General features: G+C 54.4%; 1 protein-coding gene across 2 annotated transcripts; it reads right to left on the bottom strand.

Annotated features, from left to right (window-relative positions):
- Nucleotides 1-33380: 33380 nt before the first annotated feature.
- On the bottom strand, nt 33381-94094 carry EPHB3 (EPH receptor B3). 2 transcript variants are annotated; one of them, XM_045029831.1, is made up of 16 exons: nt 94015-94094; nt 61056-61120; nt 59895-60567; nt 45462-45617; nt 44817-45152; nt 43947-44071; nt 43635-43803; nt 43439-43544; nt 42549-42601; nt 42184-42306; nt 41847-42094; nt 41163-41378; nt 40905-41069; nt 40603-40796; nt 40155-40310; nt 33381-39632 (listed from the first exon to the last, which is right to left on the bottom strand). In XM_045029831.1, the coding sequence occupies exons 2-16, from the start codon at nt 61110-61112 to the stop codon at nt 39524-39526; spliced, it is 2886 nt and encodes a 961-aa protein (XP_044885766.1). In that variant the 5' UTR covers nt 61113-61120; nt 94015-94094; the 3' UTR covers nt 33381-39523. The 2 variants fall into 2 exon arrangements, with proteins under 2 accessions (XP_044885766.1, XP_044885767.1); XM_045029832.1 differs by lacking the exon at nt 94015-94094 and adding an exon at nt 84077-84157 and having other exon boundaries at nt 40905-41054.
- Between the last annotated feature and the right edge of the window lie 48028 nt (nt 94095-142122).

Here is a 142122-nt window from a genome sequence, read left to right as displayed (position 1 = left end):
GAGACACCCTTTCACTGCCAGAGACCGTTCTTTCCATGGGACGTCCGGTGCCGTGTGCTGCCCTGCACCCCTCTCCCACGCGGGGGCGGGGGGGGGAACGATCCTGCCCCTTGCCTGCCAAAACCCCCAGTGCCACCCCAGGGAGGGCATCCCTTGTCCCATTCCAATAGTCCCCCCGAATTAGACAGCTCTCCACGTGCCCGGGCCCCTGCCTGCCCTGGCCTGGGGTACTTACAGTGGGGGACCTGGGGACGCACTTAGGGTCACAGCCTGTCCCCCAGCCAACCTCCTGCACGGGCTGGTTCAGAGCACGTGGCTGCTTTCCCTCGCCTCTGCCTGGCTGCCGGGCACTGGCGTCGCCAGCCCCTCAGCGAAGGGGGCGGTCACAGCCGCGGGGAGAGGGCCGAGGGGGAAGGGGACAAGGAGACGCGCCCCAGGTCCTAGCTGCCAGGAGAGGAGTGGTTAGATCTGAGCCGGCTGTGCTGGAGGGACATGGGGGCTGGACGGAGGGAACTGTGCCCCCCAGCCCTGCCTCCCGTCTCGGGCAGCGCCGCTGCGTCAAAGGCCACCTGCCATCCAGGGCACCGCAGCTGCTGCCAGCTCCTTGCCGGGCTGGGCTGGGTACAGGCTCCCGGGGGCTGGGCTGGCACAAGGGTAAAATACACACAGGAAGGAAAGGGTGTGGGGGTCACCTGCTGCCATCCCCCGCCCCCACCGCAGAGGGCGCTGCTTTCTGGGGCAATCCCCCTTTCTTCCCGCTCCCCCAGCTCAGCCCAGGCCCCAGGGAATCTGTGGACCCTTGGGAACAGGATTTGGGAGAGAGGGGCTGGCCGGAGGGTACAGTGAAGTCAGTGCCAAGCCTGGGCACAGCGGGAAGAGAAGGAATTATGCCCAGAACCAGCCAGCAGCCCTCCATCCCCTCCCCCACGCTCCCCCTTCCGCCCCGAACTCCCCGGGGCATTGACTGGCAGTAACAGACTGGCTGGGCCAGGGGAGCCTGGTCTCTCCCAGCAGTAAAAGCTGACAGCTTTAGCACGGCTCTCCCTGCACCTCCTTAAAACGTCTCCCTGCCCAGCTGGGAATGCGGCCGCACGTGAGACCACCTGAACAGCACGGAGCTCTCGCAGGGCATGTACACACACACACACACACACCCTTTCCCAATGCATACATGTGCATGCACACAGACTGTCCCAGGGTGCGTACACACCCACACCCACACCCCTTTCTCGATGCAACAGACTGTCTCAGGGCACGTCCACACATACAGACTGTACCCAGGCACGCACCTCAATGCATGCACGCACTTGTGCACAGAAGGGCTGTTGCAGTGCGCACACACACACACACACACACACACACACACACACACACACACACACACACAGAGCCGACCCCGCTGTGTGCTGCCCACACACAGCCCGGAGCTCATACAGCGCACAGCCCCTAGGGGAAGGATTTTTTTTTTCAGTTGACTTTGGGGGAATTTTGTATTTATGCTTTAAAATCAGGCTGGAGCCTCACACCGCACAGGCAGGAGCTCTGGGAACATCCGCCAAACAATTCTACCAGGGCGCCTCAGTCCTGATGTCCCACCTCTGTCTCCCCGCTGTCACACCCTGCTCTGCTGATGGGCCTCAAACCCATCCCCTAGCTCCCTGCTAGCCCTACCCACGCTGCCAACTTACCCCGGTCATCCAGCTGCTTGGGCTGTTCTCTGCTTGTGCCTCCAAGCTGCAGCGCTTTGTTACAAGGCAGTTAATAAGAATGACAGATTAGCTGCACACCCCACGTTTCTCTGAGTCTCTTCATTATTATTATTATTATTATTTATTCATTTTCTTTTTAATTACACTGCAAGGTCGCCAGCATAAAGACTGGCCTGGGTGGGTGGGTGAGAATGGTGCAAGGAACACAAATAAACCTTTCCTTCCCAGCACCCTCATCAAGGCAAAGCAGACTATAGACTCCCTGGGAGAGGAAGCTGCGCAGAGCACGAGGAGGCTGGTGTTTCTGAAGGAGGGAGCAGCTCAGAGAGCAGGGGGAGAGGGGGACAGAAAATCCCGGCGCTGGAAAAGCAGGGAGGAAACCTCACCAGGATACGCAGCACGGAGGAGGGAAGAGAAAGGCGCAACGGGCCAGATTCAAGGTTGCGCTGTCGTCCCTTAGCACTGGGCCTGGCCACAGGACGGGGAGCCCAGGGAAGACTGCGGTGCAGAGAACTCCTTTGCCACCACGGCAGCCCCGGACACAAGGGGGACTGAAGGCGGCAAGGGAGGCTGACACTGACCTGCATCCCTGCAGTGATCAATAGGGACCATTGCAACAAATAGGTCTGAGCTGGGACCTGCCTCCTCCTTTCCACCCCTGCACTGGGACCTCTGCCCACACAAGGGTGAATGTGCCCCAGGGAGTTAACGCCATCCCAGTAGCAATCCAGCGAGAGAAAGCTGCCCCTTTAAGAATAAAGAGGAGCAAGAAATTAACGCCGATTCGACAGGGGCCGAGATGCTGTGACACCTTTACGTGTCCTTAATGAAAACAAAGTTTGGACAATTAGGACGCAATGAAAATGCTGTAAAAAAAAATTGGCTGATAAAGAGCCAGAAAAGGAGTCACACAGCCGCCGCTCAGCTGATCTGGAGGGGACACACCCTAGGGCATGGAGGGAACTGGCAAACAAGCTTACTGCATGGCTGAAAATTATTTCTGAAAGGCCGTAGACACCAGGGAAGGGGCTGAGGGGAGCAAATGTGATACCGATCTTCAAATCAGGAGAGGAAGAGCGATCCTGGCAGTGACCAGCCTCCCCATTTAACTTCTTCAGCTCTAATAAAAACAATGGAACAAGTGTAAAGAGGCAGAGAAAAAGTGGAGGATAGAGGCGCTGCAAGCAGTAAGCTATGTCGGGAGTTTATCAAGGCGCAAGCAGGCCAAACAAACGCGCTGTGCTTTGTTTGATCCAATGGCTGAGGCAAATGCATTACCTGGAGGTGTATCTTAGTGACGGATTCAGCACGGTGTCACAAAATCAGAGTCTCAGGGTAACTCTAATTGGCTTAAAGAAGGAGGCGTCCTGGGACCAAGACAGGCTGGAGGGTCATGATAGCGAGCAGTGGGGGAGATGTTCCGGGAAGCAGACGCTGTGGCCAAAAGAACGAACGCGATCCTGGGATGCAGAAACAGGAATAGGTCACCTTGGCGGCTCCAGTGCAGCGACACCAGGGATAGGCTTGGCCCAGTGATGAGCAGCAGCTAAATCAAGCCAATCACGGATGGAAGCCGGGGGGTGGAGCGGGGGGGGGGGGAAGTGGGAACCCCCTGGTGCCAGGGTCATGGTGCTGAGCAGCCCTTCGGAGGCAGCTGCATGGAGCGGGGAGGGGGGCTGAGCCTTTCTCCAACTCCCCCAATTCCCTCGGAAGGGGAAGGGTCAGAGGCGGGTCAGCCGACGTGCCCCCACGAAGGGAACTCTCTGGCTGATTAAAGGAACCACTCGGTCTGGGATTTGTCTGGTTTCTGTCAGATGAGCCCTGGGGAAATGAGTCACACACACAGAGAGAGCTGGCAGAGCCCAGCCCGAGGGATGGAAGCAGAGCGGAGAGGGGAACCGGGGTGCCGGCAGGAGGGGGGAGGGACAGCCCCCCAGAACTGGGGAGGAGGGGAGAGGGCGAGACACAGAACCGCAGAACGAGTGGGCCACCAGCTCCTGGAGCAAGAGACCAACCGGCAGCATCCACCACAGGCGCTAGGCGAGTCTACATGGGTCAGGGGCCCAGCACAGAGATAACTGCGGCCAGGGCTTAAATCCCTGAGCCTCGGGGCTTCTGCCCCACGGGTTTGAAAATATTGACCGGCGCTTCGCTGAATTTAAGCCCCCGGCAGCAGCCTTTGGTCACACCTCTCCATCTCCTGTCTGCCGCTGCTTCAGTGAAGATTAATGGGAAGCTGCTCTCCTGTCATAGGCAGCCCCAGCAGCTCCTCAGGCAGGGAAAGGGAGCCAGCGCGCCTGGGAGGTGGGAAGAAGTTTTCATGCTCTGGAATTCCAGGTCATCTGCAATTAGATTAATTAGCTAATGTTAATGGCAGCTAATTAGTGACTGTTTGCACAGGGCTTTGGGAATGTGCCATGCCTGATAAGGGCTAAGGATCATCCCTCATCAGCCCTCGCCCCGCTGTGAATTTGGGGCAAGCTCAGATACCCTGGTGATGGACTCGGTATCAGTACCCTGAATAGAAGAAAGGGGGTTCTTAGGGGTGCCAAGGGCTTCAGGGGCAAAGGGAAGGAAGGAACTTGCCTGGGACTCTGCCACCGATGTTATGTGACCTCGGGCAAGTCATCTAGTGTCTCTGTGCTTCTGTTCCTTCTCTGTAAAGCAGGGACTATAGCCCTGCCCTCCCTGGCAGGGGGTTGTGAGGATCCATACACCAGCACTCGCGAGGCGCTCAGGTACTGCCGTCCTGGGGACGCCCCAACTGACGGGCTCTGCCCAGAGGGGGGAGCTGTAGTCACTAGCTTGACCGACTTCCTGTTTACGAGACACTCAGGGTGTCCCGTGGCTTTGGGCAGCGCTCTCAGCAAGATCCCAACTAGAAATGAATTTCCATGAGGCTGGCATCCCCCCAAGACCTGGTGCCGAGCTCTGGGAGAGGGAGGTCCGAGGAGAGCCCTGGGAACTGAGCAATGGAGAAATATTGAGGGGTATGAACAGGTGTAAGTGGTAGCTAATAGCAAAGGGCCAGGCCGTGGGCAGGCAGCAATGGCGAAAGAGGCCAATAGACGAAGGGCTGAATGGTGCAGATGACAAGGAGGCAGAGGCCTGGGGCGACGGGGTAACATGCAAAGGTATCAGCAGGTGTTTGCCTGACAGCAGGCTGGAGCTGGCTGTGGGGGAAGTCCCATGATCTGATACATTTGAAACTGACAGGCCCAATCCTTGGAGAACAGGTTATAGGTGATCCTGCCTTGCTTTGGGTGGGGTTGGGTTCTGAGAGTCCTACTCATCGTCTCCAGATCCAATGCAAAGGCCCATGTCGCAATCATGAGCAAAACTGAGTGGGAGGAAAAATGTAAACACAAGAATGTGCTGATCATTGGGAATGGTTGGAGGATATTTTTAATAGACGCCTAAGAAACACCAATTCTACAGTCGTGACAGGCAGGTTCTTTGGGTAAACAACATCTGGGCGGTGAAAGCGACAACTATATATATAACAAATGGAAAAATGGGGAAGCGGATAGCAATGAGTACGGATCAGCAGCTAAGCTATGCAGACAATTGATAAGGAAAGCTAAAGGTAACGCTGGACTATCTATGGCCAATAAAGTTAAGGACAATAAGAAGAGATTCTTTAAATATACCAGGAACAAATGAAATTCTAGCAGTCGTATATATCCAATATTAGGTAAGGATGGTAAACTTGTCAATTGTGATGTGGTCAAGGAGGAAGTATTCAATAAATATTTCTGTTCTATATTTGCATGATGTATTCATATCTTATCTTACAGTCATAATGAAACACTCTCATGCCATCAATAACTAAGGAGGGTGTGAAACAGCAATTATCAACGTTAAACATTTCAAACGTGTTTAGGACTAGATAATTTGCATCCCACAGTTTTCGAAGAATTGGCCGAGGAGTTCTCCGAACCAGGAATATTGATTTTTATCAAATCCCTCGCTCTCTGTTCACAGGGGTGCAGGTTTCCCCTAATCCCTGGCCGGGGAGGGGGGTGGGGGTGGGACGGACAGTATTGCCTGGGTCTCTGACAGAGGCCCTAAGCCTTGGCTATATAAATGCTAGAGACTTTGGCTTCAGATTAACAGGGGGCATGGTGAGCTGGCAGGAGGAGCCTGTGGGTTATGAGACCGATCTCAGTTTGAGAGCCACAGAGGAGAGGGAAAACCAAGATGAGGCCATGAAATATGCACCACAGACCTCCCTCCCCACCCTTAGCATTCATCCCCCCTCCCACCACGGCCGAGCTAGGTGCTCCCCCCCCCCCCATGGTTAACTGCACTCTACGGGTGTGTGAATTGGGTTCCACACCTGACTCGGGACTCTCCCAGTGTAAACGCGAGGAGCTGCCCAGTCACGGGCAGTTATAGTGGGGACAGAAGTCGAGGCGGGGTTGGGGACAGAAAGGAGTCCAAGGGAGTTTAGCTTTTTACAACCTCTCAGCAGGGCTGTTGCTGTTTGGCTTTTTCCTGTGAGTTTCGAGGGGGAAGGTTAAAGTATAGACCGTTCTGCTCAAGCCCCGCTCCCCAGCCAAGCTGCAGTGACCTCCATTTCCAGGCGTTCTTGCTGACTCCTTGGTCAGTTCCCACCAGGTGAGGGAGCTCCCTCCAGAGCCCACGCGTATCCCCCACCTCACACCCCTCAGGCCTTTGTTCTCCAGCCGGGGTCTCGGCCCAGCGTCCTGCTTCCAGGAGTCCTGGCTCTGCGGCGCCCATGCTGAGCTGCCTTGGTCTCAGCCAGTTTCTTAAGAGCGCTGTTCATTCCACCCAGACGGGGAGGAGAGAAACACACCCCCACGGATCTTCGCCTGCCCTGAGAGCAAACTTAATCCCATTCCCCATACCGGGTAGCAGTGCAAAGTGTGGGGGGAAACTGAGGCACACATCGGCTTCATTAAAAAATTCCCATTTCATCACAACAGGCCACTGTGGTAGACAGGATACTGGGCAAGCTGGACCCCGCATGGCAGCTTTTAGGTGCTTATGGACCAGAAGGGAGACGAACTCGGCGCTTCGCCTCAGAGTGGCTCGGACTCCCCACTTGGCTGCTGGGGACCCAACTTCTGGCTGGAGATTGTGAGGAGAGAGAGCGAGGGGAGCCCCTGGCTTTGCTTCTCAACCCATGCAGCAGCCTCACGTCCCTTCCAGCCCTCCGAACAGGATGCTCTGCCTCGCAGATGGAGAAGGCCGGAGGTCCCCGGGCTGGCGTGCTCCCCAGCGCACAGCTCATGATTGTGCCTGCGAACCCAGCCAAGATCAGGGCCCTGCTGTGCTGGCCCCGGGAACAGACAGAGACAGTCCCTGCCCCAGAGAGCACACAGTCTCCACAGACACGACAGGCACAGGAGGGAGAGGGAGGAGGGATGTCACATACAGGATATTTCTCACTGTTCCAGCCAGTCTAGCGAAGGACTTCCTGGGCTGGGTTCCAGCTGACTGATAAACCCGTCTGTTTTTACAGTGCTGCTTGTAAATGCTGGGCGAGGTGCATTAGTCCTCGAAGAGCAGACAAGTCTCCCACCAGGAGTCTATTGCAGTGGGACTCACTGAGCAGAGCTCACGATGTGAACCAGGGGTGCAGAAGCCCCAGAGGGTCAGTCTCAGGAGGTGGTGAGTCCCTGCGGGAAGAATGAAACCCCTTCGGGGGTCTGGTACACTGAAGGACTTCTGCAAGAGCCTGTTATAAAGGTGGGGGCATGGCACAGATCCCGTGTACCAGAGCTTCAGGGGGAGTGTCTGGAACAGGGCAATGATGACTGATCCGCCCCCATCTTCCCTTCCTGGCTTTCAGCAATCACAGGCTCAGGGTTGCCCTAAGCAAGGGATTGTGTCCCTGACCATCTCGGCTAATAGCCATTGATGGATCTTTCCACCATGAACTTCTCCAGTTCTTTTCTGAATCCAGTTATTCTTTTAGCCCTCACAACATCCCATGGCAACAAGTTCCACAGGTGAGTTCTGCATTGTGTGAAAAAGTACTTCCTTTTAAACTGTCCGTATTAAACTTGCGGCCTACGAAGGTCAGCGGGTGACCCCTGGTTTTTGTCCTGTGGGAAAGGGAAAATAACACTTCTCTAGTCACTTACTCGTAATTTAGAGACGTCTAGCACAGCCCCCTCTTAGTCGTCTCTTTTCTAAGCTGACCAGCCCTAATTGTTTTAGTCTCTCCTCGTACAGAAGCCATTTCATACCCTCAGTTGTCTTTGTTGCCCTTCTCTGAGCCTTTTCCAGTTTCCTATATCCTGAGCTGGGGCAACCAGAGCTGCACACAGTACTCAGGGTGTGGGCGCACCGGGGTTTATATAGCGGCACTATGGTATTGCCTCTTATTTTCTACTCCTTGCCTAGATGCTGCACATGGAGGGGAGGTTCCCCCAGAACCATCCAGGGGAACTCCAAGATCTCTTCGGTTCAGTGGATTCTCTCCCACGTTGAGGCAGGAGCACGTGCTGTCTGTCATCGCACGGCTGCTGCTTTGCTGCTTTGCACGTGGGAGCAGTGGGGAGGAGAACACAGGCCGTGTGTCTGTCTTGGGGGCCTCTGGCCACCATCCCCTCAGAGCAGCGAGCACTAGAGCCAGTGCGGTGAGATGCTGGGCGGGGCACCAGCTCCATAACTCTTCTGAACAGCATCAGCTCCTCATCTTCTCCCACCAAGCACGGTTCACTCTGCTCTGGCAAAGTTCTTCACCGTGGTCCTTCTACCTACAGGGCCCCTCCCTTCCTGCTGAGGGGTTTTCAGGGCAGAGCCAGGGTCACACACCCTACGCACATACACGGAGCCTGCAGCATGGCCCCCAGAAACACCTGGTTACCAGCAAACCGGACAATCTCCAGGTTTGAATGGAGCGGCTGTTCACTGCAAACCAGCTCTCAGCTCCCCTACCGCAGCCAGCCCAGCCCAGCCATCTGTCTTGTGTGCAACAGAGGCCAGGGCCAGCTGAGGGCACCACCCTACATCCTTCCCAGTGCTCCCCATTCTGTCCAAGCTCTCAGCTTCAGCAAACATGGGGGGACGGACACGACAGCCACCAGCTCCCCCAGGCCTGGACAATCCCGCTCTTTGCAGTTCTCCAGAGGATCAGCACGGCCCCTCGCCCAGCTTTGGGGAAGAACAAAAATAAGGCCGCGATCGCGATCACCGACTGCTCCCCCCCCTTTGGGAGGACGACGCACTCCACCCGTGAGGCACTGCAGAGCCACAGGTAGGTTTGTTTCCCGGTTTCCCTCCACGCTGAGTGGGGGAGGGACGGGCAATGGCGGAGAGAAGGTTACCTCATAAATTCCAAAAGCTGGCACAAGATGTCCTGCCTTCAGAGAAGGCAGCGAGTGTGAAGTTAAGAGATAAAGAGGGAATTATGAGATAAGGTCTCCTTAATCCCAGTCGCTTCATGCAATTAAAATGAGCTTCACCCGCCTGTAATTGGGTGGAGGCATTCTGCCAGCCACAGCGCGACCACAGGCAGCACACAATCAGCGGAGGAGGGTGCGCGGAACGGAGCAAGGAGACTTATCTCCGCACCGGAGAAAGCAAGGGGGCAGCAGGAGAGCAAACGGGAATTAATGAGATGAGTGCGGAAAGGCTGACACAAAGGATTAGCTCCCTCCCAACTCCGCTGGCGCAGTCCCCAGCTTTTCTGGGAAGGATCCCTTGCATTTCACGCACCGGGCCGGCTCCTGCCCCGCCCCACCGCCCCGTGCTGCCCCCGCTGGCCTCCAGCGGCAGCACAGACCTCGGGCCCTGCTGGCTGCTTTCAAATGCCACCCCGCTGCCCTGCCCTAGTCCCACAGCAATAACAACCTGCAGCCTAAATCTACTACCACCTCCTCGGGCCAGCGGTGCTAGGCACCAAGCTCCCTGAGCCAAGCCCCGCAAACTCCCACTCTGTGGCGGTTCCCTGATGCTGCGCTAGAGCCCGGGGGCTGGGATGTGTGCCGGTCAGAGCAGAGGGGCTGCAGCTGGGGCTCAGAGGGGGGGTCTGGGCGGGTACATAGGGCGGTGGGCTGTAGTCCTGGGCTCTGTAACAGAGGCTCCCATGGCAGAGTGGCTGCGTAGGGAGGGGAGTACAGGTGGTCGGTTCCCAGGGGCTGGAGGAAGTGGAGGGGACGTCCCGGCGTCCCCGGCCTTGTGGCACCGCTGAGTTGCGGCTCAGGGCCGGGATACAGCAGAGGGGCCGCGCTCGGGCCTCGTACCCTAGTGAGCAGCCGTTTTCAGGCTCATCTTCCCATTCGCCAGCGACTCCCCTGCCTGCCCCCGTGCCTGCCTGCCCCTCTGTCTGAGCAGGAAGCGGGGCCCAGGCAGGATTTATGACGGGGGCGTAGGACAGGATTCAGCGGAGATCTGCCACGACGGAGCCTTTACAGCTTTAATACACTTTTTGATAATGAAGTTTAAATAGCCTCATAAAAGGCCCCCCAAAGGCGGGAGAAGCCTGCGGTTTATTAGGGCCATAACTCTTCGGCTGGCATTTCATCAATGTCCTTTTAATCTGCACTTGGTTATTTTATTTCTGGTTAATATTAGCGGCTGTAAATGTTATTGGGGGTGGTCTCAACCCAGAGCCAGGGGTCCTGTGGGGAGACCTCTCCACAGCAGGGGGTCAAGGGGAGCAGGAGGCCTAGGATGATGGGGACCCCAGGGAGGCGAGAATGGCAGGAGGCTTGGGGGCCCAAGGGATGAAGGACTGGGGCAGGTGGGACAGGGAGCTTGTGGGCTGCGGGGAAAATCAAGTAGGTCTGAGCTGGGACCTGCCTCCTCCTTTCCATCCACTGTGGGGCTCATCACAGATGCAGGGATCCTCTAGGCCAGACATAACGGGGGGACTCAGGACAGCCAGCCAGAGTGGGCCAGGGAGCGGGGAGGTTCTCACTGCGGGGGGACGGCAGGGCCCTGGAAGGGGTGGAACTGCTTTAAAACCATTAATCGGCTACCTGTAAAAATAACATGCTAAGAGGATTTAGTGGCTCAGCGTCTCTCTCCACGGGGCAAATGCTGAGCTTATCCCCCACTAGTGAGAAAGAGAATCATATCCAGAGTCTGAAAACTCCTGAAAACTCTGCCGACTACTCTCACTGCTGCCTATCAGCCCCCTGCTTAACCCCACCCCGCCCCACGGCTCTGCCGACTGCCCTCTTCCTATCAGCCCCCTGCTTAACCCCACCCTGCCCCACGGCTCTGCCGACTGCCCTCTTCCTATCAGCCCCCTGCTTAACCCCACCCTGCCCCACGGCTCTGCCGACTGCCCTCTGCCTATCAGCCCCCCGCTAACCCCATCCTGCCCCACGGCTCTGCCGACTGCCATCTTCCTATCAGCCCCCCACTAACCCCATCCTGCCCCACGGCTCTGCCGACTGCCCTCTTCCTATCAGCCCCCCGCTAACCCCATCCTGCCCCACGGCTCTGCCGACTGCCCTCTGCCTATCAGCCCCCCGCTAACCCCATCCTGCCCCACGGCTCTGCCAACTGCCCTCTTCCTATCAGCCCCCTGCTAACCCCACCCTGCCCCACGGCTCTGCCGACTGCCCTCTGCCTATCAGCCCCCCTCTAACCCCATCCTGCCCCATGGCTCTGCTGACTGCCCTCTGCCTATCAGCCCCCCACTAACCCCACCCTGCCCCATGGCTCTGCCGACTGTCCTCTGCCTATCAGCCCCCCGCTAACCCCACTCTGCCCCACGGCTCTGCCCAGTGCCCTCTTCCTATCAGCCCCCCGCTAACCCCACCCTGCCCCACAGCTCTGCCGACTGCCCTCTGCCTATCAGCCCCCCGCTAACCCCATCCTGCCCCACGGCTCTGCCAACTGCCCTCTTCCTATCAGCCCCCTGCTAACCCCACCCTGCCCCATAGCTCTGCTGACTGTCCTCTTGTGACGTTATTGATATAAATGGGGACCATATAGAACATGGGTTGCAACCAAGGTCCTGTAGTGGCACCAAATCCTAAGTAAAGGGGGTCATATAAGGTGTCTAAGACCAGGTTCTGGGTTGCTGATTATAATTATGCTGTCTATATGTCTGTATCATTTTTAGTTGAAGTTATGAATGTTGGCTCTATGCTGTCTGTATTTCAAGTTTGTGCTGTGCTTCTGGGGGAAGCCTCCCAGACAAGCTGGTGTTAGCTCTGCCTAGCCTGTTTGATGGCCCATTAAGGACCGTCAGCTACACAATGGACCCATGGAGAGAAGGCAGACACGCCTTGTGACTCAGCAAAGTATGCAGGGACTGGCCCATGTGACTCCAGGCTCCATTTTGCTGTAAATTTCCACAGTGAAGACAAAGAGATTCTTACACCTGGAAAAGTCTATATAAGGCTGATGCTTCATCTCCATCTGGTCTTCAATCCTGCTTCTGACCTCTGGAGGGATTTTTGCTACAAACTGAAGCTCTACACCAGGGACTGAATGACCCATCCCAGCGGGGGATGTTCCAGAGACTCAATTTGAACCTGCAGTTTACTCCATCTCTGCTGCAAGCCTAAACTAAGAACTTTGCCATTACTGTATGTAATTGATTCCATTTAACCAATTCTACCTCTCATCTCTACCTTTTTCCCTTTGTAAATAAACCTTTAGATTTTAGATTCTAAAGGATTGGCAACAGCGTGATTTGTGGGTAAGATCTGATGTGTATATTGACCTGGGTCTGGGGCTTGGTCCTTTGGGATCGAGGGAACCTTTTTCTTTTATTGGGGTGTTGGTTTTCATAACCATTCATCCCCAGGACGAGTGCACTGGTGGTGATGCTGGGAGACTGGAGTGTCTAAGGAAATTGCTTGTGTGACTTGTGGTTAGCCAGTGGGGTGAGACCAAAGTCCTTTTTGTCTGGCTGGTTTGGTTGGCCTTAGAGGTGGAAAAACCCCAGCCTAGGGCTGTGACTGCCCTGTTTGAGCAATTGGTCCTGATTTGGCACTCTCAGTTGGGTCCCGCCAGAATCGCTCCGTCACAGTTGGGTAATGAATTGGTGGCTAGTGCAGCTTGTAGAAGTAAACCTGAAATGGGTAACTGTGATTTGCTAAAAGTAGCTCAGTGTAGTGAAAAGAGCAGCAGCTTATCTGTTGGGAGAGGCAATGTGCCTGGTAGGGAAAGTTCGGAGAAGCCTAGGCAGCCTTGTGAGCTGGTGGCTTTGTCTAATCAGCAGTTTGGGAAGGGAGGGATAGTGGAAGATGAGTGTCCATATCCCTTACCTGTTTCCTGTGTGGAGAAATGTGACAGTGGAGGGAATGTGCCTGTGTCTGTCAGGAGTATTGACTTGCCTATAAAGGAAGCTACCCCAGTCTCCAAGCAGTTGTCTGTGAACAGCCCTGTGTGCTGGGACAAGGGAAGTAAAATCCCAAGCTGTGTGTCTGGTAAAGGAGAATGTGTCTCCGGCTCTTCTGTGTCTGTGGAGCAGACAGAAGGTGCCTGTCAGCCTGTGATGGTTGAGGGTGATTCAGTTGTCTTGAAGTTGGTTGTAAATACAGCTAAAGCCCAGGAAGGGAATGGTCCTGAGTTTGGGTCTGCTGGGGAGAATGGCACTGTGACTAGGTTGCATCCAGTTAGTGTCTTAGCAAAATCCCAGAGAACAGACAATTCTGGTGCTTGTGGTTTGCCAGTTGCTAATGTGTGGTTGGAAAAGGGTGCAGCAACTCTGTCTAATCAGGGTGATACCCCAGCCAGGGCACAAGGAGAGCATAAAGGTGATTTAATTGTGTTACCGACTGACAGTTTGACAACTTGTAGCAAGAAGGAAAAGATTCCTGAACTTGTTCATGGCCAAGGGAAGGAGATTGTTTCTAACCTGTTATCTAGAAAGTCTGTAGCATCTGTGGTTGCTCAGGGAAGTGTTCCTGTAGAGCAAGCCCTAGGTGAAGAGGGGAAGGGCAGAATTTCTGTGAGGGGTGAATTGCTGCTTAGAGAAGCTCCTAGGGAAAGGAATCCTCATGGTAGCCTGTGCAAGCAGTTTACTGCAACTGAAGGGTGTAAAAGTGATTTAATCAAGAAAGTTTCAGTTCCTAACAGCCAGAAATTTTCTGTTGTGAATGGATCCACTGACTTTCCTTTTGAGAGATCCAGTGTGGGCAGCTTTGAAAAGGTCTCAGGTGGAGTAGAAGCTGTTAAGGAAGTTGAGCAGCCCTATAACCACCTGGCTGTGTGTGGCCAGCTTGTTGGTGGGGAGACAATGCTGTTGGGACAGGAATGTCTCCATGCTGAATCTGTAAGTAAGCAGTCTGTGCTTCAGGATCTGAGGACAGATTCGGTTACTGGTGTTTCAGAGCAGAACAGTTGTATGGCTAAATGCTTGAGGAGGCAGGGGAGAGCAAGCCAGCTCTCACCCTCAGACTCTTTGGATTTGTGTGGTACCTCTGTGAGACAAAGTCCAGCCTTGGAATCCATAGCAGCTGAAGAGTTAAAAGCTAGTGTCTGTGTTGATGCGAATTACTTGGCTGGCAGGGAGAAGACAGAATTGCTAATAGCTGTTAGCACAGAGGGCCCGCCCCATCAGCCAGTGAATTCTGTTAAGCAAGAGAAATCAGGGTTTAATCCAGAAGGAAAGAGAAGACTAAATTTTGCAAAGGGAAGCCACAGGTTAACCCTAAAATGCCCAAACTCCAATGGTATTGAGCCAAGGGTGTGGCATGACAAACATGTTTGTAGATGGACACTTGCAATCAATTTGTTGTTATTGCTAATGCTAACTGTAACAATGTATAATGTGCCTAATCTTTTGGAAAATCCCTTGAACATGTTGAAAGGAATACATGAAAACACACTTTATGTTAAAGGGCCTTGCTATACTGATGTTTCACAGTTAATGCCTGTAAACAGTGTTGAAACTTTTCACAGGGGAAAATACATTCCAGACCTGATGTGCTGTATGAAAGGGGAAACTGAGGCACACTACCATATTGCGTTCATGGCTAAATGCCAAAGGTCCTGTACTATGAACAACATCAATATCTACATTGGTTTAATGTTAATTGGGTTCAAAACATTGGCCAAAGCTGGTATGGATAAAGTAGCTGTTTTCTTTAGCTCTTGGCAAGATCACCTGAAACATACAGGAACCATGCTGCAAAAGCTAACCAAGTTATACCTAGAGTTTGTAAAGAGATCCATTCATGTTATTGAACAGGACTTTGATAAACCATTTCGGTTATACACTGGTACGGCCTCTAGCCCAACACTAGCTGTAGTGAGACAGACCCAAGGAAAGGGGGCTCTTGGGATGCAGTCAGCGATGTTTTGTCATCCCTTCCTGCATCAATTTTGCGTTGGGGGTGTGACGTTATTGATATAAATGGGGACCATATAGAACATGGGTTGCAACCAAGGTCCTGTAGTGGCACCAAATCCTAAGTAAAGGGGGTCATATAAGGTGTCTAAGACCAGGTTCTGGGTTGCTGATTATAATTATGCTGTCTATATGTCTGTATCATTTTTAGTTGAAGTTATGAATGTTGGCTCTATGCTGTCTGTATTTCAAGTTTGTGCTGTGCTTCTGGGGGAAGCCTCCCAGACAAGCTGGTGTTAGCTCTGCCTAGCCTGTTTGATGGCCCATTAAGGACCGTCAGCTACACAATGGACCCATGGAGAGAAGGCAGACACGCCTTGTGACTCAGCAAAGTATGCAGGGACTGGCCCATGTGACTCCAGGCTCCATTTTGCTGTAAATTTCCACAGTGAAGACAAAGACATTCTTACACCTGGAAAAGTCTATATAAGGCTGATGCTTCATCTCCATCTGGTCTTCAATCCTGCTTCTGACCTCTGGAGGGATTTTTGCTACAAACTGAAGCTCTACACCAGGGACTGAATGACCCATCCCAGCGGGGGATGTTCCAGAGACTCAATTTGAACCTGCAGTTTACTCCATCTCTGCTGCAAGCCTAAACTAAGAACTTTGCCATTACTGTATGTAATTGATTCCATTTAACCAATTCTACCTCTCATCTCTACCTTTTTCCCTTTGTAAATAAACCTTTAGATTTTAGATTCTAAAGGATTGGCAACAGCGTGATTTGTGGGTAAGATCTGATGTGTATATTGACCTGGGTCTGGGGCTTGGTCCTTTGGGATCGAGGGAACCTTTTTCTTTTATTGGGGTGTTGGTTTTCATAACCATTCATCCCCAGGACGAGTGCACTGGTGGTGATGCTGGGAGACTGGAGTGTCTAAGGAAATTGCTTGTGTGACTTGTGGTTAGCCAGTGGGGTGAGACCAAAGTCCTTTTTGTCTGGCTGGTTTGGTTGGCCTTAGAGGTGGAAAAACCCCAGCCTAGGGCTGTGACTGCCCTGTTTGAGCAATTGGTCCTGATTTGGCACTCTCAGTTGGGTCCCGCCAGAATCGCTCCGTCACACCTCTGCCTTCCAACCCCCCACTAACCCCACCCTGCCCCACAGCTCTGCTGACTGCCTTCTGCTTATCAGCCCCCCACTAACCCCATCCTGCCCCACAGCTCTGCTGACTGCCTTCTGCTTATCAGCCCCCCGCTAACCCCACCCTGCCCCATGGCTCTGCTGACTGCCCTCTGCCCATCAGCCCCCCGCTAACCCCACCCTGCCCCACAGCTCTGCCAACTGTCCTCTGCCCATCAGCCCCCCGCTAATCGCATCCTACTCCCACAGCTCTGCCTACGGGAGAAGCCCACCCATCAACTTAGCGCTGTCTACCCTGGGTGGTTGGGTCAGAAACACTGGATTTTCCACAATGTAATTATACCGACCAGTCTGTTGTGTAGACCAGGGCTTTGCATGATCCCTGCACACCAGTGACTCTCAACCTTTCCAGACGACTGCACCCCTTTCAGGAGGCTGATTTGTCTTGTGCACCTAGGGTGACCAGATGTTCCATTTTTATAGGGACAGTCCCGATTTTGGGGTCTTTTTCTTATATAGGCTCCTATTACCCCCCACCCCCATCCCGATTTTTCACATTTGCTGTCCGGTCACCCTATGTGCACCCCAAGCTTCACCTCACTAAAAACCGACTTGCTTACAAAATGAGACATAAAAATACAAAAGCGTGGCAGTGCACTGTTACTGAAACATTGCCGACTTTCTTCTTTTTACCATATAATCAATTGGAATATAAATATTGTACTTACATTTCTGTGTGGAGTCTATAGCGCAGTATAAACAAGTCAGCGTCTGTATGAAATTTTAATTTGTCCTGACTTCGCTAGTGCTTTTTATGGAGCCGGTTGTAAAACTAGGCAAATAGCTAGAGGAGTTGATGTGCCCCCGGAAGACCTCTGTGCACCCCCAGGGGCCTGTGTACCTCTGGTTGAGAACCACTGCTGTACACCACAGATCTCACCCCCACGCCCCAGCCTCTCAGCGTCTGTCACTGGCCGGGACTCCCCCAGCCTCTCTGGCCAAGGAGGGATGGATTAGGCCGGGGCTACATTAAAAAGTTTGGTCGGCTCAACCACACTGCTCAGGGGTGTGAAAAATCCACACCCCCGAGCAAGGTAATGAAGCCGACCTAACCCCCGGTGCAGACAGCGCTTGGTCGATGGCAGAAGTCTTCCCTCGACCTCGCTACCACCTCTCGGGAGCGGGATGAACCCTGCTGACGGGAGAGCCCCACCCGTCGGCGTAGCCAGGGTCTGCCGTGCCGCTGTAGCTTTTCAGGTGTAGACAAGCCTGTAGCCTACATCCCCTGCCTGCGGGCCAGCGAGCAGTGTGCAGTGGTGGAAAAGGGAGGAGAGAGAGAGGACCGGGACACCTGTTATTCCTTGCTGGGTTCCCAAGGGTGCCGATGGCCCAGGAGGGTGCTGGGAGCTGGCAGGGAGGTGGGACAGGCGCACGGTTCTCTCTCCACGGGGCTCAGGAGAAAAGGGAGGCTTTGGTCGTGCCTAATTCATCATTTTGCATCCAGTTTTCCTGGCTCGAGTTCACAGACTCGGAGAGATCCCCACCAGCCATCTGCTCTGACCCGCTGCAGCATGCCTGTGCTGGGCACTTCCCTAGGCCTTTCTTCCATTGCTCGGCCCGAGCTGCTCATCCTGCACTCGAATCTGGCCTGCCCTTGTGGCTACTTCCCCTTCGCCTGCAGCGGCCGCTGGAAGGGAGGGACCAGCCGGTGCCGTCCCCTGAACCGTCTCTCTGGACTTTGGGGCCCCACGCCGGGCGGGAGGGGGAGAACGGAAACACGCCAAAGCCAGGTGATTTAAACATGCGGGTTGCCATGGCAATGCTATCTCAGCCACACACTGATCGCGGCCCTCGCAGAACAGGATAAACGAGGCTGGCTCGGCCCCTGCAGCTTGTTTGGCTGTAAACCCTCCATAGTGCCAATGGCACCACCACGGAGAGCATCTCCTGGGCACTCCCCTGCCCTCTCCTGGCCTCGCCTCCAGCACCTACTAACCTGCCCAGCCAGCCCCATCTCCCAGCCCCCAGCGCCTACCAACCTGCCCAGCCCCTGGCCCCTGCCTCTCCGCCACCTAGTCCCAGTGCCCAGCCCCCAGCGGAGGCCCCACCAACCTGTCCAGCCCCTGGTGCCCATCCTGGCCTCCCCATCCAGCAGCTCATTGCCGGAAAGCGTAGGCTGAATATAAGAGCCCCCCCACCCGAGACAGTGCTCTCACCCAGCCCCTGTGAAACAGAACTGGGGGTGGGGAAGGGAAACCAGCACCTGCTCTAGGATGGCGTGTCCCTCTAGCTCCCGTGTGGGGTTTGGCCGAGGTAGCGAGTCCCTGCACCCAACCTGCTGGCGTCGCTCTGTCTGCTGGTAACGCCCTAACGTTTGCACCCCACAGCTGCTCAATTCCCAAAGGTCAGGGCAAGTTCTAGGCATCCGTGGGCAGAACCCTACTGATTTCGAGGGAAACCAGAAGGGGGCAAACGGGCGACACCCGGAGCCCCTGGCATGAGTGGGGGTTGAGATAGAAGGGGAGGGGAGGGTGGCAGGTGCTTGGGGTGGGGGGGGGAGACAGAGGGATGCAAGGAGCGGCTGGTGTGTGCGAGGCGTTTGGCCTACAGAAACCACCTTCTAGCGTTATCAGTATTTACCACCCATGTCTACAGTTGTCCATCACCCTGGCCTCTGCGGGCCTGTCTCTCTCGCCAAATCCTCAGCGCAGGTACCGTTTTCTCCTCTGGAGCACACCTCCGAGAGCACCTGTCAGGGCTCCACATGTAACCAAGTAACAGACACCTCCGACCAGTCAGATCCCTTTTCCCCTTTCAAGGACACAGCGGAGACTTGGGCACATTTTGCAGAGAGCGAGAGAAAGATGCCGGAGAGCCACTGGCTCAAAGACAGGGCTGCTTGGAGCGGCAGGCCTCCGGCTCGGCCGCTGGTTGAGCAGCACCGCCGGGGCGAGATTTGACAAAGTTCACGCCCAAGCTCTCCCTGTCAATACGCTCCCACACCCCCTCAGGGTTTGCTACAAATTGGCACGGCCCATCTCCCCGAAGCTGGGCAAATGGGCGGCTGAACAAGTACAAAGGGGAGACCCTAGAGACCCCTAGCATGGGACGGGCCATGCAAATAAATGGCTGTTGTGTCCGGGGGGAGAACGCTGCCATGCTAATGTCTGTGTTACGCTCCGAGCATGCCCACTGGATCCTGTCTGTGCCCAGGAGCTGGAGGTGACTCATGCCAAGCCAGGGGCTGGGCCCACAAACCGGCCTCCTGCCTAGTGCGGTTCCTCACGGGGATGTGTCTAACAGCCTGTCAGCTGCCCCAGGCAGGGGCCGGGCCTGGTTTCATTGCCCAGGAGGCTCTGGGCCACCGGTAACCCGCTCAGCATGCCCGTAATGTCGGGATTGTGTGCAAGGAGGGTGTTGAAGGTGCAACGCTCGGCATGGCATTGTTGGTGATATTGACTCCCAGGATCTGCTGCATTGTGGTGCCGTCACGGGCCCTGGCAGGCTTCGGCGTGACCTACTTTACCCAGCCTGCCTCGGCGGTTGGCTCTGCCACGCTTAGCAGCCGCCAGGATTTCACCCCGGTGCTGCCAGTGGGCTACTTGACTGGGTCTCTCGTCACATGAGCTGCCGAGGGGGAAGGCGTCACATGAGCCGTGCAACTGGGGGCCAGACAAGCAGGGGAGGTGGGAGCATGAGCCACAGGCTGTGTGTGTGTATATGTGTGTGTGGTGGGGGGGACAGCACAGGAGGGCGCTGTAGCGTGGCTGAGGGGCAGCGTCGCAGGGTGGGGACAGACCAGTGTGTTGGATCTACAGGAACAAGATCTGCCACCCTCTGGCAGAGACTCAGGCTGAACACTCAGCTCCCTTGCTCCCCCCGCCCCCACACACAGCATCTCCGGGGCAGCCCCCTCCCTGAGCTGGCAATCACAGACCAGGCGAACAGATGTTCCACCTACAGCCGGGCCAGGAGTGTATCCAAGGAGCAGAAAGATACCGTTCAGCAAACCAGACACTGTCTCTGTGCAGCCAACCGTGGTGTGATGCTGCCAGGGCTGGGCAAGGGGCACCGGGGAAGACGGCAGGCGAGCTGCACATCGCTGTATGTGAGCGGGGGTAGGAGCGCCGGCCCGGGGAGACGGTGCTGTGTGCAGGCCACACGCAGGAGGCAGGGCGGGTGCTGCAGATGGCCCCGGGGAGAGCACTGAGAGCGGAGGCAGAGCTGAACTCTGGGCACGGCAGGAGGATGGGGAGTGCCCAGGACTCATTGTCCCCGGAGTGGGGCTGAGAGCCCCGTCGCTCCCTAACGGGGGATGGATCCTGCCGGAAATCGTCCCTGGGGCAGGCCTAGGACCCCCGGGTGATCCAAGCACTGGAGAACATTGTAACAAATCCGTGTCCCCTTCTGGCTTCACCGGGGTCACTCTGCTGCCCAGTGAGAATGGAGATCTGCTCCCCTGTGCCAGGGACACAACCCCCCGAGCTAGGGGTGAGCAGTCTAGGGCCTAGGACACAGCTGGGCAGGTCTGATTCCACCCAGCAGAGGGCAGCGGTGACAGCTACAGAGACACCCCCCTGCCAGCCAATGCCGCGGGGCACAACGCTGCCCTAGATGCCACCAGACTCCCCCCACGCGGACATGCCCCTGCCCGCGCAGCACAGAGCCTGCCCCCTGCGTTACGCAGCAGCTAGGGAGTGAAGCCAGGCCGAGGGGCTCCCAGCCTGCCCCCCACTCCGTCACTCCAGCTGCAGCTGGCTTCGGGGAACACCCAGACTGCAGCGGCCCTGGAAACCATCCCGCCAGAATGTAGGTTTATTTGCACAGCGATGAAAACATCGGCTCGCATACCTCAGCATGTACACCGGGCCCCAGCCACGCCCGCCTGCCCCGCAGCCTTTCCTCATCGGCCTGGCCAGAGCCGGCTGTGTACACAAACACCCACTGCTCCCCCCACCCCGCCTGCTGCCATCTGGCCCCGCCGCCCCAGCGCCCCGTTTGCCTCCTCTCGGCTCTCCTGGCAGCTCAGCTGCTTTAATCTCCGAGCCGAAGGCAGGGAAGAGGCTGGGGCCACGGTTGCCAAAGGAGGCCGCCCCAGCCGGTCTCCGAGGGCCAGACTGACTCAGGGACGGGTCATGGTTTCAATAGATTCTCCTTCCCCAAGCCCGAGAACAGCCCCAGCCCTGCTCTCTCCTGTGTGTCACTGTCCTGCACTGGGGGGGACGCAGCCAGACCTAGCCAGGCATCCGGCCTTGCAAGCCTAGGCTGTGGCCAGAGCAGAAGAAGAGGCTCTCTCTGCTGCGTCATAGAGTCACGTTGCCGCCATCAGCCATTTGCAAACCTGGCCGGCCCCAGCGTCTCCGGCGGAGCAGCCTGCTTGGCAGAGATCGCCCACATCCCGGCTGGGCTCGGCAGGAATAACAAGGCCTAGGCCTAAGGCATGACCAGGACTCGGGCCCTAGATGTACCCATGGAAGCACTTGTGGCAAGCGAGCCTCTGACCTCTCCTTCCCAGCCAACCCTGATGCCCACATCAAAGCCCACAGACGTACGGGCCAACACATAGTTCAAGGGATTGTCCCATGGCTGATGGCACCTCCCTCTGGAGCAAGGACTCAACACACACCACTCTCCAATGCCACCGCCAGCATCCTGAGTCCATCCCAGCCCGGCTTCAGGCCGGGGTCTGGTATGAACCTGGCCCTGCTGCGTGAACTCGAAAAGATTTGGAAAAGCAGCATGACTGGCCCTGACACAAACGCACGCATGTTTCGCACCGGCATTATGTCTGGCTTCCTTTGTGGAGCAACCCGGAAATCTCCATCAGCCATTGATAAGACGATCAACTCGTTCTAAAGTCAACGCCTGCGGAAGTGCTTCAGATTCCACTGGGAGGAGCTTCTTGGACCATCACAAATCCTAAGTGATGCAAACCAAGCTACAGCATGGGCTATGGTAAGAAGGCAAGGAAGGACACACTGACGACGTGCTCTAAAGATGCCACCACCAGGACTTCCAGGGCGAGTGAGACCATTGACACCCCCTGGAAAGAGAAAAGGAAGCCAACCTCGAGAAACGCGCAGAATAACAGAGAAAGATGCCAGATCCATCAGCAAGACACCCAGAAGCCCGAACAGACCGAAATACATGGTGGAACCTGGCAGCTGCCCCATGCACCCAAGGGTGCGGGTGGAGAAAGCCCAGTGATGAGAGAAGCCCACACTGATACAGCAGGAGATAAATACACACGAGCACACAGACAGGCAAAGATCGGCCCGCACTTTCTGTATGTGTGTGTCTGTGCACACCCGCCCCCACCACTGTGCTAGGTACACACACAACACAAGCCCTCGCCTGTTCTCTTTCTCTCCCTCGGAAAGCCCCAGTCCCAGTGGGGATTTGCTGGGATTCGGGCTGCCAGGCTCCCCAGGCAGGAAGGCAGCCAGCGCACACTGGCTTTCTTTTCTTGAAGGGGCTGTTTAATCTTTAATGGAATGGCGGGAGCAGCCGATTGTTTAGAGAATAATTCAGGAATGTGAGCGCTTTGCAGTTTGGGGCTGGCGGAGAAGGGGGAAGGGCTGCGATCCTCTGGCAGGGGGGCAGAGGGAGAGATCGGCTTGAGTGTAGGGGCCGCAGGTTAGGATTGAGGGGCATTGGCAGAGCTGGGGGAGGGGCTGGATTGAAATATCAGGGAGTTGCAGGCTGGGACTGAGGGGCACCGGCAGAGCTGGGGTGGGGGGAGTCCAGGGCTGGGACAGCAGGGACTGTGGGTCGGGGTTGAAGGGCACCGGCAGAGCTGGGGGCGGGGGAGGGGAGTCCCGGGCTGGGACAACAGGGGGCTGCAGGTTGAGGACCCTCGGCAGAGCTCCATGTGGGGTGAGCCCTTGCTCGCCCTAGGCCTGACTTTAGCCATTCTAGGCAGCTCAAGTTTTATGAGTGGTAAAATTCACACGCCGCCCCCACACAATAGTGCCCCAGTTTAAGGGCCCTCAGCCCCTGATGTTTCACATGCTGGATCATTAACTGGTGCAGAGAAAGGAAACCCATTAATGGCATAAAATGACTCCAGGCTGCAGCCGCCGAGCGAGCGAGCGAGCGTGGAGCGGAGATGAAACCCACACAGCTGCTCAGAGAAAAGGGGGAGTTTTGCTTTGAACTTTCTCAGCAGCTTCAAGCACTGATTGACGCTTTTGGAAACTCTCTAATGGCTGGGATTCCGGGGCAAGGGGCAAGGAGGGCACGGGGAGCTGGCAGACGAGGCCCTGGCAGCTCCGAATGGCAGGCGGATACCAAACCCATTGTCACACCTCATTACGCATTACACACGCAGCCTGGAGCAGGGCATTCATGTCAGCCTGTGGCTGCTTCTGCACCTTTCTCAGCTGTAGCTGGTGGGCTCTCCCTGCTGTGTCTTGCACAAGCTGGCATGAAGAAGGGATATGTATGAGCATGCCCCACCTGCGTAAGGGACTTAGGGGTCCCAACCCTCCAGGATTGTCCTGGAGGCTCCAGGGATCAAAGATGAAGCCTTAATTAAAGATTATGTCATGCGATGAGACTGCAGCAATATTGCCAACCACAATTGCCAACCCTCAGAAGGGTGCTCGCGCACACACACAAATTGCCACCTGAACACATACGTGCAGAAGCCTGCACTACCTGCACAAATGTGCCCATGCACACGCACAACCGGTGCAAATGCATGCCCATGTACAGGAGCGGGTATTAGCTGTGCAAATACCCACTTGTGCAGGAATGTGTATTGTCTGCTTTCAACACACACACACACACACACACACACACACACACACACACACACACACACACACACCTGGTCTGCGTGGCTTATGGGACAACCTTCAGCGATGCCAAAAGCAGGTATTTGCCCAGTGCCTCCCCAACCAGCCTGCAGCCTGGATAGGATTCGTGCTCCGCTCAGCAATGAGCTCTGGGCTGGGATCTGTCGGGCTCTAATTCCCCATTAATGGGGAGCAGGTGGAAAATGCCACACAACGCAGCTCCGCTCCTGGCCTTCCCCCCAGCCGCCTCCGCCCTGTCCCTGGCTGTGTCACATTCCGCAGCAGCTGCACCCAGGCCGCTCAGGCAGGGACATGCCGAGGTGTGACAGCTGCCCCCTTCCCTCGAAGACTCAGGCAGAGACCGGGGCTAGCAGGGGGACGCTACACCCCTGCCATAGGGCGGGAGGGAGAAGTCACGCGTGCAGAGAAGCCCCGTGAACCATGGGTTCCCACTTCCCAGTGCCAGCCACACCCCGTTTCCTGGAGACATCACGTTGGTGAGGCAAAGGCGACGGGTCAGGCAGCAGAGCTGGAGGAGGGGCAGGCTGGGCGGTAAAGGAGTGGACTAGGAAGAGGGACCCAGTCCACAATAAGACCTTACGCAAGCGAGAAGGAGCCCTGGACCCCAGGAGTAAGAGGGGAGGCCGAGAGGAGCTTACCAGGGCTCAAGGCGCTCGCCGGCTGGAGAAGGAGCCAGCCCGCAGCCACAGTCACCTGCCACATGGCCGCTTTGCAGCTCTACCTGCTCACCTCTGCTGAATGCAAAGGGCCAGCCCCCAGAAAGGCATGCTGGGAAAAAGGGCTTGTGCTCTCGCCTGCAGCTGCGCTGAAGACGCGAGCTTTGTGCAGGAGGCCACAGGGCCACGCCAGTTGCCACTGAACCAGGCGCAGAGCGCTTTCTCGGGAGGCAATTAGGAACAGGTTCAAGCGACTGTGAGGCCAGCGGGGACCAGTCTGATCTCCTGCACATCACAGGGCAGGCCACAGATCCTCCCCCACCCTCTGCAGCAATAGGCCAAGAACCTCTGGCTGAGTTACTGGAGTCCTCAAACCTTGATTTAAAGACTTCAAGTTACAGAGAATGTGCCTCCCTTAAGCCCAAATCAGAGTGTCCCCCAGGGGTTTGCATTTGTTTGACTCAAGTGGTGTAAGAAAGGGTTTAAGTCAAAGCTGTGCAACCTCCTCATGTAGCTGCGGCCTGTCAGAAAGAAGTTCCAGTTCATGATTTCTCCCTACTGTTCAAGAGGCAGTGCAGCATAGTGGATAGAGCATGACTTGGGACTTGAAAGAGCTGGGTTCTACTCTGAGGTCTGCCCTTGGCCTGCTAGGTGGCTAAGCCTTCTGCACCTCTGTTTCCCCATCTTTAAAATGGCAGTGTAAGAATACATCACAAAGTGCTCTGAAATCTGCTGATGGGAAGAACTAGGTATTATATTATCAAAGGGCATCCCTGCACTACGACCCCGGTAATCACCGAGGGCGGGGTCTCTGGGGTAGGGGTTGCTGAGATGTAGCGTGTCTCACCATTATACACTAGTGCAAGGAGTTTAAAAACTCGAACGCCGGGCAGTAGAGGAGAACACAACAGGCGTGACTGAACCAGGGTGAATAGCAGCAGTCAGCAGCATAGTGTATGGGTGTTGCCAACTTGTGTGATTCTGCCACAAGCTTTGTGATAAAAATCGGCTGCTGGAATCTAGAAAACCTCTGCTTTCATTCAAAAAATATGTGCGTTTCTGGCCCTGATGGGTGCAGAGAAAACGCTTGAAAATACAAAGCAAGCGTGGCCTAATGGATCAGAGCGCAAAGAAAAAGAACCCATGACATATTATTTTAAAATAATCTCAAGCTGTTCTGGGGCCTACCAAGAATGTTGTAAGAGCCTATAAATTATTGAGGACGGGTGTGTTAGGTGGTGGCGGTGTTGGGGTGGTGTTGAGGGGGTGAGGTACTATACCGAAAAATCTTCCTAGCATCTAATGCGCTGACATTTCTGAGGAGCTGGGATGTGTGGTAGAAATTTCCTGGATACAGTTCCCAGATCATAAGGATGCACCTATAGAGGGGGTGGGGGGTGGAGGGGCTGCATTTGGAAAAGGGTCCTGGGTGCACGGTTTTGAGGGAGATCAAAGAAGTGGCTGAGTCTAATAAAAGGTAATAATGGGTGACTTCAGCTTCCTGCACGTAAACTGGCAAAAAGTGTCACATGAGGACGGGGCTTAGAGAAGCAATTTCTCAACAGCCTAAACAACCGCTTCTTGGAATAACTAGTTCTAGACTGCTCCTGCCGGGGGTTAGGTAATAACCAACGTTGATTCAGACAGTAACACTAGGTGAACCATCAGGTCATGGTGACCAGATATAAGTTCAGCATTCTCCAGAGAAGATTCATAGTTTTTGGGTTCAGCTCCAGGAAAGGGGATTTCCCACCCAGAAGGAAACTCGTCACAAAGGAAGAATTTCAGCAGGGAGGCTATGTGAGTAGCGGAGCAGAGACGCAGCAGGTGCACACTCCCCGTCACAAGAAAGGAAACAGGAAGACAAACAAAAAACAAAAGCAGGGTGGTTAAATGGCAAAGGAGAGGTGGTTATAGGAGACAAACTGAGAAAATGGAATTCCAGCCCAACTGAGCACCAGCGGAAGGAGCATAAACTATGGCCGGTTCCACTGTAATAAGGATTTTGAAGACAATAAATTCTTTAAGTTAGATCACAAGCAAGAAGTTGGCGAGAGAATCGTTGGCTTCGCTGGGCCACCAGGGAACAACTAAAGAGGAAAAGGATATTGCAGGAAAACTCCCCAACCTTTTTTTGGTCCATCAGGCTCCACCACAGGGAAAGTTGGGGAGATACCCACTCTCTTTGGTGCGGAGGAAGAGGTACTGTCATCATTTGAGGTTACAAAGAAGAGGGGCTGCAATAAACCGATAAAAATAAATAGCAACAGGTCTCTGGGACCAGAAATCAAAAGGAGCTTCCGAAGTGAGTGGCTAAGTTTTAGCAAAAATATGCCATCGCTCATTAAACTCAGCTGCTAGGTGCTGGCAAACTGCAAGGCAGCAAATGTTGTGTGTGTCTTTTAAAAAGGCACTAGGGGTGTTCCTGAGAATGTCAGACCAGCAAGTATTACTTCAGTACCAGATAAACTGGTTGAAAGATTAATTAAACAGAGAATTATCAGACACTTAGATGACCATGATATGATGGGGATAAACCAGCCAGACTTCTGTAAAGGAAAATCATACCTCTTAAATCTATTAGGAGTCTCTGAACCTGTTCAGCAAAATAGTGGCCAAAGCAGAGCTGCTTGACATAATGCAGCTGGACTTTCAGGAAGTCTTTGATGAGGTCCCTCACAAGGGGTTATTTAAAAAAATGAAGTAGCCATGGAGTGAGAGGCAAAGTAATACCAGGGGTTAGAAACCAGATAGATGGGAAACAAAGAGTAGGACTAAATGATCGATTTGCCACGTGGCCCAAGGTTAGCAATGGAGTGGAACAAATAGATCTGTCATCTAGAAAAGGGATGAGCAGTGCGGTGGTAAGATATGCAGAGGATACACAATTCTTGTCTACTCTAGAAAAGGTTTGCCAGTAGAACTATATTGGGATAGCTATCCCAGCACTGATCCTAGTGGAGATGCAGCTTATACTGGCAAAAGAGTGCTTTCACCTGTCTGTCCTCTGCCCCCATCTCCCTTCCTTGAGGAGGCATCGCAGTGAGGAAGCGCTGGATTAAAAGGCCCCAATCCATGGGTTTCTCAGCTTTGATTGTGTTTTGTCTCCTGGGCCAGTCCCATTTCAGATTTTCCCTGAAACAATGCAGACAGGCAGCCGGATGATTAATGCGGGTACGTTTGCAGTGAACCTTCCATGCTAGTTGAACGTTGCCAAAGAAGATCTCAGCTCGGAAATATTTTGGGGTAGCGCCATATTCTCTATGGATCTTGTCTTCTAAGGGCTGCATCTCTGCACTGCCCCAAACGAGCACCTCCAGTCTAGGGGGGTGTGGGGAGCGAAGCATATTTTCCTTGCTTGTTTCTGCAGCCTTTACAGAACCCCTGAGAGTTTTCTCCCACATTCTTCTGTAACATACTGCAGGGATGAGGGCCATATAAGCACCCAGCTAGCTAGCTCGCATTTCTCCTGGCTATTAGCCATCCAAGTAACAGATGATCCTCGTTAACCCCTACCGCCCCAGGTCCCTTCTGCTCTGAAACACTGCAAGTGTCCTGGCTCCACTACGTAGTAAGTAACCCTGTCTCCGAACAGTGCTGTCGTAGTAAGGAATCTTTTGGGGGCCTGGTTTGAATACCCCTTGCCGAGATGCCTAGGACAGGTCTGATCTGGGAACAATTCTTGCTTCTTCCCGTGCAGGGAATACGTGCGGGAGTGTTGGAAATACTTCGACCCTGCCCTGCAGAGCCCTACGAGCATAATCACATGGCCAGAAATGGACCCCAGTCCACCTCCAGGCAGGGCATCCAACACACCCCTCCTTTTGGGGCATGCACACAGCCAGTGCAGCCCGCTCCCTCCCTCCCAGGATAGCATTGCTCCTCTCTGAGCATCTCCTAACTACCCTGCTGCAGGATCCCCAGCCTTTGGGCACAGGGAGAGCTGGGAGAAATCCAGCATTTCCTGCCACAGGCAGCCATCATGCCAGAGCTGCAGCAAATGCACATTTACCTGCAGCTTTTCAGCCCCGCACTGGATCCCCCCACCCCCTGCGGTGCATGGGACTCCAAGCCCATTTAAGTTTGTTCCACCGGTTCCATGAAGAGCCATTTCCTTCCGCCCCAGGGACCGGTAATGGCACCTCTGCCTCTTGTGGGGCCCGCCAGACATCCCCCTCTGCAACCCCTGCTCTTGTGGGGCTGGAGCAGCTTGTTAGTAACGGGGCAGCATTAGGAGCTGGAGCCAAAGGGGCACGTGGCAAAGATCAACTGTCCCAGCCCCACGGGCAATGACACCCAGATACACCCCCCCCACACACACACAGCTGTTATTGAGCCACAGACTGTCACGGGGAAAAAAAACTCCATGGGAAAAAGCCGCCCAGGGGCCTGTGTGTTGTCAGCATCTGAGCAGGCTTACACCTTCCCCATAAATAATCCTAACAGGAACCAGAAGGAGCTGAGCTGGGGCCAGGGGGGCGTCCCGCAGCACTGGGAGACAGGCAAGGGCCACTCCCCTTCCTTTGCGCCAGGGGAAGCACAGACCCCCCAGCCGGTCAGGGGCCACACAGACTCCTAGGCCTCGCCTCAGCCCGTGGCCTCATCCGTCCCGCCAGCCCGATCCCCAGCCCAGCCCAGCCCTCCCGAGCTGGGCTCCGAACTACTGCCTGGCTGCATTACTGGCCCTGCCGTTCCCCATTAAGCAGCGACTCCTGGGCGCAGGGCCAGAGCGTGAGGAAAACAGGGTCGTGGGGTCGGGGCGAAGGGGTTTCAGTGGGGACGTTCCGGGAGCTCACGCACCATGAGCCCCATTTCCCTCCCCCCCCCGTTCTCAGGTCCCCCCCCTCCCCAGGCTGCTGGTCCCCGCTTCATGCATGCGGATGTTTGGGGCCTGGCCCACCCCTCGTCGGTTCGGCTGGTCTCCTGGTGGGGTGGGGGGAAAGAGGCTGAAGGCTGATTCTTTCCAGCTGTATAGGCCCAGGCAGCTGACATGGTTTCTGAGCCGCGCTGCCAAGTCTCGGGAGTGTCAGCCAAGAGTTAGCAGCCAGAGCGCGGAGAAGCCAACAGCCTTGGTCAATTAATCCCAACTCTTCCTCCCCTTTTCAGGGGAGGGACCGAGGGAGAGGCGCTAATATTCCCAGCCAAACTCCCAGCCCCGGCCAGCAGGCGCGGAGCTTCGCCTGGGCTTGGGGTGGGAATTTGGAGCGGTTGGTCCCCCCGTCCCAGCCAACCAGGAGGGACTAACTTACCCCAGGCTCTGGGGTGCGCTGCCCCATGCTGTGCTTTCCAGGCAAGGCAGGAGCTGAATGGCAGGGCCCTGCTGCCCTACCCCTCACCCCCGGGGACGTGGGAGGGGGAGAGCACCGTGCCAATCACAACATACCCAGGCCTGGGGGCCATGAGGGTGCCAGTCCGGCCCAGGAGTGCAAAGGCCATAGGACGACGTGGGTGGGGGCTCATTGCGGGGCAGCCTGGGCCTGGCCAGTGCAAACCGGGATGGATCACGCAGAGCAGCTTTACCCCCCACCCAGCGGCTCTCGCACCCGTGCCTGGCATGCTGCCGAGCGGGGCGCTGAGCAGGGCGGGTATCCCATGGTGGAGTACCTCAGTGCACAGTCAGGGCAGGAGGGAGGCCTGGCTTTCCCAGAGACAGGGGCCTGCTGTCCCTGCCGAGGTGCTCAGCCGCACGCCAAGCCAAGGCAGGATTCCAGCAAGCTGGTGCATGGCTAAGATCCTCCGCTTATTAATCAGGTGCCTTGTGGCCACCCACAACCTGTGCTTGTAGCCAGCTCTGGCCCCTTACCAGTTACAGGCATAGGATGAAGCAAATGTGTGTACAGGCCTTAGTGTGTGGTTACTAGGGGGCCTTTAAGGTTGCTCCCCCACTGCTCCCTCCCCCCCCCCAGCCCTGTGAGCCTTGTCTGACGCTGGGCCGCCTCCCAGAAGGGGGCAGTCCCTTTAAGAGGATGCAATGTGGACTCCAAGCAGATTGAACATTGCCCAAGCTGGCCCCTGCCTCCTGCCTGTCTTCACCTGCCGCTCGCTCGGTGCCATCAGAGCAGCGAGACACAAGCTGAGAGGAACACAGCACCACTGCTGCAGAGGCAGGGCCCTTGGCTAGTTTACCCAGCTGGGGCTCTCCCCAGACCTCGGAGGGAGGTGGCTCTGGTTCTAGAAAAACAGGCTTTGTGCGAGGCGCTAGCAAGCGGGATGATCCTGGTGTGGAGGGGCCCCGGCCCTGAGAGGGGACAGGTTGCAGGTCTCTTGTAGATGTGATATTCTGGTCCTGCTCACCCATGCGAGATCCCAGGGCACTGTCTGCAAAAGCTGGGGTGTTAGCCCCAATCCCTGCCCTGGCTAAAGCCTTCTGCAAGAGCAAGACACGGGATTCCTGCGCTGTTCAGCAGCCACTGTCTACCCCAGAGGGGGCTGCATTACAGTGCTGGGGAGGCACTTCGTATGCAGGTTGATAAAGCCTCTCTCCCCACCAGCCAGGCAGCTCCGCCCGCGCAGCCCTATAACTTGCCTGGCTGGCTCCAGTCCCAGGTACCTGGCTGGGGCTCAGACACAGCACAGGTAACACACTGTGCTTGGATTGAGCTGCACCTTCAGCAGCAGGGAATGAAAATAAAGGGAAACCGTGGGCGAGCTCTCCAGGCCCCATTCTGGGACTCCGATAAGCAGGCGCCAGCCCGGAGGAGAGGCTGCACCCACACCAGGGACATCTTGCAGCCTTCTCTCCCTGCGAGCGCAGGTGGAATCCCCTCCCGCTGCTGGGGTGCGGGGCAGGCGGCTTCGGGTCCCCTCCCTCCGGTTTGTTTGGAGACGTAGGCGCTGCTCCCGCCCCCGCCCCCACCCCGGCCTGAACTTTCCAGCAGCTCCAGGCTCTCTCCAGCCCCAGGAACAATTGGATCCTTTGTCTCCCCCCTTAATCTCCTGGTTAGGAATTAAAACAGCGGCACAAAAGGCCCCTTTGCAAGGGCTGTGAGAAGAGCAGGCCAGGAGCAGAACGGGGGGTTCTGCTGCCCAGGAGCCTGCATGTGGCCACTGGGCCTCCTCCCCAGGAGACATGAGACCAACACACATGACCAGCCCCCATCCCATCACGCCCGCCCATGTTGCCTGCGCCTCTGCACAGCTGCTGCCGCCATCCCATCCCATCCCTGACACACCCATTCCGCCCAGTGTCAAACCCACTCCGCTGCACGGGGCGCCCTGGGCCTGGCCACTCCGCCTCCCCTGGGGAGCAAGCGAAGGAATCTCCCCCCAGGCAGGAGCGGAGGGGCCAGGGATGGGTGGATTAACAGGCTGAGACGGCAGAACCCGGAGCCAAGATTTGAAGCCGAGACACACAACCACTGGGGGTCCTGCTCAATGCAGCTGCTTCTGGGGATGGTTCTAGCAGCCCTGGGCCCCAACAAGAGGAACCAGGTCCTGGGCCTGTATATTAGGGACAACAGCCCCTGAGAAACCTTTCCTTGGAGAGCTGTGGGAAGTGGCAGGGCAGGCTCTGGTGTCACCCACCCGTTAGCTCATTGGCAGGTATCCAGGTGACGGAGCAATAGGGCAGATAGGGCCAGTGCTGGGGGAATCTCCCAGCCTCTTGGGGTGTGTGTGGGGAGTATAGTACCAGCTAACACCACAGCCCTGGGGGGTGTGTGTGTGTGTGTGTGGCAAGCCTGGAGAAGAGCTAGGGCTGAAAGCTCAACTTTGCCCCTTTATAACTTGGTTTCCACTTCCCCCCCCCCAGCCTAGGTCGCTCTAGGGGGTCCAGCTCGTCGGTTACTATGGCAGCACAGCCTGGATTTTACTTCCCCCATCTCCTGTTCCTACTGTCCCTCATTTACAAAGCTGCAGCCGAGGGGTGAGCCTGCCCCTGCGAGGAGCAACCCCCAGCAGGGGTTGTACTGAAACCGCCTAAGGTTACTGCGCGCAACTGGCTGGAGCTCAGGCCTAAACCCCCTAGCAGCTCCTCCTAGCATCAGAACAAGGTGCTCCAGGAATCAGATCCTTGCAGTATCGAGCAATTGCTTCTCCGCAGCCCCTGCCAAGGGCATGCGGAGCACAAAGCCCCCCATAAGCTGGGGAGTGCAGAGAAGGGGGGGCTTGCCCCCGTCCCATCAGCCAGACTCCGGGGCTTATCACCCCTGCACACAGGACTGGCAGTCACATCCCAGAGTAGGGGACAGCCCGACTTTAAAATCTGTCCCTGATTAAACAGAGCTTCTCTGTGGCTGTAGAGATGCAGCTCCCAGCTATTGCAAAGGCATTTATCTGGAGCACCAAAGGCTGCCCCTGGGCAGGCAGCAAGCCCCCAGCATGGGTGATTAGGTTGTGCAGGGCATGGCCGGGGCAGCAGGAGGAGAGAGGATTCGGGCTGGGAGAGGGGGCAGACGATGTTCCGAGAAGGGTTGGCCCAAAGGGGCTGGGGCTGCAGCACCAGAGACAACCCAGCGGTTAGAGAGCCATTGAGAGTGCAGGGACACCTGCTAACAAGCAGCAGGTCTCTCTCCCAGCAACCTCCTTTTGCCGGCCTGGTTGGGGCTCTGTGCTCCTCCCTTTGCCTTGGGGCTCTGCTGGGAAGCAAGAATCCAGCAGACGCTGGCTGCAACGGGGGCAGCACACCAGGGACAGAGAAGTGCAAACCGCAAGCAGGGAAGGATGCGGGAGCAGGACCACAGCTCCCTGGAGAGTGGCCTTGTGTTGAGCCCCCCTCCGCTACCCGGTCTCCGCAACAGCAGCCAGGCCAATAAACACACACGAACCAAGAAGCTCCATAGATTTCTTAAATAATTTAATTGAAAAAAGTATTTCTTTAAAAAATATTTCTACAAATGCATGATTGCATCATTTGTTTTTGTTTTTTTTTCCTTTTTCACCATTAAATACATCTCAATATATAAAAAAGGTGGCAGGTACAGTACAGGAGAACCAGGTGGGGGTGGGGGACACACCGCCTGGAGAGACCTCCGAGCATCACAGGTGCAAACCAAGCTGTGCCGAAACGGGACTGGCCGGGGGCGGGCTGGGATATGAAACTCAGGCTCAGGAATGCTGCAGTTGTACGGGAGCGAGTCGGACTCCTCAAGGCCTGCCGCCAATCCACCTTCAGGTAGGGAGTCCCAGATGCTGTCCCACTAGCTAGGGCTCCCACCCCATCAGAAGCGCGAGAGCTGGAGTGACGCTAGCAGCCGGGCTGCATGGCAGAGGAACACGGGCAGGTCAAGACAGCAAAGAGGACTAACGGTGTTGGTCACTTTGTTTTAGAGCCAGTGGGAAGTCATTTGTCTAGTTCACAACAGGAGCGAGCTCAGCTAGCGTGAGAGGACCAAGAACCGGCGGGCACTGAGGATGCACCGTGTCTGTTCTAGAAATGAATCCGAGTGCCAGGTGAACCATGGCCCACACCAAGCTGGCAGGACTCATTGCTAGACCCGCTGCAGAGGCGGCATGGGAGGATGAGGCAGAGATGCAGATCTCAGAGCTACAGCATGCAGAGACAGAAGAAGGGGTGACCAGAGTACAGGACTCGGGGGGGGGGGAAGGGGTGTTTCTATGCAGACTTGGTGCGAGAGGAGACGACTGTATAAGAAAAGGGGCTGATGGACAGAGCAGAAGTGAGGAGTAGAGACAGAGCAAGTTCTCCTGATGGATCACTGGAGCAGTCAGGGCTGTGGAGTGAGCATTTGCTCTGCAGGGAACAGGGCAGCACACGGCCGCCCAGAAAAGAAAGCTCAAGAGGTGAGGCAGGGGCTAGCGAAGACCAGAGGCGGCCGGAATGAGCCCACTCCTCCTTACAGGGAGCGGCTGACTCGGAAGACCACTGGGGCTGCAGAGAACTGTGCCAAAATGCCAGGAGCTGCAGCTGGAGATTGAGCCAAGTGAATGGAGAACTGCAGCAGCGGGCGCAGGGGAACAAGGTGGTGGGAGGAGGCGGCAAGTGGGTCAGTGCCAGCAATGGCCTCTCTGTGGAAAGGGCACGAGACAATCCTCTGGGCCAGGCATTAGTCCTGTATTAGTTAGCTGGGGCACACTGTGAGGACGGGACCCAGCACAGCAAGTGGGCTGAGCACCAGGGAGACCGTGTAGGGCACGCACACTGGGAGAGCCATTCAAGGTGGAATAAGGGACACCATGAAACAGAGGAAGATCTCTAGCTCTCAGCTTCTTCTGAGGCCTCTCTCCCTCCCCTCCCTGCTACTGCCTCTCTCTCTCTGCTGACTTGAGGGCTCAGTGCTTGGGGAGGGATCGGGATGGGGGGGAGGCACAGCTCTGTAGCAGGCATTCACCCCCTCACGTCTGCGATCCCCGCTCTGCCCTTCACGACGGCTGCATGATCCCAGGCCCCCCAGCTCCAATCGGACACAGCCCGGTGTGCCTGGAGAACGGAGCTCTCGATCACATCGCGGTTGCAGTGCAGGCTCTGAGGTGGTTCGCTACTAGAGATACCAGGCTCCCGGCTGCCCAGATACCGTGTGTATCCGGGCTGTTAGCGTCCATCTCCAGTGGGTGGGACTTCACGCGGATCATGGGTTTCCATCTCAATTCACCCTTGACTGCAAGGGCGGCCCCAGGCAATGTGGTCCCCAAGCTACTGGCAGCTGTTTCTGGGAACTCCAAGGACGGACACATTCCCAGGAGTGGGAAGCGGCAAACAGCCCCTGCTCTGAGGGAGGTGCAGGGAAAGAGACCAATCAACGCTACTGCCTGCTTCCCGGCTGGAGCAGTCGCTGCGGAGCACCCAGAGGAAAGGGACAAAGAGGCAAGTTGCCTTTGTCAGAAACAAACCAGGCCACAAAGGAGCCTGGTTCCTTCCCTGGGCAGGAGAAGACGCTGATTGGACAGACAGGGATGGCGCCGCTGAAGAGCCCAACACACATGGCGCATTTCACGCCATTTTGGAAAGGATCCGCTTGCCCCACTCCACACCATGTGCTGACAGCTGCTGCTGGGAAGCCTGTTGCTAGGCAACTCTGGGCCCTCCGGCGCTGGGCAGCGTTAAGCCAGGGGCGTATCCACTCGGCAGCAGACCCATCTCGCCCCGACAAGGCCCTGCTCTGGGCCAGGCTGTGAAACGAGGAGTTTCAAAGCTGGGCCCCGGGGTCAGGTGCCACCCCCCGCAATGTCAGCAGTGGTCGCAGTTGCAGAGCCCAGCCTCAGAGCGCAAATGGGCTTTTGAAGGAGTTTAAAAAAAAGCAAAGCACCATTAAATGGACGTTCGTTTCATGCCACATGGCATATCCGGACTCAAGTCAGCTGCCTGATGCGGAGCAGATGGCGGTGGACCAGAGAAAGGAAGTGGAACCAGTACAAAAATGGAACAGAACTACCTTTCCCACCCTTCACGCCCTCCCAAGGAGCAATCCAGGACTCCCCCTGGGCTGAGACCAAACCTACGCAATATTTCCATCAGTGAACGGGAGAGTTAAGAGGCAAGGTCTCTAATGAAACTCAGCTGACGACGGTAAGGGTCCCAAACGCTCAGAAGGACTGAATTAAAATATAGCCTGAGCTTGATAGAGTGAAGGAAGAGGCTAAAAAACAAAACCTGGAACAAAGTGCCACGCAACAGAAGTCAGACAAAGCAGAACAGGCCACGATCCCGGAGCTAGAGCGGGTCCCGCCGTGGAAGAACTGGTGCTATGGAACTGCCTCGTTGAGCTGGAGGACAGAACGTCATCCACAAGAGGGAGGGAGGGGATCGTCCAGCCCAACATGGTGGACCGATGGCGCTATTCAACCTCGCATTCGGTTCTGGACAAACTGGGGAGAGTTCAGAGCACAGCGACACCTGATTAAGGTTTGAGGAGTGCTAGGGTGATGCCCCCGCTTTATTCAGGCCAGACAAGATGATACTGGCCCCTTCTGACCTGGATCTCCAGGAAGCTAGGATCTGTGGAAGACCTGAGAGAAAAGGCAGGAGATTCAGACTGGTGGGAGGAGAACCATCCACATCAAGGGATGTCAGAGAGGAGCAAGCCCAGTCATACTCACTAGGCTCCATAGACCCACCAGGCAGAAATGGGCTTTAACTGCAGCAAGGAAAACCCAGGTTTCCATCAAACTATTGGCACGCAGCACGTGTTGATGCCAGCCCTGGAGCTTTCAAAGGCTATGGGGGACACTCCTCTCCCAAGGATGGTGCAGAGATCGTCAAGTCAGCAGCACCACAGTGCAGAGAGGCAACTAATAGAGAGGCCAAGGTTATGATGCGACAGACATCCCCGCCCCAGGCACTCCCAGCAAGAGATATGGACCAGCAGCCAGCGGCACCTGATGCTGGGCAAAATGAGCTTTGGGTTCTCCAAGTTCTGGCTGCTAGGAGAGCAGAGTGGAGGGGTATAGAGACAGGACTCCCCATGACGAGCAGAGAAAACTCCTGAAGAGACATCCAACTCCAAGCCTTCTATGGTGTTTGGGCAGAAGTAGCTGGCTCTGGCTCAGCGTGCCGGGAAGCTCTCGGGGAAGGGCGTTTGCCTTGAACGGCTTCATCTCCCACTGTTTGAAGTCACCGTGTTTCTCTAGCAGCCATCTTGGCAGCTGTCCCACGTGGGAGGTGGCCAGGCTGGGCAGATTTCAATTTGTATTTGGTTGTCACTTCGACTGATAATATCCAGATTTCTTTTGAAACTTTTTTCCAACTTATCAATTTAAGTTTTCACAGCTGGGAGAGAATGGGTGTGTGTGTGTCAACATCACATGTGAAAATACAGGGTATAAATACCCTTAAATCGAAGTCCAATGAGTTCTCAAGCAGCATTTTCCTATTGCCTATCTGTAAATTGCCATTACCACCCATGGAAATATTTCTTTCATTGGTCTGCGTGTATGTGGTGAAATCGATGTTCACTGCCGATAAACATCTAATCCTTCCAAGCCTAGAGGTGGCTGAGGATCAGGCATGAATTTTATAACTGAGTCATGGGCGTAGCTAGTTGCTGCACTCCACCCGAGTTGTCCCCTCCTTACATTGGGCTAAGTAGTCCCAAGGGAATGCTGGGATGCTGGAGGACTGAAGTTCTCCAGCGAAGAGCAAAGGTGGGTGGAAGAGGGAAGATGGTCTCTAACAGCTCTCTCCCTGGGGAAGCCCAGGGGATTTGTCTGTCTAGAAGGGCTATCAGCAAGAGTGGCCAATAGACGGGATAGAATGGGGCCTGGCTCAGGAGCCAGGAAAGTCAGACAAGCCCAGCCAGCCTGGGCGGTTTCTCCAATTTGGGGTTGGGCCCAGGCAGAGCTCCTGGCGCCGGCAACAGAGGCTCTGCTCCCAGCCCGCTGGCTGCACCCGCTTGGCTGGTCGTGCCTGGCTTGGGCTCTAGGTTTGTTTTGCACAGTTCGGTTCAGGCTGAGAGGGTTAGAAACCAGCACCATATAGTGCCCTACGTGTAGCTCTTCGTGGCCAAGCCTGTGTGACCCCCAAACCCAAGCCCCACGTCCTGCTAGCCCTCACTCCCTCTGTGGCCAGGGGACAGTACCCTTCTCCTTGCCCTTAGGGACTCCTACAGGGCAAGGCTCCCTAGTAAGCAGTGCGGGGAGGAAGGGCGGGCGGGGTGGGGGGGCGGGAAAGCTGGTGGGTTTGTGGACACAGCTGAGGAAGTGGCTAAGACCCTGTATGACCATCATGGCATCGGGTGGCAGGACAGCTACACCTGATTGGCAGGGAAGGGGGTGATACTAGTGAAGCCAGCCCTTCTGCCAGCTCCCTGTGATATTTACAGCCAGGGGCCGGAGCACAGGGCTGGGGGCAGGGAAGGACCATGCCCCGTGCTCCAGGAGTGGGAGAGGTGTACTACACCTGTACAAAGGAAGGAATGGGCTTGTGCTCCGTGTCTCTTGGGTTCTGTACAGCGGCAGAGACTAAGCGAGCGAAGGAAACTCAAGTAAAATTCTTATTGCCTTTATTCTGCCCGTGCCCTCACCCAGCCGGCCAGCACACACGCACACACATGCACGCACACACGCTCGCGCTGGGACTCTCCCGCTCGCTCGGGAAGAGTCGAGCGGCCGGGAAGAGTCAAAGAAGCAGAAGTGAGAGTCTTTTGGCAGCAATCACAGCGTGCGTCAGGGGAGGCTCTGCAGAGATGGCCGCGCTCTGACAAGACCCGCTCCTTCTGCATAAAACATGAGACTGGGGAGAAGCCAGGCTCTTCAGTCAGCTCAGCCTGGCCTCCCCGACGCCTCTCTGAACTCTGGCTGAGCAGGAGCAAGGCTGCCTTTGCTCCCCTGGTCCCTGTGCAAACTCGCGCTGATGGCCTTTCTCCGCAGTCCTGATTCGGCCATAAAACAAAGAGGGACGAGAGATCTGGAGTTGGTCTGTCCAACTCCCTGCATAGTAATCTCACTGGGTTCAGGTTCCGGCATCCAGAGCCAAACGGACCGATACCCTCCCTTCCGACACATTCCAGTGCAGATCCCTGTATGGGGGCAGCAGGGGGACATGATTGTCTGGGGCTGCACAGGAGAAGGCCAGGCCGGTCCCTGCTCCATGCCCTTCACGGTCGTGCAGCTGCTGTGTATGCTTGTATCCCCACAACCCCCTCTCCCTCGCTAGGCCACGAGCTCGGGCAAGTGCCCACAAGCGCCCGTGTCTCCAAAAGGCGCATAGCAGGAGGAGAACATTTGTGACTTTGGAGTTAAGGAAATCCAAGAAGCGGAACAACTCCTGAACCCACGGCGCTGCGAGCAGTGGTGATGGGGCAGGAAGAGGGGGTGAAGTCTTCATCCGATAATCTGTCTTCAATATGAAGACTGCATCGCCGGCTCTGTTCGAAACACAAACACAAGGCTGGTCTCCCTCTCGGCCCAAGTGCCTTGGATTCAGGGAGGCGCATCCCATCCCATGTGACTGTCAGAGACCGAGAAGCTCCACGCAAAGGGGAAAAACAGGAAGCCGGGCTGCACCGCAAACTAGAATCTTATCGACAGATTCCCTCAGTCCATTCCAGTCCCAGAATTTCCTGTGGTCAAACCTGAACCGGGAGCGTCTGGTTCATTTGCAGCCTCATGTCCTGAATACTGCTCAGGATCTTCTTTTGATGTCCTGCGAGTGTCACCCCTATCCTGAGCAGGTCTCTGAAAGGACAGGAGGAGGAAACGCTCGTAACAAATCTACACACTCCTTGGAGAACCCTGTGCAGAGGCATTTCCGCTGCAGCATTAACCACTGGCTGATGGAGCAGACAGATATTCCCCAACTGTGTTTAGAGGGGCCCAGAACACGGCAGCAGAAATCCTTTAATGCCTCTTGGCCTCCTGGCCAGACACAACAACAACAATCTAGTCAGGGCCTGCACCTGCCCCTGGCTTTGTATGAATCCCCTCCACCCCCAGCCAGGCACTTATCTGTGTCTACTTCTCATGGCCACTTGGGGTACATCTACAGTGCAACGAGACTCGGAGCCTGGCTCGACTGACTCCGGCTCGTGGGGCTCCAACGTTTGGCAGAGGTGCTGGACACCGATCACAGAGCTGTCCCAGCCCAAGGGGGGAAACTCGTGCCCACTTCATTGTTCTTGGGCAGGAGGCATCTGCCATCAGAGCTGCTGTGTGCTCCTCCTCCCAGGCCCGGCTCCCAGCCCCTTCGGCCCCACTCACTCTGCTGTCATCTGCGCCACCAGGTCGAAGGAGGCAAATCCAGCGTTGACAAAGCTCTCCTTGTACCGTCCCATTTTGATGGCGTCGAGCCAGTCGCCCACGGTGGTGAAGGTGGTGTAATCCGGGACGGTGCGGTCCAGGAGCGGCTGAGACACGCTGCGGGGACCAGAGCGAGCCCAGAGTTAATGCTGGGGGTGGGGGGGGGAGGCGACGACACAGGGTGCTGTTGGGCTGGGGTAGGTACAGGCCTCCGCCCGGCACTGGAGGATCATGGGGTTCCCCCCTGTGCTGTCTCCACCTGGATCCCTGCTTCCAGCCCCCTAGGTTCTAGCTCAGCCAATGCCTGGCTCTAGCCCATGCACGGCAGAATCCCCAGCATTCCCTGCGCTGCAAAGGGACGAGAGGCCTGGCAGGGTCGGTACCGGAGCAGGGAGGGGAGGGCACTGACCCTGACTGGACGCTGGCGATGACCTTCAGGCTGGCAGCATTCCGGATGAGCTTGTCCAGCGTATTCACGATCTGTGCAAACTTGGGCCGTAGGTTGCGGTCACGCACCCAGCAGTCCAGCATGAGCTGGTGCAGCGCCGTGGGGCAGTCCATGGGCGGCGGCAGGCGGTAATCCTGCTCCACAGCGTTAATCACCTGCCAAGACACACAGGCACACGCGCGCTCAGAGCGGTCGCGAGTCAGCCAGGCGGCCAGGCCCCTTGGCGCTGCCACAGCCCGGCTCCCTTCCAGGGTCGCACTTACATCCTGGTTGGACATGTCCCAGTAGGGCCGCTCCCCATAGGACATCACTTCCCACATGACTATCCCGTAACTCCACACGTCGCTGGCCGAGGTGAACTTGCGGTAGGCGATGGCTTCCGGAGCCGTCCACCGGATCGGGATCTTACCACCCTGTGGGGAGAGACGCTTAATTCCATTATTTAGTGCCTACCTCAGGGCTCCCCCGCAGCCCCTGCCCTCCGCAGCAGGGCAGAGGGTGCCGACGAGAATCTCACATACCAGCGAGCTGGTGTAGGTGGGGTCCGCGGGGTCGTCCTCCAAGAAGCGCGAGAGCCCGAAGTCCGACACCTTGCACACCAGGTTGCTGTTGACCAGGATGTTGCGGGCGGCCAGGTCCCGGTGCACGTAGTTCATCTCCGCCAGGTACTTCATGCCCGCCGCGATGCCACGCAGCATCCCCACCAGCTGGATCACCGTGAACTGCCCGTCATTCAGCTGCCGGCAGACAGAGGGGAGTGGTCAGGGGGGTCTCGAAGGTGAGCCCTTAGTTCCCTGCTTTCACAGGGGGCTTGGGGAGGGGTTCTGGCCTCCCCCTGGAATGAACCTCTAACACCCTCACTGCAGGAAAGGGAAGTGTGTGTGTGTGTGTGTGTGGAGGGAACCCTAACACACTATTACTCTCCTCAGTAAGGTGCCACCCACCTCCCCCGCACCGGGATCCTCCAGTAGGGCCCCTCCTCCCCATCCCAACACTCGAACCCTGGGGTCGTCAGTGTGAAACGCAGGGAAGCAAATGCACGTTCGGGTCGAATGTGCAGGGAGCGGAGTGCGCAGAGCAGAGGGCTGCCCGGCCACAGAGAGGGAGGAAGGGGAGCGATTCCATCCCAGCCTCCTGTCACCCCACACCCCTGTGGCACAGCCTGCCCCGCAGCGCAGCAGGCCTGGCCCGAGACGGTGCCTCACCCGGAGGAAGGAGTCCAGGGCGCAGTTCTCCATGAACTCCGTGACGATCATGACCGGCCGGCTCTTGGTCACCACGCCCTCCAGGTGGATGATGTTGGGATGGTCAAACTGCCCCATGATGCTGGCCTCGCTCAGGAAGTCTCGCCGCTGCCGCTCCGTGTAACCCACTTTCAGAGTCTTGATGGCCACAAAGATCTCCCGCCGGCCCGGCAGCTTCAGGCGGCCCCGGCAGACCTCCCCGAACTCCCCTGCAGGAGAAGAACAGCAGAGAGGTTAGAGACAGAGAGAAACCACTGGCAGCCCCGCCACATGAGCCGCACCCAGTCAGGTGACTTGCCTGCTCCAATCACCTCCTCGATCTTGACACAGGAGATGTCGATCTCTTTGGCAAACTCCCGGACGGCCTCGTTGGGGTCCTCGTAGGTGAAGGGGTCGATGTAAACCTTCATTCCGGGAGTGACTGCAAGAGCAGAGCAAGTCAGGCCCAGTGTGAGGGTACAGTACCAGCAACACCCCTCACCCCGACCTACAGCATTATAGGACGTCCTGGGGCCCAGACCAGGAACCCCGGCACCAGACACAAAGCCCCCACGACAAAGGAAATCACGCCAGTCTCACTGCCCTGCACACACCTGGGGGTGCAAGGGCGGGTCACACTCCCATACTGCTGCAGCCTGCATTAGGGCCTGGGGTCATACTCACTGTATTGCTGCAGCTTCTCCGTGTACTCCGAGTCCGTACTGCTCCGCTGCTTCCTGCCCAAAGGAGACAAGAGCCATTTTCAGGACAGTCCATGCCTGCTGAGCGCCGAGGGGGCCACAAGTCAGTCTGCAAGCCGGCAGCAGAGCAGATGCACCGCTCCGGCACTACACAGTGTCAGGTCAGCAGCTTTCCCCCGCCTTCTCCCTGTACCGTCACCCTCAGCCTAGAAGCAGGACATGGGCATGAACTGCTGGAGGGGACGTTTGGCTCTGGGCTCGGCTGCCCTGATTCACACGGGCTCAGAGGCCTTGCAAGGTTTGCAGCGGGCAGGGCGAGATCTCCCAGGTGCACAGGGCGTGTCATGAAGCCGGCTCCACCTGAAGGCCCAATGAGGGCTGCGGTGGTAGAGGTAGGTTGAAAGCTGGCTCAGGCTGGGGGCGGGTTGCTAGTTGCGTAAAACCTAGTTTGCATCTGAGGGGCTCTAACTGAAGAACAAAGCCGTGGGGAGGAACGCTCACTGCCACACTCCACTGGTGCAGACCTGCTGCCCAGGCAGGCCAGGTGGGAGCAGTGAGGTTCGGAAGGGGCTCCTTGCTCGGCTGATGTTCCCTGACAGGACATCCTCCCCTGCTGGCTTAACCCCCATCTAGCACCACATGCAGAGGGCAATGGAGCCGGACGGGCCTGGAGCGATGGTTATTCTAGTGCAGCGGGAACGGCTCTGCTAGGACCCCATGCGGACACTACGCTCCGGAACCCAGCATGCAGATGGGTATTTGCCTGAGAACACAGGAGGGAAACGCTAAACGCTGCAGCAGGGACGAGGCCCTGTGGGACTCCTAGCCTGGGGCTCACCCCCTTTCCTTCTTCCCCCGCCCCAGAGCCGGTACCTGAAGCAAACAATAGCAATCACCACCACAGCGATGACAAAGACCAGGCCTGCGGTGGCCGAACCCACGATCAGAGGCAACTCCTGGAAGCTCTTCCCGCTGGAGCCTGCAGGAGACACGGGAGGCCGATCAGAACAAGGGGCTGAGCCGGGGCGTGGGATGGGAGGGGGGAGCGGGTCCCAGTCCCAGCGCCTACCGTCTTCTGCAGGTGTCTGGAACTCCACGGGGAGGCTGTACCGGCCATAGCCAGCCACGGTGCGGGCCCGAACCTGCACTACATACAGGGAGTTGGCCGTCAGCCCATCCAGCCGCACCGTGTTCTGCTGGCTGGTGACGGTGTTCGCGATGCCGTCACTCTGGCCCTGCTGTGGGGCAGGAAGATCGGGGTCACTTACAGCGGTTATCACAATCCCAAGCGCCATCCTACCCCCTGCACCGGGGCAACCTCTAACACCGTTACCCGCCCGTGCGCATCCCGCAGGCAGCATGGGCCTGGGCTCTGCCTTACCTTCTCAAAGTACTTGATTTCATAGTCCAGGATGATCCCGTTGGGTCTCTCCGGGGGCGTCCACGACAGCATCATGCTGCTGCCAGTACTGCCGTGCAGCTGAATTCTGGGAACGGCCGAGGGGGCTGCAAAACAGAGGGAAGGGATGGGTCAGGTTAAGCCGCAGCATTCGCAGCCCCGTGCCGGGGGAAAACATGTCGTCAGTCACTTAATTCATCCCCTGGAACCCCCCCACCCCCGACAACGTCCCCCAACCCACAACGGTCTTCTAAGGCTGAGGCCAAATCAACGGGACAAAGATCCCACCAACTGCTGAGGAGACCAAGATCCCTTCCAACTACCTGCCTGTGACTCCATCACACTCCTGCTCTCCAGGGCGCCCTCCTCTGCCTCAGGGATGAGGCCCATGAATTCTGCTCAGTAAGTGGCAGCAGTAGGTTTCCAGAGCAGAGCCCGATGCAGGGGAAGGTGGAGAGGGAAGGCAGAGAGCGCACAGCACGCTCTGAAGGCTTGGGAGGGTCCTGACCTTAGCCAGGCCAACAAGGGAGAAAGCCCATCTGCCCCTGCAAGCCAGGAGTCTCTGAAGCCAGGATTAGAAGCCAGCCGCCCATCTTTGTTTGCAGGAGTTCTGATCTCATTCCCTCCAGGGACATTGATTTAAAAAGAGAGAGAAATAGTCACCCAGGGGATTAGATGCAGGAGCTTAGAGCCAGCAACGCTGCACAAAGGGAGCGAACAAAGGACAGTGGCCTCAGAGAGACTTTCAGCAGGAAACCCTGCTCTGGTTACTTGGGATATTACAGGAGCAGAGCAGAGATGCACCCTCTCCCCAGGCAGCAGCGGCTCCAGCCTGCAGCTGTCTGTACTGACCTGCCTGGTTGGTGGTGATGTTGACGGAGGCGAACTGGGGGGAGTGGGGGCTCTTGCTGGACACGCCGTTCACAGCCTGGATCTCGAAGGTGTACTGGGTGTGCGCCATCAGGTTGCTGATGTAGATGTGCCGGTCCGTCAGGCCGAGCTGGCGAGGCACGAACTCCACGTTGTCGTCGCAGCGTGTGCAGACCCGGCGCTCCACGGTGCACTTCTTGCAGATGATGTTGTACAGCAGGTCATCCCGGCCCCCCGAGTCCCGGGGCTCGCTCCACTCCAGCGCCAGCGACGTCTCGTTCACGTTGGAGATGACGTTGAGAGGAGAGGATGGGATGCCTGCGGACGAGACACTCACGTCAGAACGGAGTGCGCCCAGAGGAGCCCCCCAAGCCCAGCCCGCACCCCGGTTTGTGGGGAAGTGGCCCAATGGACCCGCAGCCCTCAGGGCTGGATTCACTGCCTCTCGGTGTGGCTGTTTGTCCTTTCCAGTGAGACGGTTATCCAGGACACCCCACTCCCCCAGCAGAGGAGAACTCAAACCAGCAGCATGCACTGCTGCAGCCTGGGACCCTGATCCTGTCCCTCACTGTCAGGGTCTGAGTGACTGGGAGATCCAAGACATCCGCTGGACGGGGACAGACTTACTGGTGCAAGCACTGTCTGCAGAGTCTGCGTCTGCCCGGAAGTAGCCGATCCGACAGGTGCAGAGCATCGCTGCCCCAGAGCTCGTCCGGCTGTTGGGGGGGCAGGGTGAGCAGAGACCTTCCCCTTGCTTCGACTTGAAGGTCCCGGGACCACAGGCTGCACGGAGGGGAGAGAAGGGAAAAAATAAACTTTGTTACTAATGCTCCCAGACAGACCCCCCCGCCTGGGTCATTAGCCCCGCATGGACAGTGCGGGAAAAGCTGCGGAAACCCGGGAGCTGCTGGGAAGCCCCTGGAAGGACCCAGCCCACCTGCCCTGACAGGACAATACGAAGATGCCCCTTCAGCCTGGGAGGCTCCCTCGGAGCAGCAGTGGGATTCAGAGTTACAGCAAATCGAGGCTGTAAATCTTTCCCAGTGATGTTCTCCAGAGCCCGAAAGGCCAGGATGCCAGATGTCGGCCTCGGCAGGAGGCGCTGGGAAAAGAGCGATTCACCTCAGATTCCTTCTGAACAGAGCGCTGACCCAAGGGACCGGACTGATTGCTGGGAAGGAGCCCAGAACTTTCCTCATCAGCCCTCTAACCCCCGATGTTCACTGCAGAAACCAACCTAAGCCCTAACACAGAGTTACCAACAGATCCCTCTCCAACACCGCCCACCCTCTCGGCAACCCCAGCCCAACCCTGGTGACTCTGCCCGTTGCTGCGCTCTGGGATTCCCAGCAGAGTCTTCTAATCCAGCGCTCAGCATGGCCAGCTCTCCAGGAACTGGTTTGTGATGGGAAACATGCCAAGGGCACCTGAGCTGGATGCAAGGGGCTTGCTGGCTGGGGCAGACAAGTGATTGTCACTAGCTCAGCTCAGCTGAGTTTTTCTGGGCTTAGAGTAGCACCCTGGGCTGAAGGTGCCTCCAGGCATGGACGGAGGGCACCTTCCTACAAACATCGACACCTTTGAAACACCAAGGAGGAAGATCACCTAACCAGGAGTTACTGGCCTTCCAGGGAAGTGGAGTAAATCTCAACCGGACAGAGCCCCCCAAGAGGGGCATGGGGAACAATCCTACACTGGAAGTCAAAGATGGCAGAGACATCTAGGGTGCCCTCTAGTCCATCTCCTGGGTCAGGGTAGGACTGGCCCCTAGAGCGTGTCTGCCATTGCTTTCTCCTGTCCCAGCCTCTCACCAACCGTCAGCCCAAGCGTCCCCTCTCAGTGCCTTCCCATTAGCCCTAGTTCTAGCTCCTTGTACTGAGCTGCCCCGCCTCCTCCTCGGCACTTAGCCCCTTCAAACACCCAGGCATTCGGCAGCGCTTTGCCCAGCTGGGTTTTCAATCTTTCCTTCCAGCTCTTCGCTCTGTTCCGCTGCCTGTCCCCGAAGCCCTGCACGGCACAACGGTGCCCAGAAGCGAACACAGTTCTAGGCACAGTCTGACCTGAGCGGGACCAACCAGGACCCCTGCCCCCCCTTGCGCTGTGTCCCGAAGCCGCTGCATGCGCAGCCCCAATGCCAGGCACCTCCCTTGCAGCTGTGCCCCCTGGGGCTGCTCTCCCAGCCTTTCTGCTTTCCAAAGCCTCCTTCCCCCGTCAGTCTGCGTCTCAAAATTATGAGACTCCATTCGTTCCAGCTGTTCCGTTTGCCCAGCATGACCCTCAGTCTTCTTTCCCCAGGACAGCCCCGGGCACTTCAGTGGCCATGTCATTAGTTCTCTGCTCCCGCTGGTTTTCCTCACCCCGCCTCGGTTCAGCGCCCGCTGCCTATTTGACTTGCTGGTCACCCCTCTGCCAGAGGGACCGAGCTGTTCAGACAGGACTCTGCATCGACTCCAGTGGCCCCTCCCCAGCTCTGCCAGTTTTCAGTCCCCGCGACAGTGTCATTCCCCAGCCAGTTTAAAGTCGTTTGTCAAGTAAGGATAAGCCGTTCTACTAGCTGCTTTGCTAAACGGCTGCCTCTGCTGGGCTGCTCACATCTGAAAACCCTCCTGATTCTCACCACAGCCCCTCGCTGAGCAAAAGGCCTGGAGCCCAGGCCTGGTTTGAACAATGGAGCATTTAACCCTAACAAGGGCTTTGTGAAAAGACTATCAGTACTTGAACCCGAAGGAGCCCAGCGGCAGAGAAGTGCCATGAAACGAACCCAGGTCTCGAGCCATCTCATTCACCCCTGTGGTACCGCTGATCCTGTTCCACGAGAAGGCAGGTCAATCTCCAGGACCCCTTCCTGAGTTACCAAGTATCAAAGGCACACACAAGGCCACAAAATAAGTTAGACCTCAGCCCATTGAAATGCTGGAAATTCATAGTTACAGCCCAAAATGTCTGCAGACAGCCCCCTGCTGTGCGCTGGCATTGCAGATCATGTAGCATGTCAGTCACCCATCACGGAGACACAACTGTGTCCCTCAATCGCCATGGGCTTCCCAGGAGCTGAGAGATACCCTCCCAGCCCCTCCTGCCCCTCTCTAGCCAGGCAGCCCTCCCCACTGCACAGAAGGCACGCTCAGGACATACCTCCCTCCCCACCCACCCCGGGGTGTCAAACTGCCTTCAGGTATCACTGGTCATCTCCGGCAGCTCCATCTCAGCTCTAGGCCTGCTACAACTCATCACCCACAAGATGAGAAGACCGAACCGCTCCATCTCTGGGAAGGCAAAAGCAGTTTCCGTTTACGAGGCATTTCCTACCACCCACAGCGGGAAGTTTTCCAGCTGGGAACTGCAGCCTTGCACACAGGGCGTGGGGCATTTCGTAATCACACAATGGCTTGTTTTTATACATTGGCCCGTCCAATCCTCCAGATTTCCTACAGACACTAATTTCTTTCAGCAGCCATCAGCACAAAGCAGACACCTGGGAACGAATGCCAACTTCTTTCCTAATTTCACGCCATATTGCACCGTCCTCCTCATTGCTGCTGCCAAAGAAAGATGGCCCAGCACCACAACCACTGGCCTTTGATGTCGTAGTGGGGCCTCATGAGCGCAGAGATTGAGATCCAGAGCCACTGTCTCCCTCTACTGTTCTTCAAATCACCCCACTTTGTGCCTCACAAATGCTGCAGAGTCCTGTAGACCTACAGGGCCAACAATTACAGGCTCGCAGATAAAATGGAGTTTTCCACGGAGAACTCCCTACACCAACCAATACTCCACATGGCGTCAGGGGCTGCACCCCTCGTATCATTCCACGCCAGGGACAGTAAGGACGACCCCAGCTTCACCTACGGCAACTGTGGCCCTTGCAAGTCAGTGCACGTGTACCCACAATGCACTGAAATGGACATGAATGTTCCTTCCCTTTGTTAAGCTCTGAAATAAACTAGCGGAACAGAAGTGTTTGTTGTATTGTTTTTTAATTGCATATTGGGGTCCGCCCCCCCCAAACACACACTGTGTTTCGTGTACAAGTCATTTTGTTACTTCACAATATATGCTGCCAAATGCCTAGCGCTACTGAAAGTGCCCACGACTGGTTATTGTACAAGGCGACAGAACTCACAGGATCAGGGCCTAACAACGGTAATAACTGTAAATATACAGCAAGCACCACAAGACTAAGAGATACATTAACAGCCAGGGCGAAATGTACAGATGCACATCAAGCACTACCCAATCCTAACAGCCCCCAAAGCTCCAGGGATAGGTACAGCACAGTCCATCACACCCCATTACTGCGGCTGACTGTTAAAGTGCTCTTTCAAGGCCTCCCTCAACCACATAGCTCCTCATTGAGCTCTTCCAATAGCCCTTGTGCCTGGCTGTTCCCACCCAGCACACAGCTGCTCCACCTCCACCCCAGAGCCAACTTTCCTCCCTTTGCTTCCCACATATTAAGCAGGACACAGCAGGCAGCTATAACCATACGGATATTTTTCTCAATGAGGTCCAATCTTGTGAGTAAACAGCGCCCACGTCCCTTCAATCTACCAAAAGCACATTCAACCGTCACTCTGAGCTGGCAGTTGCCTCTTTCTTTGGTGCCGACAAGGTGTCATTTCAACATCGTCAATGCTGATGTCAGGGAAGCATCCCCCGTGATCCACTAACATTTGCATAACCAGAGAAAAGTAACCCTTTCTGTTGGATGTTCTCTGTGGCAAGTGGGTTGGTGCTAACAGAGAGAGATGCGTGTTATCTATCACTCCACTGCAATTTGGGAACCAGACTCCAGCAAATCCATTCACTATGTCCTGCACATTGCCAAGAGTCACAGCTCTGCATAGCCGAAGACAATGGCCCTGCACACTTGCATGGCAACAGCCCCCATGGTGGATTTTCCAGCTCCAAAATTATTTCTAGGGTGACCAGAGAGCAAATGTGAAAAATCAGGACAGAGGGTGGGGGGTAATAGGATCCTATATAAGAAAAAGACCCAGAAATCGGGACTGTCTCTATAAAAATCGGGACATCTGGTCACCCTAATGATTTCCTACGGGGCAGTAGCAATCCGGCATTCCAAACTTCCACAGCATAATCACCACTCGCTGCTCCACTGTCAGTGCAGATCTCATTCTGGTGTCCCAGTGCTGGAAGGCTGGAGCGAGCCTGGCACACACTTCCAGGAATGTGACCTTGCTCATCTGAAAGTTCTGCATCCAAAAGTTCTTGTCATCTCAAACCTGAATTACGACGTAATTTCATCAGTCAGTGCTCGTTTCTCAGGCCCAGAGACAGCATTCCATCATCTACCGCTGCTCTGTGAAGCATAGGATTGAAAGGGACCTCAAGAGGTCATCTAGTCCAGTCCCCTGCACTCATGGCAGGACTAAGTATTATCTAGACCATCCCTGAGAGGTGTTTGTCCAACCTGCTCTTAAAAAGCTCCAGTGATGGAGATTCCACAACCTTCCTAGGAAACTTATTCCAGTGTTTAACCACCCTGACAGTTAGGAAGTTTTCCCTAATGTCCAACCTAAATCTCCCTTGCTGCAATTTAAGCCCATTGCTTCTGGTCCTATCTTCAGAGGTTAAGACCACCAATTCTTCTCCCTCCTCCTTGTAGCAACCTTTTAATGTACTTGAAAACTTATGTCCCCTCTCAGTCTTCTCTTCTCTAGACTAAACAAACCCAATTTTTTCAATCTTCCCTCATAGGTCATGTTTTCTAGACCTTTAATCATTTTTGTTTCTTTTCTCTGGACTTTCTCCAATTTGTCCACATCTTTCCTGAAATGTGGCACACAGAACTGGACACAAGACTCTAGTCAAGGCCTAATCAGCGCAGAGTAGAACGGAAGAATTATTTCTCGTGTCTTGCTTACAACACTCCTGCTAATACGTCCCAGAATGAAGTTCGCTTTTTTTTGCAACAGTGTTACAGTGTTGACTCATATTTAGCTTGTGGTCCACTATGATCCCCAGCAGTCTGTCCTCCACAGAATCATCTTGTCCCCCGCTGCTGTGGTTCTTCGTACAGCTCTGCAAATACTAGAGGACTGTGCACCCTGTGTTTGCAACGCTCATGAAAGCAATGCAGAGCTGTGCAGGCTCTGTCAGAAGCGGCGGACAGCGAGGAGCACCATGCGGCTTTGTGGGATTTTAATAAAAGGCACAAAAATTATAGGATATGGATGGCATTACAGGATGGAGGAAGTTGCATGATGGGACCTTGACCCTTTGCTCCCAGTCACGCCTGTGAGACTCATTTCTGCCCCACTCTTCATTACCAAATCTTCCCAAAAGGCAGAGCCCTGGACCATGGCAAGTTACATGCTGTGATACCTCCTCACGGTGCACTGCATGATGCACTAGCACAAGCATTCCTGGTGAGCATGCTCACGCCCAAGCGATATACTAAGTGCAGTAGTTTTATGCTGACGTAACCTACATTGACCAAAGTTTGTAGCGTAGACATGGCCTCAGCCAGTAGTTCTGTCCCTGGAAGGAAAGCTACTTACTGCAACGGTTCTCCAAGTTGTATTGCCTCTACAGACCCTCCCTGGAGGGGCTGCATGCTCTGCCACACGCATCATCATGCAAAGCAGAAAAGCTGTTAGGGGCTAGAACACCAGGGTATGTCAGACCAACGCCTAGCCACTGCTTAGTTCCTTTCCCTCTCACGGAAAGGAACTAAGACTCGAATTCAGAGGGAAAGAGAGCAGGTCAGTGCGGATCTACAAAAGCAATACTTACTAGTGAGTGCGCAACCTTTCTTTCTCCTTCACTGCACTGTCTTTGCAGTTCCCCACCCTAAGAGACAATTAAGCAGCAGAAACCCTCAGGAAAAAGCCTAGTGCTACTGATTAAGAGCCTTATGCATTATTCTAATTTGGAAATCCAATCTAGACTCAGCAAAGCAAATGCTTTTAAGTCTACCAGGAGGCTGGTTCACACTCTTACAGAGACATTACACAGGCAGGCTGCAGAAGCTGCTATCCCTCCATCTGACTGGGTTCCAAGTCCTTTAGACACGGAGGTTCCAGCTAGCTCATATCACACCGATTACAGTGCTCCGTTGTGTTACTGTCTGAGCTGAAGTCACCAGGTCTTTGGGTCCCCCAACACTCTGGTAGATTAAGAGTTTTACCATTTAGACTGTTCACCCTGGCTTTGCCCTACAAATCAGGAGATACTGGTAGGTGGACGGGCTCAGATGAAAATCCAGGACCACCACTAGCCAAGAATGGGGATGGTGTCTCCCATATACACTTTCTCTTGATGGAAAGTGCAGAGGGAGGGTATGCGGATCGCACTCACCTAGCCAATTCTATGGCCACTGCCAAACCACGCTTAAGTGAAAACTGGAGACACCCAAAGAAGCCTCTGCATGTTTAGACAGCCAGGCTTACGTCCTGTATGGTTACAAACCGGTGGATACAAATTCAGATTTAAGGAACCATACTATGAAGGGATGAGGAATGACTGAAGCCCCTTGGACACGTCAGGCTGAAACAGCTGGCAAGAGAAGCCTGAGTCCATCAGGGACACGGAAAATCCAAAACAGAGACAACTCCCCTAGTTTGCACAAGGCAGGAAACCCTGATGCTGCAAGTACAGCTTTACTGAGGCGATGAAACTGAGGAGTTCTGGCTAGATCCCAAGTTGGACAGTACCCTGCCTCCCGACAGCCTCCTGCATACTCGAGGGGACATGGCCTTCTTTGCTTCCTGTTCTGAACTGTGCGCAGCGTTGCTGTGGGCCTGTTAGCCCAGAAGCAGCTGTATTTCAGCTGAGAGAAAAGTGATTTTTGTATCTGGTTTGTACCAGCACCCACTGTCCTGGGTCTGAACTGGTTAGCCTGGGTCTGTACTTACGCTGGAAGAACCTACTTCCTTCCAAGCCCCATGCCCTCTTTTTTAAAATGTCCAATGCATAAGAACGGCCATATTGGGTCAGACCAAAGGTCCATCTAGCCCAGTTTCCTGTCTTCTGACAGTGGCCAATGCCAGATGCCCCAGAGGGAATGAACAGAACAGGGAATCATCAAGTGATCCATCCCCTGTCGCCCATTCCCAGCTTCTGGCAAACAGAGGCTGGGGACACCATGAATGTATCTAGTTCTTTTCTGAACCCTGTGATAGTCTTGGCCTTCACAACATCCTCTGGCAAGGAGTTCACACAACGCACAGTCAACCTGTGGAAGAAATTCTTCCTTTTGCTTGTTTTAAACCTGCTGCCTATTGATTTCATTTGGTGCCCCCTAGTTCTTGTGTTACGAGGAGGAGTAAATAACACTTCCTTATTTACTTTCTCCACACCAGTCATGATTTTATTGACCTCTATCATATCCCCTCCTTAGTGGTCTCTTTTCCAAGCTGAAAACGCAGTAGCAGAGCCCCTGGTTAGACAGCAGTAAACGCACTGTCATCGCTTATTTATTTTGCTTATTAAGTACTTTGGGATGAAAGGCACTTGAGTGCGAGACAATTAGTAACCGATTTGACTCATAGCATCACCACCTCGACGAGTTTCAAGCCGGCAGTCCTGGGGAGGAGCAGAGAAGTGCGAGCTCTGGCAGAGTCATTCTCCCTTCCAGATACCATCTCCCGAGCCTCTACACCCAGATACGGGAGTGCAACCGTTTTGCTTTACTCTCCGGAGTCTGGAAAAGAGCTGGCAGTGAGAGAAGCGGACTCATCCTTTGGGGTTCTTGCTTCTCCTATCCAAGCTACTTATTACATGGCTCCATCACTGTAGGATCCATTCTCTCCATTGTATTTATCCTCTTAGCACCCACGAGCCAGGGCATGGCTATTATCCCCACTGTACTGAGGTGGGAATGGAGGCACAGTGAGGCTACGCGATTTCACACAAGAAAACAAAATCTGTGGCAGAGCAGGGACGTGAACCCAGGTCTCACATGTCCCCAGTTAGCGCCCTAACCACCGAACCGTCCTTTCTCTGTGAGAAACTGCATGTGACAGCCACAGTCGGGGCCAATGCCCCCGGGACTGAACCAGAGCTCTCCAAGGATGGAAGCATGAGTCTTTACAGCTTGGGCTAAAGAGCCAGCATCACCTGACCCTCCCGACAGGAGCTGACATTTCTGTAAGTGCTTTTCAGGCTGAAGAATCCCCAGAAGACTCCTGACACACAGCTCACGTCTGTCAGAACCAAGATGCAGCCACCTCTAGGGGGAACATGGCAGCCATTTAACAGTCACAGCACAACTGGATGCAGGAGAGGAAGCGAAGCAGAATCCTGGTCTAAAAAATAATAATAATAATAAAAATCCAAGCTACGAGGACCAGGGGAGGGGGACAGGCTGGCAGAAAGTAATTCCTCACTCTGGACTTTCACCAGGACTGCAGGGATGATGCTGCCACAGGATGACACCACAAGAAGTTAGGATTTTGGTTTCGCATCTGGCCTGCAAGTCAACTACTCCTCCAGCGACACAGCACCTCTTGCATCACAGGCAGCACCAGCTCAGAGGGCCGCCTGCCAAAACACCACTTCCTGCAGCACCTGGGGTTTTCGGTAGAGATCTCTCCCCTCCAAGTATTGACCCAGCCCAATCTTGCTTAGCCTCTGGAGTCAGACAGAATGACAGTTCCAGGTGGTCTGGTTGCAGAAAGCTTCTCTTTCAAAAACAAAGCCCCACCCCTGTGAATAAGGGAAAAGGGAGGGAGCTTAAGCACACCGAAATAAATCATCCCAACATCACACACCATGACTCACCATGTACAGGGCCTGCAATTACCGCACTGGATGTGGGCAAGGAGGAGAAGGGAATCCCCCCCCCCCCCCCGACACACATTGAACTGGATATTCTGAGGTCCCCTCCCTCTGCAGGGATGAGGGAGGATTGTCCCGACAGCATGAAAATTCAGAACTGCCTGGTACAGTGTAGTTCACTGTCCAGATCATTAGTCAAGCTGTTACTCTCCGCCCCAGCACCAACTCCTGTAGGACTCTGCTGCATTACAGCTCCTTCTTAGGGGTGGATAATAGCCTCGAATTATACTGTTTAAGGGCTAAGACAGTTTTCATCCACACTCCAGTATTCTAACCCAGACAGCGTCTTTCCAATTTCTCTATTCCTTTCCCTGCAGGACGAACGCAAAAGCCTCACGAGTCTAGATAAATTAAACCCATCACATCCCTTTGTCCAGCAACCCTGTCATTTTGCTAAAGGCAGCAATCACGTTTGCCTGGGACAATCTGGGCTTCGTGAACCTGCACCGTTCACTCACATTACTCTTCCATAAGTGCCTACAGATGGATTAGCGTCACGGCAGCAACGTTCCAGCTGCGGTTCAGGAGACAACGTTCATTCTAAGCCTCTATTTTCAAGGCACTTCATTTCAAGAAAAATTACCCTTTGGGCTGAACGGTCTCAGTCCAAAATTGGTGCGTGGTGGTGGGGGCGGGGGCACACACAGGTTTACACACAGTAAACTTGAAAAAGCCTTTGGGTATTTGAATGATGCCCAAATAAAGCATAAAACCAGCTCTAAAAAGGATAATTTACTTTTTTATTACTCAAATCACAATATGAATTTAAAGGGCACTGATGGGTCAGAAATACTATTTAGGAGTCAGATTTCCTTAACTGTGTTGTAAGTAACAGATTTTTAAAATTCTAGCTTTCTTCTCTTGGAATCGGTCACCTCGTCTTTTAATTATCTAAATAATTAGTTTCACTTCCTGGTTTTCATGCAGTAACCCAGTGTTGCAACGTGGGGCTGAAAACAACTGGCATATAATATGATTAGTAGGCAGTTTTTTAAAAAGTCACGGTAACATTTCTATTAGTCATTGGTGGCGAAAAGTTTGCTTCTACAAAGTCCAGACTTTGGCCCTACTTTGACCCAATGGCACCCCTTGAAAAAGCTCAAATTTAGTACACAGGCTTTGAAGGAACATGTGCTTTGAGGAATAAATTCAGGAGGGAGAACAGCATCGCACGCATGCTCTGGGTGCGCTCTCTTTCAGCATTTAACCGATTAGATAGTCACATATTATTGAACTATGCAATCACATCTCTCTATTCTAACAAAAGAGAAGGAAATGTACACAAAGCCCATTGTTCCTGTAACATGACGACTCTGATTTTATGTGCACAGAAATCAGGGAGGCTGGGCTGCTTTCCAGAAAGTGGATTACTTTGAATATATTGCCTCCAATCTTGTCTCAGATGATCATGTGAGTAGGAACGTTGAACGACATGGGGAAGGGGTGTTTTGTCAATGAAACTTCAGACATCTCTAGCGATCCCATCAATCTGATGTGATGGACACCAGGCATGAAGGAATCTGGATAAACTGTTCCCTACAAGAGTTTTTTTTGAGGGTGGGAGAGGGAGATGTCAGAAGCAAAGATACCATGCATTCTGCATCGCTCCCTCGACATAGTAATAATTAATAGAAGCCCCCTTGAGCTGCTCAGAGGCCTAAGCAATTATTTAGTCTACTTATGCCTAGCGCTGCCTCTGGTCTGACATGACCTGCATCTGGAGGAAAAAACTCCAGTGGGCGATTTCACCCTAACATTGTCCCATCCAAAGTAGGAATTGTCTGTTTTTAAAGAAAGAGACGCAGTAAACAATCGAAAGGTGACGTAGCAGTTTGCTGAGGCAATGAAATGAGGGCATGTCTACACTGCAAAAAAAAAAATAGTAATAATAATCATCATCATCATCATCACCTGGAGCAGCAAGTCTCAGAGCCCAGGCAGCCCAAGCATCCACACTGCTAGGTTCAGCCCGGCAGCGTGAGCCCAAGTCAGTTGATCCAGGCTCAGACTCATTGCCACTGGGTGGGTTTTCTTTTTTTTGCAGTGCAGCCGCACCTGGAGTCACACACAGCACATGGAGTGCACATGCTCACAGTGCAGCTGGCCTGGGACCTCTGGAAATGAGCAACCATTTGGGGGTGGGGGAGAAGATGGCGCATCCCTTTCAGGAACTCAGCATTCGAATCCCAATATAGAAAAGGCAGCAAATCCTCCCCGACCCCCGCAATGTTCCTCCTCATTCAGTGACCCAAAGGAGTCCAGAGACGCTGGGTGGGGTTAGTGGAGCCGCAGAGGCAACGTAATCCAAGAACCACAGCCAGGGGTCAGCAACCTTTCTGCCTCCAGAGAGGGCTGCCTCTGGAAATCCCCATTCTGGGAGAACGGCGAGCAGGGCAACTGCCCCGAAAGAGCGGTGTGCTAACGAAATAAAGACAATGCGCCCGAGAACGAGACGGCGAATCAATGCTGTGGAAACGTATTGTACAAAGTACGTTGAAGATGCTGCCTTCCGCCTGGCGGAATGAGCCCTTAACCCCCGAGGGAGCAGGATACGAGCTACGTCTAACCGGTCTGAAGCAAAAGTCTAATCCCGCACTGCTTGGAGATAACGGAGATAAGGATCTCTTCAAAAGCCATAGAAAGTCTGCAGTGGGGTGAATTTACAGCAGGGTTTTTCCCATCTCAGCAGTAACTCATGATTGGTTCCCCCCGCCCCCTTCATGAAAATGATTCCTGGCCCTTAGAGGCACTTTTCACCCAGAGATCACAAAGCGTTTTACAAAGGATGGTAAGTAACACTGACCATTAAAACTCTCTGGGGCAAATACCATTTCTACCTCTGTCTCAATAGCGCTCGGCACAATTGGGGCCACAAATGTGATTAGGACCCCTGGGTGCTCTACATAAACAACATCCCCATTTATGACTAGAAAAGGAGGCAGAGAGTAGTGGAATGAGCTAACAAGGTCCACATCACTATAACGTCCATCTTAGACAGGTTAGGTTTGCATGCGAATGGGCACACACATGCACCAAACCTTCTACTATTTTCCAGAGGATGACAGAAGACCCCTCCCTTGCACAAGTGCGTGGAAGGCAGAGATAACAGCCAATTCCTTTTTGGTTGTGTCCCAGGACAATCCTTAACTCACTAACAGAACAGAAGAACTCTAAAATGACTGGTAAAGGGACAAGAAAATGGAGCGACTTCTCTAGGTTCGCCGAATCCTTAAGCTGCTTTCATTTGTGGACACGTGACCATTTAGCAAAAGATCTCCTATTCCACAAGCACAACACGATTTTCCCGGGGGAAATAAGATTCCTCTTTTAAAACCCAGCAACTGGTGCATCACATGGAGATTTTTAGGTCTAAGGGGCTTTCCTTATTGACGAGGAAAGAGGTCTGGGCAAGAACAAAGGGGTTGCCATGGACAAGGATAACAGAACTGAGATCACTTCTTGATCAACTTTTGTTGCAAGAAGGAGATGGGGAACGAAAGATGCAGCCTCTTCCCCAGTGTGATGATCACTGAACACCAAGTTGGAACCCCTGATGCACTGGAGTAGACAGATACTATTCTGACTCAGATTCATGGATGGGGGGAACCTCATTTGGCAAAAAAGGAGTTTGCTTCAGTCTCCATGAAAACTACTCATGTTGAGCTGACTTATCTGCTGGTGAGTTCTTCCCTCCTGCCCTAGAAGGCAAGCTGAAAGCATTACCAGAAGCCCCATCCCTCAGAAACATTACTTGTTGGCTCACTATGACCCCAGGACCTCCCTGGCTGTTCAGATAAGTCACTGCTGCAGAGCACTGCTCCTTCGAACCTCTATTGCCTTTTCTCTGGTCAGAGAAACAAAGGCACAGACACAAGCTGGGTAAAGTCTTAGCTCCAGCAGCTTCCTGTGCAAGGTGAACTGTCTGAGTATTGCCGGGCAGGGCCTCTGCCTCATAATCTAGTCTCTGAGACCACCTGCTAGAAGCCCCCCATCTCCTGGAAGGGGGCTAAGGCCCCCTTGGAATCCAGGAGAGACCCTATCGACGTTTGAATCTGAGCAACACCACAGCCAGCTTCCCCATGCTCACTTTTGACCTTAGGGTTAAGAAGAGAACCAAATGAATCACACCTTTATAAGTACAGGCTCTTCGAAGCCAGTTCCCTAAATACGGATACCCCTGCAGGCTCTGATGGTGACAGTTAGCCGCCGCCACTGCCAGACGCTCTCCCAACACCCTCACTCCTGCAGCTTGCCCCATGGGCACTACTCTGTACAAATTAAGGTTGAACCCACATTATTTCCTGCACTGCTGCCTTACGGACACATGGAAGGGAGTGTCCTAAACGGCTGTGGGTCCTGAATAATCTTAAGAATTTAACATAAGGATTATACTGCCCAGAGATGCAGTATGGCTCCGACATCCGCCCCACTTCTCTAGCCTCCCTCTCCAAGAGATACAGGGACCTCACCCCCTAGCTGCAAGGAAGACTTGGAAGTGGAATGGGGTGGGGACTGGGTTCTGGCATGACCTCTTACTGAGTATCCCACTGATCCCAAGGTTCCCTGTTAGGCCTGTAAATAGGGACATCAGAAGCTGAAATCAGAAGGGGTTCTAGGGGAGGTCTAGACTGGATGTTAGGAAACACTATTTCTCTAGGAGGGTGGTGAAGCATTGGAATGGGTTACCTAGGGAGGTGGTGGAATCTCCATCCTTAGAGGTTTTTAAGGCCCGGCTTGACAAAGCCCTGGCTGGGATGATTTAATTGGGGTTGGTCCTGCTTTGAGCAGGAGGTTGGATTAGAACCTCCTGAGGTCTCTTCCAACCCTAATCTTCTAGGAATCTCCAGCAAAACTGGAACCCCTCAATGGCATGCGGTGCTCACCCTGATGCCAAGGAAAGGACCAGGAGGTGGCAGGCCTGGGCCATAGCTCCCAGCTGCTGGAACCCACTGGGTGCCAGCGAGTGCACTACAGCTGATGTTAACTAGGTAACATAGGTGTGAGCTCTGAGGCTTCAAACACCATCAGGCACCCAGGCGGAGACCCAGAAGTACAGATGGTCATTAAGCTAGAATCACACAAGATCAAACTCCAATCTCCAGGACAGAGCAGGAGTCGCTGCAAGTGCCAGGCCTCAGGCCACAGAAGCCGCTGAACTCACAACTGGTCCAGCAGAGAAGTACCCACATCCTCTGCTTAGACACATACCTTACTCCAGAGGAAGAAAACATGTTACAGGCCATCTAGCCACGTGCTTACCTTGGCACTGGGTATCTTTCATGGCAGGCTCATATCCAGCAGCGCATGTACAGGCTCCAACTGGTACCATCCACTCCCCATCTCCATTACAGTACAGTTTCAGGGGCACAGACACTTCCACTGCATTGGGGATGCAGGTCCCTGGGGCAATGACCAGAGAAGTGGGCTCAGCCCCAGTTAAGGTCTCCGGAAAAACAGCAAAGCCAGCAATGGTGTTGGAGCATTTCTTATAGAAAGCACGGACAGAGATGAGGGACATGCAGGCGCCCAGATCCTGGAAGGCCAGGTAAAAACCATTCTTGGAGAGAGGCCCAAAGCTGCGCACCTTGGTGTTCACGCGACCAGACTCCAGCTTGGAGAAACTCTCATCGGGGGCAATTGTATCCACTTTGATGTAGGGGTTTTCCATCCAGAAGGGGCTGGAGGCAGAGGCAGAATCTGTATCCGACTCGTAATAGAAGAGATTGAAGGTCTCTTTGCAGGAGCCCGGGATGTTGGGGATGCTGTTACAGTCCCGTACAGTGAATTTCAGCTCCACGTAGACTCGCTGGACGTCCTGGCGCTGGATGAACTGAGTACGAAGCCAGTTGTTCTGATTGGCCTCCCGCACATTGCACACCTGGTACGTTCGGATGGGGTTCATGGCCTCATCATAACCACTGACTTCCTCCCACTGCAGTGGAGAGAGATTGGCAGGTTAGCCACTGGGATGGGCAGACCGGAATGCTTCAAAACACAGCCCCACCCCCACACAAACTAATCCAAACCACACTGCAGAAACCAGACACGTGATTACCCCAAAAAGCACCAACACACGCACACAGCCAGTATGAACCGAAGTACCCATATGGTCCGCCCCTGCCCTGCTCCCTCCTGGCCCTACTCCCCTCGTCACACTGAAGCCTGTGAGAACTTGACTCTTCTCTGCATAACGCCATGCACTTGTGATTCCCATAGTAATGAAGGAGTGGGCATCAAAGAGAGCTATGAGCTGGTCTGGGGAACAGGAGTGATTTCACAAGGCACACAACAGGCACAGGAGGGAACCCAAAGGGTGCCACTGTCTCGTGAAGCGTCCCAGTTTGGAACGGATCAAAACCTGCAGCTCAACCTGGAATCCAGAGCCCTGTGCAGGCTCCGAGAGTAGGACCCGAGTCTTACCCCGGTCTCTGGATGAGCCGTCCACGCCAACTCGGACGTCACCCACTTCGTATCCATCAGGGTTTCTGAAGGAAAAATGGAATTGAGAGACAAGGTCAGGGTTTGGGAAAGAAACAGGAGGGAAATCTTTCAAAACCTTTGCAGGCAACGCAGAGCAACGCAGCTTGGGGGGCGGGAGGGAGAAGGGCAGAGTGAGACGGACTCCGGATTTCCTCCAGTCAAGGGGAGAGGAAAGACCCCCATCCGGAGAATTGCTAAGGGAGCAGAGCCACCAAAGAAACAGCAGGAAGGGGGATGTGGACAGCAAGCAAGAGCAGCCATCTTCCTTTCAGCAACCTGCACACTGAGCCCCGCTTGTTGGGCATCCACACAACCTCCCCCCCCCCCCCAACACCTTTGCTGCGAGGGTCTGCCAGCAGGGGAACAGCCCCCCCCGGCACTGGTGTCTTTGCTGAAAGCGCCTGTTCCCATGACAGGGCGGTGCAGACCAGGCAGGTTTCTCCAGCGCGGGAGGGACGGCAGGCTGCTCTCCCAAGCTGCCCCACATCACTCATTTCACAAGAGGCGAGAAGAATTTGACCGTCTGGCTGACATTCCAGGAGCAGATTACAAGCCAAACCTCCCCGTCAGCATTCCCCCGAGAGCCCCAGCCCCAGCCGTGGGGGGGAGGGGGGAGAAAGACGGGCGGGGGGGGAGGGGGAGACGAGAAGCCAGTCTGAAGAGAGCTGGAATTGCAGCCAGCTGCAGCTAATCCCAGGCTAGGCCAGGCAGCCCTACTGAACCTGAGCACGCTACAGTGGGAGAGTCTTGGCTAGCAGCAAACTGTCTCAATCCTGGTCTTAACCCCAGCCGTGACCCCTAGCAATTCTTTGAGGGGTGGGGGAGGTGTCAGAGGCCTGGAGGCACCCCCCCCCCCAATCTCCTCCACCACAACCAGCAGACAACCTCACTCCCACGCCGAGCGCCAGCACTGCCTAGCAAAACGGGTCTTCGCTCATGACCAACACAGCAGAGCTCCCGCCCCCAGTTACCCAGCACAAGCTCCCCAAACCCAGGGCCTTTCCTGAAGGCGCAAAGCAGATTCAGGTCAAAATGCCATTGCAGGGCAAAGAAACGCCCCTTCTGAACCCCAAACTGGGTCTGTGCCCCAACCAAACCCTCCCCACAGACAGCCTCCTCCTCAGACTGCCCCCACACTTGGCATACCAGTCACTGCCCCTCTCAGGGAGCCTCTCTTCAGGGCATAGTCCCGGCCAACAGGAAGAGAGAAGAGTCTTTTCTCCATCCAGTTCACATGTCCCCATTCTCCTTAACTCCCCCTTCTCCCCTCCCCACTTTGTGCCCTTTAGCCAGGATGCCCTATAGGCCAACCCCTGCCCCCCACCTCACGTCTAACACACTGCGATATTATTGACATAATCTGTAACTACAGATCACTATTGTGACCACTGTTATACATTTGCAGCAAATATTGTATAAAGCTCGTTGTGTAAGGTCTATGGAGAGGTTATGGTTTTGGTTATGATTATGCTGTCTATATGTGTGTATCATTTTTGTAGTTGAAGTTATGAATACTGGCTCTATACTGTCTGTATTTCAAATTTAGGCTATGCTTCTGGGTGACACCGCAGACAAGTTGGTGTCAGCTCTGCCTAGCCTGCTTGATGGCCCATTAAGGATCATCAGCTACACAACTGACCCATTGAGAGAAGGCAAATACACCTTGTGACTCAGCAAAGTATGCAGGGACTTGCCCATGTGACTCCAAACTCCATTTTGCTGTAATTTTCCACAGTAAGAACAAAGACGTGTTCTTACACCTGGAAAAGACTATAAAAGGCTGATGCTTCATCTCCATCTTGTCTTCAATCCTGCTTCTTACCTCTGGAGGGACTTTGCTACAAACTGAAGCTCTGAACAAAGGATTGAATGACCCATCCTAGCTGTGGATGTACTCCAGAGACTCGATTTGAACCTGCAGTTTATTCTATCGCTGTTACAAGCCTGAACCAAGAACTTTGCCATTACTATATGTAGTTGATTCCATTTAACCAATTCTAGCTCTCATCTAGATCTTTTTCCTTTTATGAATAAACCTTTAGATTCTAAAGGATTGGCAACTGTGTGATTTGTGGGTAAGATCTGATTTGTATATTGACTTGGGTCTGGGGCTTGGTCCTTTGGGATCGAGAGAACCTTTTTTCTTTTACTGGGGTGTTGGTTTTCATAACCTTTCGTCCCCATAATGAGCGGCACTGGTGGTGATACTGGGAAACTGGAGTGTCTAAGGGAATTGCTTGTCTGACTTGTGGTTAGCCAGTGGGGTAAAACCAAAGTCTTCTCTGTCTGGCTGGTTTGGTTTGCCTTGGTGTGCATAGAAGCCCCAGCCTGGGGCTTAACTGCCCTGCTTTAAGAAATTTGTCCTGAATTGACGCTCTCAGTTGGGTCCTGCCAGAACCATCATCGTTATACACACACACACTTCCCAGAGGCCTACAAATCCCAGTCCCCACAGTGTCACTCCCTCAAACATGGCGACACTGAGCAGCTGGGAACTCAGCACCACCGCTCCGTCCCCGGGCGGTCCCACTCCCTTGCACATGGTCTCATCGGCACGCTCTGGAGCAGGAGCTCCCTTGCGAGTGCTCAGCACGGGCAGCACTATCCAAACACACTTTGTACGCAGGGAGTCAGAGCTCGTCGGCCCAGCCTGCGAACAGGCATCTGGCACCTCTTGGGGCATAACTCTAGTGAGGGCATTTCTCCCACATCCCACTTTCTGATCCTTCTGCCTCTCCCAACTGCCATGGAGCCTTCCCCGTCCACGAGGCATCTGCCTCTTACAGGAGCTGTACTCGAAAGCTGCTTTCCCTGCTGTACCGTAGCCTGGATACAGAAGCCGCCGGGTCACTCTCAAGGTGTGGGGACAAGTAGCTCCCCATCCCAAGCATTCACTAGCACATCCCCATAGCCTCCTCCACGGCTCACGCCCCTGTATCCCAGCGACAACCCGGGGCACAGTCAATGATGCCAGAATACTCACCACTATTCTGCCAGTGGGATACAAGTAATCTACCCTGGGCCAGCAGAAATTGCTCCAACTGGGGACCCTTTAGAAGAGGAAGTGAGAGGACTATCAGATGCCCCGGTGCTGGCCAGTAGGGAAAGGAAGGTTACTGAGCAGTAACTGGAATTCCTCCCTCAGGGGCGTCTCTGCTCACGGGCGCAGAGCCTAAGAGATCCACATGTCAGTCACCCGCAAGAGAACCTCAAAAGACCAGTGCAACAAATGAGGAAGGAAGGAGGAGGCCTCGCTAATGCACATCTTTATGGGAAAGTCCATTCGCTGGTCAGTAATCTTCCTCGTCATGACCTGCCACAGCAGAATCCCAATCTTGGAGACTAACCAAGGGGAGGATGGTGATTACAGGAGATGCTATTAATACCACAGCCCGGGTAGAGCCAGTGAGCTCTGGTATCAGGATCCCAAACTGGTCTCAAGAGCTCTGACAGAACAGTCTGGTCTGGTCTGGTCTGGTCTTCCCCGTAGATTTTGCCACTGAGAGACAGAGGAATCAATCTGTTTAGGAATCCCCATCGGGGCAGGAACTGCTGCTTTTGTGCCAAACACCAGGCATTTGGCATTCTCTGGAGAGGTAATTCCATTTCAAGACAGACTATGCGACTGATGCGCCACACTCATCCTTGGTGCTTGCAACTCCAGCTGTTTGCCAGGGAGCTCCTTTTCCCAGCCAAGTGAATGGCGGAAAGGAGGACACGGCACATGTTCTTCTGCATCAAGATAACTCCGTGGGACAGATGCATTGAGACATACACTGCCCCTGCACTGGAGGGTAAGGAACAATGCTGCTTTGCTTCTGACCAGCGCAGAGAATCGCGTTGCTCAAAGCTCGGGGCTATGTGTGAAGCCTCTTGGGCGCACCCCCACCCACCCACAGCAGGGAGTCCTGAACCTAAATTGACCTGGTTTGTAGAGGGAATTTAACCATGAAACAAGAGGCCTCATTTCAGCCTCGTGGAAGCAACATACAAGGATCAGCGAGGCCTAGACACCAGATGAAGCACTGTGAACAAATAGCATTTAAACCAGCCTTGCTATTAGGCAAAGTGAGTCTGGATCCAGATGTAGAACCTGACCCTGCTGTTGAAACATCAAGGGAAAGAGTGGAGGCTCCACTGCCAGGACCAGAAGAGCCATGCTCCAGATCTGACCAGCCCAGGCAATGGCTATTAGATCTGGGCTCTGACCAGCTTTGCTCTCCTGAGGTAAGAGAGTCTCTGCAGGAAATGGCAGAGAGGTCTTGAGCACGGCCCAGGAGAAAGCATCAGAAATCTCCAGTGGCCCTTCAATAAGAGAGAACATTTTTCGGAGTCTATAGAAGTGACTGTGCCATTCTCATGGTTCCCCTTAGAGACCACCACTGCTAGCCTGGATTCTGGTGATGCCCATTATCTACCTGAGAGCTGTCCTACCTTGCCCCTAGCAGCGAAGCCCTAGTTTAGTATCCCTGCTCCCACACACGCATGGCCTCAAGACAACAGTGCTTCTCCTCCCATGCCCTAGTCACTCCAGGCAGCAGAGTCAAATTGCCTTAAATTCCAGTGTATTTGTAACATCCTGGATTTGCCAGGTTTCCTGCAGAACTCCGGATGGGAGAACCGCCTGAATATGAGCCTTCCACAGCGAGGGGGCTAGGAGAGAGAGATCACAGTAATTGGATCGCGCTGACAACCAAAGCGGAGCATCCCAAACTATTTAGGGCAGGGGTAGTCAATAGGCAGACCGCAGGCCAAATCCAGACTGCCAGATGCTTTGAAACAGACCCCAAAATAATTGTGTGTGTGTGTGTGTGTGTGTGCGCACACGCGCTTATTTTCTCTGGTGTCTCGACCTTGACCAAGATATTTGGACCTTGACACAAAATAATTGACTACCCCTGATTTAGGGCATTGCTAGCCACATGTGCAGGCTGCATTCCTAGAAGGTAACCAGTGGTCAGCCTGGACTGTTGCTGCAGTCTGGCAAGAGGTGTCGTCATGTGCCAGAGCCATGAGACAAGCCAGCTTCAGGGAGACCTGTCTGTTCCCCGGGGATGCAGCATCATTACAGAGGTTTGCGTTCCCCATGTCTAGGAGCCTTTCCTTCAGCAGAAAAGCTGTAGCCACAGGAGTCCAGGGTGGCTCCTATAAAAGTCAGCCCGAGCCAGTTTGTTTGGAGTCCCAGATCTCTGCAGGGGGAACAAGTTGCACGCCGGGATATACACCCTTTGAAAGGACAGAGCCCAGGACACAGCCCTGATGAGCCAGTTGTCCAAATATGGGCACACTTGTGTTCCATGATGCCTGAGATATGCAGCCACTGCCGTTAAACATTTCATGGAGACCCAAGTGGCTGTAGTGAAGCCAAACAAGTACTCTGCATTGACAGGGATTGGTCTTTGCCAAGTCTGAACGTTGCCATTTGAACTCGCGCAGGAAGATGTGACAGGGGAGGACGGCATGCATCAGCAAGGCGGAGAGCTCCGAGCCAGGCCCCAGGGGTCAGAGAGAAGGAATTATCGCTTCCAATGGAATCGTACAAGACTTGAGCTTCTGCGCAGAACCCCAGGTCTCCAGCGTGATGGGGCACGAGCCTCTTTTGGGATTAGGAAATACTCGGAGTAAAATCCACACTCCCCCCAGAGTGGACTGGGTATTTCTATAGTTCATCGGAAAGCCCTTCCCTGAGCAGTTTCTCGTGCAAGGGGTCTGAGAAGGGAGGAGGAAACAGCCTGAAGCAGGAATGGATTTCCTACCTCTGCTCTCCCACCTCCAGGTCCCAGTGATCGGAAGCAACTCCACCGTGCGTCAGAAGGAATGAGAGAGTGGCTGACCACAGAGGGGGAAGAGGAAAGGGCTGTAATGGGGGCTGGCTCAGGAAAGCTGTGGAGAAGGGCCAGACGGGCCAATGCAGACGGTCTCCAGGTGCCAGTACTGGGTGCACCAGGAGGGGGAAAAAAGAGAAAGGTTAGGAAGCCCAGTGGCTGAAAGTGACAGATTTGGGAGAGAACTCGGATTTGAGGAGCCCAGAATCAGCCTGCCATTCCACCAAGAAGGAGCCAGAGGAAACCTGAAGGTGAACAGACCCGAGTCTCCGAGCAACGCAGATATTCACACGAGTGGATGAGGGATGCCCAGGACAGCTCAGCACAGAAAGCCACTGGGCGTTCCCCCACTCCAGAGATTGCAGCTAAAATAGAGTCTATAGATTCTTAGTACGGAACACAGTGCGCTGATGACATCTGCGGAAGACAGTGGAAATGCACACGGACAACGGGATCTGCGACGCCCAGACCCTTAGCATCCGTGCCATGCATCCCACAGAGCCAAAGACTCCCTTTGCTACAGTCCTCACTTGTGCCGATGACGCTTAAGGAAATTCCACCCATGGCACTTGGAGTATTCCCTCCATCTCTGCCCCCCGTGGTGTGCTGGCCTTTGGGAGGAGCCTCCTTCCCAGACATCAGGTTCCTGCAGTTTCCACACGAAGGGCAGTGGAGTCCTGTGCCTTGCTGAGACACGTGGTGGGAAGCAATATCATGGACCTTGACAGGCTATGAATCATTCAAAGCCTCCTCCAGAAGGCCTGCTTTGCCAGGCAGTACAGGCCCTCGTGGGACAAAGCTGCCACACCCAGGAAATATCCTTCTCCAAAGTAGCGTTGGCAACGCACATGTTGATCTACAACAGACATGTCACTCTGACAGGAGACAGGCGGCCTGAATCCTCACTATTCCGGATCCACCATCTTAGCTGAGAAACCGCCGGGCAACAGCGCAAGCCCACAGCCAAGGCCAAACACCACACAGAAAAATGACAGCCAGTTAACAGGGAGCTCCGAAACAAGGCAAGGGCCGTAAACAGAGGGCAGAAGGGAGCTCCCAGGCCTGAGGCGGTGGGGCCACTTGGGCGTTCCAAGCCTTCTGTAACCTTGTCTCAGAGATTGGTTGTTTGTGAGGGCCAGGCTCAAAATGGTTCTGGGACTTGCTGTACCTGCTGCCTGAAGCATGGAGCTGCAGAGGCAGTTCGCAGCAGGACGCTGTCCTGAACGCTACCGTGCCACCTTGTTTTCTTCATCAATTCAAAAGTCTTTACAAATCCAAAATTGGATACAAACCACCCGCCCCTTTCCCTTTCTGATGCAAAGAATTAGGATAGCAAGCGCGATGTGCCAGCTGCTGTGCAAACATAACAGACACAGTCATCGCCTGCCCTGCCCAAGCTCACAATTGAAGACAACCAATACGGAAGAGGCGGCAGGAAGACAATAAGCAATTAGCCTCACCACCCCTCTGCTTGTTCATGGTTAGCTGGCGACTTTTTGTGGGTATTTTGAGGAAGGATTTGAAGAAGGAGCGGGTAGTAGCTTTACAGATCCACACCACATGGAAAGTCACCTGCAAGTGGAAGACAGCATGAAGAGTGTCTTGGGAGAAGAGGAAGAATAGGTGGTCGAGGCTGACGTGGATGGCGGAGCACTATGAAGAAGCAGCAGAAGTAGAAACTTTTCAGTACTTAAGGCTTTGACGCCCCATTACAGTCTGAGTTTTGCTACTGACCAGGATTAGGGCCAGAATTTCCTCTCCAGTGCTCATATGCAAAACTGGGGAGACCACTTCTCACAGTAATTCTGGGCGCTTATTGAACCAAAGGGGGGCAAAAGAGAATTGGATAAGTTCAGAGGACAGGTCCATCAACAGCTATTAGCCAAGACGGTCAGAGATGCAATCCCATGCTCTCGGTGTCCCTAAACCTCTGAGTGCCAGAAGGTGGGACAGGCAACAGGGGATGGATTACTCAATAAATTGCCTGTCCTGTTCATTCCCTCAGAAGCATCTGGCACTGGCCACCACTGGAAGACCGGATACTGGGCTAGATGGACCATTGGTCTAACCCAGTATGGCCGTTCTTAGGTTCTTATGCATTCTTTTCAGTCAGCTCCTCAGAAAGAGCCCAAGAATCTGATCCAGTGGGTACAAAACCTTACGCTTTCTTGGCTTTGAACTTGCGACACTGCCAGCTATCATGATGATCTGACAAGGTAGGACTTTGGCCTCTCAGCTATACCTACCCCATTGGGAAAAAAGAAGGGCTCAGATTCGAGCGAAGAGCTCCTTAGAAATATCCCAGAGAAACGTTCATGGGTTACCCAGGCCAGAGTGTCAAACAGAGGGGCCGGGCTCATTCTGCAACCCACTGAGAGAGAGCGCAGACGCCAGGGATCTTTGATGCACGCCCAACATTTGGGTCCGTACCAGATGTGAGCCTCACTCCGGAGGGCAGGAATGGGGCCATGGCTAACACAACAGTGCCGATGCTAGACAATGAGTGGGTGGGGCTATTCATGAGTCCTCATCCTATCCACAGCTCCTCTGCAAGAGGAAACAGTATGCACACCACAGTGTTTGCTGGGAGGGGGTGCCTGGCTCTGGGGCTTGGTCACCTCCCCTGCCCCGCAGCCACATACAGAGCTCTCGGAAAAGAAGGGGGAGATTCTATGGGCCTGTGGATGGCAGGAGCTTGCTAATATTTGGTTGTGGCTTACTGGCGGCATACAGGAGCAGAACAGGCAATGACCTGCTGGTGGTGTGCCACCAAAGGGGGCATCTCCTGCACAGTTTAGTTTCCCTCCCCAGCTTTGAGATAATTATAGCAGGAACGAGCGGCCCTGTGCGCTTCCCATTCAGGCACCTATTGCTACAATTAATCCCAGCCCCGTTCTAAACTGCAGCACAAAGGACTTTGGAGTGAGGCCTTTTCTCTGGAAACAAAGGGCTGCCTGTGGGAGAGAACCTGAGGTTGCACTTTTCCCGCTGACACGCATTTCACATACACAAAAGCAAAGCCACACAGAGGGCTGTGTATCAGGGCAGACCCTTCCACGCACTTCCCAGACCCCAATGTCCAAACCAATCCTAGATCCCACCCCCCCAACCCCAATCCTCCGGGAGGAGCCTTCAACCAAGGCAGGGAAATGCTGACCAGCTGCTGGGGACTATCCCCGGGCAAGCTTCTGCTAGGGAGTTCACAACACCCCGAATCCCATCCAGAGAGAAGCGCCCACATCCCACTCAGCCCTCGTCACTGGCAAGGGACACCTGCGATGAACCGGGGCGATATCTGCACAACTTATACATTCTGGCTGATAGCGTGAGGTTGCGTTATGAAAAGCTGCTGTACTGCGAGTCCCCGTATGTACGAGGATCCAGCCCTGCCGACAGGTACACACCAGACAGGAGCAATGGTTATAGCCCTCACAAAGGTTAGGCTAGAAAGCAGCTCAAGCCTTGGAAATCCAGCCTAGCTCTGCCCTTCTGAAGGGAGATGGGGAAGGAAGGAGAAGCGGTAACTTACCGGGGTAAAACAAGTGACTGAGAGTGGTTTAAATAAAGAAACACACCGGAATGGGGTGAGGTAGGAGAAGGAAGCACAGGGCAAGACACAGCAAGGTCACAGAAGCTGGGTAAAGGACTTGTAGGAGGGAGATGTCACCCAGCGTGTAGCAGCCCAGGAGGTAGGGGCCCTGCCTGCTTTCCTGAGCCCAGATGGCCCAAGGGCTCTGGACAAAGCAAGGGACTCAGACCCCAGCCCAAAGAATGCCCTGGAGTGGTGAGGAAACTGAGGCGGGGACATGCATTTAATGTTTGTTTTGCATGATGTGCACTCTCCTGTGCTTCCTATGATTAAGTATAAAAGAGCATAAAGGGGCTAATCTCTGCGCAAAGCGTATGAGTGTGGTGCTGATGCTTTACAACTACTGCAGGCCCCTGAGAGTTCAACTGTAACCAGAAGCTTCTAGAGAAGGGTGTGTTTAAGTAACGGGGGTGTCACGGAGTCCCCGGGCGATGCTCTGGAACTGCTCCCCACCAAGCCAGGCAGGACTTTGGGGAGCCTCCTCTCCCTCGGAGCAGACTGTCTTCAGGGCAAGAAGCTCACACGGCTTCACCTCCTGGGTCTGACCTTGGAGCATTCAGCATATGCCCCTCCGTGTGCTTCCCACAGCGAGCCTGCCCCGACGGGGTCCTGGGGAAGCCAGAGGGTCCTGCACCCCCACTCCGCAGTCAGATGTGACTCTCAGCCGGCCAGTAAAACAGAGATTTATTCAATGACAGGAACATGGTCTAAAACAGAGCTTGTAGGTACAGAGAATGGGACCCCTCAGCCGGGTCCATTCTGGGGCCCAGTGAGCCAGATAACCCCCATCTGCCCTCACTTCCCGTCCCCTGCCAGCTCCAAACTGAAACCCCCTCCAGCCCCTCCTTTCTGGCCTTTGTCTCTTTCCCGGGCCAGGAGATCACCTGATCTCTTTGTTCACCTTTAGCCATCCCCTTGCAAGGGGGAAGGGCCCCGGCCATTAGTTGCCAGGAGACAGTGTGTCGGCCATTTATGCAGGCTGGAGACTTAGGAAATGCATAGGGGAAACTAAGGCACTCACAAAGTATTCAGAGGAAACATTAAGAACAGCCCCACTTCATCACAGGGAGTATCTGGGGGCATAGGGCAGATGAGCCAAAGAGCCCCATGCCAGACAGGCCATGGGATGCCCCAGTGCTGCAGCCTCTGAGGCGCTAGCAGCTTTCACATGCCCCCAGGGATCCGGAGCACAGACTCGGACTCCCCTCACTGCAGCCCTAGAGGGTGGCCAGCAGGGAGCACCGCTAGGACCTGTGACAGTGCCACACCCTCCACACAAAGCAGATCCCATCAGCCCCTTCCCCGTTCCAGAGTCTGGCCCCACCGTCCCCCCTGCAGGAAATGCCCAGGCCTCACCAGGCCCCAAGGCGCTCTGCTTGCTCCCCTCCCCGCCACATGCTCCAGCGCTGGGGAACGCTCACCCCTTCGCGGCGAATTTCCCGGGAAGGGTTCGGTGGCGAGCCAGGGTTTCCCATGTGAGGGAAGGGGCAGGAAGGGAGAGGCTGACAGGCGGTGGGACAGGAGAGCAGAGGGAGACGGCAGCTGGGTTGTGTGTGCAGTGAGTGGGGAGAGGAGACAGCGACCGTGGTTTGGTGCTAGACTCTCAGGCTGGAATTAGCAATGCCGGGGCACCGGCAGTAGCCACAGACAGGCTGCTTACACACCCCCAAGTATTTTTAACAGGGGAGGCCCTCTCTGCTCCTTCCCCACATGCCCCAGGAGATCAGAACTGTCAGCGCAAAGCTATTCCAGGCCCCGGAGAGGCTGTGACCCCTCAGCACAGGACACGGCTCTCTGCAGGATTGCAAAGGCCGGAAACATGCGCTGGCTGCCTTTGATCTAGACAGATGCTGTGTGGCAGCTCCCCCTGCAGGAGCCGGGAATCATTGCGGCTGCAGACACACACCTGAATTCCAATCCTCTGCAAGGGCCCAATACCTCCCCCACCCCCTGACCTCGGGTCGCTCAGCCCTCTGGGTCCTGGCCACAAGACCCCCTGGGGGAATCCGCCCAGCGCGGCTCCCTCTCTTCTCTCTCACCGGCTCCCTCTCTTCTCTCTCACCGGCGTACATGACAAGTTCCCGTTGCTGACACTTTCCAACCCACGGGTATCTGGGTTTGGCCTCCAGAGATGGGAAAGAGGGAACACCATGGCCCAAAAGAGCTTCCCACCCTGCCCTCTGCCCCACTCTGGCTGGGTTGACGCTCGCATACGGGGCTGCAGGGGTAAAGGGCACACCACCCCCTCCGTTCAGAGCCAGCTATCCACGGGGAGCAAAAGGAAACCAGGGCCGGTGTCGCACCTGTGGCCCTTTGTGCCAAGGACGTTTGGAACATCATCAAAGCAGCTCAGATCTGCTGAGCCAGCCAGACACTGGCACCTGCAATCCAGTGTCTTGCCTCTGGCAGTGGGCAGAGTTAAGAGCACGGTGAGCACTTAATAGCAGACTCATTATTTTTGCATTATGGCAGAGCCTAGAGGCCCCAGTGAGATCGGGGCCCCATTGTACAGACACAAAGGCAGTCTCTGCCCTGCAGAGCTTACAACCTCAACAGCCAAGCCAAAGGAAGTTGCTTCATTTCCTGATGGGCAACCGAGGCACTAGGATATTCAGTGTCCCAACCCTAGGCCATACAGAGAGGCTGTAGCACAGCCAGATCTTGAGTCCCAGGTTGGTTCCTTTACAAGGCCATCTTCCCTCTCTGAAGCCTGCTGCTTTAGGGGAAGGTGCACTGCCCCTCCCCTAATCCTACGCCTGGAAAACTAGCCCAATCTAGAGAGTACGATCAACTAAACCTGGGGCAGGGAGGGGGCAGGGGCAGGGGTTGTGACTGAGCAGCCAGCAACGGCATCTCCCCTCCCTCCCCAGGCAAACGCATCTCACTGCTCATGACCCCCCGCACCCAGACCCCCTCGGTGATTTGCAAATATAAATCCCAGACAAAAATCACCGAATGCCAGGCCAAAGAGGAAGGAGGCCAGAGGTAGCTTCTCTGGGCTGGAGCATTTTCTTCAGTTCCCGGTGTCTCACCCGCCCGCCGCTAAACCCCTGAAGGGAAGTTTCCAATGGATTCTCCCCGGAAGCCGCTCTCGGATGGTAACAAGACAGATTGGAAGCATGTGACGTCGGACAGGTGCCAGCACTCCAACTGGAAAAGCAGCTGACGTGCCGGCGCTGGGGATACGGGGGGGGCCGGAGTGCTCATTTCCTCCAGGTCACGGGCTTTCAGGGGCTCCACGGAACCTGGCGGCTCTCTGACCTGCTAGCAAGCGGAGGCTAGGCCAGACATTGCCAATGCAGGACTGCGCCGCTCACCATCCTGCCCTCCCCCCCGGGGGGGGGTCTAACTCTTCCCCACGTCACAACAGACTAACAATTTGTGGGCCTCGTCATTTCGTTGCCAGGCAGAGCTCCCTGCTGGTGCTGGACACACAGCCCCTGGGCACCAAGCTTCAGGCAGGAACAAGAAGTTCCTTGCTGAGCAGCAGACTGTGCCTGGGAGGAGGGGAAACCCCCCAGGGGGCTCAGCCTGCCCCCCCCCCCCCCGGTCTCACGTACAATGGGGATTCACTCCCTTCTGCGGTTGCTCTGAGCTGGAGCTTTTGGTGTCATCCCCCAAGCGGGCAGCCCCACCAGCCCCCAGCAACTTCTCAGGCAGCGGCAGCCACGTTTGAAGGCACCAAGGAGGAAGAGAACCCAGAGCCATTTAGAGCCAGCTGCTCAGAGCCCATCTCAACACTGCAATTACCGTTCTATTAATACCCTGGGGATTTCAGGAGCAAAACGCAGCACGAGCAACTCCAGGGTCTGCAGAGGGGGCAGCTTCAGGTGGAAGAACAGATATTCCCTGGCTCCAGCTCCCTGTCCCAAGGTGTGAGACCCAGAGCCACTCCCACTGCTCTCCTCTGCAGGGGCCCTTTAACATCCCCAGATAAGGAGCATCTCTCATTCCCACAGGGCTGCTTATGGATTCATTTGCAACAGAGCTTCCACCCCCACTCTCTGATCCCTGGCTCGCACCCCCACCCCCACTCTCTGATCACTGGCTCGCACCCCTACCCCCACTCTCTGATCCCTGGCTCGCACCCCCACCCCCAGATCACTGGCTCGCTCACACTTCTAAGCTGCTTTCAGAGTGGTCTCAGCCAAGCCTCCGGCTGCCATTTCTTGCCCCTGGTGCCTCTCCTCAGCCCTACAGCCTCCCACACACCACAGACATCTTCCTGCCCCATTGCAAGGGGCTGCTCTCCTCACCACTTCCCTACCCTGGGGTCCAATCTGAGCTCTGGGAGAATGGGACTGACCCCAGGCAGCAGAGACCGCCTAGGCCAGCAGGCAAGAAAGCGATTTATAAGTCACGCTCCTGGCAGAAACATTCACTCTGGCCACTCTCCGGCCATGGGAATAACTCAGCCGAGCAGATGACATCAGCCCCGCCTGAGCCGCGAATACCGTTAACTGGGACACACAGGCAGCAAACTGCTCCACAAACCCATCTTCGTTTCCAGACTTTATGGCAAAATAAAACCACTCCGCACCCTCCAGCGCTGTGGCGACCAGGAGAATACAGCCTGCCTCATTCACAAGTCCCCGACAGCCAGGGGAGAGGGCCACAGCACTGCCTCTGCACGGGGCCGGGCGCGGCAGAAACAAGCAGCTCCCTGCTTTTCCATGCTGCACATCTGGCTGCATGGAGTTCCCGTGGGGCACAGCCCATGCTGGGAGGCTCGGGCGTCTGCGCCCAGGGTTCTGGGCTGCACGTGATTCAGGGCCACCAAACAAGCTCCCGTCCATCAAGTGATGGGAGGGCAGGCAGACGACACAGTCTCCGGCTTTTGCTCTGGCTCCCGGAGGTGGCAGCCGTTTCCGGGCTGGGATACCTCCCCCGAGTGCCGTTTTTGCAGGTTATTCTTTTGGAAACATTCCAGGAGAGGAGGGGGAAAATGGCCAGAAGTTACTTATCGCCGATCCAGAGACACTCAGCCCACAGACACAGCGGCTCGGAGAGGCAGTGCTCAGCTGCCAAGCTGCATCCCATCCAGTCAGCCCCGAGATGGAGCCTCTGCCAAGACTTCCCTCCTCACTCCCGCCTGGGGCAGTTACCCGAATCTCCGCGCTGCTCTCTGCTCACTTCCTCCAACTCTCAAGCACCAAACCCATCTGGAACTATTTAAACCCAAATATCGTCCCTCCCTCGCCTCTTCCAAAGTCAGATTCTTCCAAAGTTAAAACAAGCACAGAATCAGGAGGGGGTGGGGGTGGGGGGTGCCAGGCCTGGCCGACTCTCTCCTCTTCATTTCAGTTTAATTTCTGGGGAACTAGAATAAATCTGTTCCTGGCAATCATTCAAGCCCTGCACATTTTTCTTATTAATAAAAAAAGGTCTTGGACTGCGCGCCATTTGTGTGTGTATGTAGAACAGCCCCCACCCCCAGTGATTCCTACAGTGGGGTCTCGCTCAGGCCTCGGCTCTGGATGAATTGGTCAAGTGACAAGTGGGACTGGCTGGAGAAGAGGGCAAGCCTCTCCTACCCCCCCTCACCGCCTTTCGGATGGATTTCAGTACACAGCCCCACCTCCCAGGAAAGCCGGTCAGAGCAAATGCTCAGGAGGCTGCAGGGCGAGGCCCGAGGACATCCACTCTCTCCTACCATCCACCCCCTGAGCTAACTGCCTCCCCAGCTCCATCTGGGGGCAGGAAAAGCTGGGGAGAAGGGGGCCGTTGGGTGACTCCAGCCTCAACTCCGACTCTCTCCGAAGCAGCTCTTCCGGGCTGAGTCAGGCCTGATGCCTGCAGCCCCCCCCACGGCTAGGAAGGTCCAGCGGCTGCTGGCATTCCAGGGGAGGGGGCTGGGAAACAGGTGTTGGTCGGCAGCTCCCAGTGCATGGGTGGGACATGCCAGCCTGTGGCAGAGAGCTTGCCGCGACATACAACGACCAGCGAGGCCGGGAGCTTACACACGCACAAAGAAATCCACGGGGAAGGTTTCCGCAGCCAAGTCCAGCGACATGGGGTAGCTGTTTGTGCTGCTGAATTCCTGCCGTCAGGTGCCCCTGGTAACAAAGCTGGGGGCCTGCATTCCAAATCTCCCTACCTGGGAGCACAGCCTCAGCACCACTCAGCATTCCTCTTTATGTAAAAGCACCCCCTAACCTCACCAGCACCTCCTGCCCGCAAGTACTATGAGCCAGTACGGCCCCACCACCTTCCCCCAGCAGAGGAACACCTCAGCACAGCATCCACAAGCGCAGACACTTTGGCAATTGTGCATTAGGGTGCTTGACCTTGATGGGAAGTGGAGACAGAAGAGTCAGATGTGCTTAACGGCAGGAGGAGGGATGGAGGAGTTGTTGGAGGGGGGACCAGTCAATCGCGCTTCGCTATGGCAACCCGCCGCAGAGAGCGGGGCTGCCCAGCAGAAAGGCTTCCACCATGACGGATCCAGGGCTGCGGGGGGCAGGGTGTTGAAAAGGCCCCCGTCCAACCAGCGCTGCTGGTCCCTGGGCTGTCTGCAGAGCAGAGAGCCTTGGGGGATGCGGCACTTGACACTTGAGGTGCTTGGCAGAGGCTCGGCGTCATGGCCGCCAGATCTGCACCCCCTCCAACGCCATCTTCCCGATCAGGATGTGCCACGGCAATCCAGGCATTAGCAAGGGCAGGGAACCGTCAGCTCAGCGTGAAGAGAGCCCCAAAGCGGAACGCCGCCGACGCATGTTCCTAGGTACGTTTGTTTTTAAAGGCGCCCTTAATCAGAAAGGAGAGTCACAAGGCAGCCATGTGTAGGTGGCCTGTTTTGCTTATAAAATGGTTCCTGGTTTCCTTCGTGGCTAAGCTGCCACCCTTCCCCGCCTGTCAGTAACGCTCCTGGTCTGCCCTATCTATCCGAGTTATCCCAGCGCCAGGCAGGGCTTGGCCATCATTGCATTTCCCCCTTCACCTCACTGGAGAACGCTCCCGTTTTTAAAGAAGTTCCCTATGAGCCTCATTTAGCGTGATCTTACTGAGCGACGAAGGGTTCAGAGCGGCTCTTCCGCTCGCCTACCCGTGCCGACACAGCGGGGAGGGAAGCCGAGACCAGGGCAGGGGATCCCGATCGTTTATTTTGGCCATCGAAATTCACGACTTTTACCGACAAGTCAAATAAGGCCGACGTGCCCGAAACACGACAGCTCCGTGACCCGTCTCAGCCCAGAGCTAAACAGGAGACTGAGGGAGGGAAGACGACCTGGGTGAAGGATTTTTCCCCTCCCTCCAATATGGCGGCTTCTGCTCAGAAATCCCGCTACGAGGCTGGGCTGCCTCACCCCCACCAATGCCCCGTGGCTGGGGGCAGAGGGGACTAGGAGAGGACAAATTCAAGGCTGAGAATAGGTTTTCCATTCTGTGTCTATTTCCTAGTAACGTGCCGAGTGCGCCGTGCAGGGAGCTGCGAGCACACATCACCGAGCTGCAAGGAGGAGCGCACGCGTCCAGCTCCCCGTCCCTCAGCCATCGACTCTCTCCCTCCCAGACACGCGGCCAGCCTCAGAGGGCAGCAGCAGACCCTCTCGGTGAGAGAGCACTTCTCCTTCCACCGTTACCCCTTCGTGCTGAACCAAACAGCAGAGGAAGCGAAGGGCAGGACAGACCCCGCCAATGTCGCGACTGAGATGCTAACAGCCCCGAGCCACCCCGCAGAATGCTCAGCTCCTCCTTGTCAACGCAGGGCTCTGCCTGACCCTCCTGGGGACAGCTTAGTGACTCCTTCAGTTGCTACCTTGGCCCTTAGGGCAGAGTCAGGCCGAGAGCCCTGCAGAAAAACCAGGCCTCCATCCCACCGGCTTGTCCAGCCAAGGGGCGAGAATCCCAAACTAGTGGAGCAGGGCACCCAAATCCTGGGCCTAGAACATTTTGTGCCGTGCACTGGAGGGCACTCGGCTGTGTACACACACCCGCCCGCCGCCCCTCCCCCTGCGCTCGGCACCAAGGAGGAGACGCTTAATCCCGACAAACCAGTTTGACTCAGCACAACAACAACAGGCACAACTACAATTTTCAAAACATGCAAGTCTGTGATTCAGAGTCTTCTGGCCAGTTAATTAAACGCCGAGCGCCGATTTTCCCGTCTCAGCAGCAGCAGCTTATCATGGAAAGAAAATGCCACAAACTGGTTTCCCCAAATATTTGGTGCAATAAGTCATCCCAACAGTGGGGAGTTTGGGGACGTTTCTTAAAACCAGTGCCCAATATTCCTATGACGACACACACACACAGGCAGACCCAGAGTTTCTACCCCTCAGGCAGCTGGATGTTTTATGCCTCTAACTAGGAGCAAAGCATTATTATGGAAGGAAAAAAAAAAAAGAGAACAATGGAAGTGCAAAGCCACAAATATACAGACTGCCACCGAAATCTCACTACATGCAACTCCGCTGCAAGTTCTTCCCTCTCCCTAACTAGCTGCATGCTCCACTTGACACAAAGGAAAGCCCCTCGGCTCAGGAAACACAGCCGAAGCAGCTTGCAGGCAGAAGGGCATTTTGCGAGGAACAGGAGATTTAACGAGTGTAGCCAACACTACGGAGCCCCGCAATCGGCATTCTCTCCCCACCTACCCCTAAGCGTCAATAAAACAGCCGAGCTAACATCCATTAGTCACCCCCGTCGAGAAATGAGGCATTTCAGTGAAATGTAATTAAACAAAAAGCAAATTTCTCTGCCAAGGAAATACCTGACAGTGCCAGAACTTGGGGGGTGGCTCTGGTACAGGAATGAACTTGGCCCAGTGTTTGGGGGTCGGCCTTCATAAAGCTAAACCGTGGCTGCAGACCGGCAACCGGGGAAAACCCCAGCCAAGGACTGACTCCCAAATATTTCTCATTCCCAAACATTCAGGGAAAGGGCGCACGTTCAGTTCTTTACATTAGGAGAGCCCATAAACGGTGCAACATGGGAAGGCGCAACACGCGCTTTGGGACTGCTTCAGAAATGGCGCACAAAAGTCGCCTCCCTCTCCCAGCTGCAGATGAGTTCAGGAAGCTCCCCAGCATGCGGCTCATGGGTAGCGGCACAGGAGCCTCCAGGAGACGATGTGAAAACAAACACCAGAGAGGCAGAATTTCGCCCCTGAGCGAAACGCGAGAGAACGCAGCCGTCTTGTCTGCCCACCCAGCCCGCACACTGGTAAGGGAGACTGGCGGAGCCTCGTGAGCAGCTATCCACTATCCCTTCTTCCACCACCAATTCTACCCCCCGGACACGCAGTGCCAGGGACCTCGCTTGGACAGCTGGCAATCACATCAGACATGCTGAGGCATTAAACACGGTTAGAGAAAATGTGATTTAGGGGAAATAAATTAATCCCATAGCATTTCGCTCGGGTTCCACATTTGGAGTCTCAGACATAATGGATGTTCTTGGTGCTCCGAGCTGTTCCACAGCCCAGATTCTAAGTGCCAGCAGCTGGGCAGAGAGCAGGCTACAGAGGCCCAAAGGAGGCCGCTACACTTATGTCAGCCTGCGTGGAGAGCTCGCTCCCATAGCCGGTTCCCGACCACAGGAGCCTCAGCTCCCAACCAAACCAGGGCAAACCCGTCTCCTTCTTGCATTCAAATGCTTCGCCAGAGAAAGCCACTGCTGTTGCTTCTGGACAGAGCATTCCTTCTCCAGCAGGCCGAGGCTCTGCTGAACTGGAGAAGAAAAACACATTGTGACTTCAAACAAACACAGCGCACTTACAGGATCTGGAGAGAAACCATTTTCTTCTCAGCAGCACAAAGCCCTCACTGAGCTGCTGCGGAGAACAGCTTCTCCCCCCCGCTTACGTTGCCTTGCTAAGAAACCAAACTCCAACGATTCTGCCACAGGACAGGGCAAGAGGGAGCCCAATGCAACGCCAGACGAGAGGGGTGACCCCCACTCCCCCGCCTAAGTGACCACGAACTACAGCAGTTACCGTGGGCTACACCCCAGCAAGCCAGCTGGGAGTTGCACAGAACCTGACAAGTGAGGCGGCAGAATCCCGGGCCACTAGCAGTCGTGGTTACAGAGTATGTGCCTACAGATTTATTGCCACGGTGGATTTATGATTAGCACTAAAATATCATACACACTAGATTTACAGTAACGGCTCGAAGGCTCCAGCCCAGGTCAGGAAACAGCTTTGCGAGTGGCTAAAAAAGCCAAACACAGCAAAAGTGCAGGAGCACAATCCCCGGCCACGGGGTCAGTGATCTCAGCTCCCAGAGCTGGGAAAGACTGGAGTCACCGAAACCCTGTCCTGGCCCAGCCAGCCAGCTTTGCAGCCTTACTAGCAATTTAGATGAAGTCCAGCTAGAAGAGAAGCTGAAACAGGCTGTGGGCTGGAAGCGCCCTCTCATCCGAGAGACAGCTCAGCGCCTGGCATGACCCAGGCTTGCTCCACACACAGGCAGCCTCCTAACCCAGCACTGAAGCAGGGCTGTTCACGGAGGCCTGGCAAACAGCTGGAAGGTGACCTCCTCAGGAGGAGCATTCAGCCCTCTGACTCTTCCACCCTCAGGAAGCTGAGAAAACCCTAAGTGAAAGCTGTTTATTTTCCTTGTCCTGCTCTTCGCCCCAGTTCACGGGGGTTAAACAGCCGAGCTCACCAAGCTCCTCCTGAGGAAAGGCGACCTAACCTCTCCCAACCCGCTGGGTCTCCAGGAGCTGTGTAGATTCTGGCTGTTGCATCCACAAGCTGTTGAACGCTGCAAGACCCACTGTCACAACATTAGGGCTGGAAATGCAGGCGCACAGGACAACCCACCCAGACATGCTACAGAGGGACAATGGAACAGCCTCGGAGCAGAGAACTGAACCAGGAGCAGGCAACTGAGACAAAAAACTCAAGCTGAGATGCAGGCCTGTAACACACAATCAATTCCACCCCCCCCCCCGCAATTGTGCTGGGCCCCAGAATTGGTTTGGTTCTCAATTCCCAAAGGATTTGTAGGAAACTAATTGTTATTAGAAGCAGTATAATGGCAGCACCCAGATACCCCAATCAACACCAGAGCTCGGCTGTGGCGGGTGCTGCACAGATGCATAAGAAACCAGTCCCTGCCCAGAAGAACTTAATTCTGCAGTATCTATTTAATACGTAAGGTTCACAGCCACCATTTCCAGGCTGCTCTTTAGGGGTCCACAGCTGGTTCAAGGCTCATCCCAAAAGAGCAGTGTGCATGCAGCGTAGTCACTGCTTCCCAGACTGCTACAGCACGAGGAGGGGATCACGGTCTCTAGAAGCTCAAAGACTGAGAAGGCCCAGAGATCCTAGTTTGGGGCCCTCAGGATGACTTTTGCCCCAAATTTGAAGTCTTTTTTTTGAAGGGAAGAAAAAAAATGGATATTATTTGTAACAAACCCCCTCCCCAACCTTTTCCAATGCCTCAAGGCCAAGAGAAATGTCTCTTTTTCTACGCTACAGCAGAGGAAGTCCCCAGTCCTCACCACCTCCAAAAACAAGCAGCAACCCAAACTCTGTAGCAAGGGGCTGTGCCTGGGAAATAGACAGCAAAATGACTCCAAACAAGCACTAAGTCTCTCTCTTCGATTTTTGTTGTCCTTGCACATCCATGCAAAATAAAATAAACACATTTCCAGTGATCAGCTGATGTGTTTAACAACAAGGCAGAAAATTCCCTTCATCTGTTTTTGGATTTTGTTTGTTTTTTTGAAGTGGTCAGCAACCCCTTTCCACCCACCCACCACTTTTTATCCTCTGGCAAGCAAGAGTGTTTCGTTACAGAACCCCGGGGGGGAATGAGCAATCTACAACGATCCCAGAAGAGGTCAGAGACTTTTGTCCCGAGACAAAAATTAGTTTTTGCAAGACGTTTCGTGCAAAAATGAAATGTCTATCAGCCGCAACTAGCCTCCATTTCAAACAGCCCCTCCACAAGACACACAAATCCCAGTCTCTCCCCCTGTGATCTTTATCCAGTTGGACTATAAAGCTGCTTTCCTCTCGCAAATATGAAGGATCACCCGGCTGCCCAGAAGACTGCGATTTCACTCTGTTAGTGGAAGAAAATTAATTGCCTTTTTATCTTCAACTGAACTACAAGAGTTTCTTTTCCAGATCAAGAGGGGGAGGAAGAAATCTGCCCACAGCACGTCTACTCTTGGAAGGAGACACACTAATACACTTACCAGCTCCTTCCCCTTGGGGGAATCACGGTTAAGAAAAGGCTCCATATGGAGGGCTTTCCTTCACGTTTGGGGTTAAATCGTTCAGTGCTTTGTGACCACCGTTTGGTCTCAGCCAGGGAGCCAGGATGCAGCAGTCCAACACCCAGGTACTTCTCTGGTGGCCTCATCAGTTTCTACAGCATCCAACCTTTCACTTAAAAATATTCAATTTCTAGTCCTTTTGATTGTGGAGAAAACCCCCTGACTGAACTGAGTAACCACTGAAGCACTTTTTCCTGTGTTTGCAAACAGACAGCCTCAAACAGCCCACAGAAAGAGCAGCTGCCCCCAAACAGCTCAACAAGGTGTTAACTCTGAAGTCTAATGACGGGGAATTCCCATGCCAACATTTTGAAATGTTTCACCATGGATCTGGCTACTTGAAGAATCTAGGCAGAGTTTAAGGTTGTGAGTACACTACCTCTCCCACACCCCACTCTGCCCCCTGGAATTTCAGCAGGAAATCCTGACTGTCAGACAGAATTGGACATTTAAAAAAAAACAATAAAAATTGAGGTGAAACCCCCCAAGAGTTTTTGGCAACCAGCTTCCACGTGTGTCCTTGCAAATCTCCATCTCAGCACCGCATAGATGCTCTTCTGTTCACACCACGGACACCAAGCCCTCTTGATCTCCTTCCCACAATCCGTATCTGTCTGGGCCCAGCGACGCCCCACCACTTCAAGGGCAGACGCTCCTTAGATATCACGGGGACGTCTTTGCCACCCATGCCCGCTCCACGCCAACCGGCTGCATCGCCCTGCAGGCGACTGGCACCACGGTGCAGAAACCTGCTGTTAGGCTGATGGGCCAGCGTGGGCTGGATTGTCTCCCTCTGCAGCCGTCTGGGCAGCCCATGGGGGGAACCAAACCCAGGCTCCTTAGCCATGCCCTGACCCCACAGCCCAGCGGTGCCGGTTTTCCTGGGCCAGGAGCCGTTTGGGGCAGCAACTCAGCATTCCCCGGTCCCACCCACCAGCAACACCCCATTCTTCGCACCAGTGCCAGCGCCTCCAGATGTGCACCACGCCGGGCACTGTGCGGGGGGCTGGCTGCCCGCCCACCCACCGACCGACCGAGAGGGGGTCCCCCCAGCCAGTGCCAAGGGGGGGGTCCCGCGTACCCCAGCCAGTGCACGGGATGAGGGATCCCACCCACCCCAGCCAGTGCCTGGGGACTCCACCGGGGGGTCCCAACCGGGAGATGGGGACTCGGGGTGTCCCCCGCTCCAGGGAGATCGGGCAGCCGTCCCGGGAGGGGGCTGCGCCGGGCCGCCCCAGGCCGGGGATCAGAGCCCCGCGGGCGGGAGAGGCGCATCCCCGGGACCGTCCGGCTGCCGCCCCGGCGGGTCTCACCTTCCAGGGCGCGGCGGCCGCCGGGCAGGAGCAGCAGCAGCACCGGCAGCAGCAGCAGCGGCGGCGGCGGCGCCGCGGCCATGGCGGGGGCGCGGGGCCGGGGCCCCGGCGGGCGGGCGGGCGGCGCGGCAGTGCCCGGACTCGGGGCGGCCCCGCTCCGGGCGGGTCGCGGGGCTCCGGTGCCGGCTGGGGGGCTCCGGTGGGGCGGGGGGTCCCGGGCTGGCGCCGGACGCGGGGGGTCCCGGGCTCCGCGGGGCGAATCGGCTCCGGCGCGGCGGCTGCTGCCCCGGGGTCTCGCGGCTCCGCTCGCCGCCGCTCACGCTCCAGCTCTGGGGGCTCCGGCTCCGCCGCCGCGGCTCAGCCTCGGGGGGCGGGGCCCAGCCGTCAGTCACCCTCTCGACACGCCCCTGGCAACCAAACGCCGCACTCAGCGGGAGCGCCGCGCCGGGGACACGCCCCTAACAACGCCAAGCGCGCAGCCCATTGGGCGTCGGGGGTCCCTAAACCCCGCCCCTAGCCATGAGGCGGAGCTTAACCTAGGGGCGGGGCGTCAGGGAAAGATGAATTAGATGGGGAGGGGACTCGGTGCCAACCCGAAGCAGGCCCCGCCCCTATCCCCTCCCATTGAGCAGCTAGAGGCAGAGCGAGGAGAGCGCCCCACCTAGCGGCCACAAATGGAACTGACCTGTTAAAGGCCCTGCACCCCCTCCCCACCCTTTGGGGTGGGGGGGGGCACGAGACTGGCTTAAAATCAAGGATTCGTCTTGGGCTTGGCCCTGTGGGAACCCGCCACCCCCCACGTGCTTGAGCACGACAGCCCCCCATCCCAGGCTCCTCCCACAGACTCCTCCTCTTCTGCCCCCACCTGCTCCCCCAGTTCTCTCCCTTCACAGGAGCCAGCCCCTCACATTCTCTTACTCTGCCACCTGGTGTTCCCCCGCCCCTTGTCTTCTCCTGCCCGCCACATCCCTCTGCACCCCTTCAGTCTCCTTCCTGCCCCCCATATGCCCATTCCCCCTCAGTCTACCATCTGCTCTCCACAGTCCTCTGCACCCTCCTCCCTCCCAGCCCCCACATTCTTCTTCCCCTTCACAGTCTCCTCCCCTAGTTCCCAGGTGGCCCCATCTTTCCTGAGGCAGCCTGGCTTCAGTCCCATTGGAAACAGGGGCCGAGGGGTGTCCAGCGGCTGCCCCACCCCATGAATCCCCTAGGCCCAAGATTCCAGGTCCCTTTGACATCAAAGGGCTGCTGAGTCTACAGGGCCCACGCTCACCCCCACCCCTGAGGCTGGCATGCAGCTGGAGTGCCTCTGCAAGGCGCCCTGGCTGCCCACCTCCCTCCCACTCTGCTGTTGCCCTCACCTCACCCCCCTTCTTGCTGCTTCACATTCCCATGCTGGGCCTTGCAGCTGGCCGAGTCCTGGAGAGCTGCAGCAGCGTAAGGGGAGCTCACAGTCAGGGCTCGGGCTGAGAGGGTGTCTCCTCTGTCCCTCAGTTGCACCCAATGAGGTGGGAATTTCTTGCCTCCCTGAGCTCCTGGCAGGCAGCAGCCCCAGTAACAAAGCAGACGTGGCGCATGCAGCGTGCCAGGAAGCCCTGCACGCCAGCCTCCCTTGCTCATGGCCATCGGCACGCAGACTACACCCAACTGCAGGTGCACACGAACCGCCCAGGGCCCAGGCAGCAGAGGGATGCCTAGGAGCCCTTTTTTCCTGGTCTCTTGGATGTGGGTGATGACACCTGCTGAAGCAGGTATAGCTAATGTGTAAAGGGGGTGACCCTGAGCCGCCCAACCCCCGGAGTGAGTCTGCTCCCCACTTGCCTGGAGCGCTCAGTGGCATTGGGCCTGGCATGATCCAAGGGAGAAATGTCCAGACTTTGTAGCATTTTACAGGGCAGCTCCTTTGCTCCACTCTGCTCCCTTGGCACCGCTCAGGGGGCATAAAGAGGGAGGAGACGGGCTGTGCCCTTCTAGCTAGAGATTCTTCTGGCGTAGGAGAGTTCCCGGATGGCATGGAGCTGGCATACCTGGATCCTGTGTCACCCTCCCTGCAGCCCCTCGTGCAGGGTGAGTGGCTGGAGCACAAGTCACTCCGGTTATCCCGAGCTAGTGGTCCTTAGGGGCCATTACCAGCTGGCATAAGATAGAGAAACCTGGAGGCTGCTCTAAAGTGCACTGGGACCACAGGAGGAGCAGAGACTCAGAGAGCTGTACCCAGCCCCTTGGTACCCCCTCTCCCCTTTGTTCTCTGGCTGTAATCAGCCATGGTCAAAGTAATTCCTAGTGAACCCTCCAGTCCAAATGCAAGTGGGTCTGATCAGCGTCTCTCTCCGAGAGAAGGGAAAGCTGAGACCGAGAGGCGGGACGTGACTTGCTCAAGGCCAGACAGGGAGTCAGCGTCAGAGCTAAGAACCGAACTCAGCAGTGCCTCCAGCCGGGCTGCCCCCAGCAAGTTACCCCCCTGTAAGGAGAACAATATCCTTCTGCTCTCCACCCCTACCCCGACTGCAGCCCAGACTGCGAGTTCTCCAAGGCAGGGGCTGCCTATGCCAGGGTTTGCTCGGTGCACAGTGGGGCCTGATCCAGGTGCCCTGGGTGTGCTAATAAACAGCTGGTTGAGCTTCAGATCTTTCACAGTCTGCTGTGGCAGTGATCCATCTGCATCCCGCTTGCCCTTCCTCTTCCTCACCCCATCCTCCGATGAAAGTTGGGGCTCATCTCGCTCCTGTGTGCGCCTGACCGGTTTATCTCAGCCTCTCCACTCTGTTAGGAGGCCAGAGGATTGCCCAGCTCTCTGGCCAAGACGGGCAGGGGGTGAATTCACCCAGTGCTTCCCAGAAATAGAGCCCCATCCCCAGTGGGGCAGCAATGAACAGCTGGGAGAGTCTCTCCTCTGCAGCTCCTCACCCACCACAGATGCTTAGAAGTCAGGGGCTACAAAGCTAGGGTCCTGTGCAACACTGGGCACACCGCAGATCCTTTGCCAGCATCAGTGGGAGGCTGGCCCAAAGCAGAATGTAGGCCCCGGGCAGTAACTGCACCACCAGCCAGTGCCAGGGCTGCTGCAGTCAATGGCACTTAGTCACAACGGCAATTGCATATGCAAATTAAGCCCACCGGTTACTGGAAAATCTGGCCCTGGTCATCCTTAGGCTTAAGAGTCAACATCCACTTTTTGGTATGGGGGCACAATTCCCATGTTGGAAGTGACAATTCCCTGGCTGGAAGCAACGGTTAAGAAGTACAGTTGGTCGAGCAAAGGGAAACAGGAAAAGCTTTGAGAAAAGATATTCATGAATCAACGTGCCAATTGGCATGGCTGTTATTCCTGGGGTCTCTCCATTGGTCACCAATGGGGATTCGGACGTGCGCTGAGTATCTGTGCGAAATGCTCACACAGACCCACAGGTTCTGGCATTTTAACACTACTGATTCATACAGGGAGGTCTGGTATTCAGCATTCCCTGTTTATTATCCAGAGTGCTCCATTACCCAAGCAGGGAGTTGAAACAATGGTGTGACTGCCCCTTTGACACGGCAGATCCCGCGTGTCGTGGCTTTCTCATCCCTCATCGTGCAGTGACAAGGAGAACAAGCACAACCAACAGGCTGGAATACCCCAAGGCCTTAGCTACAGGACAGTATGTTTGCCACACTTGCTAGGTTCTTGTTGTCAGGTGGCTGCAGTGCATCATGGGAGATGAAGTCCAGCTGGGGGGTCTGGTGCATGGAGGAGAATGGGGGAATGAGGCACCCAAACTACAACCCCCACGAGGCACTGCACTGGCAAATCAGACTCCACATTTTTCGGTGTTCAGGCAGTCAGTTTTTCAATGAAAAATTGATTTTTTACACAGACACGTACACTTTTCACACACAAAATGAATTTGGTCGAAACCCCAATTTTCCGTGGAAAAACAATTTCAACGGAAACAGTTTCGACCAGCCCTGGCTGTGAGACCTCACTCCCTCATGGTGGTTCAGGGAGGAAGTGGCTACCACGTGGTCCATCTATTCCTGAACAACTCGACCTGGAAGAAGCAGGTCGGATGGAGGGGACTGGAAGAGGAGAGGCTGAGCTTTCCATGCAGATGGGGCGGCGTGGAAGGATGTGCAAAGCTGGCCAACGGAGAAGCAAACAGGGTCCTGAAGCTGGCATCATTAAGTGATGCACTCTGAGAGACAGTCAGATCCATAAGGGAGAGACCAGAGTCCTGGAGGACCTGGGTGATGAGACCAAAAAATTGAGCATGATAGAAAAAAGGAGAGAAAAATTCTATTGCATGTGTGCAAATTTGCTAACTGTAAATACTCCACTTTTAAAATACTGAGCCATGTGGCTTCCCAGGCAGCTGGAAAGGCACGTCTCAAAATGATGCAGAAACCCAGGTTACTTTGTAATTTCAGATGTTTGAGTTACTCAAGCACAACATTTCTGACTGGAACACATGGGGAAACTGTTTATTCACACTTAAATAACTCAACAATGGTTGAACTGATTTTAATCAAACTTTCCAAAAGAATTCCCCGCGGAGCTGAGACCAAGGCTGGAAAATTTCAACCCAAAAGGAATTTGTTCACGAAAGTTATGAGCAGCCAGAAGGGTGGGGGGCTAGATTGGAAGCAGAAATTCAACCTTAACTACAGGATAGCACATTTGTCACACTTTCTATAATGAATCAGCAGAACCTTGAACAAGGACTGTACGAACAAGGAAACACTGGTCAAGGGTCCTGCGCTCGCTGGGCATAAACTCCTAAGTTACACTAGATGGCCAGGGGCTTGGGCTTCTGTTTTTCAGATGAAACATGTTGACCACGTGCGGTAATTAAAGATCAAGTTCAAGGAGATTAACTCCAATGTCCTGACCAAATTCCTGCGTCATGCATGGTCCTTCACGGAGCCGATCATTCAGTGCAGAGTACAACTACCCTGTGCTCCTTTCTATCGCTGGGAATCCAGAAGAGGGCTCTTGAGATAGCATGGTCTGATAGCTACAACGCAGCGGTGGGCATCCAGAGACCTGGTCTAATTGTTCACACATCTTGCAGGGTGACCTCGGGGAATAACCACTTCCCCGCTCTGCGCTCCATCTTCCTCATCTGCAAATGGGGCTAGGGATATGGACCCAGCTTTAAGAGCGAGGGACGAGAGGCGCTGTAGGAGAGCCAGCTGTTGTCATTAGTGGGAAAAGGGCCATGGGGACAGGGGAGTGTAACTGCAAGGGAACAGGAGAACCCCAGCCACTGCTAACTAGCCTGCCTGCCCCTTCAGTAACTTCATCTGCTGGTCCCTGTTCTTGGGAAACGGACCATCCGTAACAACCCTGCCGGCAGGTTCCCTCCACCTAGAATCGGGAACTGGGAGGAGGGGAGATGGGGGGAGGTGCTGACAGAATATTTGCTCTATGAGCAGCTGCACATGGCTCCTAGCGTCAGCAGCCGTGCATTAACCCTTCTCTGTTATAGGCTACACTCTGATAGAAATGAGTCGTTCCTGAGGGAGAAGGGTTAATGTGCGGCCAGCCCCAATCAGCCAATCAGGCTTGCGTGTGCCCTGGTCCCGCTCAGTCCGGTTTGTGTGCACAGGGCCTAACCTTTCCCTTAGACTGTGAATAATGGCAAAAAGTGAGGTCAAATCTCACATTTTTATAAATAAAAACTACCCGGGGAGCCAGAGCTAGTCAGGATCCTCCTCTCTACCGATTTCTCTCTTTTACGAGACACCGGTCACCACAGAGAAGTAGGACTGCCCATGACAAATTTCAACCATAGCCCAATTTCAGAGACTTCCTTTGAGCCACGTATGAAGAGAAACCAAACGAAAGTGACACAGAAAATTCAAAGGACAAAAAAATACCTCTCACCCCTTGTGAAATTTCACATCAATCGACACCTACCTTTAGAGCGAAGCCAGCTTTTATGCCCCTTTTTAAAGCCCAGTTTAGAACGCAGCTCTGGAGTCACTACGAGACGCTTCTGTAACACCCAAGCAGGGTGAATTTTTTCAGACAAATTGTTTATTTGCTGAAAAATGCAGCTTCAGTCGACCCGAAATGCTTTATGAATTTGACAGGAATCGTTTCTGCCATTCACGAAACAGCCAGCGGTGGCGGTGACCCTTAGCCCTGTGCCTAGGGCCCTAGGCTAGGATGTAGGAAACCTGGGGGTGAATCCTCACTCTGGAACAGGCCCCCAAACAGACATTGCAACTGACTGAAAATTCTGAAAAGTTTCAGATTTGGTTCAACCTGAACTGAATTCGCCGCCCCCCCACCCCACACACAACTTTTTAGACCAGCCACTGAACTGAAAAATTGGTGATTCATCCACTTCTGCATAAGACACATTTACACCAATGCACGAATGGCTCATTTTCACGTCCATTGAACTTAGCAACTTTTACTGCAGGTTAAAGTTTTTTGTTTGGGAATTTCTTTGGTTTTTAAATAAGCCAAATTACTCTGATGCCAGGCACATGAGTAGCTTGGTGCATCATCTTCTGAGAGCTTGAGTGTCAGTTCCAGCCTGTCATGCAAAGCTTTTCCCAGAGTAGGTATAATTGTTTTAGCAGCTACTTGGCTCCTGCCAGTTTCTTCCCCAGGAGCCCACTGTGCTCTACCCCCAGTCGATACCTCCCTCAGGAGGGAGTCCTGCTCCCCTGGACTTTAGCAGGTCTGATAGATACTTGCATATCGGATCTAGGATGTTATTTAACTGTAACATTCCCTCTCCACCTTCCCATCCCCCCTCCACCTCAGTACTCTCTCATGACTCACCCTGCTCTGCCCCACTAGCTCCAGGATGCAGGTAAGCCCTTTAACACTTACAACTTCAAGTGCTAATTGCCAAGTAATTAAAACTTTAATCACTGGGCAATTAAAACTTTAAGCAACTGTCAGAGATCGGTTCCATGTCAACAAGGATGTATCCATCCCTTTTGTCCCCAGATGCCCTATTTGCAAGGATCCCACTCCATCCAGTCATGCGGAGAGCTCTCTATGCATATGTGTGCTATAGAGAGATCTTCAGGATTTCCTGTGCTGAGCAAGAGGTGGACAGAAAACGATCAGTCACTGCTGTTAAATTTTAAACCCAGACAATTTTGCATTAAGTAGCATATGAAAGGGTTTTGTTTCTTTAAATCTCCTGCTTTCCAAGTTCCCAGGATTAAAATTCTCTTAATCACTTATTTTAACCACATACATTTGCAGACAAATTGCTTTGCCTAATTCAAAATCTGAAGGAGGCTTATAATGGTAGTCTGGCCGCAACCTTCACTATGCAATCACTCCAGTGACTCCCTGGTACCGTCTTGGGTCGGTCCAGATTTGCAAGAGAGCTCAGCTCCCATCTAGGCACCGAAATAAGTGGCTTGACCCCCCCAGGAGAGCTCAGCATGTTGGGTGCAGTGCTCTGGTGAAAACCCAGCTCAGCTGCGAGACTCACAGCGGGAGCTGCTCGGTGCTAAGCATGGCTGAAAACCAGGCTCTTATTTTGGGACCTAAATGTGATCTCAGCTTTTTGGGGAAAAAAACAAAAACCAAGTGTGGATGCCAAACCCCTGAAAATCCAGACCCTCCTGTCTGTTGTATCACACACCCATGCTCTCTCTCTCTCTCTCTCTCTCTCTCTCTCACACACACACACACACACACACACACACACACACAACTTTATTTGCTATTTTCAGGTGACACCCGCCTCTATTCCTACCCCAAATGCTTTTGATCCGATGTTGACAACCGTTATGTCAGTTTCCATGTCAAACAATAGACATTGTTACGTCCTCTTTTCCCAGGCCAGTTTCGCAGAGCAAAGAGCAGCCTTGGAAAGGGGGAAGCCGTGAGAATTCGGGGCAAGAGGAACACCTCACGTTTTGCAGGCCTGTCGAGCTGGGGTGGGGGGCTGCAGACTAGCTCCACCTGCTGGGAGGTGTGGGAAATACATCCACCTCTAGGCAGCAAAAGCCCCCCCCCCCCGTCCTTAGTCCTTCTATCAGAGCAGCATCAGTGTCTGTAATGCGTCACCCCCTGAAGTGCTTCCAGGCTGGGAAGTCAGTTCCCCTTTGTCATGTCAGATTGTCCCCTTTCCAGACCGGTTGTGTTGCTGCCTCTGTCATTGCCAATATTCTGTGCCGTGCCTGAGGCGATATCGCGGCCATTAGACCTGACTTCTGTGGAGTAGGCAGCTCAGTGAAGCAAATCCAAATGTCCCCGAGGGCGAGCAGAGAGGAGGGGGCCTGGGGCTGGGAAGCAGCTTCTGCCTTCACCTAGCGGATCAAGACCAACCAGATCACATCCAACAAGTGCAGCAACTGTGGCCTGGCAAATGATGCTAACATCATCCAGCCAAAGCCACCAACAAATAGCAGACACCACCATCAGCACCGCCCAGCAAACAGCCAGCGCCAACTGGCAAACGTTCCCAGAGCCTCCTGGCATCGCCCAGCCAGCGCCACCACCAAATGCCACCAGCACCACCCAGCAAACACAGCCAGCGCCATCTGGCAAACGTTCCCAGTGCCTCCTGGCACTGCCCAGCCAGCACCACCACCAAATGCCACCAGCACCGCCCAGCAAACACAGCCAGCGCCATCTGGCAAACATTCCCAGAGCCTCCTGGCACTGCCCAGCCAGCGCCACCAACAAACGCCACCAGCACCGCCCAGCAAACACAGCCAGCGCCATCTGGCAAATGTTCCCAGAGCCGCCTGGCATCGCCCAGCCAGCGCCACCACCAAATGCCACCAGCACCGCCCAGCAAACACAGCCAGCGCCATCTGGCAAATGTTCCCAGAGCCTCCTGGCACTGCCCAGCCAGCGCCACCAACAAACGCCATCAGCACCGCCTGGCAAACACAGCCAGCGCCATCTGGCAAACGTTCCCAGAGCCTCCTGGCACTGCCCAGCCAGCGCCACCAACAAATGCCACCAGCACCGTCTGGCAAACACAGCCAGCGCCATCTGGCAAACGTTCCCAGTGCCTCCTGGTACTGCCCAGCCAGCGCCACCAGCGCCACTCGGCAAACACGCCTTCTCAGTGAATTTCCTGTTCTCTGTGTTTAAAATCTTAAGCTGTGGCTCTCCCACAACTGTCACTTGCTCACCCATATGCCCATGCAGATGCTTTTGCTGCCTGTGCAGCTGGTTTTAGCACCGGATTATTATCGAGTCAGGAAGTCCCGAGCTCAGGATTCTCCAGGAATGTTAACTCAGCTGTGCTGCATGTGCTGCATGTTTTATGTTCAACAACACACCCCAAGGCCCAGCCCTACCATGCGACGAGCCGTGGGTGCGCCACAGCACCCACTTCTACCCCGCGCAGAGAGGTTTTAGTTCAGGCAGCACAGTTTGACCAGAAAGAAAAGGTCTTGGCTTTACCTATCCCTAAGTATCCCTCTCCCCTTGCTCCAGCTCTACTGCCAGGTTATACGCCCTGCCCTCTCCCCGGGGAACGCGGATGATGCTGATTTTGATATTTGTGCGGTTGAGGTTGGTGCCCCATTGTGCAAGGTGCTGTACACACATCTAAAGAAAAGATGGGCCCTGCCCTCCCCATTCGAGTATAAGACAAGGACACAGCAGGTGGGTGCAGCACATAGACCGAGGGAGCACAAGGAAGCAGTGAGACAATTATGGTTAGCATAAGGAGCAATGCTTTCAGCACCCCAGCTGCCTAGCCACTGTCCAGTGTTTGTCGGCATCACAGCCCAGGCAGGTTGCAGACATATGCTGCCGATGAATGGGGTTTTCTCATTCACAAAAAGCAAAACAGCCTCAATGCCTATTTTCAGACCAAGGAAAAGAACCAAGAAAGAAAGAACGAATATAAAGTCTCCAGGCGAGCGAGTGAGCGCCAGTCACGGCTCCCGGAGACTGTACGGCTGTGCAAGGAAAAAGGTGGAACAATGGCCCTTTCCCTCCCGTTTACAGTTACCTTCCTGCCTCTTTCCTTTCCGTTCACCCCTCAGGCATCTTTGGTTCCTCCTCCATGCCTGGCCTCAGCCCCTCTCCCAGATCCCTGCCGCAAGAGATGTCCCTCCCACTATATGCCAAGCACTGGGGCAGGATTGGTACTGACAGCATATTGACTGGGCCGCTGTCCAGTCTAGTTTTAAATGTGCCAAGGGGATGGGTCTCCTCATTGCCTCTGGAGTCCTTCCCATCTTCAACTGCTCCTATCCAACTCTCCCTCATTTCTTGGTTGCCATGGCATCCTCCTCCTCCTTTCTCAGGTTGCCATGGCTCCTCCTGCCTGTGGCAGCAGCAGCATCTTCATCAAAGGGAAGGCACGGTTTTCCCTTTTAGTACTTAGCGCCCCGAGATGATGGTGCCACCAGGACAGGCGACCGAGTTTAGGCTCCCACGGACACGGCAGGTCGGCTGTGCTGTGGGTAGGCCTGACAGCACGGTGACGAGTTACGATCAGGACCCCGCCCCCCCCGGGGGCTTATGGGGAAGAGAGACCCCCTGCCCTCCTTCCTGCCACACTGCCTTGAGTGATCTTCCCCTTGGCACCATGCTCCGGGGCGCCCGGGCACTCAGATCCGCTGGTGCACACTGGAAAGGACTCAGGAGGGTCTGGCAGCTGAGGGAGGAGGATCAAGGGGGTGTCCTAAGGTTCTCACTGAGGAGCCCTGGGGTAAGAAGTGTGTGCAATGGGTGCACCTTGGGTTGGGGAGGTTGGTAGCTGGGTGTAAGGGGAGTAAGGACAAGTGGGGTGCAGCGAGGGTCTTGGCTCAGATTCACAGTGTAGCTGGGAAAGGTGCAAAGCATGGTGAGGTGTGGCACAGCGAGGCATGGTATGGGGAGGCATGGCACAGTGAGATGGGGTATGGTGAGGGGGCATGGCAGGTTGGGGGCTGTGGCACAGTGAGGGAGGTATGGCATGGTGAGGCGTGACATGGCATGGTCAGGGGCGGCTCCAGACCCAGCACACCAAGCGCGTGCTTGGGGCGGCATGCCGCGAGGGGCGCTCTGCCAGTCGCCGGGAGGGCGGCAGGCGGCTCCGGTGGACCTCCCGCAGGCGTGCCTGCGGATGGTCCGGTGGAGCCGCGGGACCGGCGACCGGCAGAGCGCCTCCCGCGGCATGCCGCCCTGCTTGGCGCGGCGAAATGTCTAGAGCCGCCCCTGGGCATGGTGAGGCATGACATGGCATGGTGAGGTGTGACATGGCATGGTGAGGCATGACATGGCATGGTGAGATGTGACACATTGAAGTGTGACATGGCACTGTGAGGTTTGGCACGGCGAAGTGTGACATGGTACAGTGAGGTTTCACACGCTGAGGTGTGACATGGCACGGCGAGGTGAGCTGTCACATAGCCTGGCAAAGCAAGCCCTCCCTCTGTCACTTTCAAATATTCACAACTTTGTCCTTCCAAATGGAGCTTCCCCACCCTCAGCACAGGCCATCGTCCTCCTCACAGGCACAAACTGCCTCAGCTTTGGGCCAAAGCGAGCATGGTGTTACCAGAGCACCTCCCCCACCCATGCCCTGCCCAAACATCTGAACGGGCTGCATTTCTGTGCTGCTCAGAGAACGTCTGAACAGAGTTATTCAACCCCCGCCCCCTGGAAAATTACATACACCCGTATAATCATACACCAACACACGCACTCTCCCCCCTACACATGCACACGTGCACCGCCTCACTCGCACAGCCCAACCAGGAGCCATTTCCAAGACATCCTGAGCAGTAGAGCGGAGCGGCTAGTGTGGCCCAGCCATCTCCTTCCCTGGAGCCGCCACACCGTAACAACAGGTGCAATTGCAGGCAACATACCATGCCGAGACATGGGCATGAACAAGGCCCCAGTTTATCCTCACTGCATCCCTTACGGGGACCACACCACTCCCGAGACGAGGCTTCTGCATTTGTCACTTTCTTCAGTGCGGTATTTTCTGTTCTCTCTAGGGGACTAACCCTGGCTGGGGGACTCACCCCACGCCCGGCCGAAGGACACCCACCGCTCCAGAGGCTCGCAAGCATTTCCAGGGTTAACGGCAGCGCTGCTGCTGCAGCCGGCTCCCTTCACTGCCGTCGCATGGCCGGGGCTATTGTTTTCCTCCGACGCGCCGTCCAACAGGCTCTTGGCGAGCTGCACTAAATCAATACAAGCACCGTGAGACAAGTCAGCCAGGAATAAACAGGCAAAGCAAATAATACGCGGGAGGATAAACAACTTCAGGAAGTGCCCCGGGGCAGGGCAAGTTCCCCACTAGCCCTGCCAGGCTGGGCCACGGCCCGGCGCTCCCCAGGGGCTGCAGGCGAGCTGCCCACAGACAGCACTGAGGTCAAGCGTGGGCCGTCTCACCAGCACCCAGCTGCAAGAATTCCCCTTTTCAAAGGGGCAGCGCCTTTGGTCTGCACACGCCTTCCCACACAGTGTCTGGTGTTTGTGTCGATGGCTGGGAGGATCACGGGAATAACCCGCGAGATGGGGATAATCCTAAACAGACACCCAGGAATCCACTTTGTTGGGCGAGCAGGCCAGGCACGGGTGGCACAAGCACCTGGCTCGGCATGAACGAGCTCAGGCTTCTGGAAACAGCTGCTTCTCCCTGGGCCTGCTCAGGGTTCAAAACATACATCTCATAGTCCTTTCTGGTCATTAGCATAGCCCCGCCCCTTAGTGACACCATCTGAGCCCCTCCGTGGTTCCTAGGGGTGCTGTGACCCACATGCTTTTACAATGGATGCTTTACAGAGCTCTGAAATACAGTGGTTTTCAAACTGTGGGTCGCAGCGGCTCTGGTCGGCACTGCCGGTCAGGAGCCGGGCAATGGGAGTGCAGAGCCGGTGCTCGTGACGGGGGCAGCGTGCGGAGCTCCGTACCTCCCCACCCCCGACTAGGAGCTGGACCTGCTGCTGGCCGCTTCTGGAGCACAGCACGGTCCGCACTGCAAGGACAGGCACTGCCTTAGCACCCCTGCTGTGCCACTGACTGAGAGCCGCCCACGGCAAGCCCACGCCCCAACCCCAATCCCCGGCCCCACCCCAGAGCCTGCACCCCCAGCCCAGAGCCCTGACCCTTCCTGCACCCGAACCCCCTGTCCCAGCCCAGAGCCCCCTCCCGCACCCTGAACCCCTCATTCCTGGTCCCACCCCACAGCCCTCACCCCTGCATCCCAACCATCTGCCCCAGCCCTGAGCCCCTCCCACACCCCAAATCCCTCATCCCCTGCTCTGTTGGGTCACAGGTATCAACAATTTTCTTCAACTTGGTCACCAGAAAAAAAGTGTATAAACCACTGCTGTAATAAATACGGGTATAAGCCACACCCCTTACACTTTGTAGAGCTCTGCAATAAATACAGGTATAAGCCACACCCCTTACACTTTGTAGAGCTCTGCAATAAATATGAGTATAAGCCACACCCCTTACACTTTGTAGAGCTCTGTAATTAATATGGGTATAAGCCACACCCCTTACACTTTGTAGAGCTCTGTAATGAATATGGGTATAAGCCGCACTCCTTCACTTTGCAGAGCTCTGCAATGAATATGGGTATAAACCGCACCATTTATACCATTGAGTAGCCCCTCCCCTTTCCACTGCTGCCACTCAGTCCTGGCATGTGTCCACTCCAGCAGCCCTGAGCTGGCTGAATTTAATGCTGTGTCTGGAACTCAGGCCAACAAAACATCTGCACAGAACTGCACTGTGAGGAAGAGCTGGTAGAGGAGGGGGACATGGAGGATAGACAGGAGCTCTCCGAGGCCTGGCTGAGCCCAGAGAAAGAACCTGCTGAAGGGGACTCAGGTCGGTGTAATTTACTGCTCCCATTAATGCACACCTTGTCGTGAACTCTTTTCACAGCCCCTGACACCTCCCCTCGCTCTCTCAAACTGCTGGCCAATGGCACGCGGGGCAGGAACAAAGGGATTCTGTTTTAAAGCGGATGGTTTATTTTAGGAGCAAGTGTCGCACTCATCATGGATGCCCAGGGCTTTATCTACCTCTGCCCTGTCCATGTAAGACTGCCTGGGGGTGTAACCTATGCACTGACAGTAACAGGTAAAAAATTAACACAATGCTTGAAGCAAGGCAGGAGCTTTCCAAAACATACGTTGTAACAGAAACCCTTGATAGGTTTTTTTGCAGGCAGAAGAATAATGCTAGCCAAATAAAAACAAGGCGAGTACAATTCAGTGCATTCAAAATGGGAAAAGAAATCCGCACAAACGAATACCGGAGCCTTCAAATGAAATAGCTCCAAAATACAAAAGAATGCTCACGAGCGAGCCCGTGACTGGGCAGCCAGACAAAATGAGTTTGCAGAAACGGCATTGTAAACATATTGGCTGCACGCATCCTAGTTCAAAACGCAGTATTCTGCTTTCCCAGTCTGAAAGGCCAAGCCCAAAACAAATGAACTTGCAGGCTGTGCTTAGATTCAGGAAAGAAGGAGCAATGTGGCTGGCTCCTGGGGCTTGGCTTGAACTGACTCACAGGACGAGCCAGCGACCACAACTCTTCTCCGTTCGTGGCACTTAGGCTTTAGCTTGGCTCTTTTTATTCTGAAGTTCTCAAGCGAGTATTGGCTGATCTGTGCCTGCACATTTCTAGGCAGAGCTGCCTTGTTCCTTCCACTGTGGTACAACAGTCCGCAGTGCGCTCCGGGGATCGCAGCCCTGGGAAGAGCTGGCAGCATATGGGCCGTGGCAACCTCAAGCCAGCTAGACGAGCAGCCTGGGGACTTTGGCACTCTCGTGAGTGCTATAGCCACCAGGATCACTACTGCCTGTATGTTTAGCTGTGTTTCCTACGCTATTCCCTGCACCTACCTGGAGCTCCACCCCCGGCCCCCCACCCCTCATAGAAGCTAGAGGGTTTGAAAAGTGCCCCCATATAGTGCTACATGGCTCTGGAGCAAGCAGGAGGAGTGTGTTCCTGTCCGTATTCTCAGGCAGATCTACATGGGGGAAATTTTAGGGAGTTGTGCCACTTCTCTTTGGAAGCCTGCTAACCCCTTCAGTCTAACACCAGCTGGGGGGCTGGTTGCTTACTGGTGAGCTCGTCTGGGGGATCCTGAGGGCCAGCCGTTCACACCTGCTGAAAGACTGACCAGGATAAGGAAGAAAAGAAACGCACAAGGAAGAACATGTCCTTGGAGCTGCTCCAGAGTCCAGAGCCCGTGAGACCAGGGAATGGATGAACGTGTGCTGGATGGAGGGAAGGCGGGAGAGTTGAGAGATGTGCACCAAGACATCATGCATTTCCTCAGACAACAAACTCAGATGCTCCAAGCTATTATGGAGCAGAACATCCAGGGGTGAAGCCTGGATAATTCCTTCTTCCTGGCATCAGGGGCACACATCTTCCCCCCCTTCAAGACACCAGAATTCCTTCCACTCAGCCCCAGTGGACAGTAGAGAGCTGCTAGGAGCACACACACACTGACCCGTGATGCAGCCCAGGGTGACCAGTGCCTTGCATGCTCCTATTGAGCCGTGTGTGTTGTTTGTTGCTGCACAATAAAGTTGTATTTTGTGAAAAACATCATTCATTTTCCTTCTCTCACCGTGCCGAGATGTGAACCCCTCATCAAAGGGTATAACAATTCATAACCTGGCCTGGCCTGTTTATTCTCCCAACGCACCACAAAGCAGCACACTCCAGTCCTGCCTCCACCACACGGCACCTCGATGGGCTCTGGCAATCGCTCCTGTGTCGGGTTGCTCACAGTCAGCAGGCAGCGTTTCCGCTTCCCCCTCCACCCTGCTGGGAACGTTTCCCCATTGGCCTGACACATACTATGTAAAACCCGCCGTGCAGCAAGAACAATAGGAATATTTGACTCACTGAGATAGAGACCAGTCAGGAGACCTCTCTACCTCTAATGTGCCCAAGGCACACGCCGTGGTCATCCTGCACCTGCTAAGGCGATAGCTGAATCTTTCCTTGCTGTTGTCCAGGTGTCCTGTGTATCATGTGTCCTCCCTACCCATCCACCATGAATGTCAGTAAAATGTCCATGCTGACCCACCAACGCTTGCATAACCATGGAGGAGTCCCCCTTTCTTCCTGTGCTCAGACACAAGTGGGGGTTTAGAACTGGGATATGGGGATCCCATCACTCACCCTACACAATTCAGGAAGCCCATTTAATTGAATCACCTATTTTGCCTGCACATTACAGGGAGTCACAGTCCTGGGCAGCAGGACATGCTCATTGGCTCTGCACGCTTGAATGATGAACACCCTCACCACAAACTTTCCAATGCCCAACTGGTGGCCCACCGACCAATAGCAATCCAGGATTGCAAGCTTCCGGAGTGCAATGCTCATTAGTTTCTCTACTGTCAAAGCAGCTCTCACGTTGACGTCTTTGCGCTGGAGGGCTGGGATGAGCCCAGCACCTAGCGCCAAGAATGTGGCCTTCTGCCTCTGAAAGCTCTGCAGCCACTTCCGAGCAGCTTCACGATCCGATCATTTGGTGCTGGTTTCACGGGCGCAGAAGCACTGCTCCCCCAGGTGCAGCTTGTCCATGGATGCCCGCAGCAGCCGGTGACCGTCATTCACTGTCTGCATCTCCCACTCCTCCTCCGTTTGCTCATTTTCACTGCAGACCGACCAGCCGCTGCGGTAGTTGTCATTCTGTGAGCACAGAAGCATCCGTCGCCCTGTCTCTGTAACAGACAAGACAGCTCCGCTGATCTCTTCAGCATCCCCTCTGCTGACAGCAAGATGGGGGCGAGATTGAAAACTGCACAAGGAAGAGCAGATTCTGGGACGGAACAAAGAAGATGGTGGGAACTGTACAAAATGGCATGAAGAAAAGGAAGTATTATGGGATGAAACAGAGGGAATCGTGGGCGTTTGGAGTTAAGTTCCCACAATTCCGAGAGGAGCGCTATTATCCCACAATGCACTGCAAAAATTCCCAGGAGGCAGTGCACCAGACAGCGGCACTGGAATGCCTACTCACATTGCCACATGTCTTTTGCCAGTGCAGCCCGTTACTGTGAGGTCAAAGCACAGCCTGACGAGAACATACTCCAGAGCCGTAGCAATGTCTGCGGCTGCGTGCCGGCAGAAATGTCCCCAGAGAAACTTTCTAGGGCAGACAGGGCCTCAGTAGAAGGGGGCCGTGTCAAGGCATGAGCACCTGTCTGGGCAAAGCGTCTCCCCTAAAGTGCACTCTTCTGCCAGCCCCAGCCAGCAGAGAGAGAGAGAAGGGCACCGTGCCCTGAATCCTGCTCTGTGCTGAGATGGCGCCTCCATCTGCTCAGCCGGTGCCCAATGGGGCTGACCTTGTATTGTCAGCCTAAGGTAAGTTGGGAGCTCCTTGCTGAGGCAAGGCCTGTGTGACAAAGTGGGAATGTTCTTAATGTTTTCTCTGAATACTGTGAGGGTGCCTCAGTTTCCCATATGCATTTCTTAGGTATCTAGGTGGGGGGATCAGGGTGTGTGATTGTTGCAGAGCCCAAGAAGGCCCCTGTGATACTGTCTGCAGAGAGAATGGCCGACACTCTGTCTCCTGGCAGCAAATGGCCTGGGCCCCTCCTTTGCCAAGATGCCAACTGAAGGTGTTGGAGAACAAAGAGTTCAGGTGACCTCCTGGCCCGGGAAAGAGACAAAGGCCAGAGAGGACGGGCTGGAGGGGTTCAGTTTGGAGCTGGCTGGGAAAATGGAGGGGAGCCCAGATGGGGCTCTGGCCTCCCTGGGGCACCCCAAGATGGACCTAACTGAGGGGGTCCTGTTGTCTGTACCTGCAAGACCTGTCTTGGACTGAGTTCCTGTCCTCTAAATAAACCTTCTGTTTTACTGGCTGGCTGAGAGTCATGGTGAGTTGCAGGAAGCCGGGGATGCACGGCCTTGTCCCCCCGCAAACTCCATGACAGCCTGCACCGCCAACTCTCCATTACATGCAATGCCGGTTAATGTGAAGCGCGCGGCTGGAGAAAGAGCTGCCAGGGCATCCGAGAGGTACCTGAGGCTGCATTTTGAGCAGGCGTGGCTGGCTCAGGACACTCCCCCTGCATGTAGGAACCTGGCCTGGAGGAGCCGGCTTGGTTGTTTTCTTTTTTTTTTTTCTCCCCCAAGATGAAGAATTTAATTTTAGTTTTTACGGCTCCTCCTAGATGGATAAATCCCTTCCTGGCGAGTCCAAACCCTGGAAAATCTTGTGAATCCGGCACTGGCCCTTCTGGCAGCTGCTGCAGCAATTCCTGTTTCTCTCCAGCCGCACTCTGTAAAGTTTTATAGTTTCCTGGTTCTAGCTGGAAGGCCCCAGTGATGCCGATGGGGTGGCAGGGGGAGCGCAAGCATGCAGGAAACCTGAGGCCAGGGAGGTGGAGTGAGGAATGGCACCGAGGTGGGGCGTCGCGTACCACTGGCTCACTGGCCACCCGGCCCCTGGATCCAAAGAATGGCCAGATGCCATTGTGGATTTCTCCAGCACCATCAGGCCAGGAGTTGCCTGGGGACCCCCTGTCCTGGAATGAAAGCCCAGGGTCACACCCAGTGCCAGGGGAGCTCATACACCCTAGCTGAGTGTATCCCGGTGCTGACAGCCGGAGGAGCCTGGAACACAGCCTTTGCATGCAGGGCGCAGGATGGTGCTACTGAGCGAGAGGCCTGGGTATGAGGTGAATGTGGTAACAGTGTGAGGCGGGGGGGGCCTAACCCTCAGCCCTGCCTAACCCCGCCTTGCTTCATGCTGCTGGGCATAGGAAGCCTCAGCTGGACAAATTGGGGTATGGCTGGAGTGCCCAGCACTCTGGCCAGTCCTCAGTCCTGGTGTGACTGCTCCTGCCGACATGGGGGGCCGGTGACCCTGGCCGTTGGGGGAGGCTAGCCCGTAGCCCCTCCCCTTCTGCCCAAGGCCCTGCCCCTCGCCCCCGCAGGAGCCCAAAGCACCCCCACACCGGCCCAGCCCCGGAGCACTGGGCGGCGCAGTCTGAGTGCCGAACGGGCAGCGCGGACCCAGCGCCAGCCGCCCTAGTCCCCGTGGCTGGCCGGCCGGCCCCAACCCCAGCCTCAGCCCCAGCGAGCCTGGGTCAGGGTAGAGAGCCGGGAACTGCAGGAGGGGACCTGGGGGCGGAGCGTGGGCGGGGCCACACCAGGCTGTTTCGGGAGGCCCGGCCGGCATAACTTAGAGCAGCTTTAGGTTACACCAGGAGCTGTAGCCTGAGGATCAGGGGACTAGAAACGTGGCTTATCTACTGTAGGTAGATGCCCCCCTCCCCATCACCACTTATCACAATGTGAACCGCCCCCCCCACAGCCGCCTGTCGCTCTACCAGCACTCCCAGCCTTTACCACCCGCTCCTCAGATTCTCCCACATGGGAAATCCAAACAGCCACGACTTTGTCCTCCTTCGAATCCTGCCTGACATCCCACCTGAGCCATGAGGCCTCCTGAACCCAGCCTGCTGATCATCGCTAGGCAGGTGGTGAGCTCTGACTGTCCCTCTTCCCCGCCTTCCTTTTCCTGTGCCTTCCCGCTTACTAACGTCCCATTTCTCCCCATTCCTCACCCTGCCTCTACAGCCAATTAAATAAACCCAGCAATACCTGTAACCCGCCAAGCTGGGCCCATTCTTCACCCTCCTCATTTGCTTGTGTGTTCTATCCTCATCCCCTAGCTGGGGGTCTGTGTTGGGTCTTTTAGATTGTCACCCCTCAGAAGGGCAGGGATCGTCTCTATTCTAGGCTTGTACAATGCCTGGCAGCCTGGCGCCCCCATACTGGTGCCTCTGTGCTCTGCTCCCCAGTACAAATGTTCACCGCTACCACCACCAATTAGAATCACAAGAGCAACCCCCGTTCCAGCTAACACCACTTCCTGCTCCAGCTGGAATTACAACTCCCTGCAGCAGGGCAAGAGGCAAGCAGCACAGTGGTCCAGCTCAGAAAACGTTTGGACCCTGCCAAATATTACGACCTACGTGTAGACATGGGTTTTATGTCCCACCACAACAATCTGTGACCCAACTATGACCGCAGAGCTGTTAATTTATTTTGAATGGTTTCTTGCAACGTGTGTTAATTCCTAATGCTTAACGCTCTGTTCCACTTTGTGTTTAGCTGTGATGCTCTGATTACCTTTCCCAGACCTGAAGAAGAGCTCTGTGTAAGCTCCAAAGCTGGTGTCTTTCACCAACAGAAGTTGCTCCAATAACAGATATTCCCTCACCCACCTTGTCTCTCATATCATGGGACCAACATAGCTCTAACAACATTGCAATCTACATATTGGAAACTCCACCCAACAAAATGATCAAGGAGCAGAAGAACTGGTCCAACAGTACAGGCACTCCCTCACCGCCTGTAGACAGTCAGTGCTGAAGATGTGGAAACTTCTGCTTAATGCACAGTCGTGCTCATAAAAAGCCCCACATGATGCAAGGTTATATTAGAAAACTTATAGAAAGTAAGACTGAAAATATGATAATGCCTTTATAGCCATGAATGGCATTTCCTCACCTGGAATACCGTGTTCGTTTAGGTGTTCTCCCTCAGAAAGGATATCAGAAAAGCAGAGAAAGTCCCGAGACAGGCAATGAAAATGTTTGGTGGTATGGAGTGACTCCTGGAGGAGAAGAGATTAAAAAGATTAGTTTAGAGGGGAGATTATAAAAGGGGACGTGATCGTGGTATATAAAATACTGAATAATAACAATACCTAACTCTTCGATAGTGCTTTCCAAAGGAAGTCAGTATCATATCCCCATTGGGTCTGCTTACTTAATTCTGGTATAAAAGGGGGTATCTCTTTTTACCCAATACATAACTAAACTGTGGAACTCATTGCCACAAGAGATCATTGAGGCCAAGAGCTTAGTAAGATTCAGAAAATGAGCAGACATCCATATAGATAATGAGAACATCCACAGTTACATCAGAGGGGAAAAGAATATATTAGAGAACCAATCCTTGTGCTTCAGGATCTAAGGCTTGGGGTTAGTCCTAGTTAATGACAGCCCAGGGGGAGGCCTATTTACTATGATCCTAAAAGATATTTAGGCACCAAACTCCCAAGCTTAAATACCGTTGAAGACCTGATCCTAACCGCCTGGCATTCAGCCTAGTTACCAACCACCTGGGATTAGGAAGAAACTTCCTCCATGGGCAGGTCATCACATAATTGTCTGCTCCGGAGGTTTTGTCTGCATCCTTGGAATCATCTGTAACAGGCCAGTATTAGTGACTGCAGGAGATAACGGTAGATGGCCCCATGGTCCTATCTGGTCTGGCGACACACAGGTTCATACACAGTTTGTTAAGTGTTGCCAAAACATGAAATGTCAGAGGTGTGAAAATGGGCAGAAATAAACTCCCCGAAATGTCCTCAAAGTATCCCAGAGAAGGGGTCCTGGTATCACCCCATGGTCTGAAGACCCCAGTATGCTCAAGGGGGCAATTAGCTAATCCAGGAACAGCGATCCTACTGGAGGGGAAGGCAAGCCAGCCTGCAGATCCATCTTCCCACAAGGGAGAAACTGGCAGGAATTAGAAACCAGCACTAGGGAACCCCAGAGAGCTGCTTGACTCCAGTTTAGTAATGAACAGAGGTGGGAGTGGGCAAGTCACAGAATGCAGCAGTCCAGGGGCGTTAGACTTATAGAAAGTCAGCTGCTACGAGCAAGCCTAGGGCCCTGGTTCCTCCACTCCACTTCACTCCATGCTGCCCCCAGGCATGGACCTCCTTCCTTCCCCCTCTGGTCTGCCAAAGCCCACCATCTGCTCATCTAAGGGTATGTCGGCGGATAGTGATCCATCTATTGGGGATCGATTTATCACGTCTAGTGTAGACGTGATCAAATCAATCCCCGATCGCTCTGCCATCGACTCCGGAACTCCACCGCGGCGAGAGGTGGAAGCAGCGTCGACGGGGGAGCGGCAGCAGTCGACTCGCCGCTGTCCTCACGGCCAGGTAAATCGACCTAAGATACGCCAACTTCAGCTACGCTATTCGCGTAGCTGAAATTGCGTATCTTAGGTCAACTCCCCCCTCCCAGTGTAGACTTAGCCTAAGTCCCTCCTGAAAGCTCCTTTCTCCCATGGTGCCCAGAGTGTGGTGTTGGGGAAGGGGCCTGATGCTGCTCCATTTTATGCTGGGCTTGGTTGGGGGGAACTAGGCCCTGACAGCACATAGACACACCCACACCGGCCTGATTGGTGCACGCGCGCACACACACACACACACACACCTGTATGCAGACACCAGAGTACTCACATACACACTGCACACACCCACCGTTTAGTGAGCTAGTTCATTCATGCATGCACACGCCTGTGAGTATGCACACACACAAGACACACGCAGCCTTGCATGCAAACACACAAGTACTCACATACACAGTGTGCCCCCAAACTAGTGCCTTTGCACAGGCTTCTACCATACGCCTGCATATATTCACATACCCAGCCCCGCTTAGCACGCACACAGCACCCAGGTACACATTGGGTGCACACATACACTGGAGCTCATTCAGACATGCTCGCAACCGCATACACAGACGTACACATACACACAAAGTACTCGCACAATACACTGCCTGGACATATACACACACGAGGCACACTCACATTCTATACGCAGAATGAACCTTCCCCCCTCCATCCCCCAGGCAACATACACACAATAGGCCAGAAGCAAGCTCCCAACATCCTCATCCCCTCGGGCACGGTCTCCACACAGGACACAATGACAACATTTACACAGCACGTGAGAACTCTCCTCCCAGCCTGGCTGAGAGCTGCATTGTTCGAGGGTGTTCGGGGTCACTGAACAGGAGAAAGACCCAGGTCCCCCTTCGCACCCTTCCCAGAAACAACAGGCCAGGAGAGCGGAGAGGAGGACTGTAAACTTTGCATTACCACTAATTAAGCACTTGGCTGTCACTAACGCTTCCCAACACGCCTGTTTCTCTGACACTTTTACTGTTTGGGGAAATGGTGGCTCAGCCCTTTGATGAACTCGCTGTGAAGTTGAAAGGAGTTCGTGGCTCAGTGCCAGAGGCCTCTACAATTCTCTGTCAGGACCGGGATGTGAAATGGCCCATTTATAGAGCGGGGTAATAAATTAGACCTGGGAAACCTGAGCCACTTATGCTGCAGATAAAAGGCAGGATGGGCCGGCCAAGTCTCCCTGTGGCAAATACCTCAGGCGAGTGCGGGCCGGGAACTTCCCCTCCAGCACCCAGCACATGGGAGAAGGGCGCAGCCCCGCGTCCCCTGCAGGGGCTGGGGAAGGGGGCTATGCAGAGTCTGATTGTGACTCTGGGGATCTGGGCATCCACAGGCCTCAGTGTGCTCCCTCCGCATCACAAAAACACCTCAATGCTCCCAAACAAGTGGCCACTGAGAGACTGGGATTGGGATGGCAGGGTGGCTGCAGGTTAGGACTGAGGGGTATCAGCAGAGCTGTGCGGGGGAGGTCAGGGCTGGGATAGTGGTGGGGGGGCAGGGCTGGGGGGCCGGGACTGTGGCCAATCACAAATAACTAACGCAGCTTGACTAGCGAATGGCGACTCCTCGCTGAGATCTCTGTGACCAATCCAGTGAGCTGGAAACCCCCACAAAATCCACTGAGAATGTCTGCAAAAACAACGAGGAGTCCTCGTGGCACCTTAGAGACTAACACATTTATTTGAGCATAAGCTTTCGTGAGCTGTAACCCACTTCATCAAATGCATGGAGTGGAAAATACAGTAGGCGGGTATAAATGTACAGCACGTGAAAAGATGGGAGTTGCCTTACTAAGTGGGGGGTCAGTGCTAACGAGGCCAGTTCAATTAGGGTGGATGTGGCCCATTCCCGACAGTTGACAAGAAGGTGTGAGTATCAACAGAGGGAAAATTATTTTTTGTAGTGACCCAGCCACTCCCAGTCTTTATTCAGGCTTAATTTGTAAATGAATTCCAGTTCTGCAGTTTCTCGTTGGAGTCTGTTTTGGAAGGTTTTTGGTGAAGAATGGCCACTTTTAAGTCTGTTAATGAGTGTCCAGGGAGATTGAAATGCTCTCCTACTGGTTTTTGAATGTTACAATTCTTGATGTCTGATTTGTGTCCATTTATTCTTTTGCGTAGAGACTGTCCAGTTTGGTCCATGTACATGGCAGAGGGCATTGCTGGCACATGACGGCATAGATCACATTGGTAGATGTGCAGGTGAACCAGCCCCTGATGGTGTGGCCGATGTGGTTACATCCTGTGATGATGTCCCTTGAATAGATTTGCGGACAGAGTTGGCAACGGGGTTTGTTGCAGGGATAGGTTCCTGGGTTAGTGTTTCTGTTGTGTGGTGTGTAGTTGCTGGTGAGTATTTGCTTCAGGTTGGAGGGCTGTCTGTAAGCGAGGACTGGCTTGTCTCCCAAGGTCTGCCAGAGTGAGGGATCGTCCTTCAGGATAGGTTGCAGAGCCTTGATGATGCGCTGGAGAGGTTTTAGTTGGGGACTATAGGTGACGGCTAGTGACGTTCTGTTACTTTCTTTGTTGAGCCTGTCTTGTAGTAGGTGACTTCTGGGTACCCTTCTGGCTCTGTCAATCTGTTTCTTAACTTCCCCAGGTGGGTATTGCAGTTTTAAGAACGCCTGATAGCGATCCTGTAGGTGTTTGTCTCTGTGGAGGAGACCACTGTCTGCTTCTCCCAGAGGTTCCAGTAGAGTTGCCAATTTTGGTTGGACATATTCCTGGAGGTTTCATCACGATATAATCTTTAATTCCTGGAGACTCATGGACAATCCTGGGGGGATGGCAACCCTAGGTTCCAGCTCTAATCACTGTTCCTGTAATATAGAGTAACTCACAGGGGAGAGAGCGGGGATGGGTGTGTGTATGTGTTAAAGGCTTCAGGGGAAGTCCTAGTGCTGTTACCCCTTCTAATGACAACTCTACACTAAACATCACTGGGTTACAGCAGCAGTGAATGCAGACAGCAGGCGGGAGTGAGAGCTTTGGAAAAGACGAGCTGGGATGAGTGGAATTTGGGAGCAACTATTATAAACTGAACACGGCAGCACAGTAAACCCGGGGAGCAGATATCTGAGCATGCAGAAAGGTAGGATAGCGTTGCTTGGCAATTTCAGCGCTGCTATTACCAGGAAATGATCCTGGGTCACAGCGGAAGGGCCTGTCTTCTTCCTTACTTGTCTAGCTTTTCATGCTAATAAAGCCCCATCAAATTGAAAGGGATTGTAGCTGGTGCTTCACAGGGTCGTGACCCTGTATCAGAGCCAACCCACCACACGGTAACGGTTCATTGGATGGAGGGTGGGGGCAGGCTGACCCGGGAATATACTCTGGAAGAAGTTGGTTTCAGGGAGGATTCCGAAGTCTAGCCCTCTGCGATCACATCACAGGTATTTCAGACTCTACATCTGCAAGCTGAAGACTGCAGCCTCAGCCAATAAAAAAACAACAAAAAAACCCTGCTTCAGGGAGAGGGGGTTATCAGCAGGACACAACTGTAAATGAGATCAGGCTGGCTCTCAGAGACGGTGCCCTAAAGATGACTGGAGATTAAATAAACGAGAGTGGAGGATAGATGGAGTTTGAAGTTGAAATAACACAGGACCCTAGTACCCTAGATGTGCCCTGTATTAGATGAGTTACCGAGGGGGGGTGGATACCAAATTAGCTGAGCGGCTTTCATCAGTTGCGAAATCTGAAGGCCGGGCTGATGGAGGAAACGCTGAGAATATTAATTCCATTGGGTCCTGATCCAGCACGGCACTTAAGCACGTGCTTCACATGCAGGATGTGAATTGTGCCATTGACTTAAATGGAATCTTTTGTGTGCTTAAAGTTAAGCAGGTGCTTATGGGCTTTTCTGGAGTGGAGCACTAGAGCAGTGTCTGGACAGGCCGGCATGCAGAGGCTAACTCAAAATCCTGCAATTCCCATCCCTTGATGCTGGCAGTCAGAGCAGCAGATAGTTTGTGCGTCGAAGGAACCTTGCACTGAAAGGCTTGAGCGGGGATATTGCTAGGAAGGTATTTCCTGGCAAACCAGAGCCGGCGGAATGTCAGAAGACGGGAAACGAGGCATGTGAAGGAAAAGCCTTGCTCTCATGCTGTCAGGAGTAGCTAGGAACCTGCTATGGTGATAAAACTACTGCTCATAATTCCTGAATGTAACAGATTTCAAGCTTGGGCAGTCGGCGAAGCACCTTCTCTAATCCTCTTGTGCCCCACAAAACGCAACACGCCGCGCCGCACCACAACAAGGATGGTGATATATTTCACTACGCAGGACTGGGTAACTAGATCCCTTCAAGTTACAGGGGTAGCTATCGGCTGAGGATTTAGTGTGACGGGGAAATGTCATATAGATGTTAAAACGCTTTGAGAGCAGCTCATGCAAACAGCAGCAGCAGCTGACACACCGCGATCAGAAAGAGAAGCTCCCCCCCACTCCCACCCCAGAACAGCAAAGAAATCCTTCACATCAGAGACCTTCCTGCTGGCACAAGCTGAGAACAAAGAGACCAGAATGCAGGACAGGCGAAGTTCAGGCTTGAAGGCTTCAGTGAAACCCATGTGAAGAGGAATAATTATAATGCGTGGCCTCTCTCTAGGGTGCTGTGCAAACCCTAATCCACCCCCTTGGCATCCCTCATGAAACAGGATTATCCCCACTTTAAAGATGGAGAAACTGAGGCAGACAGAGGAAGGATTGTGAGGAAAATCAACATCAACCTAATACGCTGAATGGAAATCTCTAGGCCGCACCTCTCTGTGAAACTGTGAGCTGAAAGGCCCCGGAGAATCTGCTGTAGGGAACAGTCCTTATGCAGCCATCATATGTAACCATTGATGCTGGTGGGAAGTGGCTGTGAAATGCAACCAACTCAGCCTGGTGGCCTTACGCACCCATCTTTCAGTGTCAATGACCGCAGGAGGCTGGGGCCCGTGATGAACTGGGTGGACTGAAAAGGGCTCAGGAATCTGTTCAGCCCCTGGCAGCTCCCTGGGCATTTGTGAGAGGAAATACAGGCCCTGCTCCTGGGGATTTGCAAGTCAAAGGAGAGCCTGGGGTGAGTGCGGCGCAGAGATTTGACTGGGAAATGCTTTCTTCCCAGTCCGTGCAGGGGGAGCCGCAGAGCTGGGCTGCACGTGGGGAGATTTCCAATGCAAAGGTGCCCCCGGGGGAGCTGGCACAGTGACCAGGACGGAATTGGGAGAGGTCTGCCGCTGAGGGAAGATGCACCTGGACCTTGGCTCGGGCCTGGAAACAATCTGACACCCACTTACCTGTAACCCTCGCAAGCTCGCAGGGCTACTTCATCCCTCCCACTAGGGAGACTTGCAGGCCACGCAGAGCGATGGGGTCCCTCAGGCTTGAGGGGCAGGGTTAGACCGGGCTTCTGGCAGTGAGAAGATGCCACAAGGCAAGAGAGAGAGGCCAGGCTGCTCCTGGCCAGGGTCATCAGACAGCAAGTGTGAAAAATCGGGAGTGGTGGTGGTGGGGGTAATAGGCACCCATATAAGACAAAGCCCCAAATACTGGGCCTGTCCCTATAAAATCGAGAGATCTGGTCACCCTACTCATGGCAATGGGAGTGGAGGCGGAGGGCAGGCTATTTGCAGCTGGATGGTTCCACTGTAGCCTCCCGCCAGGGTGCAGTTGTTGCCAGGACATGACAAGGGAAGGAGGGAGTGGGCACCTGGAGCAGTCAGGTGAAGGGGAAGCTGGAGTGGGTGGTTCTGGAGCCAGCCTGGGTGGGCGAGGGAAGGCGGGGTTCTGGGGTCGGAGGGGAGGAGAGGAATTTACAGTGGGGCGGAAGGAGGCAGTAGGGAAGGGGCTTTCCGCACTGAGGACAGAGGAGGAAGGAGCTGCTGGACATCTCCCCCGCAGTGAGGAAGGCTGGGCTGGCAGGAAGGGGTTAATGGTTCCTCAGAGCTGAGTGTGAAGCTGCCGTGTTTCCTATGGCAGATTGGGTTTCAGGACCAGATGTGAACTGTGGGCTGGAGGTGGGATCCCGTCTCTGCCCAGGCTCCAGCTCCTGGCCGCAGAGAGAGGCTCAGGTGACGCCAGCTCTTTGCTAAATGTCACATGCAGACAATGCAAACCCTTTCCCCAGGATCCAAGCAGCCGGCGAGAGCACCGGCGGGTTAGCACTCGTAAAGTGCCACCAGGGCCCCAGCCTGTGGCCAGACTCCTTGCAGCCCACCGGGCCCAGCAGCCTGGCCTCCAGGTGACAGCGTGTTTGGCTCATTGGAGTAACATTCACCCACCAGGCCCTGCAGCGGAGACCCGGCCCCCTCAGCCAGATCAGTCCCTCGCAGACACACAGGGGCAAATGGCAGAGAGCTGAGCAATGGGTTATGGGAAGGCTGTAAGGTCTGTGCCTGTCCCTAGCTCCCGTGGCAGGGAGCTCCGGAGCTGACAGCTGCCCAGGAAGCTCAATCTCCTGCTGGCCTCCACTCCTCCTAGCTCCATGTTTCTTGGGAGCACATCTGGTCACGACTGCAGAGGGAGAGGCATTCAGTGAGGCAGCCTGGGCTCTGTGCATTGAAGGCTGTGAAGATCAGGACCGTGTGATCGATGGAGCCAGTGCAATGTCTGGCAAACCGGGTCAGAGAGCAGGGATTCTTATCTTTGCATCAGTGGCAAGGAGGCCACTATCTCTTGCACATCAGGACCTCTCTTCATGTCAGTAGGACACTTAGTCAACAAACTGGTCTCCCTGGACCCTGAGGATGAAAATGGGGCCCAACCGTAAAATTCAGCACCTGCTGCACTGTCAGCTTTCCTCCAATGGGACCTTCGTGGAGGTTGAGGAGCAGCAGATATCTGGATTGGCAAGACAGCAGGCTCTGGGTGAGCAATCCTGTCTGCGGCCCAGCCCTCATGCTTCCTGTGTCCTGAGAATTGCAAGCACCTGTCTCTCATCCTGCATGCTTAGCCTGTTCACATTCCTTCACGCATCCTGCGAAGCCCACGCTGCGAGGGGGGAGGTGCAACACGTGGTGTCAGCAGTAGGATCTGAGAGCAGCACCAATTGCCTTCTCCTGTAAAACACCCCAGGCCAAGTGCAGATGTCGTGGAGCTTCCCCTGGCTAGCGTGGGAGCTCATGCTCGGAGGAGGGGAGCCATCTCCCCTGAGTTTATTAAGCAGGAGCGCAGACAGCGTGGGAGCAGGTTCATGTCTCCAGATGCGCAGGTCAGAGGGTTGCTGTGAATTTTCAGAGAGGAACAGGCAGCCTAGCTGGAGCTGGCGGAAAGCCTGTTCAAAGGGAATGAGAAATTCGGTGGAGCTGAGTCTCTCTGATCACACCCTGGGTAATGATCGTGGATGAAATCATCCTCGCCCAAGAGCCAGCTCCCGCACTTGCTGGTGTGCAAGCCTTTCTCTGGCACCGCTCCGTGCACCTGGCTCTAAGGAACCTGCTGGAAAGGCTCTAGCTCCGTTTCTTTGACGATTTCAAAGGCAGGCACCTTGTGAATACCGCTCCGCTGCAGGTAGAGATTCCTACAGCTCGTGGGAGTGCTAATGAGAGCCAATGAAAACCGGACGGACCTGTCTTGGAGCTGGAATGGGAGCCTGTGTTTCTCTGCACCTCTGACAAGAGAAGCTCTTGATTTTGCAGCTCCACACGCAGCGACCACTCGGCTGGAATGAACAACAAGGGCTGGAGGGTGTGTGAGACTAACCTGACCCTTCAAACAGAATTCATTAGTTAACAAGATTGATTGTGGCTGCCACATAAAATGCTACAGAGGTGTGAAGAAATATGACTAATTACTATTATTAATTCCAGTTTGCAATAAAATCCCGCCGTGCATCTCTCTCTCAGTGCAGTAGGTAGCAGAAGGAAATGGACATGCTGGGGTTCTCACAGCTAAAGCACCTTCCAAAATGCTCTCTCACCCGTGGGAGAACAAAGGGCCCTAATCTGTGGGTTTTGCGCTGATGTAGAAAGCTGCATCTGCAGTGCACATGCATGCTCCTGGGCTCGCCTCGAATGGCCCCCCAATCTCATAAAACAGCTTATTAACATCTCAGCTGTTCATCACGTGGCTTCTGGCGCTCCTGGAAGGTGCTCGGACGCCCCGGAGAGGAGCGCGGTGTAAGAACCGATATAGAACAGAACGTAGAATGGAATCTTTCAAGACGCTGCAAAAATAGAGGCGAGGAATTGGAAGGAGGAGGATCTAGTCTCTGATTCCCCCTGCGCTACTGAGAAAGTGAGGTCTCCGTGGAAGGGCGGTTGCTGGAGACACACTTCAAAAGCGATTAGAAAGCCTCCAGTCCTCTGGGGGGAAGCCACCTCCTTCCAGCTGCTAGGATGCAGTCGGAAAGCTGGGCGGGTGCACGGCCTGGGCCGAAGTGCTCGCCCACTAACAAAACAAACAGCTCCCCCTAGCCACTGACACCAGGCACTGCGGTGCGCATTTAATGCACTTGAAACAGCTACGTTACCTTCACCCCTTTTATTTTTCCAGTCTTTTCTTCTGTCAAGAAATAGGAAAAAACAAGATTTCCCTCCCTGCTCCAATATCCTCCCTCACCACCACCTTCCTCATGGCCAGAGACAGCAAGGGGTGTGTTTTTTATTAAAAATGAAGAGGAAAATCCCAAAGGAAAAGGGAGAGAGAGGAGAGGTGGGTGAACGTGGAGACAGGGAAGGTGCGAAGTCAAGGCGTGGTGCACAGAAGGTAACCCGAGACAGCCAAAGGAGGAGGGTGCACAGCCTCGGGTGAGGAGGCCACAGAGTGACCCAGCCCTCGGGAAGCAGCTTGGAGGCACCCGGAGAAAGACCCTTAGGAGCCTTATTGATCCACAGACAATTATCCTTGCAACACTCCTGGAGCATGGAGGAGATCCCAGGACAGCAGAGTGACCTGGGCAGCTCCTGTTCCCTCCCACACTGCTAGTAAAATAATGGGACACATATCAAGGCAGGTGGCCAGCAGGGCTCATCGACATTCATTTCTCTTGTTTATTTCTAACTTAGCCCATTCCCCACCACCCCACCAACCATCAAAACCTTGATATTATGGTGCTACGAGTCCCCTTCACTGTTTCCTTTGTCCTCTTTCCCCCACCTGTTGCATCTTGTCCTAATGTAGGGCCAGACATTCAAAAGTGCTCCCCGGAACAGGGATGGGAGAGTCACTGTCTGGGCAGAGCCCGTTTCATTTACAACACCCTCAGCAGGTCGCAAGCCCCAGTAAAACCAGGGAGTCCAGGGTCTGCAGGACCGGGCACTTCGTTCTCAGAGGTGTCAAAAACAATGGGGGCGCTGGCTGAGGGCTGCCCTCCTGCCCTGCCTCCCCCCCGAGGGACGGACCGGACAAGATAACTGGTGTCCGTGGCTGGAAGTTGAAGCTAGACAAGTTCAGACTGGAAATAAGGGGCAAGTTTTTAATGGTGAAGGTAAATGGCCACTGGAACAACGGACCGGAGTTGTGGTGGTTTCTCCATCGCTGGCCATTTAGAAACACATCCAATCCGGATTTAAAACAGATCTGCTCTAGGGACCATTCTGGGGCAGTTCGACGGCCTGTGTCACGCAGCAGGCCAGGCGAGATGATCTCAGAGGCCCCTTCTGGCCTGGGCATGTGAGTCTATAGACCACATGGGAGGCCTTTTCTGTCCCTCTCAGTGATGGCCCTTTCCTTGGTTCTACGCAGGCAAATGAAATTCAGAATCCGCACCCCCTCCTCCCAAAACACGAGCTGGCTGGAGGGGGGGAAGCATCCCAGCAGCAGGCCCCATGTGCTCAGACGCCAGCGAGGGACTGAGATTCCCAGGGAGGTGGGCGAGGATGCAGGAGGGGGGCGACTGGTCCTATGCAGGGAGCTTAGCCTCTCCCCTGCCCTTCCACCTCTTCTCCACATTCCTGAGAGAGGCGGCTCTGGGCTACTCAAAGGGCCCCCTTCAATCTCCCTGTGCAGGAGAAGAACCAGAGGAAAACCACTTCACGATACAATGGAGATGAGGGCCCTCCTGTTACCAGACACAGCTGGCTGGATCCCGCTGGGCCAGGGGAGCTCAGCCTTTAGCTGGGCTCGGAGCAGGGGGTGTCACATAGGGCTGGCAACTGTGGTTACAGCAGAAGCTGCCCCGTGAGTGAGCCTTGATGGGACGCCCACAGTCCAAGGTGCGTAGGAACAAGGGAAAGCATGGGAATTTACATCCTGGATGTTTGCTCTTCAGGCTCAGCATCTAATGTGTCAAATACCCCATAATGCACCTGGCCGGGGAGAAGATGCCTGCAGGGGTCCGCTGCTGCTCTGGAGCAGGAAGCTGAATTAGCACATGGCTTGAAAACGGGACCAGTGGTCTCTTGGGGTAGGGAGCTAGGTACCCGAAAATGGACAATGCCAGTGTTCTCAGGGTACTTCCCCTAGGCCTGGAGACAAGTCTCTCCACCTCCTGCAGGGGGAGCTGTCCATGCTGAGCTCGGAGGCAGAATGTGATCAAAGGTGCACAGGGCGTGTTTACTATTTTCTGCCACTGACTCCATGGGAGCAGGGTCAGATGCTGTGACACTGGTTCTCAAGTCAGCTCAGCGACCATGATCAGGGCCAGATTATTATTTATGTTTTTTTAAATCCAGCCTCAGTGCCAGGTGCTAAGCCTGCAAATCTCCGTCCCCCTGTGGGCGTGTGAGCAGGCACCCTCCATTGGCTGGCTGCAGATGAGCGGGAACATTAGGGTTTGCCTATATAGGCAAACCCTAACAGCAGCATTGTTCAGCTCTTGGCTACCCATTGAAAGATCCATGTAAGGACCTCCAGAGCAGGCTGCAAAGGGCAACCCATTAATACCACACTCAAGCCCGCCAAAGGGAACCCCCCCCAGAACCTGGAATCTCACAGCCCAAAGTACCAACCCAAACAACCATCCAAGAGCACGGAAGCCCTCTTTGCAGAGCGCCGCTCACCCACACTGACACTCCCAGGGTTGGGCGCAGAAGGATTCATTATAAGAGGGAGTTGAAAATGTCACTCTACGCTCAGGATAAAAAGCTTCTTTATAAAGCCAGCGGAGTCCTTCCACCTTCCTTGATCTCCATCCCGCTGCCCCAGGAGGGTAATGGGGAAGATGCTGCTTTGTTAATTCAGTGTCAGACTCACCCCCACGATCCCGCTCCCTTCCCTGTGATTTCACAGCTCTGGCGAAGCTCCTCTCATTTCCGAGTCTCACCGCCCCTCCGGCTGACGAAACTTTCTTCCCCTTCGCCTGGATTCTTTTTAACACTTCCCCCCCCAGCCCCAATCTTCCTCTCACTCTGTTTCTCATTAATTATTCACATCTCATGAAATAGGAATGAAAATAGATTAAATGATGTTGGCCAGAGTCCTGCAGAAGTGAAATCAGCCCCGCGATTTCCTGCACCGATGTCGACTGCCTACAGCTGGAGCGAAACATTGAATCAGGGATGGGGAGAGAAGTTTGGAGTCAGGACTGGATTTCTCCGGCACGCTGAGATAAGTGCTGAGGTCACAGGGACCTTAGACACTTCAGTTACACAGGGAGATTCTGGGTCCACATTTAATAGATTAAATAAGGCCAGAAGGGATCATCTAGTCTGACCTCCTGCATAGCACAGGCCCCAGAACCTCACCCAATAATTTCTGCCTCAAGCCCACCTGTCTGAGCCAGAGAATAAGTTTCAGGAAGATCATCCAGTCTTGACTTAAATGCTGCAAGAGACAGAGAATCCACCACAGCCTTAGATAAGTTGTTCCAATGTTAATTACCCTCCCGTGTGCACCTTATTTCTAGGCTGAATTTATCTAGCTGCTGCTTCCAGCCTCTGGATTGTGTTATGCCTTTGATAGTTTAAAGAAATCTTTTCCCCATGTAGGCGCTGGTCGGCCGTAATCAAATCATGTCTTAACCTTCTCTGTGATAAACTAAATAAATGCAGCTTCTCAAGCCTCTCACTCTAAGGTATGTTTTCCATTACTCAGATATCTCTTGCCGCTGTTTTCTGACCCTTCTCCAGTTTTTCCAACATCCTCTTTAAAGTGTTGACACCAGAACTGGCCACAGTCCCCAGTAACAGTCTCACCAATGTCAGATACAGAGTTAACACCCCCACCCGCCTCCTGCTTGATATTCCCCAGGTTCTACATTGAAGGTAGCCATCACCTTCTTCTTAGCTACAGCAATTCACTGGGAGCTCATGTCCCCCAAGTCCTTTTCAAAGCCACTGCTGTCCAGGAGACATCCCCCGTCCCGTAAGCATGACCTACATTCTTTATTCCTAGGTGCACAACCCTAGCTTTGGATGTTACAACACATGGGTTATAGGGACCCCCCCAAAACAGCTACCCTCCTGAGCTGCCTCAGTGTCCCCACCCATGCTAAGAAACGCTGTCGTGCAGCAGCGAATCCAAACTCTTTATGCATATGAAGTGCCAGTGGGCAGTTCCTCCCCCAGCCCCAAAGGAAAACAAGGTTACAACTCAGCAGCTCTGCAAGCCCGTGCACAGGTCCCTGGCCCAGGTCACCCACCCGAGCATCATTAACCATTCTGCCCCAGTTCCTTTAGCCCCTGTTCCAAGGACCCACTCTCCAGGCCTCCTTCCTGAGAATCCCAAGACCTGCTTCTCTCCCACAAGTCTTCTCCTGTAGCCCCACGTCAGGCCTCCTGCAAGAGGGCTCCCTGCGGTGTTTCTCTCCATAGGCCTCTTCACCTGTGAATCTTGGTCCTGCCCAGGGGATGCTCCCTCCAGGACCAGCCCCTTGTTCCCAAGCTCCTCCTACAGCCCTCCCCTTGGACCGTCTCTTAGAGGGCTCCCTGCAGTGTGATAGTTCCCAGGCATCACTGTGTGTGTCTTACCCTTGCTCCTGGGAACCTCCCTTCAAAGCCAACCCTGTGCTTCTGGGCCAGGCATGCACTGACCCTCTTGTTCCTCTGCTCACGCCTTCCTGCAGCTCCGCAGGGTTCCCCAGCGCTAGCCAGTCTCCCAGCAGCTCCAGAACCCAGCACCCGCAGTTCAGTTACTGCTCCCTTCAGGGCTCTTGCAGCAATTTTCCTTCAAGCAACTCTCTGCCATTCCTTCTGTCTCTCCTCTGTTCTCAGGCAGGTCTTGCCTGGCCTTCCACCACTCTCTCTGGATCTCCCTCTTCATTCAGCTCAGGTGCCTTCTCTTAAGCCCAACTAGGAGGCAGCTGACCAGTCTCAGGTGCACGGGACACTGCTCTCTCTTAAAGGGGACAGTCACTCCATGACAGCATGTTGTTCAATGGCGCCCACCTTAGGAAACGATCCAGATCAGCCTATACAACTGACCTGCCCCCTCGTTATTTACCACTCCACCGGTTTCTGTGTCATTGCAGATATGGCCACCTATGTGGTGTGTGTAAATCCCACCCCTGGCTGTGTAAATGGGCCCCTCAGTGTCTGGCACCTTAGTGCATGTGCAGTGCAAAGGTCCTGCAGCAGAGGAAGCCACCTGTGGAGCGCCCCCTCTGTAAGGCCGCCCGTAGATAATCCTCAATATTCCTGCAGAGAAGACCATTGTGTGGGTGAGTGATGGTCCTCGTTCAGCTGAGCTCCGGGCCTAAGGCTGGGTAGGTCTTGTGTTCCAGGCTCTTCACTGTGCCTTCTCTTCTGCAATCTGCTTTCAACCATCCCTCTCCAGCACGGCTGCCATCCCCGTGCTCTGCTTCACACTCATTTGCCAGACACGCCCTGACCACTGCAACACTGGAAACAGGAACTGCCAGACAGGGCCAGTGCTCAGTCCAGATCAGTACCCTAATTCTGACAATGGCCAGTTCCAGGTGTTTCAGAGAAAGGTGCCAGAAGCCCCTGTTTCATTTCTGAATCTTACTAAGCTTTGGTCCTCCAGTGGGAGGGAGTTCCACAGGTTAATGATGAACTGTGTAAAAACATATTTTATCAAGGTTAATGTTTTGCTTTTTAAATTAATTGAATGCCCCTTTGTTCTTGTGCTGTGAGAGATGGTAACTGGGAGTATTTAATTTGCCTTCTACAGCTCATTCATTATTTTATAACCCTCTATCACACCCCCTCCTCACTAAACTAAACAGACCCAGCTTCTTCAGTCTCTCAGCATACAGATTTCTCTCCAGGCAGTCTTATCACCCATGTCTGAACTCCTTCTACTGACGTGATCTCCTTACCAAAGCGGGGTGTATTCCAGGCAAGTTTGTATCATTGATTAATATGGTGATATAACATTTTCAGTAGTTTCCAGCCTGTTCTTTATGCATCTGAACATTTGCTTTGCTCTTTCGACCGCCACTGCATATTGAGCTGAGGTCTTCATCGAGCAGCCCACAGTGTCACCTAGGTCTGTTTTCTTGAGTGGTTATAGTTAATGTAGAACCCAGTAATGCAGATGACTCATTCCGATTATTCGCCCCAAGGTGCCTCACCTTGCCCTTGACTACAGTGACTTTTGTCTGCTATGGTGCGGCTCACTCACCCAGCTTTGCTAGGTGCCTCTGAAGGTCCTCTCAGTCTTCTCTTGTCTTGACTAATCTAAATAATTGGGTCACATTTTGCCCCCTCACTCTTCACCCCCTTTTCCAGGTCATTAATGAATATATTAAATACCACCGATCCTAACCATAGGCCATCCCACTCTTAACCTTTGCCATGATGAAAATTGACTCCATGTTCCTGGTCTCCTCATCAGTTTCTGCTCCACAACACGCCATGACTATTTGTTTCCTTAACAGCCTCTTGAGAGGGACTTTGTTAAAGGCTTTGTAAAAATCCAGGTACATTATGGCAACTGGTTCTCCTTTAGCTGCTATTTTGTTAACAGGCTCAAAGGATTCTAAAACATCCTTGATGCCACCAACTCACTCACTCTGCTTCCTTTCTGTTTTCATGCTTAGCACTCACATGGTTGACCACTTTGTTCTGAGGGTCTACTTGTAGCGTCTTCCTTCACGTTCCTTGCTTCAAAGCTTTCCCGGTCCTCCCTTCTGAATATGCTTAGTGGTGGCGTAAGCCATTTGCAGGCTGATGTGTCTCTAACACAGGAGAGGTTGCTGTACATTCTTGAGAGAAGTGGCTGAAGGGTAAGTCTTCTCTTAGCATCCCGTGGGATGTTGTAAGAATGCTGTAAGTCACCAATGGCGCTAATCTAGATAGAGCGGCAAGTTGTAGTCGTCGGAATGTACAGGAGTTAGATCTGGGAGTAATGCTTACTGTTGGCTTTGGTGCAATTCTTTTTAGAATCTGTGCCCATCACTAGCGAAGCCTGTTCTGATGTTTTTAGTTTGAAAACCCCGACACGTTAGGTCACATGGGAGTAGAAAAGTGCAATAACAGGGCCAAAGATCTAGGACCAGATTTTCATTTTCAGAGTCAGGCTTCTTTACATCTCTTGGCCAATGTAAAGGGGCCTGATCATGGGAGTAAATTACTTTTCCTGAAAGCCACTTTCAGGCTCCTTCGCACTGCCTGAGTGGTGTAAAGGAAGCACATTAGTGTAAATGAGATTCTGGTCCTCGTGTTTTGGCCAGGTATACAGACAGAAATTAAATAAAAGGATTCACCAGTTCCAGTGTTACAACAGGGACATCGAACCTTCTGTCTCCTCCAGAGAGAGAGCGAATGCAAACTCTGGAGGGGCAGTGGCAGCCTGGCATTGTCCACACCAACCTACATGCCATGACAACCTGCTGGGGACAGATAGACAATGGAGGGCTGTTTATGCTCAGTCACAGAAGTCTGCTCCAATCACAGGTAAATTAACCGGTCTGGTTCTACGTATCATAGAATTATAGAAGATTAGTGTTGGAAGAGACCTCAGGAGTCATCTAGTCCAAACCCCTGCTCAAAGTATGAAGTCCAGTTCCAGACCAGTTCACAGTTTAACTCACTAAGGGGATTTTATATCACCTCTGACCACACTGAAAGTTTCGTTGCCATAATCCACTGACAATTCAAGAGGCACAGGCAATTATTATGTATCCCCGTACTGGCTGCGTTGTAAAACCACCCGAGAGACTGAATCTATAAATATTTGTCATCCAGTTAATATTTGAATAATGTGGTTGGAAGTTAAATAGCAATGTTCTGAAATATTTGGTTTCAGCAAATTTCAAATCTATGTCAATAGTAAACCCGACAAATTTCCATTTTTTAAAAATCCTTCCTCCTCTGTGCTGGTTCTTACATCACACCTATCCCTTTGGCATGTATAAGAAGGAGGGAGTGTAACATTATTAGCTGTCAGCAGATGGCACTGTTAGAGATGGGCTTAGTTTTGTTTAGGTGACTGTCTAGCAGTTAGGACTTGGAGAAATGTTTATTTGTTAGCTGTGGTGCAGTTCTTTTGACATTCTGAGCGTATCTCTGATGACTGTTCTCTCTGCCTAAAGTCTCCCTCTGCCAAATAATTTCTTTGGTAGGTACAGCTGCTCCACAAGTTACATCCACCCAGGCAAACAAATCATTCCAGGGTGCAAAAGTGGGTTAATACAGCAGCCTTCAACTCTGGAGACCTAGGTTCAGATCTGTGCGAAATTGAAGGGCGTTGGCAAAACTGTGTGAGACACAGGATGCTGCTTCCCTAGCAGGCAACTCAGTCCCTATAGCATGCCTTAAAGGCAATATAAATTATAATGCAGTTTCCCATTCTGGAATCACTTTAATTACAGCCACAAGAAATCTTTCTTGTGTTAAATGTTGTGTATACGCCAAGAAAAAGGAAAGTGTCAGAAAGAGATCACGCTCGAGAGAGAGAGAGACTCCTTTCTCCTCGGCTTTGGTGTGGGATGTCTGGCAGCCCTGACAGGAGAAGCTCTCATTGACAGCTGCTGCTGCTACTGTGATGTTTTTGACAGGTGCACCACCAGAGCATTTGCTCTTGACAGACTCCAAGTGGGGCCCAGGGGGAGCTGCTGGCAGCCTGAGAGGGATTTCCTCATGAAAGATGCTGCATTCTTTTTTCTGCAAGATTTGATTAAATTACCGACACCTAGTAGAAATCAGAAGAGAAGCTAATCCGGAACAAACCAGGCCTCCTGGCGCGGGCTCCCCGCTGCAATTCCAGCTCCACTCAGCTCCTCGCAGGGATGTGTGGGCACAGGAGCCAGACACCGGCTCCGGGGAGTGGAAACTGCTCCAAACATACCCAGGGCTAAACTGCAACCAGCAGGCTCTTGCGATAAAAAGGCATTGGTTCTCCACACACGGCACCTGCGTTCCATCCCCATGCTCAGGAGGTGGAAGGCATTGGGTTGGGGGGTTACACTGAAGGTATGGTAGCCTTAGGGAAAGTCATGCTGTATGGGAGGGGGGATTCCTGCAGACCCCTCCCCGGCCTTTCAATCCCTCCCTCTCCTCTTATGCTGTTTGCAGTCCCACGCCTGCTCTGTCTTGCCAGAGGTGCCTGTCACTGTGGTCTCTTTCTCATTCCGTGTGTCTCATCACGCACTCCGGCTCCTCTCCCCAATCTGGGCCTTTCAGATGGAGACAATTTCACTTGGGTTTTCTCTCCCAGTTTTGTTGGCTGGGGGGTTGTTTGGAAGCCGCTCGAGGGGAGCGTATGAAAGGACTGAGCAGTGACTCATGGAGCCCCGGCTGCTTGCGTGGAGCCACAAGAAAGGCGGAGGGTCTGGAACAGGCACAAGAATTCTCCCTATTCTCCAAGACTTCCTCTGGAGGCGAGTCCAGATTCAGAGCCTCCTTCTCTCAGATCACAAAACACAAGCCAAGCATTCCCGGCGTCCATCTCGCCCTGCAGCTTCCCCTTCCTCGCTCAGACGTTTCCAGCTGTGCATTCTCCTCCTGCCAGATGCAGTGGGTCAGAATCCCAGTCTTGGGGAGACTTTGACGCTTTATGAAGAAGAGGTGTTAGTTCCTGTGACTCGGGCGTGCATCCCAGGTCCCTCGTAGATGGCCAGCTTGCAGAGGTCGAGCTGAGATTTTCTTAAAAGTGAACTGCAAAGGACAAAGAGTTGGGCCTGCCGCCTTTTTTTTTGTTTGTTTCTTTGTGACATGTGGAGGCCTAGAAGAGCATTCTTTAAAACAAATATGTTTTCCTGATTCTTTTTTCTCTTAGAAATAGCAGGATGCCAAGTCTGGCCTTCCCTGGGCTTGCTGGCTGTCTTCTTGGGTGACTCAGAGCTGTGCACTAAGAGATCTCTTGGAGGTGAAGCGGTGGGTGCTGAATCTTTGGTTTTTCTTGCAAGGCTTTGAGTTAAGTACAAAAACAAACCACGTGCAACTTGCATGATTCGTCTGGTGTCATAAGCCAGCCTGTTCTGCAGTCCCTGTAGAGTCCTCCAGGAGGGTGGCCAGTTTGTCCCTGGGGAGAGGACACCTGAATGTACAATGTACAAAGCAAGCAAAAGCAACTCTTTATTTTAAATATAAAGTACTAACTCTCCCAGGTCTCTCCATACCCCATAAAGAAGCACAGAAGGGCATAAATTGGACAAAGGCGGCCAGAATCACTATCTCTGTTTTCACAGCGGGGAAGCGACTTGCCGAAGGTCACCCAGCAGGCCAGGGCAGAGCCAGGAATAGAACCAAATCTCCCGAGTGCCAGTCCAGTGTGCAATTCACTAGTCCACACCACTTGGACCCAGAACATAGATGAGGTCCACAGAGGAAAGCAGAATAAGAGAACCCGGCGGGCCTAGCTCAGCTCTTGGCCATGCGGCAGGGGTAGGCCCTGGCCATCATTGTGTGTCCTGTTACGAAACACGTCTCACCTTCAGCCTCAGGCACACACCTAACTGGCTTGGCACTCAACCCCCAAAAGGGCCCGAGCGCCGGTGAGAACCGGAGCTGTCTGCGACAGGGAGAGGCCGGTCACCTGCCACTTTGGAAGGTGAAACATCCAGGCTTCCTCCCGCCAGCACCTCCAGCTGAGCCCGATAAGGGATTGCTGGAAAGGCTCCCTTGCCCCGACCCCTTCCTCAAGTGCCTGCGTCTGCCCACTCGCACTGGGATTTTTTTCCCTACACACTTGTGCCCCTGGAACGAGGAGAGCAGTGAGCAGCAGGGGAAGCGGGCGTGGCCATAACTACTTGACTTGGGACAGGCCCCCCTGCCCTCTACTCAAATAAAACACAAGAACAACCAGTGAAAACAAAAGGTCTGATATCAAGTGGTCATGGGGCCAGCCAGGGGCTTCCCTGTGGCTGGCTGGGGGGCCCCCCTCCCTGTGCCCCACATGGCTGGCTGGGGGCCCTCCCTCTGCTCCCCTTTTTCGCAGAGGTTCCCAAATTCAGCAGCAATTGAGCACAAGGCCCCATAGGTAAGTACAAGCCTGGCCAACACAGATGCATTATGGGAGACATCACTTTTTATGTCACTGCCCATCTGTTAAGACATGACAGTATCTAGCCCCAGCCCGCCATGGCAGGTCCCCGGGAAGAGAGAGAGAGAGAGAGAGAGACGCCTTCCTGGATGTCCCAAGCCCAGGCCTGGTAAAGCTGCTCTCCCCAGAGAGACCCAGCCCCAGCTGGGGTGGTTGGAACACTCACTGGCCCTCTGCCCGGTTGTAATGATGGGTTTACGTGCCAGTGGATTGGTGCTAACTTACCCTTTATGACGTCAGGCATTTACAGGACAGCGCTAATTGCCCTTATAGGGGTGTTGCTGAAGGACATCTGGGACCAGGCCTCTGAAGATGGCGCAGTCCCAGCTCAGGGGCCAGCCAGCTGTGTTTGGAAAGGTGTGAGTCCACCAGGAACTAATTGTGTGTTTACAGCCTCCGTGGGACGGACGGCGTCGAGCCCCGGCAACGACAGACATTGTTGGCCAAGGGCAAGGGCCACCAGGCTGTTTTACTGCTGATTCCTGCGCTCGGTCCCTCCCTACAGCCCAGCACACAATGAAAACAGGCCAGGCTCTCGGGGCACCTGCTACCTCTGCCCAGTGGCCTGTTCCTGGGCCGTGCTGCAGAACAACGCAGGCTGGAGGGACACGAGTCCATTGAGGGAGAGGGTGGACCCCAGTGCAGGCCAGGGCCCTTGAGAGAGATGATGCCTCAGAGCCACTTAGCGGAGTGCTCACCATGGATTTTCATCCTAGCGTCGGGTCTGGGAAGCTCCCCCTGGGCCTGAGCCAAATAAGCAGTCAATAATCCTCCAGCTGACCCCATCCACAGGGACCACCCAGAATCCCAGACAGGGGGGAGGGGGCCCGCCCAGCACCCCGGAGTGGGGCCATTGCAAGGGGACTGCCTGATGCCCCCACAGAGTGAGGTCAGGCCTGCTTGACTCCCACAGGAGAGGGACTAGCTGGGGTGGGAAGGTACTGGCCAGTACGACGGGGTGGTGGAAGCGAGGGAGGGGGCGTGGCGGTGCCCGTGAGGGAAGGTGGAGCAGGGCTGGGTAGTCATCTCTCTGCCAGGATTTGGGAAGTGACCAAATGGGAGCTGGGCTCCCCGCCCCCGCTCACAGCCAAGGGCAATGCAAGAAGCCAAGCGCTCGCTCTCTCTGCTATGGCAGGCCACAGCAGCCCAGCTGTTACGTCTGGCCTGATCTCAGGGAGCGTCGTCACGGGTGACTGGGAACCGGGGCTTGAACAGCACGTTAAGGAAATCCTCCGCCAAGTCCAAACGAGACGGGGGCCGGGGGAACAAGAGGGCAGCTGCACGGCGTGTCGCTTCCATTTGCAATGAGATGGCGAGTCCAAAAGAATCTCCCAGTTTAACAAGCGGGAGGCTTTAAGAGTGAGCACAATACACAGGGCAGTAATGCTGAAAGAGTGCCAGGGAGGGCTGTGCCTAGAGCCCATGGAGCTGGGGGTGGGGAAGCAGGGGAACGACACATGCTGCGTAGTTTAGCTACAGAAATACAAGAAGCCAGGCCCTAGACAGGTGAGAGCAGCCCCCTTCCCCCGTTTTGTTTCCATACGATGCCCTGTGTATACGCGCTGCCTGCACAGCTACAGCGAGAGGGGTTTGCCATGTGACAGAGAAGTGGAAAATGGCCTCTACAGGTCTGGGCTTCACATCACAGAGCAGGGAGGGGACAGGCCCCTCCCCGACTGCTGTGGGGCAACACCACCTGGAATGGTGCATCCTCGTTGCCAGATATTGACAAAGCAGGTGGGGTTCAGGGAAGCGCAAGAAAAGTGGCCAGAGGGACGGATTGAAGGGAACAGGTTACAAGAGTTGAAGACGTAGCGCGTGGCTAGGGGGCCCTTTGCTTGCCCCCTAGGAGGAACGGAAAGAGGGATGTCTAGGGTGGAACAATAGAGGTAACTATGGAGAAAAGGGGTGGACTGGAGAATGTGAAAATTGAGGCTGAATCTCAGGAAAAATTCGCTGACAGCACAATGGATCCAGATGGAGAATTGACTCCCAGGGAGGGGCTGGGAGCCCCGTCGCTTAAGATATTTAAACTGGACTGGCCAAAGCCCTGGAGAATAGACTGCAGAGAAGACACCTGGCTCTGTCCCCAGAGGGGGCTCCTTCCCAACTGTGTAGAATAGGCTGGAGGGCTGCAAATACTCTCCTTTCTATTTACATTACAAGGAATGTCGAAAATTGGGAGCGGGAGGGGGAGTATTGGCTGATTGCTCCCAGGATCTCCTTGTCAGAATCCCTCCCTGCTCTGTTAGTGTCTCTTGATAGATGGCTTGCATTAGGGGGATGAAAGTGAGGCATAGCTCAGGGGTTTGGCACGACAATCCCCATTAAACGCTCACTGGGAACATGATTCCAAAATGTATTTGGAGGTTGAATCACTTCATATACTAACTAAGCGCCGAGTGGTTCATACAGCACGGCGCAAATGGCTCCGTCAGACGGGCCTGGCATCCCTGCCGGGACAGCCCCTGGGAGGGTGCTTCTCGGGGAGCGGCTGCTGCGCTGGGCTCAAGCCACGTGAAGAGCAAACCAGACTCATAGCCAAAGCCTCGCCAGGCAGGCGAGAGCTGCTTTGCCCGGATCTGGGGGTTTAATCCCAGGGCGGATGTGTGGCTGGGCAGATATCTGGGCATGGCAGAGTGGGGCAGCTGTACCTGGAGAAGAGAGTGGCACATCTGCCTAGGGGTTAGGACCTGTGAAGAGTGGCCCTGGGTGCCAGGACGGCTCACTTGGTCGCAGCCAGTGGGGAAGCGGGTTGGCCGGGCCTTGCTTTAGTGTCTCGCTAAAGGACAGTTCTTCTTCACGCCACGGCTATGCCAGCATCGCTAGCACCCACGGCCTCAGCAGCCACCCTCTGTGCTCCAAGCGCCAGGGGAACTCTCCCTGCAGGGAGCTGCCTGCCCGCCGACCCTCCTCCTTGCGCTAGGGAGGGGGCTGAGCAGGTTCGGGCCCCCGCGGGGGTCACAGGAAACACGGCTCCAGCCTTTCCCATTTGCTTGGCGAGGACCAAAGAAGCTAGGGGAGTTCTCTGGGCCTCCCTGGAACCCCGACAGGGCTGGGGGCTGTGGCCAGACCTGTGCAGCGCATTGGACCAGCATGGCACCCTTAACCCAGCCAGGCCGAGCTCGACTCTCTTGTGCCAGGCTCTGCCCTTCGCACCTGCTCTTGGTGGGCAAAGGTGCAGCAGCCATTGTGAAATCACAGCTGGCAGGGGGCTCAGCCGCTGCGGGCTGGGGCCTTAAACCATAAGCCAGGTCAGGTGGAGAGCGGGAGCTGTCCCTGGGCTGGCCACGTGAGCTTGATAGCTGCATGGCATTGGCGGCCCATGGGTTTGCTGCTCCTCTCCCATGGGGGAAGCAGCAGGAATGAGAAGAGCTGGTGAGCAACAAACCTCGATGCCAACTCTGCCCACATATCTACACCAGCGACACCATCACAGGACCTAACCAGATCAGCCACACCATCACCGGTTCATTCACCTGCACGTCCACCAATGTGATATATGCCATCATATGCCAGCAATGCCCCTCTGCTATGTACATCGGCCAAACTGGACAGTCTCTAAGGAAAAGGATAAATGGACACAAATCAGACATTAGGAATGGCAATATACAAAAACCTGTAGGAGAACACTTCAACCTCCCTGGCCACACAATAGCAGATCTTAAGGTGGCCATCCTGCAGCAAAAAAACTTCAGGACCAGACTTCAAAGAGAAACTGCTGAGCTCCAGTTCATCTGCAAATTTGACACCATCAGCTCAGGATTAAACAAAGACTGTGAATGGCTTGCCAACTACAGAACCAGTTTCTCCTCCCTTGGTTTTCACTCAATTGCTAGAACAGGGCCTCATCCTCCCTGATTGAACTAACCTCGTTATCTCTAGCTTGCTTCTTGCTTGCCTATATAAACCTGCCCTTGGAAATTTCCACTACTTGCATCCGAAGAAGTGGGTATTCACCCACGAAAGCTCATGCTGCAAAACGTCTGTTAGTCTATAAGGTGCCACAGGATTCTTTGCTGCTTCTACAGAACCAGACTAACACGGCTACCCCTCTGATGCTCTGCTTTATGTTAACCCCCCTTCTTCTAATCTGCTGAGAGTGGGGTCTGTGAAACCAGGAAACTGTGACTCGAGGTCACAAACATCTGGAACGTTAAAAAAAAAAAATGGAAGAGATGCAAAAGCAACTTATGTTAATGCAAAGCCCTGAGGCTGGGCCTGGCCCACCACACAGCGTGTGGAGCTCCCGCACTGGGCTGGAGAGTGCTGGCTCATTGGCCCAGTGCTCAGCCGCAGCCCAGCCCCCCCTGGCCCCGGCTGAAGGCTTCAGAGGCACAAAGGGGCTGGGGTACACACCTGCCCGCGATGCTTAGCCCTGCTGATAACGTCTCATCGCGTGCGGATGGCACGAGCTCCTGGGAAGCCACCTCCATCTCTAGTTAATTTCTGATCCCACCTGAGCACGATTTGGCGTGGGTTGGGGGTGGCGCAGGCGCTCTGATTTTGGGGCACCCATGAAGATCCCTGAGTTCAGGCAGTGCCCCTCGAAGTGTGAGTTTGGGGTGACTGGGCTGGGGGGGGAGCCCTGAGAGATGGGTATGGGGTTCTCAAGCTATGTTTGGGCGGGGCCGTGAGGGCTGAGTGTGGGGTTCTTGGGCTGTGGGTGTGTGGCTCTGAGGGCCGAGCGTGGGCTTGTCGGGCCAGGGAGGTGGTGGAGTTCAGGGTTCCTCGGCCCATCACGCCTTGCCCGGCGTGACGGCGGCTGGGGCTGCGTTTCCCTGCGCTCACAGATTTGTTTATTATCATCTCCTCTGTTTGTTTAATGAGTGTGGCTGGTGGAGCTGCCTGCCAGGGAGTGGGAGGGAAAGCAGGAGGGGCCTCGGCCCCAAACATGGCAGGCTGGACCTGAGATCCTCCTCGCCTTTGTTGTTCCTGGCACACTCCCCTCTTCCCTTCATCAGCTTCCTTGGGACTGGCTCTAGAGCAGAGATTGTGTTTAATTTATATCCTGCCCCCCAGGCTACTGGCCCCTGCTGAACACACAAACAGAATGAGACACTGCAAGGTGTGGCAGGGGCCTGCGGCACTTTTCTCCTCCCGCTCCCGCTTGAAGATTTTCTCCGGCACAAAGTTGCCTTGTGGTGGAGGCACTTGGCACAGTGCCGGTTCTAGCCATGTGCTCCAGGATGTATCCGTAAAGCACCAGGTGGGAGCAAGCAGCTGCACACATGCCTAGGGACGGCCCCACTGTCTGTCTAGGGACCCATATGGCCTCCTCCTGGCAGCATCTGAGCCCCGAGTCCTGAGGAGTGGGAGGACTGCTCTGTCCACACGTCCCGCCTTTTCTGCTTCCTGGCTGCGCTAGGCACTTGCTGTGGGCCCCCCCAGGGTAAATCAAGCTGCTGGAGGCCCGGAGAGCAGGGCTGGGGAACAAACCCTCAGCAGGATTTGGTCTTGGCCATGCTGAGCTATGCGTCCTCACCTGGGCCCGAGGCAGGAAAGCACTTAAGCGCATGCTTAAAGTTAAACGTGTATGTCGGGAACGTAAGTTCCTGAATCCAGGCCACATGGAGTAAGAGCAAGTAGGGCCTGGTAAGAGCAGCAGCAGTTTCCAGGACCTTGTGGAGCAACAGTAACTTCATACGTTGAGACCGTGCCTTCCGGAGAGTCAGCCCGACAGCACAGGCAGGGAGGGAGGGTGGCTTGTTTCAGCTGTGACCATCGTGCACCCTAACTGTGGACATCCCCAACCGCCCTACACGTCGTTAGCAATACAGCAGCAGCAGCTGCCACGCAGGGGGCACTGTGGGGCGGGAGCTACTTGAGCCCGCCAGGTCCATTGGCCCACGAAGCCCCTGTTGCAGGTGATATGCTCCAGGGCGAACAGAGGGTCTGCTGCAGACTTCACAGTGGAGAGGCCCAGGCTCGCTCCGCATCCTTGATTCAGCTGCGGTGATGGGTTTTGCTGCTGCTGGCGGAGAGGATGAGGAGGAGCATCATCCTCAGGAGGATGCCTAACAGTGAAGGGATTTAGCCTACGAGGCCTGGCCACATACCCAAAGGGTGAAGAGAGGCCTGCAGAGACACTGAGGCAGGAGGAGGGAGTGGAAGGGCTGTGCCTGTGCGGAGAAGGAGCCAGGCTTGGACCCATCCCACCTTCCCTGGCTGTGCAGCCCCATCTCACGCTGGGAAGAGCCCCATTTTTGGAAGATGGGATGTTTTAGCTAAAACACCTGACATTGCAGCAGCTTCTGTGCTGTTCATGAAGGGCTTTTATTCTGTAGTGTTCTTGGGCCTACTGTGCATCGTATCCATTAGAGGTTGGGGATGCTGGTACCAGGCGATGGAGCCAGTAGAAGGCGTAATGGGGTGCAAGGGAGGAAAGCCAAGTGTGCAGTAAACACCACGAAAGCCTGGCTGGCAATGAGGTGTGTGGAATCATCTCCTGGAGGGTTGGGGGCGGGGGGGGGCAGGAGGAAGAGAAGGGAAAGGCAGGAGCTCCAGGGCTTGAAACACTTGGCATTCAACAAAACATTGAACAACAGACTCGAATGGAGAAATCCAGCTCTGGCCAGATGAGCTAGCTGGCCTTTTCCCGGTCTAACTCTCGGGATTCTCTGGATCTAGGATGGCAGACTGCAGACACACTGCATCTTCGGCAGTACAGCACTCAATGCTTTGCTGGCAACAGCAGGCGCTGTGCTGCTGAGGGGCTCCCCTCCCCTGGCTTTCGGGGGGGCTGTGCCATCAGAGGCGCCAGCGAACAAGAGGTTGGAATATTGGGGGCAGGGGCGTAGCCAGGATATAAATGACAGCACCTCCAGCGACACAGCATCACCTAACCCTCAGGTGAGCGGCAGCACCCCTCACACAGCACAGAATCCTCATACGCCACGGGGATGGGCCGTTCGGCCGTGGCGTGCCCCCTACTGCCATGCTGGAGCACCGGCAAGTGGAGCCACCTCACTGGCTGTAGCTCACCCAGGCCCGACCCTCTCCCAGCTGCCCCTCTTCCAGACAATGATCTTGTTCCTTTGCTGTGTGAGCAGAGTCCTCTTCTGACGCCCTCGTAGATGGCCTGGCTTGTTTCCGCAGGCAGCCATTTTAACCCTTTCTCTCCCTCGCTCAGCAGCTCCCACGTTCCACAGGGGCTGTGCTGCCTCAGGCGTGCTGCCCATGGACAATGCTGCAGCTGTCCTGACCTTTCCTGCCTTCAGAGCCCCTCAAAATCCTACTTGGAATCAATCCCCACAAGGCCAAGGCCAATGGCTCTGCTCATGGTCTCTGGCTGATACAGGCCAAGGAAGAGAACCCGTGGGGGAAGCTGAACCTGCGGCTCCATTCAGTGGTGAAGGAGGATACTGCAGGTTTCCTCACCCTCTCCTGCCACTGCTGGGTCCATCCTACTGACCGGCATTCAGCATGTGAGCCCCCTGGAGGAAGCTCCTGTCCCGCCCATTAGGAAGTGTCATGACTCCAGTTCTCTATGGACTGGAGCGGCATGTGGAGACTGACTAGGATGACTAGACAGCAAGTGTGAAAAATCAGGATGAGGGTGGGGGGTAATATAACCCTATATAAGAAAAAGACCCCAAAATTGGGACTGTCCCTATAAAATCGGGACATCTGGTCACCCTAAGACTGATCTGGTGCAGATTAGAGAATGCTGCAGGAAATGCGAGCCACAGGCATGTGTATTGGGTATAGCCCCTATGGTGGCCAAGGGGTGGTGTTCATATGCTAACAGGTTTGAGAGACAAGGGGGGTGAGGTAATATATCTTTTACTGGAACAACAGCTGTTGGTGAAAGAGACAAGCTTTCCAGCTACACAGAGCAATTCTTCGGGTCTGGGAAGGGTACTCCTGGCCCATGGTGTTACAGATTGTTTAGCATAAGTAGTTAGCACATATTGTAAGGGACCATTCAAGACAGAGTGGCCTGTTAACACCTCTGCACAGGACAAAAAGAGGGGGTTAGTAGGTTACAGATTGTTGTAATAAGCCACAAATAAATCCCATGTCTTCTGTTCAGTCCATGATTTTTAGTGTGTAGCAGAATAATGAATTTAAGCTCCCAGGCTTGTCTTTTGAAAGCGTTGGGCAGGTTTCCTTTGAGAACATAAGAATGGTCATACTGGGTCAGACCAATGGTCCATCTAGCCCAGTATCCTGTCTTCCAAGAATGGCCAATGCCAGGTGCCCCAGAGGGAATGAACAGAACAGGTAATCAGCAAGTGATCTATCACTGTGATGTTCCCCTCTGGTGTTATCTGGACTGGTGATCTGCTAGGTTACTCCAATCCTTGACTCTGGGAGTCAGCCAGCCTTACCCATCTCTGCTGTGAGAACCCCCACTCCTGGGCTGCTCATGCACAGCTTCTGACATGTAAGCTGCAAGCGAATGACACTAGCCAATATCTCCAGTCCCAGACACAACCTTAGGAACCTCTGTCTTGGAATGTCCAGTTATGCCAGCTAGATGCTGCAAGCTTATACGAGTTTGTCAATTTAACAAAGAAATTGATATGTACCAGGCTTGTTATCTCAAGGGGAGTCTCTGACATGCTTCAAACCAAAGGCACTGCTTCAACAACCGGTTTATTAACTACAAAGATAGATTTTAAGTGATTATAAGTCAAAGCATAACAAGTCAGATTTGGTCAGGTGAGCATTACCTCATTGCAGTCCCAAATTGACCAAAGGAAGGGGCATGACTCCCTCGAGAATCTAACAGATTCTTTCGTTGCGGCCTAGGCAGCGTCCTTTGTTCCTGTGAGGCTGGGCTGGGTTTGTTCCATACACGCCCTGATGAGGTGTGAACTGCCCCTCTGCTCTTAGAGAGTTTTCCCTGGGTTTATTTTAAGTCATGAGGATACATTTTCAGCCTCATAACTACATACATGAAATTATAACCTATAACATTACTGTAACAACCAATACTGTAATATCACAATAACAACAATGCTCAGTGCATCATGAGCCTTCTGAAGATGCCCAACATGACAAACTTTGCACTGGATACCACACAATCATATTATAAAGATGAACATGGGGGTGAAGGGTGTTCCCCCGAGGTACAGAGCACCACAGTTGCCCAGTCCCAGCATCTGGCAAACAGAGGCTAGGGACGCTTCAGAGCATGGTTTTTGCATCCCTCGGTGGACCTGACCTTATCTAGTTCTAGTTCTTGAGGAGGAGGACTAATAGTTCAGACATACAGTGACTGCTTTGTAAAAAGTAGCAAAGAATCCTGCGGCACCTTATAGACTAACAGATGTTTTGCAGCATGAGCTTTCGTGGGTGAATACCCACTTCTTCGGATGCAAGCAGTGGAAATTTCAGGGGCAGGTGTGTATATATAAGCAAGCAAGAAGCAAGCTAGAGATAACGAGGTTAGATCAATCAGGGAGGATGAGGCCCTGTTCCAGCAGCTGAGGTGTGAAAACCAAGGGAGGAGAAACTGGTTCTGTAATTGGCAAGCCATTCACAGTCTTTGTTTAGTCCTGAGCTGATGGTGTTAAATTTGCAGATGAACTGGAGCTCAGCAGTTTCTCTTTGAAGTCTGGTCCTAAAGTTTTTTTGCTGCAGGATGGCCACCTTAAGATCTGCTATTGTGTGGCCAGGGAGGTTGAAGTGTTCTCCTACAGGCTTTTGTATATTGCCATTCCTAATGTCTGATTTGTGTCCATTTATCCTTTTCCTTAGAGACTGTCCAGTTTGGCCGATGTACATAGCAGAGGGGCACTGCTGGCATATGATGGCATATATTACATTGGTGGACGTGCAGGTGAATGAACCGGTGATGGTGTGGCTGATCTGGTTTGGTCCTGTGATGGTGTTGCTGGTGTAGATATGTGGGCAGAGTTGGCATCGAGTGTAAAAAGTGTCCACCCACAGGTGATGACGTGTTTTGTCTTGTATCGTTTTCCTGCGTGAGTTCATTCGAGAGCACAGTGATTGTCTGGTTTCACCCTGTAGAGGGGTCAGACTCACCCCTGCGGCGCCTCCTGCTGGTGACTCTGGGAATTAGCTCTGTCCAGTGCTGGAGCGCCCTCTGCAGGCTGGTGATCCACCTGTCTTCTCCTGGCCCCCGTGTCCCTCCCTGGACCCGGTGCCCTTTCACATGGGGTGCTGCCCCTGGCAGTAACCCCTTTCTCTCTGGGTCTCCCCTCCTTGGGGAACCCCCACCCTCTATCCCCACCTTGCCTCAGTATTGGCTACTGCCAGTCATTGTCTAGCCCCACACTCTGGGGCAGACTGCAGTATCAGCCTGTTCATCACAGGCAAAGGGGTTTGGACCTGCTGCCTTGGCCTATCCCTGGGCTGCCCTCTGCAACCCACAGTACCTATTGGCCCACTGCTAGGCCGCAGCCTGGGGCTTTCTAGGCTGGAGCTCCCCAGCTCCTCAGCCTGTCCCCAGCCCTGCTTCACTCTAGGTACCTTGTCTCAGTTCCCTGCAGCTAGGCCCTTCTCTCTCTGAAGGCAGAGAGAGATTGTCTGTCTTCTGGCTTCTCTGACCTTCTTATAAGGCCCTTGGCTCAGTTTGGGGCATGGCCCCAGCTGCAGCCACTTCCCCAATCAGCCCAGCCTAAAGGCTGTCTTCCAGCCTCAGCCCCTTCCCAGGGCTGTTTTTAACCCCTTCAGGGCCGGAGCAGGGGTTCACCCTGCTACACACCCGCATAGCTGTTATTGGGGCATTTAGCGCACTGGATGAGGCACACCACAGGTTGCGATGGGTATGTGTAGGATCCATGGATCTTGAAACATGTGGCATGGCCGTGTTGATCATCCTAGCAGTGGAGACATGTCTGCCAGTTTTGCACCTGTTGTTCTGGCAGGGTCTGGTGCCACTTTGAGTTGGTGTGTCCTGCTCTTTGGGGAGCTTGCGTCTGACGATGAGCTTGAAGGCCAGAAGTGGGACAGACACGGCTACAACTACACTGCATACGACAGGTTTGAGAGACAGGCTGAGGAGCTTTTGGCCTCTTCGACAATTGGCCACCTTAGCCTCAGCAGATACTGCCCTTGGCACAAGACCATCTGCCCCTTCCTCATCACTGGGGGCAGGCCCCTCCCCCATACCAAGCGCCAGGAGGGTGACGGGCACTGAGACATGCCATGCTTCACAATAGCACATTTTCCTCTTGCTCTGCTGGGGTGGGGGGAGGGCGAGAGGAACTGTTAAAAATGAAAAGCGAGACTCTGGAAAGGCTCCAGCTCTGTTTTAATTAACCTGAACAAGCCAGAGCTTCGGTTTCTAAGCCAAGCCGAACTCTTTCGGTTAGGAAAAGCCTGCAGTACCTGGCAGTAATTTAATAACGCTTATTTCTAGCTCTCTCATAGCAGGGCTGTGGAATGGCTCCAAACCCTCCGGTATCCCTGCCTTTCCGCAGGAAAGTTGCCTTTATTGCTATAACGCAATAGTAACAGAGATACCAGTGTTAATGCCTTACCTCAAACTCAGCTGGCAGGGAAGGGCCTGTCAAAGCCGAGGGAAGAAACCCAACGGTGTGCGCGTCTCTGAGCTCCGGTTGGGCCCCAGAACGCCAGCTCCACGGTCCAGTGCCCCCGGGACCACCTACACACCAGATTCCTCACTAGCCCCTTGCTGCCCCCTTCACACATGCTCCCTCCTCCAGGCAGGGACCCGGCTCTGACTAATAACCCTGGGCTAACACTGTCCCTTTGTCAAGGCCCTGGGATTCCCAGTGCGTGGCTGGGGACAGACACACATGTGCAGCCAAGAGGACGAGACCAGGTCTAGGGGGACGAGGCTTTCGAGGGATGGTAAAAAGGAGTCTCTGTGCCGAGGGAAGTGGCGGGACGTGGGAGTGACCCGCTAGGTAGCGCGAGGTGTGGAAAGTTCACGCCTGCCATCGCTCTGGGAACAGCCTCCTTCCAGGGAACGTATCTGCCGTTGTTAGTGGGGCGAGGGCTCCATCCGCAGCCAGGGCAGCCTCACGGCTTCAAAGGGCCCCCGTTCTCTCAGCAGCTCCGCTCGCCCAGGGAGCTGCCAAGAACAGCAGGGATTTGGAGCGCTGGCCTCCAAGCCCTCCTGCTCCCGCCAGCTTTAAACTCTCTGAACAGCACTTCCTGAGGCAGGGGCTCAAATTACCTGCATCTCAGTTCAGGGATTCCCCCCGCCCCCCATTGCTCCAGCAGCCTTTCCTGACTGGCTCCATGGCTGCAATTAGCTTGATTACACAAACCCCAGAGAGGGGCTGGAGTGCTCCCGGTACAGCTCCAAGGAAGCTCCCAATCCAGGGGGGGAAAGGCAGGGGCTTCTCCCAGGTAGCTACATTTGTCCTCCAGAGTCTGCCCTGCAGGGAGAACCATCCCGCCTCTGGACAAGCATAGCCACCGGGAGGCGCCTTCTGTACAGACCCTACTTTGCCCCCGTCATCTCCACTGCTGTTCAAAAGGCTGGGGCGTGCCGCTGAAGTTCCAGAGCGTGCTATTTAAAGACAGGCACCCCACCTTAATTAAAGCTCCCGGGTCTATAATTCTGGGGCACGTCCCTTGTCCCACCTTTGAACGTCCACAAGCTGGAACGCTGCACCACAGAAGCTCCACCACAGTAAGACGGGTCTAGTTACCCCAGTGACCAGCAAAGGGCTGGCTAATATTTAACCAGAGCTCCCGTAAAATTCCCCCCACCCGCACCGTCTCTGTGCCCAAGGGACGGTGGACACTGGGCAAGTCTAAATGGGAAGACGCATGAACAAACAAAATGCTTCCTCGCTCCCCACCGAGCTGGGAGGCAGCGGCACAGAACAAACAAACTCCACGCTGCTGAGCTGAACTTGGCTAGAAATGCTGCTGCTGCTGCTGCTGCTGCCTTCCTGAAAAATCCACCCAGGCTACTGACAGCTGGGGCACAGTTCAGCTCAACCCGGCACTGGGGTCGCCTTCCTTGGGAAGTGCTTTGACAGCATCGGCCCATTGGTGCAATCCGGTTCACTCCAAAGGCAATTACTCTACAGAAATAGAAGGGATAAGTCGCCTCGGGCAGGGCGGAGATAGCAACACCCACAGGGGATGACTCCACCAGACAAGTCATAGAGGTTACGGCCAGAAGGAACCATTGGGGTCGTCTAGTCTGACCTCCTGCCCAGCACGGGACAGAGAATCTCAATCAGCCTTTCCTGCACCGAGCCCAATCCTCCCGGCTTCCTGCTCTGTTTGGTGGTGGGATGTAACGAGGGTTCCCAGGAGCCCCCGCCACGTTTCCCTGCACCTGACCCAGCGGAGAGACATGACAGCCTGTGGCTTCCCCAGAGCCAGACTTTGATTTGGCGCCCAGATCCGGGAATGGGAAGTTGGACGCTTCTGCACAGGCCCCAGCAACTTCTTCACCAAAATGAGTTAGCGGGGCCGGGGGAAGGGAGACCACAGGCAACAGAACGTGAGAGAGCGGGAGAGCTGGAGACTGTGTGCTGGAGGTGCTGGACTCGGAGGCAGGAGAGCTACATTCTAGCCACTGACCTGCCCCGTGGTCTGGAGAATTTCTTCCCTTCCCTGGGAGCTTCTATTTCCCCTCCCTTTGTCTGTCTTTAGACTGTAAGATCTTCAGGGCAGGGACAGTGTCTGGACAGCACCTAGCAGGGGCCTGGTCTTTGCTGGGGCCTAGTGTGATGTAAATTAATACTAACCATTGGCACGTTCCTATTGAGCGACTCTCAACCAGCAGAATAAAGCAGCAGAGGATGCTGAGCGTGACAGGTGCAGCACGAGACGCCTGGTCTGGGCGCGGTGCTAATGACAGGAGAGCCCAGGGACACTCCAGCGCCCTGAGTGTAAATCCTGGAGTCGGGGTAGGACTTGCTGAGGCCAGGCACTGGGCATCGAGAGGGGTTCGTTAAGGACGCCTCAGCAGGCCGACGCATCTGAGGAAAGAGCAAGAGGGGCAGAGAGAACCAGCTGGCAAATGGCACCTTGGAGCTCGAAATAATTGCAGCTCTCTGAAAGCAGCCCAGCTGTGAGCGCAGGCAGGGCACAAGCTGAGTGGGCCCTCCATGTGCTGCTCTAACACGACCGCCGCAGAGTCGGAGTCCCAGGGGACAGCAGGCTGAAATTAATTGTGTAAAAGCCACTGGCCTTTCCCAACAGCCAGCACATGGAACCTACAAAAGCAGCACTGTTCTGCTTTATTGGATTGAAAACAGATGCCTGCTCCAAGTGGAGCCCCTGACACTGTCTGTGGGGGACAGGACAGGCTGTCTGAGACGCAGGGAGAGGAAACGCTGACACACAGTGCGCCAGACCCTACTGGAAATTCCAGCGGAACATTTCCTACTGGTTCCAGTTGGGAACTAGGCTTGTACAGAGTAGCAGATCTCCTAGGCGGCTCACGCCTGGGGTCAGTAATAAAGTCTACTGGCACTTTCTCCGCTATGATCCACCATGTTCCCAGCCTTTCTTGGCCTCCTCTTCAGTAGGACCCATTATAGCCACACCCATGTGTTCAGCAACTTGCCTGGTCCCTTTAAAGCCAGCACTGGGAAGTTGGTGTCGGGCTCCAGCGGGATTCATGGGCTACAGTGACCATCCCTGCACTCAGTGGAAGGGGGAGCTGGGGCAGCAACGTCTGCACTGAGATTCCAGGCAAATGGATCAGCACCAGTACCGCCTTGTGTGCTGCCCCTTCTGCAGCAGGATTTGAACAGGGACAGTATAACTTGCCCTAGGGCTGTAGCATTGACAGGGAAGCTGTACCCTGGTGCACAGTGCCTGGTGCAACAGGTTGGAGCAGGGTCAATACCACCTGGCACAGTGCCCCCTGTACACTAGAATTGGCAGCGTCACTATGCCCTGGCACAGTGCTCCTGGCAGAGCAGAAGTGCACTCTGGCACAGGGCTCCAGCAGAGTATAATTGGAGCAGGGCTGGTATTCCGTGGCACAGTTCCCTTCATGCAGGAAAATTTGACCAAATCTAGTTCAACTGCTAGCATGATGCCTCTAGTCCAGTAGGACAAGGCAGTGCACCCTAGCATGGTATCCCCTGGTCCAGTATAACTGGCATTGCCAGTGTATCCGACCCTGGGGCACCCAGTCCAGTACAACAGACAGCAGGTCTCTGGGCCGGCCACATGCAGCATGGAGCGTTTCACCCTCTTGGGTTTCTCTGAAGTGCCACTTGCAACAGCCACCTCCCTCCAGTTCTTTGCCAGTTTCCTTTCCCGATGGAAGGACTCCAGAAGCTACATTTGCTCCATTGGTTTCCTTCTGAGCCAGTGGAATAAGGTTCTGAGGCACAAGGGTGCTGGGGAGAGAGTGGACTTTATCCCTAACCAGGAGGCAGAGAGATATAATGCATAGTGCACTAGATTAGGAATCAGGGGACCCTGGTTCTGTTCCTGCCTCCACCACTGATCTAATGTTGGCTTCCCCTCCCACCCATTGCGTGTGCTGCCTGTTTAGACTGTCAGCTTGAATTCCTTGGCCTGGTTACATGAGCTGGGTTAGGGTGGCAAAGGTCAGTGACCCATTGCACCAAGGGTCAGCCTGCAGTAGCCACTGTTATGCCCGGAAACAGATACCATGAGGTGGGAAGGGGCCCCTGAGTGGATCTAGTCCTGCATACCCTTCCACAGTAAAGCCAAGCCAATACAACGCCTAACAAAGAGTTTGTTTTGAGAGCAATCCAGCCCGACACACAGAACAGAACACAGGCTAAAAAGGCAGCATGGGCCACCTGATTCCCAAATGACAGGAAAGCAAGAAACTCCCAAGCTCCCAATATACAAAAAATAATCCTTGGTAGCAGGTTTCAGCCCTTAAAGCAGTATCTCCCCGCTGGACCTCTTAAACTGCCCTCTCCCTGTTCCAGCCAGACTGGCAGCAAAGCCTTTCTGACAGAAGAGAATCCCAAACACCACTTTCATAGCAAAGTCCTTCCTTCCCCGGCCTCTCTGCGGGGGCGTCTTCCAGTTTCCTCCACCACTTGGGGGCCAGGCCAAGCTACCGCTGTCCTTTCTCCCTTGGGCTGGAAGAGGCAAGCAGTCCTCCTCCCGCTAACGTCTCCCTCATTGTGAGGGCGGGCAGGTTATATGCTGCTCTTCCCAGAACTTGTCCTCACTGGCTGATGGGGGAGGAGCAGGGGAACCTGGGCCCACCCTGCACTACAAAGCTCCTGGTCCTGAGCCCTTAAAGAAACAGTAGCTTGGGTTTTTCCCAGACACTAATACCCCAGGATCACGTCCTCTCTCCCAGCACCTGCCTCTGCCATTACCTGGTCCCAAGTCTACTCCAAAACTCCTGGAGTGGGGCAGCTTGGCCTCCTCTGGCCTTAAAGTGCCCGCATATCCCATTTACACCTTCCATGAGCCAAAACTGGAGAGCAGAACTCTCCTGCCCTCCCCAGAAGGGAGCTAGCGCTGTATGTGACAAGAGCGTACTCAAGGTCCGTATATATGTAAAGTGCTAGTGAAGAGAGAAAGTGCCAGTCGATGGTACTCAGAAACATGTAGCATGTGCTCTCCGAGGTTTGTAGGACCAATAAACATTGCTGTGCGCTGCGAGTGTCTGCCTTTGCTGGAGGCGTAGGGCTGGACCTGTGTGCTTCACTGCATTGCGTTACACTGTGCAAAAGCTGTGTCTCTCGGCTGTCATCTGAAGAGAAGGTTCTGGAGTCCCCTGGGGCCCTCGATGGAGGAGCATCTGCCTTTCGTTGCCTTGTGATGTCAATCCCACTTGACCTCAGGCTTCTTGAGGGAATCTAGAGCAATATCTGGCCCCCTCCCGCTGATTGGCCCATGCCTGGTTTTATGGACTAAGAAGTATAGCCTTGGCCAGCCCTCGT

The sequence above is a fragment of the Mauremys mutica genome, chromosome 9 (genome assembly GCF_020497125.1).
Source record: "Mauremys mutica isolate MM-2020 ecotype Southern chromosome 9, ASM2049712v1, whole genome shotgun sequence".
Lineage (NCBI taxonomy): Eukaryota > Metazoa > Chordata > Testudines > Geoemydidae > Mauremys > Mauremys mutica.
The sequence above is the reverse complement of the archived record's forward strand: the minus strand, read 5'-3'. Positions and strand labels throughout refer to the sequence as shown.

What these genes read in the sequence shown, in the direction of transcription:
- EPHB3 (XM_045029831.1), bottom strand. Translation starts at nt 61,112, where the DNA reads ATGGATACGAAGTGGGTGACGTCCGAGTTGGCGTGGACGGCTCATCCA. An exon ending in CCAGACACCTGCAGAAGACG is followed by an intron (nt 43,545 to 43,634) that starts GTAGGCGCTGGG and finishes TGTCTCCTGCAG; the next exon opens with GCTCCAGCGGGAAGAGCTTC. An exon ending in GGAGAAGCTGCAGCAATACA is followed by an intron (nt 42,307 to 42,548) that starts GTGAGTATGACC and finishes CTGCTCTTGCAG; the next exon opens with TCACTCCCGGAATGAAGGTT.